The following is a 138,646-nucleotide window of genomic DNA, read 5'->3' on the forward strand; positions in this document are numbered from 1 at the left end:
TAGCACGCAAGGAAAGGGTTTGCTTACGGCTCATTTCTGCGTTAATATCGGAGTTCTGCTCGAGTGATGCTTCGAAATCAGACATGTATTTGTGCACTTCCGGATTTGATTCGCACAAATCAGTTAAAAAACTCACAACAGTTGTATCGGTATTCATTTTGGTTATATTTTACGTTTTCTCGCGAAACTCAAACACGTGTCACTGGGCAATGACGTCGTCGCCACGATTTCTGTTTACTTGCTACTCGCTGCAGTATCGATACTGGCTACGGTAGTGTTGTAAAGCGCCAATTGCTTGTTTACACTGGCGTGTTTACACTGCGTCCCTCCTTTTTGCCAGAGACGCAGCTTTTTTTTACATGTGATATTCGGCTAGCAGAATTTTTAATTCTGTATATATATTAATAGCTATGCTTAATATTATAGCTATGTATAATATTATGAATTTGCTAGCAAGCTATGAGAATGAAACTTATCTTTCATTGGTGAACGTGGATGATCAACGAGAGCAAGGAAGCTGCGAGTACCACTGCAGTGGTTATTGGACACCAAGAAAGCAACAGAGTGGGATGAGTTCCAGTTGGATATTCCAAGTATGTCAAGGCCTTTTCGGAATCGTCTCCAGAGATATAATATAATAATATAATAATAATAATAATATAATATAATATTATGCACACAAAATATTTGATTCTGGTCTCTGAGATCAAAGAGCTTATCAAGAGCTATGTTTTAGGTTATAATTAGATTATAGGTTGACTTCCAGTGGGGCGTATCGTCCAATTAAATATATCGCAGTGCTCTATGATTGCATGGCATAAAAAGTCAAAGAGCTCAAAAGACACCAAATCATAGCAGGTCTAGAAAAAAGACTCAAATCAAATAGAAATAAACAAATTCAGTTGTGAAGTTTTTCTGAGCTGTGAGCTATTCCGAAAATGCCAAAATTCTTTATCAGAAATCAGAATCGCTTCCGCGAAGGCAATGAAGGTGAGACGGAGACCACCAGCCCCAACTGAAGCCGAATTACTTACGCCATTTTCTAGCCATTTCCCATGATGTAACCAATATGGAACCCGTGCCGAAACCCGATACCGGAAACAGTAACACTAAAGCGACTGCTGATAAGACAAATAAATCGAAGCTTACCTTCCACTACGGCAGCAGAACGCAGACCGACGACTGGCTGAAGAGTGACGATTTACCCATCGTGTTGAGGCGCCAGTTGGAGGAGCGGAACGGGCGCCAGTTGATGGACATTCAGCCGGAGAGCGAGTGTGAGAGCGAGAACGATGAGTTCAGCCACACCATCTGGGAAATGGAGAAGCCGTGCCAGACCCGAGACCCAGGCAAGAAGCGAAACGGTGCCAAAATAAGCTACATCCGGGTGACCAAGGGCAACAAGCGCGTCTGGGTCAAGGACAAGCAATCCAAGCTGCTCCAAAAGAAGCCATCTGCCATTGCGGAACCGCCGCCGACCAAGATTACGCGTCGCACCAAGCAGAAGGGAGAGCAGTTCCAGTGCAGCGACTGTGACAAAATCTTCAATCACTCCTGGATGCTGGTGGCCCACAAGCGCACTCACACGGGCGAGCGTCCGTTCGCCTGCCCCGAGCCAAAGTGCCAGAAGTCTTTCGCCGATCGGTAAATATACCAAGAACATTTTTAGGTTGAAATCTGTGACACTTGCAATTGCAGCTCCAATTTGCGCTCGCATCAGCGCACCAAGGGCCATCACACCTGGGACTATCAGTGCGGCCAGTGTGGCAAGTATTTCAATCAAGAGAACTTTCTGAAGCGTCACACACTGGACGCCTGTCGCAAGTATTTGCTGAACATAACACATAAGAAGCCATGAACGGTGGCATTAGGAATTTTATTGGGCAGCAATTTGAATGATTTTTTACATTTTACATTAGATTATAAAAACAATTTTTGTGCCATTAATATTTTACTCTCTATATGCTTTTTTGGCTGTGTACTTATTGTATTTATGGGAAGCCTTCAAAGATGATCTGCACATGATTGTCGAGGATGTAACTCAGGGGGACAATTTTGGGTATCCGAAAAATATCTGCAGTTCCATTAACTGAGGTGAAGCTATCGTGATGCCTGGAAAGCCCATAAACTGTTCCTTGTTCCTGCTCCTTCCTATCACTCCATCTAAACATTTAGCTGTTAACCAATAAATTAACCCATCTCAACTCTTATTGAAGCCCCTAACTTTTGCAAGGATTAACCAATTTGCAATGTGATATGTGGCTGCCCAAATTGTACCTGTTCCAGTGCCAATTCCAATTCCAGTTCATCACCTAACACCTAACTTCCATCCCATCCAGCTGCAATGAAGCCCATTCCATTTTAAGCAATGCCTGAACATCCATTTTCCAAAGGCCAGCCGCATCCACTTAACATTTCAAAGCAAAGCGCCTCAGCCTCAGCCTGGGCAAAATGCATTGGCCAAGTTTCAAGTGCGTGGCCCAGACAGACACACACACGCCCGATGCAATTTCGTTCAATGCAACTAAATTGGCTCATTAGCAAACAAAGTGAGAGGCGGCAGAGACAAAGAGCGGAGTGGCGCATGAGAATCGTTTTCTTTGAATCTGCTCCAGCTGCAACTCCACCTCGATTTTGCCAATGCTCAAAAGTTCGAAGTGCTGCGCTCCACGACTAAATCAAACAAAGGCAAAGGGCACTGTGCAAAAAAAATACCAAAAGACTCCTATCAAAGGAAAACAAAGCAGTCAAATTGGAATAAATTTGGGATTCTATTTGCTTTACTTTTCTCCCAGTGCAGCGTGTACATATGTGTGTGTGTGTGCGTGGCACCCAAAGTTTTGGCCACACGCACACTTCTCTGGACAATTAAAGATCAGGGTGAGAACGGTGGGGGGTGGTGCTTTGTGGGTGTGGAGACGACTTCGATTGCGGTTGCGCCTCGCCACAGTGTAAATCCCACATTTGGCGGCAGCAGCTGCACGGCCGTATGCAACGGTCGCAGTGCAAACAGTTCGATGCGACCAGGGCAGGGACGACGACTAATGCCTTAATTTATGGTCACCAGATAAACACGGAATGATTTAAGGTCTCAGCCTCCACCACTCCACTCCAGCTTCAGCTCCAGCTCCACCTCCGACTCGGACAATTGTAAAACGTGGTGTCCACTAAAATGCAATTACTTAAACGAAGCGAAACGAAGCGAAACGTACAATGGAATTCGGCCATAAATGTATCTGTTCCTTTTTTTTTTGTTTTATTTTCGAGTTTAAATATTTGATGAGCTCGCGCCACCTAATAAAATTGTAAAACACGAACATTTTATTGGGCAGAGACTCCAGCCAACTTCTTCAGCTGCTCCTTAGTTGCTTTTGGGCAACTTGTCGCTTTTATTGAACCCTCCTTGAGGGTGGCCTGGAAAGAGCCGGCTGGGGGCAAGTTGAGCTAAGTGAATTTTTACGCCACCCCGAGCGCAAGTCGCGTGCTGCTGCCACAAAAAAAAAACACACACTCCCAAAAAAAAGGAAGACTATAGTTTTGGGTGCGAAGTTTTTGATACCCTTTCCAATCCATCAATATGCTCGAATATATTTGATACAATTTTTTTTATTTTTATTTTTTTTATTGGAATATTTTCAGAAATTTTCAATATTTTATAAACTAAGCAACTTGTTTGCTATTTCTTGCCAATAGCTGAGAAAAGTCATGACACCCTCTGCAAGGGCATAGAAAGATGAGCAGCAGCCACTGCATTCAGCCACGGACTTGCTTTCTTGCTACTCTTGCTGCAGCAGCAGATGCCGAACGTATTTTTAAACTAATTTTCCAACTGGGAGCATTTCGATGGCATTTAACGTGCCAGCCATCAAGCGGGGCGAGCTGGTCATGGGGAAAGAACTGAAACTGAAGATAGAGCAAGAGCAGGAGCTGGAGCTGCGGCTGGGGCTGAGCGCTGAGGTCCAAGCCGGATCCGTGTGGCTAGTTGAGCCGTAAATTATTTTAGCGTTTCAATTTGGCCAGAAGGGTGACACCAGCTATTCGCTGAATGGGACCCCCAATAAAGAATATATACATAGATATGAAGCCTGCATCGCCTGCCTGCAAGTTACCCAAAATGAAGAGCAAATAAAGTTGGCTAATTCGATTTGATTTGCATTTAGTGTCTGCAGTTGAGCAGAGAAATTTCGGGGGGTGTTTAATGCTTAACTTAACTAAAATACAACTAAATTTGACTCCAGAAAGAGAGCCAAAATTTCACGAAATTTTAGTTAATTTTCTCCGTTTTTTACACATCTCTTCTTTCCATTTCAATATGGTCCCTAGACCCACACCAGGCAACTAAGTTATAGCCAACGAAGCACACTTCAACATTCCTCTGCATCACATTTAATTTTCATAATATTTTAATTATTGTAATCACATTAAATGCTTCACATTTTCGATGCTTATGGGTTCACTTTAATGTCTAATTAAATTGGACAGCTCCTTCACACTTTCAGTTTATAATTTCAAGTTTAAAATTTGTTAATTTATAAATGAATAAATTCACATTCATAACGAGTATTAGCCATTTTAGCTCATTAAAGTTCACTACTTTGGGACTCGGGGCTTGTTTAAGCCAGAGTTCTATTTAATTTTGCTTATTACCTGGGACTTCGCTCGCTCGTCTCCCAGCAGTTTACCTCTCCGTCAGGTGTATGAAAATGTCATTTATTAGCGCATCTCGTCCTGCCGCTGAGGGCCATCAAAAACCGCCGTGCAGCGCTAAATTTTGCAGGTCGTGAAAGGAAACGTCAGCGAAGATGCATAGCCAAGTTTTTGGCTAAATTTATGACCGTAAGCAACCAACAACAACACCCACACACAGATGTACATACAAATACAGATACATACATATGTACATATGTACATATAGCCGCGCATAGACACAGACATCACGTTCCCACTTTAAGCTCTATTTTAAGGTACTCGCCAGAAACTCATCAAACATTTTATTACTCGGCCATGGGACAAACTCGTTTAGGTTTCCATTTAAAGCACACAATTTAATATGAAAGAGGGCAGTAGGGAAAGGGAAATAAATAACATTAAATGCACGATTCATATAAATTAATGAAAGATATAACTTGCATATGTAAGTAATGTACAAATATTTGTTTGCTTATTTTTAAGTTTGTATAAAAATTAAAAAAATAAAGAAGAATTCTTTGCACAGCCGTTTAAAAGTTAAAAGTTTTTATTTCATCAAAATTCCGACTTATGCCGACTAGCGTACATTTCTTATCAACTTCCCTGTATATTTTCACGTCTGTTTACATTTGGCAATGCGAAAACCTGCTGTGGACCCATAACATACGGATGTAATTATTGTCTGTTAAGCACTATAAAATCTGTATTTGAACATTGCACAGCTTTTGCTTTAAAATTGAGCCTTCTATGTACATATATTAAAGTAATTGTATGAATAAATGCACATTTTGGCTTTAAAATTGCAAGTACTATTACATACATATGTTTATGATAAGCGTAATGAATCCTTAAAGATAAATGTCACACATGATGCTATATATATGAATACATAAATATGTATGCATGTATACTCTGACTTTAACCACTAACCTATGATTAAACATTTAATCTAGGCATTATAAATATACAACATTTTGAAGGGAATACTGCAAATAACAATGCGGAATAAAAGATAAGAACAGCGCCCCCCAAAGCCCTTCTTATCCACAGCTTGATGTGTGAATCACAGCAAGCAGTTCGTTTGGCGCCTAGCCCTGCACTTAGAGCACTGGCTCATGGGCGTCCGAGAGCAGCGGGGTATTGAGATAAGCATTTCGCACACTCGATCGTCGACACTCGCGGACACTCAGCCAGCAGTAGTAGAAGTGAACGAGCAGCATGGATATGAAGATAGGTGCACCGACAAAGTACACCATGCTGATTTGGCTATCACCCAGCGGCTCGGCGAATCTCATGGTGAAGGCCGCAACTGAAAGAGTTTTATGTAAAAACAACACGCGATATATTTATGTAATATATATTTTTTGTATATATATATATATTTTATGTATGTATATATTTATTTATTAATCTGTTACTTGATTTTTGCACTGTTGCATGCTCTGCAGCTTAGCGCTCGAAGTAGAAAAACAAAACAAACAAAAAAAATACGACCTTTGAGGCTTTGGATATAGACATAGATCTCTTGTGACAAATCTATGATCGATGCATAACCAAAGAACCCTCCACAAGGGCTAAGGATGAGAAGCATCCAAATGACAAAATGAAACACTCAAAAGAGAGTTAATCCAGCTCCAGCTGAGATGTTGCTTGCACTTAACACAGAGACACAGATTAAGTATAATTAGACTTTGGCCCTACCGGTTTGTATTTGCACGTGTTTTAGTTAGACTTCCAGCAGCAAATTAAATTTAAATTTCGATTCCGATGTTTAGTAAACCTCAGCCAGATTGTTGCAGTGAACCAGCTTGGTGTTGACGATGTGAGCGCAGCCCGGACTGGCCGACAGACGTGACAGGGTTTGATTTCTCTGCTGATTTCTCCGATTTCCTGATCGCAGCCGACGACGATCGCAAATGCACTGATACAAATGGCAGCCGTAGCAGACGAGCGTTAACGCAAATATCACGCCAAAGAGCAGTAGCAGCCAGGGGCTTATATTTGTAATGCGGTAATAATAAGCCAACAAGTGGAATTTCAACGACCAATCCATAACGAAACCGATGCTCAACTCGCCAGCGCACAAATGAAACTAAAACTGAAGAGAGAGAGAGAGCAAAGAACGGGAGGGATTCTTTTTGCGGTCAATTTGTGTGATACGAGTAAAATTTATCGCTTACGAATATACAGTGTATGTATGTATATATATTTAAGATCCATATGCTTATATTTGTGCATAACATAATTCAGCCAAGCAGTGCTTGAATGACTCATGTAAATCCCCATAGCATTATCATATTCATATATATTCTTTTTTTTCCCGTTCTGAGTCTGCTGCTGCTGATGACGATGCCAGGGGAGTTGAGACTTGACAGTGGCAGTGGGGAGTGCGAGTGGGGAAATGGCAAACAAAACTGCTAGACAAATACAACTGCTGCTCTGATCCTGGCTCTGCTCCAACTGGAGCGAGACGCAACTCAATTCAAACTTTGAAATTGTGCGTCGCCTGCGTTCACTGCCACTGACGTTTGATGCTTTATGATGGAGTAAAAAAAAACAACAACAACAACAACTACAACTACAACTGCAGACAGCCAGAGCGAGAGAGCGAGAGATATGTGCCAAATCCCAACAACAGCAGCAGCAACGCCGTGCCACCTCATATGATGAGCAAAGTTTTGGTTTAATTTAAAATTTGGCCGCAGAAAAATACAACCAGCATGCCAGTATACAGTATTTTTTCTTGTTTGGATTCCCACTGCACCCAACTTAAAGATGCCACAAAATTCGAGTAAATATTTCCAAAAAACTAAACTCCATTGAATATTCGGTTAGCCGAACAAAACAAAACGAAAAAAAAAACAAGAAACACAAACGAAAAGAAACAACGGCAAACAACGGGAAATAAGTTGCAGTTTGGGGCATTGAAAATCCTTTTGTATTGCTTAAAATTCTTTCTGTGAAATAAAATTGTTTTTGTGCCCAACTATGTGCGGATGCTGTGCTGTGGGGCAGTGGGGGGGGGATCGCTGGTCGCTGGTCGGAATAACTTTGAAAGCGTAACACACAACGCACACAGAATGGATATTTCTCATTCAATTTCGCAGGTGTTTGACTCCATATAGGAGCAAGCGTTTGTATCGAGTAGTGCGGAGTGTGGGGAGGAGCCTTTGTCGATGGAGACGTACGTGGTTCGGTTCATTTTCCGTGTTACCGTTTAAGCGGATTTTCATCCGATGCCTCCGAAATTTGGAATGTGGCAAAGCGAGAAAATCCAGAGGCTTTTGTGGTCGCTACAGGACATTGAGAATAGGTATAATGCCAGTTACTCGTAGTAATGTGACAATGCTGAAATTACTGCATTCGTTTTTGCTGATTGATTGAAACGCTCAATCATATTGCATTTCATTCGCCACACAAATGTGAGTTCATACGAAAAATGGATGGGAATTCACAAGCAACTTATCTGAAGTGAAAATATACATATGTACATACATGTTATATATGTACTGGCACATAGTTTGATTGTGCTTAAATTCATTGGGGTTTTTTCCTTTGTTTATAAATTTCTTAAAATACTTCATTCATGCTACAATCTTAAGCTCGAATCGGTGCATGGAAATTCTCCTTAGTTTGGCATTATATATGTGTATATATACATACATATGTATATACCCTTTTTATAGGCTCAGAAAACCAGCAAATATCAAAGTAAAGATACTCGATTGAAATGTATCCTAAAATTAAAATGAAAGTCTCTTCCAACACAAATTCAACTTTTTACATGCCCCTGGAGAGACATTCTAAGATTTTTAAAATATCATTTTTTCTCTATGTTCAATTTTAATAAAGTAAATTAAATTTAATATATTTAATGTAATATATTATTAAATCTTTATTTATTCTTAATTATTCTCATCAAATATATCTTCTCTTTAAGCGCTACATGAGTATGTGATACTACCCAGACTTCGCTTATCTTGAGTCTCGTATTTGTTGAGTGAATAAACTCTTATCTGAAGGCAGGGATAAGAAGATACTTCAGTATCTTTAAAGGTAAAGATAACAACTGCCCTTTCTCAATTTCCGAGGCTGTGAGGGAAGGTCGCAAAACATAAAAACAAATTTAAGTGTCACAGAAGTTCACAAAAATATATCCGGATTATTCAGCAGTTCTTTTTTAACTCGATACTCATATAAAAAGAAACCTTTTGCGTAAAACTAAAATAATACTTTTAACTTTTACTATAGAATGAGAACAGGGTGCCGTGAGTAAAGAGTGCATTTCCCACTATCCCCTTTGTCCTTACGTTTTATGGTTACTTTTCGTATTTGGACGCGCTTCGAGCTCTTCCCTACCACCTGTTTCGCTTATTAATGTGCAAATATGTAAAATGATTTCAAATGTGTTTAATGTGTGTAAAAGCCCGCATTTGATATTACATTTGATATTGGTTTGCTTTTTGTGGGAAGAATACGCATCCAAGCCTAACCTTAACCCCATCCATACCCTTAGCCCCCCCCCCCGCCCCCCTACCCCAATGCTTTAACTGCTTGGGCAAACGTGTTGCATATTTTGCGGCTGCAGCTGCCATTTGTTTGCCTTCCTTCACTGCACCCCACCCCGCTGTCTTTCCGCATTTTATGGAGCCAAAGCCACAGCCACAGATGCCACCCCACACCACCCCACCCCACCCGATGATGCTCGCGATAATGATGGTTGCCCACAGACACATTACCCCCTCCCCCGATCAGTGCACGCCTCTTTACACCTTGCACCCATCGGTAATTAGATGAGCGCGTTAAGTTCGTGTGTGCGAAATTAATTAAAACTTTCGCTGCTTAAAGTTGCCGCCAAAAAAGAGGAGCACAATAAACCTTAACTTTCATATGGGGCGTGAAAAGATGCAGCGGGCTGGGTTTGGGTGTTGCTGTTGTTGCTGGGAATCCCCGACAAATTGCCAAACACACAATGACGGGGGCACAAAGTCAAGTGCAAAAGTGGCAAGTACACAAGTTTGCCAGTCGCCTGGTTTCAAGTTGCCACAGTTGTAAGTTACAACATAAATCAGAAATAGTTTAGCCCCTGGCCCCCCCTATATGTCTATCTGTCTGTCTATTGTCTGCCTGATTGTCTATCATCGAAGGCCATCAGCCAGCAGACAGGACTCGAGTTCACTTTCAGCAGCAGCATCTCGCATGCGGATGTGACACTCACTTAAGCGCAGAGAATTACAAAAAAGAGAATAAATATATTTAAAAAATATATTTAATTATGTAAATTATATAAATACATATATATTTTTAATAATAAATAAATATTATATTTTATGTATTTATATTTATATATTGTGAATTATAAATAAATATTATATTTAAAGTATTTACATTTATATAATTTGAATTATTAAAATAAATAAATTGTTGGTTAAAAAAACTGTGGGACAAGGCTCACCGATATTTTTGGTGCTTACTCCCAAAGCGAGTGCTAAAATGTATAAAATAAAACTAGAACTGAATCCTTTATTTGCTCTCTAGTAAGCAAATGAAATCTAAAGATAATGCCATACCCGTGCTATACCAATTCCTGGTTGAGTTGTTGTGTTCTTTTATTTTCCTTTTCTTTTTTTTTTTTGCTATTTTGGTTGGGCATCCCTTTTGGCATTTTGCTTGTTTTCTTCGCTGTGCCTTGCCGCTGCCCCAACATGCTGCATATTTATGGCATGCCACAAACGTTTATCTAAACTACATAAAGCAATAAAAGTTAAAAGTCAAATAACTGTACTCCGCTTCCCTCAAACTTATCCATTCCCGCCCCTCCCCGCTGCTGTTGCTTGTTCGGTAGCTGTTGCTGTTATTGTCTTTGGGTGCTTTTGTGGCAAACAACTGAAACAGATGCCCCTGCAGGGGTGTGTGTGTGTGGGTGCATGGGGGATACTCTTCATCCTTGTAGCGGGCGCTGGGTCTGGGTCTGCCTTTTGGGAAACTACAGGAAGTTGCCGACAACCGGCAATGATGAGTCTGGTTATGGTTTTGGTTTTTGGTTTCGCTTCGTACACGAAAAGGTATATCTAAATTATGTTGCAATTGAAATATGAGAGAAACAAAGGAGCATCCGATACCCTTTATTACAGTGCCGAACAGGAACATTCTTCACCAGAGCTGTGACACTTGTAAGTCCTTAAAGTTATTGCTACAAATATATTATGCAGTAAAACTTTAAATATTTCCTTACCAGTTAAGAAAAAATTGAGGAATAGGTAGACCGAAAAAGAAAGGACCTGTAATAATTAGAAAAATTTAAATTCCCTCGTAAAAGGCCTATAATAATTTTAAATAAATTTTACACATATTTTAATTATTTTAAAATAATTTAGTCAGCTATTTTAATCATTTTTCAAAATATTTTCTATGTTCATACCATATAATATACCAATAGTTATCCCTCAGAAACCCTTCCCAATTATTTACCTGCGTACCATTTGCCAATAAACATTCTCAAGACGACCTTCACTTTGAAATATTAAACCTCGAAAAGTGAGTCTTCCCTGTGGCTGCTGTGGCACTCCACGTGCCAGCATCATGATATCCCTGTCGAGGATGCTGCAGCGCATTGGCATAGTCGTCGCGATGCTTTTGCTGCTGCAAGCATCGACGTTTTATGTATCTGTTTACACTTACAAGCTGTCGCTGCGAACTCTCTGGGATAGCCGTGCACTGTGCTGCCCGCCTGCCTGGAGTCTGGCATGGGGCCGGAGAGCCAGTACCGGAGAGCACTGGATCACTGCTTGGGAGGTAGAACAATCGTCGAATGTCATGCACGTGCACTGTCGCCCGTTGCCTGCTCCTGTTCCTGCTGCTGCTGCTGCTGATGCTGCTTTTGCTCGTGTGTGGCATCCTTTTAATCCTTTTGCCAATGCATTGCATTGCCCTGCATCGAGTTTGATTTCACACGCGAGCACAAAAACAATAATATTATGCCACAAACACACTCGCTGCCAACGTACATGGGGGCCCATGTAATCACACTTGAGCTCCGTACCGAGCCAAACACACGGTGCTGGGACCAAGCCACACCCTCCCCCACTCCCACGCAGATGCACTGCGATTGCAAAACTTCATTATATGTCCGTTGGCAGACAGGAGGAGCCAACAGCCACAGCACGAGGAACGTAGCTGGGTGGGGTGGTGAGGCGAGGCCAATACTTTTCCATTTCTGTTTCTATTTCTGGCTCGTTTCGGCTTTGTTCTCCGGTTTTCTGTTGTTGCGCCTTTGGCTGCTGATGGCTCTGGATCTGGCAGGGGCACGGGCACGGGCACGGCCATGAGCACTGGCATTGAGCTTGAAAATGTGTTTATTTTTCGCAGCCAGCGAGAGGAGTGGAGTAGATGCTCGCCTCGAATCCAAGTGCTGCCATAAAATCGCTGAATCCATCCACGACGACGACGACGACGACGCAAACAAGCTGCCATATATGCGGGCAGATGGAGACCAATCGTGGTACCCAAACCCAAACCCAAAACCCAATCCACATCCTCATTCGCATTGACGCCATCCCCCCATCAGCATCATCATTCCCGTCTCGAGGCAATTGTTGTGCATGTTTTTGTTATCTGCTGGCTGGCTGGCTGGTTGGCTGTAAGGAATGCTAATGCCAAATGCCAATGCCGTGCCATAAGTGCACCTCAGGTGTTGGCCAACTGCTTGCCACGCACCCGTCCCGGCCTGCCTTTACTTATGCTGATGCCGATGACATTTGCCAGGCTATTTCTTAACTTGCCGCCCCCCATCCAACTTGAAATTAAATTCCAAGTGGCTGCAAATTCTCCGTTCTAGGGTTGCATTGTGTGTGTGTTTGTGTGTGTGGGGTTGGGGGTTGCGGGGGCTTCTGACGACGTGTACGGGTGCCAAATGAGGCAACTTCGAGTGGCACTTGGACTAAGGCGGGGGGTGGGTCCTCAGCATTTCGAGTCACGCTCTCATTTGCGGCATTGGCCAATATATCAAAGCACTCAAAGTGATTGCATTTAGTAGGGTCCGAGTGGGCATTGCAATACCCAGTCCCCATCCCAAACCCAGTCCCAAACCCAATCCCAAGCCGATGCCGAATCCGGATGCATTGCCATCATTATGAGTGCCATGCGTTGCAGCGGCACGTTCCACACAAACGCAACGTCATACCCAAGTGGCAGCCATCAGCATCATCCGTAGGAAGAAGTCTGTTTGGTTTGTTTGCTGGTCAAACCCACATCTGTATCCGAACGGGCCCGACCCCACCCAACGGCCTTTTAATTGTCGTACAACAATAATCCCACCCACCCGCTCCCAGCCTTAATTGCAGTTCCCATGTCCCCGGCAAATGACACTTGGTGGAGCGCCAGAAGTGGCCCGCTTCAAGGGCTCGTCGCTGTCGATGTCCTCCTGCCAATTATCTGGCTGAGCTCTTTCTTTCCAAGCGATTGGCGCGGCTCCAGCTCGAATTGCCACCCGATACGAAGGACACTTTCGGGCAAGTAAGTGCTGATGGGCGGTAATGAATTTGCTCTTAATCCCATATCCTTTTTCCATTCAAAAGAGAAAGTGTGGAGTTCAGTGGTTTTTTTTGGAGCTTAGACTCCATAATGTATGCCGCCTGCATGGCGGCTACCTGCACTTGGACCATTTATTGAGACCGTAGGATTATGCAGCAGATCCCTGTATGAGACTTGAGGCTGGTAAAATAGATTAAGTTAATCAAGAAGATCTTCGATGTGGCTTAATATGTCCCGCTTTTTATTCTGCAGCATCCCGCCTTATCATTATCAGAATACGTACATCCATTGTACATCTGTCAGCACTTCCAGAGCATTTGTGGGGCATAATTGGGTATAGCTGGCTAAGTGGCTTAACTTGATTCAACCAGTTGGGCCTTAACCAGAAGAAGTCACGCCCAAATAGTTGATCCGCTTGGCTTCTGCTTTTCGTGAAGTTACATATTTAGAATTTTAATCGTTTTTCTCTTTTTTTTTATATTACTTATAAATCGCTCTAGAATCCAAGCCCGACTTTATCACAGGTTGGGCCTTCTAGTGTTGTTGTTGGTGTGAGAACAGACATGTTCAATCGTGCTCAACCCAAAAGCACGAAAGCACGAAAGAGAGCACCACACGAAGCGCAGGTAGAAAAGCTGTTCGGGTCGGTCGCTGGGAGATTGGAGATCGGGTGTGAGCTTGGTAAAGAAATGTTTTCAATCAATCCAGCAGAACCTCGGGCCAGTTTTTTTGTAAACTTAAGTCAAACTTAAAAAATAAGCAAAAAATTAGCTGGCTTTAAAAATATATTTTATTTTAGAACGGTCGACTAAGCAGACCGAAAATAAAAATATATAGCTATTATATTTTATTACCAAAAGCGTAGGATAAATAGTTTCCTCTTTAATCGAGCCTAAAAATGCTTTATGTTTATAAAAATGGAATAAATTGCTTAACACTGATTAAAAATGGAGTCAAATTTTGAATAATAATAATATATTAGTATATTCTAAAATAAAAATCCCAACCCAATCGAACTAATCATGCAATTTATCCCCAAAATTGTGATGGTTCCATTTGCGAGTGGGTTGGGTTGTGGTGGGTATCCACGGACTTAATGCCCCTCCACGCTCACGAATTACTTGTAATACCCGGTGCTGTGCCACGGATTATGACGCACTCAGATTTTGCATAACTTTGGGTATGGGGATGGCGCATCAGTAGCTGACATTTAATTACATGCACCGCCTTGTTGGTTTTCATCTGCTGCAGGCGACAACAATGCAGCCTGCCCCCAAGCAACCCTGCATCCATGCATCCATCCACAGGAGCCCCACGCCCACCCACCACCGCATGCTGCCACATTTGTTGCGTGCGCACGTAACTCAAATGCCAAACACCTGCAGTTAACACGTTCGCAGTGCTTACAGAGCGGGCAAACAGATCCGCTGTATCCCTCCGCATCCGCATCCTCATATCCATATCCATATCCCTACCGTGCTCGTGCTCGTGTCCGTATCCGTATACGTATCCGTGTCTGTGCCACCAGACGGACAAAGCAGCGTTAAAACTGCACTTAAGTCAAACTTGCCAGACAAGTGCCGAGCTGAGTGCTGGCGTTGGGTAGGGGGGTAGGTGGGTAGGGGGTAGGGGCTATGTGTAGGGGGGTAGGCAGACAGAACTAAAACAGCAACTAACAAACGGCTCGCGCTGACGTGGTCGCTTTACGAGCGCCCTTCGGTTGTAAAATTTCATTAGGAGCTAAACGGTTTTCCCCACTGCACATTGCACAAGGCGACCAACCAACCCCTCCCACCGCTGGCACTACTTAGGACAGCCTCAGCCACTGCCCGTCGCCTGATGAGGCTTTTCTTATGCTAATTCTTGGCGCTTGGACACTTAGTTGATTGGTTTTTGTCCGAGTTGTCGTCATTGTCGGCGTTGACTGATTGGATTTTGGTCATTTGCGTTTAGTCGGCCGTTTGCTGGACACCACCCCAACCACCCCCTACTCTGATGGACACTGGAAGTTGCACTCGAGAATCAAGCTTAAAGTTACACAGCGAATATACGCTATACATATAGCGTACATATATCCCTAACAGACACTGTTCCTGTACATAAATCACAGTTCGAACACTCGCTGTATTTGGTCAAGGGCGTTCGCCGGCCTCTGTGCCCTTGACCTAAACAACATTACATATACATAGCGTAAGGCTGGGAGCGGGGGTGGGTTGCTGTAACATTCCATTAACAGCGCCGGCAGCTTACAGCCAGAAAGCTTTTAATGTGCTGTAAGTTGAAAACAAATATATTAAAATTGGTTTCCATGACTTAAAACGGATTTCGTTGAAAAATTATTCAAGAATATTTCTTTGAATACATGATTAAGAGCCAATAAAAATGGTATTATTTAAATATATCAAATTCTTAATAGCAAACCATCAAAAATGTAATAAATTCGGGAATATAAATAATATAACAAGCAAAATAGTTCAACATTTTCCGATAATTACAAATATTTTTGCTTTAATAAGGGTACCCGTGAGTGTTGAATATTAGTACAAAGAAAAAAAGGAATTAGAACTTAATTTTCCATCATGACACACTATGAAAAATGGTATAGAGTTTCAAGCACCATTCCACTAAATTCAAATTCCCCGCCAAACAAGACATGCCTTCATGTTAACAGCGTGACCGTTTATAAATTTTCGCTATATTTCCACGTCGAAATTGAACTAAAGGTATATTTATGGTAGATAATATAGTATATTTCATCAGGTTTTTAGTATATTACGCTATATTTCAGGTAGGCGCGACGGTATATTTGATCGATAAATACCCGGTCACACTGAGAAGTTTCGGTTTGTTGTGCATTCGAAGGCGAAATTGAGATTTTTTTTCTGGCCAACGAATTTCTCCATCAATTGTGCAGGCCGCATTGATTTCGTGGACTCTTCGAGTGCATCTTTGCCAGCGCAGCAGCATAGCAGCAGCAGCCAGCCCCTCCCTTGTACCCTTCGGCAAAAACCGCAAGAGCAACAACGAAAAACGTTTCGTCACGCTGAACTCAGACCTCGACCCGCTACTGTGCAGTGGAATTTTTTCGTGTCAAACCAGCGAAATAATATAACGGGGCTTTAGAACTGCGGCCGTAGATCGTATCTGAAGCGGTGAGTGCATCGGTGAATCAGTTTGAGGAGTTAAAATAGCGCCCCACTGCCTATTGGTTTTTCATCGATTTTGCCGACTGTGCGGCCGCAGCAGCAAAGAAAAAACAGGTTGGTTTTCTATCTTTCTCCCTCCCCCTGTGTCTGTCTCCATATCTTACAAACTTTGTTCGTTTTTTTATGCAAATTCCTTATTCTGTTTTGTGTAGTTCTTCTCCATCTTTCTTTGTTTTATTTGATTGTGCATTGTCTTTTAACATCTCATTCGTTGCTGAAAATACCGGCTTGTTGTCATCTGTGCGGAGAGAGCAACCAAAGAGAGTGAGAGAGTGCTTTAGAGAGAGAGGGTGACTCAGTGAATATGCTTGTGGTTGTGTGAGGTTATGCGTGTCACCGCACTATGGTCCCAACGACCACTTTTGTTAGTCACAACACATATTTCAAAATGTTTGTAAATCCACTTCCGATTGATTATATATATATACAATACAAAAAACTAATTTGAAAAATCTTGTTTCGTTGACGAGTTATTAATTTTGGCCAACAAAAGTGGTCGTTGGGACCATAGTGCACCGTTTGGAATTGGAACACGCGCGTGTAGTACTGGGGCACACTGGCGTCCAGCAATATGGCGCCGACACACCCTGGGACTGATTGAATTGCTGCATTTCTCTTAATTGATACGAACTTCAAATGGACGACGATGCTACCCAGCGCTCGCAAACAAGCCCCAATTAAGCGGCTTTTCAGCTGCTTTCCACCCATTTCTCTGTATTGTGGGTGCAGCAGCGAAAGAGAGAGATACTGGGGGCAGTGCATCTGTCCCGGCCGCGCCCAGCTGTTCTTTCCAATTCCCGCGCAATTTGCATTTTCAATTGCAGGCGACAGCAAGAAGAGATTGAGAGAGAGAGAGAGACAAATACATTATGCAATACGCATTCATTTAGCGTGTTATCATTTTTTATTGCCGCTGCTGTAACTAGTTTCTGTCGGAACACATCACTAAGGTTAATTTTCACACACCAATTTCTGAAGGTTAACAATAATTCCACTTGGGGTTTGGGGGTTCAATTGAATTCCGGTCTCACAAAAGGTTTCAAACGCTTACGTGGTTGAATGCTCTCATAATCCGCGGTATCTTTTCACGTGAACCAAACTTTTAACCCTTTCTTATCAAACCAGTTCGCTTGAGTGAAAAGGGAAATATTTGTGAAATAATGGTGAAATATATAGTTAGTAAAACGTATTTAAAAATAACCTAAGACAGAAAATTTTTACACACATGGATCTGCAAGCGTATATGGGATCCGATCCGGCTATTGCATGGAAATGGTCTATAATTGAGTTGTAATTATCTTACAATCTTTACATCAATACGTTAATTGTCAGATAATTATTACACAAGTAAACAACAACAACTTGCGAAACAATAAGTAATACAAAATATTATTGCGATATTGTTTATCAGTATTTAAAAAATAATAATATAAATAGGATGCGCAGTAGGTATTGGCTCGTCTATATCTATAAAATATACTCTATAATCCACCTATTTGGGACCTATTGTATATTAGAGAAAACTTCGAATTCTGCATGATTATAGCTTCTAAAAATCATACCAAGATAGACTCCACTTGTGAACACATGGATAAATCCTAATTGCTGAGGAATTTCACAAGTCGACCGTACGCCACAGTCGCGTGGCTGTACCTGGCTAAAATCGATAACAATGGGTGATGGGGAGGGGTAATTCGTGTTGCTAATTCGATTGATCAACGGAGGCTTAAAGCGGAGTGGCTATCACAATGGAATAATCGTGCCATTTACACCTGTGGCCTGGCCAAGTGGCAATTGGCAATTTACGTTTCTAATTAGTTGCATCCGTGCCGGCAATTTATGCTCGGAATGCGCCTATTGGCAATTGTTTAGATATTTGTCGCCCATTTGCCCAAAGTGCCCATGTGACATCGTGCGAACCACGTGCAATTGTCGCCTCTGGGCGCCCCTTCTTAATTGCCGATTGAATCCCACTGGCTGTCTCCCGAGTACAGTTTTGCAACATTTATTGATTTGCATTTCCAGATTGTTGTCATCTTATGACTAGGCAAGTCCCTTACTTTGTGTTAGTCACGCCTAAATATAGTGACACTTAAAATTTCATTAGTTTGATTATAGATTGCGATAAGATTAATCCCTAATGGAGGGCAAGCACTTAGGGAACCAAAACAGATACTCATCGCATTTTTTTTATAGAACTTGGGGGTGATTCCCGAATCTAGGAAAAACTATGCATAAAATACTCAAAATATTTCAATTATCAATGTAAACCCCCAGAGAAACAACCTGAGATTCGATTATTTGCACTTGGACTTGGATTGTACAATTTATACTAATTTGTTATATTTGCACTCGGAAGAATTGAAACCGCTATATCTCTATACATTTTCGAGACGAATATTATGAAAATATTTTATCTAAATGTATTTCATATTTTAATTTTATATATTTCCTTGCAAATTGAATAAATATTATATTTATGTTAAGGTATTTACCAGTATTTACTGTCTTATGCGCAATGCAATTCTCCCCAGGAGAGTCTTCCCTCAATTTGCTTCACTGTTCCAACATTATACATAAATATTTATGTACGTGCATAAATCGCTGTTTGTCTTTTATAATATTTGTACAAAATACTTGAATAATTTGTTTAATATTTTGCATTGGCCATATTTCATTTTTGTGCACTCGTGTGCCTGATGTCGCTGATACGTAGGATGGCGGATGTGGGTCTGGGAAATGGCAAACGAGACTGAGAGCCAGCCAGATCGAGAGCGAGTGCCTGTCATAAATTTAAGCGCAATTTGTTTGTCTTGCATGTCATTTTGTTGTCCACAAAGATTTCATATTTTAATACGCTCTCAGTTTTAATATTATTTATTCTCGTTTCATGTCTGTAGGAAAATATTTTTAATGGGTTTTACAGCACGTGCCGTGTCGTCTGTTTTTGTAGATGTGAAGAGCGTGTTGACGAGAGTCCGCCTATTATTATTGTTTTAGAATGTTAGAATGTTTGCAAATATTGCAACATAACTTGTGTTAATAATTTATGACAGCTTATTAAAGTCTGCAGCTGTTTTGTTTATTCGCAAGAGGAAAATACTTCTGCTGGGCGGGCCTCTGCTTTGATTAAAGATTGTGAAATATTTCTGTGTGGATTTTCAAAGACAAACCTCTGGCCCATTGACTGTACTAATATTTCAGCACATTTCTGTGTGCCTTCAATGGACTCAAATATGGCAAAGAGGGTACACTTATTTACAAATTGGAGGATGATTTCCCACAACTTGCCCTATTAATTAGTGTTTATTTTGGCCGTAAATAAATGTATTCTTTGGCCGCTGGCTTGATAAAAATATCCCTATTTATGTTGTCATTCGCATAATTTGTTGCAACAGGTGCCACACGAGCACCTACCTCCTCTCCGTCTGCCAGCACTGTATTTTGGCCACGTTTGGCATAGAAATTGGTGGGCATCTCGATGCGGTGTCGGTGGGCCGGTGGCCATCGGCTGCTCATAATTTATGTGCATGCGGGATAAGTTTTATATTTATTGGCATTAAGATAAGTTTTGTGGCTGGGGCCACACATTCGATCGAGACTCATTTATTTTTGGCCACCTCTTGGAGCCCGCAGCTCCCGCATCGAAATGTGGCAGACAAAAATAATAATAATAAATTATTTGCACATTTACAAATCAAAATTTATGTGCTCTAATTATTTATTATTTTGCTGCCCCTTCACTTTATCATAATTATTTTTTTCGATCTCTTACATGTCGAATATATTATAGAGATTATCGCTGAACTTTCGTGATCCCATATTCAAATTTAAACTGAACCCAATATACCCAATATTTGCAAATTCTAAAATGCTTTCTATTTATTTTTACAGATTTTGAAGGAAACTCTGGTAAGTAAAAGAAGATTCCCTGAAAGAAACCTCATATGAAGTAGAGCAAAAAAAATTTGAATTAAAATTACAAACATTACTGGCATTTCACACATGTAGATTTCCAAGATATTTAGTTTGTTGTATAAAAGGGCTGCTCAGGGCTTAGTAGAAAAATATTTTCATATTGCCATATTTTTAATTATTCAATAAAAAGTTTTTCCAAAACCAGCATTAATCTTTTTTATTAATACCTCCTATTTCTCTGCCTTCTTTAATTTATACTAACAAAAAAATTGTTCTCATTTCGCATAGTTTAACTAGATTTATTTTGACAGAATCCAAATTTAAGCTTACCTAAGAATCAATTTTAATGAGCATAAATTGGAACGATTTAAAATTGTATTGGGGCGTGGGTCAGGTAAATGTTTCCTCTCACTCTGGGAATAGCTATGATCCACATTCTGCAAACTGGTACCTGACCTGAGAAGCGAATTAAACTGTTTTGTTCTCCAAGCTTTTTTTTTTTCAAAAGCATTTATAAATTCTACCCCAGATTAAAAGAGTTTAAAAGAGTTTAAAAATGATTCCCCGCAATCAATTTTGTAAAGCAAATTGTAGTGTTTATAGTAAAAATGTAAATCAACACTAATTAGTCATCGGTATGTGGGAATATTCTAAAGTCATCAAAAGAACACGCTTCGATGGGGACGGGTCGGGACGGGCCCTGATCGGGTCGGGACGCTGCTCATGGGGCTAGACGACAAAACGCATTAAACTAAATTGCATTGCACAAAAGTCCAATCTAAATGTTGATCTAAAATCGAAATTACATTGAGATAGGTGATGGGTGGGGGTGGAAAGGGGTAGACAAGGGGAGTATCTGGTGGGTCACGTTCTGCTCGGCGCTAATCGCTCAATTTGCCTCACTGCTAGCACGCGGAAATGTGTGGGAGGGCATGAGACCAGACCGTAACAGAGACAGAGACAGCGATTCGTACAGTGGGGCCAATGCTAATTAAATTTCGCTAGTCGCTATTCCGAGGCACGGCGCCGCCCTCAGTCTTAATTTGTTTGCATGCTCGGTAGAGCGGAAAAACAACAACAAATTGACATAATGATCATGTTTGAGGATCGTCAACATTCAGCAGCAGGCAGGCAGCAGCAGCAGCATCATCCATCCCCTCAGGCGACTAAATTGAGGGGTCTGCTGACAGACAGACAGACAGACATTTACGTTCTCCCTCTCTCTCTCTCGGGTATTTTGTTTGACTTTGAACTTGTATTGTTTGCTTGTAATTTACAGTTTCTGCACAGGCAGGAGACCCTCCGCTGTCTGTCTGTCTGTCTGTAGGAGGGAGAGGGCTGATCGACATAGCTAAAACCCCCCCACCCATTGCATTGTACGATCACTACAGCATTGTGTGCTCCATTTCCTACCCACTCAACGTGACGTTTAATGTTTTAAATTTAGCCACAAAATAACAAAAGACAGCGAGAGAGAGAAGAAAGAAACCAAAACCAAAACCGAGAATAACTGGGCTCCCGTGCTTAATATGGACCGACATTTCAATTGCGATTGCTATTTTTAGGCATTGTCATCTCTCGCGCGTCGCGCGGGCTTAACGATTATTTTTGCATATTGAGGGACGGACAGTACAGAGATATCTGAACGAGAAGTACGTATACGTACGTACGTGCCCCGGTTGTGTGTGATTTGTGGCAAGGTTAGCCTGTATTGTATAACAAATATTGTATAATTGAGTTGGGCTGTGAGCCGTTGTATGCTCATGTTCAAAGTGGAATTGGATATGTGTATATATAGAAGGAACACTGGTTAATATCGTATGAATTATACGGTTTATATTCGATTATAATAAATTATAAAACATTGCATATGATTTACAGTAAAATCTTCACAAAATATTTCATTTTATTTCTCAGAAAAATATATCATAGATTAATTTTGTCACTACAAAAATCATACATCAATAGTACATCAGAAACAGAACAAGAACCAACTCAAAATTAATCAATTTTAATTTCAATATTATTTTCCTCTCTTTATATTTCTGATTTAAACCAAATTGAAGATTTCCAAGCGATAGACAAATCTCGAATAATTATTATTTTTGTCATATCTCAGCCACAAAAAAATGTATTTCCTGCACATTTACGCAGCCATTGAACTGAGTTACCCTCGAACCCTGTATAACATTTAGCTTTCAAGAATATTGATTTATTTATTATGGTGTATTTTTCATTTGTTTTTTGCAAACATTTTGCGAGTGCAAAAGACCCAGGCCAGGCAGTTGTCCTTGCCTTGACAGATAGAGACAGACAGAGCGAAAGATCACATGAAATCTTGACCAGCAAATTGAACTGAACATGTGAGCTATAATTTTGGCATATGGCATATATTTTTTTTTGGCATTTTTCGCATAAGTAATACATATTACTTCCTTTTGTTTATACAAAATGTATAAAGTTTCATGAACCTCACGAAACTCGTGTATTTTAAATGGACCACAAGCGTATGATGTATTCCTGACAAGGCTGTCGTTAATTGTCGTACATTTGTGGGTATGAGGTTTTTTGAGAATCCCAAGGCTGTTTTGCACCAAATTCTACATTGATTAAAACAAAATTAAGCCCAAATAATGAAAAAATAGTTAATTTGCTGTCTGTACTTCTAAGTTCTAGTTTTTACTATCGCAGTGCGGTTCAGTTCATTCTAGTTGTACTTTTTCTCATTCATAAGTTTTGTCCCACATTTTGATGTCGCCGACGTCACGCAAGCGAAAATTTGACAAAATTCGATGGATTAGGGGCCTTGAAACTGAAACATCGGAGGTGCCAGAAGGAGCACAACACCCTCAACCTTTGGCCCGCCCACACACACGTGTCATATAACATCGAGCGCTAATTAAATCTGGGGGCTTTCGGTCTTTTGTGTGTCAAAATTTTTGAGGGCGTTCGATCACTTGACTCGTGTTGCCGGTGCGCATAAAATGTAACCTCCCACGAATACAGATATACGTATATGCGTATGTACATATATACAGATACAATTTGCACAGCCTGACAAATATCACACATTTTGCTTATTCGCTTTTGTGTTAACCTGGATACAATAAATCCCCCTTCGAAAAGGCGAATACAAACAAAAAAAATAAAAGGGAAACGAAAAAAGAAAGCAACTTGAACTATAAACAAGAATTTAAAAATACATTTCCTCTAATTGTTAAGGCAATAAAAACATGCGTTAAGTGCGCATGCCTTTCAATAAGAAAAAACTTGATTACAGTGGCTATTAAAACGTGGGTTAATATGGCATAAGGTAGGGTTAAGGCTTACCAGGGAGAGGGAATCACAAAACTGCTAAAAAAAAAAAATTATATAAAAAATAATATAACATTAAAAATATCCCAAATAAATTCCGTAAAAGTAGCTAAGGCGTCAAATGTCAAATAAAATATTAGAAATCTAATAATCTTAATACAATTTCCGGGAAAACAGCCAAATATTTTGTTAGATTTTACATATAGCAGACTCAGGTACTTTTTGTGTTTCCAAATTTGCTGAACAAAGAGGGGAACGCCATGCAGAACGTGTACCACACCAGGAACTCAAATCCTTCGCAGAATTTGTCCCGTAAGGAGATCATAAAGTGGGTAAATAATGCCCTTAACATCAAGATCAAGGAGCTGGAGGCTTTGGGATCCGGTGCTGAGTACTGTCGGCTATTTAACCAACTCCGCCCTGGCATCATCAACCTTAAGAAGGTGAAATATGGTTCACGGCTCCAGTCGGACTTCCAGTCAAACTTAATTTTGCTGCAGCGGGCCCTGCACAAGGTGGGCTTGGAAAAGGACATTCAGATAGGCAGGATGATTGTCGGTGGCCGTCGGGAGAACTTGGATTTTGCACAGTGGTTCAAAAAGCTGTACGATCGAAATATTCACCTGCAGGACACCGACAGCGTCATGCAAAATGTCTCGGATCCCAGTAAAACATCGTCCAGCTGTACGATTGTTCCCTCTGAGATGTACCGCCAGAGATAGAAGTTAAATCTTCGCCGAAACCATCAACGTAACTTCGTTTGTGTATGTGGCTTCGATAACTGAATAAATAAATCGAAAATGAAACTTTAATTATATCGGCATTTGGGCGCAAAAATAGCTAGAAATTGGAGGGGATCTCTGAACTAGAACTGGAACCATATGCAAATAAATATTACGAATTTCACTACGAAATCAAAGTCAATCACTCATTCATATTACTTAATGGGCGGACAGCCGAGCTTTAGCTATAAAGCAGCCGCCGCAACAGATACGGATACAGTTACAGATAGAGCCAGAGATACAGATACAGATATAGACAGGGAATTACTACTACTAACTAAATAATTCCAACGCCAACGCAAGCCCGACAATGGAGGCGGCAAAATTTCGCACATTTTGCACAGGTTCCGTCGATCGTCACCATCCCCCCCTCTGCCCACCGTCTCGACGCGTCCGTCCTCGTCGCTATGGATCGTTATGACTGTTATTGTTGCTGTTTTCGTCGTGTTCCGCCATTTGTAGAGCTCATTTAATTTTTATTGTTGTTTATTGCTTAACGAAAAAAAAAATGTTCATTTTAAATGTTTGATTACAACGATTTGTGAAGTTCAGTCGAAATTGTGATTTGCGCGCTGGAGGAGCGACCGCCGCTGTCCGCCGTCTGCCGTCTGATCGTGAGCAATGCGATTCTGAATTGCATTCGGATCGAATCTCTATCTCAGTTCGACAATCAATCAATCGCAATCGCAAGTTGATAGCCGCTGGGGAGGTGTCCTTAAGTGTCTCCTCCTCAAGTGTCCTTAAGTGTGAGGAAACAAAAGAAATCTCAAATCTCAAAATCGTGAAAAATACATAAATTTTTGAAACTTTTAATAAAGTGTGACAAAGTTCGTAGACACGGCAAAATGCAGCTACTCAATTTGATGTGCCTTAAACATAGTGGGTTTTGCAATTTCATTTGATTTATTTATGAAAATTCACAATATTTAAGCTACCATTTTGGTGGAAAAAACCGAGCACAAATTTCCATTGTGTGACTAAACTAATTTGAATTTCATGTTATCGCCAAACTCAAATTTATTTCTTATATGACCCGCATTTGTCATTTTATAAGCCCCAAATATCTACCGTAAATATCAAAATTAATGATACCCTGGATATAGATAGATTTTATGTAGGTGAAGGGGAGTGTGGAGTACCAGGACTTGTGGGCCCGTTTAGGGGAATTGTTGGCAAAACGCGTCCTCTGAATGACAGTGATTTATAAAAATACCCCCAACTAAGGATAATTAAATTTTAAAATTATTGTTGTGATCCGATAATAAAAATGTCAATAAAAAGTGGAAAAATATTCAACATTTCAAATAAATTATATAAATAAATCAACTTGGAAAACCATAAAAAATAGAATTCAAAATTGATTTAGTGCATTTTATTTAGTGATTTAGTGAATTTGTACTGTAAAAAAAAGATACTACGAATTCGCCTCGATATTATTTTCTTGAGCTACACACTGACGTCGATTAAACGATAGAAAATTATTATCCGTGCGTGGACTTTCTTTCCAAGTGTCCTGGCTCCCCATTCGAAAATTTGTATTGTATGCATTTAATTATATACTTCTTGAAATCTTTGATTGATCGTTAAAAAATATAAAATGTAATGCCAAGACGAGACATACAAAAATCTTAATTCACTTTCATAATGCATTAATCAATGTCAGTGCATAAAGCTGTGCCGAAATTGCAGCAACTAAATGCAAAGCCAGATAATCAATTATTCTTCCACACGAAAACTGCTGAAAAGTCGCAAGCAGGCAAAACCAGAGAGATCTAATCGAAACAAACCGCCACTTGGGAACTTGGCACGACCCGGCACTCGTATATGCACAATATATGTGTATGTAATATCAAAACATATGTGATGAGTATATATCATTCTTAGCTGGCCGATTACAGTGTAAATTGTGTCAACAATTAATATTTTATGATATTGTTTGTATGCAACTGCCATGCCATGCAAAGTTCAAGCTCGTTAAAGTGTCAATATTAAAATCATAATTTGCTATAAAATTAATTACAATAACAATTAATTAAAGAAACATATGCGTAATATAATTTATTTCGTTTCATCTACTATTATGAAGCTGTCGAAATTTGTAAATTCAAATCGCAAATGACATTATTTATTTTTCGTATACTTTTCCGTGATTTAAGGGCAATAAATTTGCTAAGGTGTCTTCGTGTATTAGATTATCTAAGTTAAATTGCTTAAATTATTTGCTTTAAGTGGGTATAAAATAAATTTATAGACGAGAGCGTATACTGATACTGAAGTCCCTTCTCCCCGCGAGACAAGTGGATCAAGTATACAAACATATGTATGTACATACATATATGAGTCACCTTCTCAATTTGGTAGATTGTTCAAGTTTAATGTGCATTACTTCCGTTACTAAAAAGTCATTAATGTCTGTAAGCTTTGATTTAATCCGATTTACATTCCATTAATTATTCTCAGTGCATGATCTTCGTTACTTTACTGCCTCAGTTATCTTCTCATTTAAATGCTGTACTCGCGTTGGAGAGAGGGATTCGCTCAGAGAGTGTCGAAGAAGCGAGGAACAAACAGTTGTCGAATGCGAGGGGGGAATAACTGCCCAAAGAAGAAGGTTTCTCTTGGATGTAGATAACATATAATCACAAAGAAGAGTATTCAATTCGTGGACATGCTAATTCCAATTCCGATTCAATCCATTTTATACTCACACATAGAGATTTACGTACGCATAGCGCTGATGACGTTCACCTTTTCCAGCCCCCAGCCTCCCTCCTTCTTCCAACACACACCACCCCTGTGACGATAGTCTGCCATGGCCGAACTGCATTGGAAATGATATGCAAACGGCAATGGGAGAGGGGAGGTGATCTATAAATAGAGCCGCCACGCAAAAATGGGAAAATGTGTGTGTGTGTGTGTGTGTCTGGCTGCGTGTTGTGTGCGAATTTTATTTTTATAAGTCTTCGGGTCCAACGATGGCGAATTTTCATGCACAGCAGAAAAGAATTTCACGCCATGGCCAATGCAGACTACTGATCCTATAATTTCTCTACAAAACAGAATACATACAATACAGTCTGAAGAAATACGATGTATGTATATATCAATATATACTACTATGTATATCTGTACATTAGACATATTTCCATATGGCCGGTGTCTGACTTTCCCCCCATTTTGAGGTCTACTCTGCGGGTTTTGTGAATGCAATTTAGAAAATTTCCATGATGGCTTTACGAACGTATTTTTTTGGGCTTCCCTCAACTCGTTCCCTCAACCCTCCCTCCCTGCCTACCACCCAATGAAACAATTAGTATATTATCCAACCCACAGAGAGATAACCAAGTGGAGAAGGGGATGGACAGCGAGATTGGACTCGGGCTGGAATCCATTTGGGGTCTGGTCTGGGTGCGGTATAGAAAATACGTCAGTTGTATCTATGCTCTAGTTTTTTTATTTTTTTTTTTGTACTCTTTATTGTTGCTAATTGTTCCCGCTTGTTGTTGCTGGAAACGTTTTTCACTTATCGTGCGCGTCAGTGCTGATAAAATCTGAGTACACAAAAAAGTGGAAAGAATAACCAAAGGCAAAGAGAAAATAAAACCCTGTAAATGGTACAATTTTCAATGGGCATGAAAGTCAAATGTTGTGACATAGAAATTTCAAAGAAAATATCGTATTTTATTGTATCGTAAAACTTAATTACTATCACAGCAAGTATTAGCGAAATATTGTATTATTTAAAACTTCTTAATTAATAAATGAACAACAATATATTTTATTTAAAAAAATTAAAATGAATTAGCGATTATTATTTAATTTTGTAATAATTCAGTCCATTCAAACTAAGGAAACGGACGCCCATTAAAATCACTTGTTTAAAGCCCCACAACATTTTGCATAATTCTACCCACTGTGCGGACTATTAACCGCTGTGCTCTCACTCGCCCGCTCGCTCTCTCTTTTTGGTTTCTCTCTCACTCTTCTTCGCCTCAATACATGCTCAATGCTCAATACATTTATTTTTGTATTTTCTAACGAATGCTTGTTTGTTGTTGTTGTTGTTGTTGCTGTTGCCCCTTGCCATCACCTGCCCCCGCTGTCCGCTGTGGCGGCCCTCCCTGCCAATCAGGCCGTTGGCGCACTTGTTACGCGTCGCCGTCGCTGACGTTTGTGGACGTTGAGCGTTGCTGCCGCTTCGAGCAAAAGCACAGTTGTTGCGCGGCGTTGGTTGAAAACGCGTCGAAATCGCGTGAAACGAGCGACTGAACCGAACCGAACGAAACGGCAGCAGCCGAAGAAGACGAAGAAAACGCGCGCGTGCGTCGAGAAGGAGGCACAAGAAGCAGCAGAAGAGGAGGCAAAGAACAACACCAAACACAATGTAACGGTTTCTTCATAATTTTGCGTAAATTGTTTTGATTTCTTTTGCGTGAAATCAATAAAAACAGAAATGAAAATTTATTGAACTCTCCGCCAGTGTGTGAAAGTTTTTGTGTGTGTGTGTGATGAAACGAAATCAATTTTTTTCCACTATACATACGTGTTGGTGGTCGTGTGACAACGCAGACTTGTGCTTATCATTTGCACATGATCGTGTGACTGCACCACCTCACTTGCTCCCTCTCCATCTCTTTGCTGGTGTGCTGTGCTCTGCTCTCTTCCCACCATCCTCCTTTGGTTTGTCGCCATCTCTTCCTCACTATACCCTTGTTGGGAGTATAATTATTTTCACATAAAGTATGCACAGAAAGTTTTTATATATCGCTTAAATGACAAAAAATTGTTTGAAATTCTTGTGGAAAGTTTAATTTTAAAAAGATCGATCTGCAAGGGTATCAAATGCTTCGACCCACAAACCCTTGGTAGCCTGATGTTTCTGGTTTGGGTTTTGATATTGATTTATTTTGACATTTTCTAGGCGCCTCTTTGGCAACATTTTACTTAGAAATATTTGTGTTTGCTTTTTGCTTAAATTAGCAGCCACAGGTCTCCGCTCCGCTCCACTCCCTCCCCTGCCCTAATGACTGTTGCCAAGTGTTTTGTTTTTGTTTTTTTGTTGGGACTCTGTTCTGTCGTTTCCTGTACTCTTTGTCTTCGTCTCCCGTTCCCTTTTCTGCCGTTTTGTTTGTTGTGTAAACATTTTTTATACCGCTGCTTCGCATTTTATTTTATTTGAGTTTCCCATTAGAATACGGTCCACCCCAAAAGTGTTAAATTGTGAAATTCAGTTAGCCCCAAAAAATATATAGTACGAGTAGTGTGTATGTGTGTAGTATCTATGTATAATAACAAATTGCTGTTTGCCTAGCTGATTTCGGTTTTAATTAAGTGCCAGGCCCGGACACGGACCCGGACCCCGGCACATGACACGTCCGATAACTGGAGGAGGGAGGCTTTATCGCACTTTTCGCCTTGTCATAGATATCTTCTTGGAATTTTAGTTGCAGCAATTTGCTACCCATTGATACTTGAAAAGGAGAGGAGGCGACATATCTGTGCCTGTGCTACTCGCAACGTCAACTATAGAAAGAGTAAATTCTTCAAAAGACTATAATTCTATTGTCCAAAGTCCAAACTTGAGTTCTATGTGAGAGTGATCTTTCTTTCTTTTAAAATTAAAATTAAATCAAATAAATCCAATTAGCAGGTATCATATAGTCGAAATAAATTGGGTTTTTCTTCCAAGTTAATCGTGCATATAGGCAATTTCGGGGCAGGCCTTATCTCAAATTTTGATTACATTATGCGGCTACAGAGTAGTACACTCCAGCGACTAAGTGGAACAATATCATTATTATAAACATTTTAGCTGAAAGCTAATTACGGTTTCCACACGTTACTGTTACTGTTGTTGTTGTTGCTGCTTGCTGCTGCTGCTGCTGCTGCTGCTATTTATAGCTCAATGCGGTCATTGGTCCCGCGCGCTCACCTCCCCGGCTCTCCGGCATTCCCCACATTCAGCGCGAGTAAAACGCTTTTTATGCTACATGGACCGAGCCGATCGCCAAGCGAACAGTCGTGGGCCAGAATAATGTGCACACTGGTGTCGTGTCTCGTTGGGAGCAGCGCAGCGTTTATTCATAAAACGCGAAACCTTATCAGCGAAACGTGGAAAAATTTAGCATATCAGTGGCTGACTGATGGAGGGAGGGGCGGCGGGTGAACGAGTGGACATGTTATTTATTGTGCCAAAACGTGCGGGTAATTCCCCCCATCGAAAAATTTCGTGCTCGATTTGCACACAAAACAATTATAATAGAAAAAAAATGTTGATCTATTTCGAAAAAGTCCACACAATTTCCGAATTTTTGTAATCAGATTAAACAGATTTAATTTTAAGTACGATTATTGTGCATTTGGTTATGGCTAATAGAACCCACTCATAGATTATGCACTGAATCATCCTGTGCCTGAACACATGACTAAGAGACCCATCCCATGGAATGGGCCCTGAATAATACTTTCCCTCGCCCAAAAAAAACCAACTACGAAAACAATCAAAATTTCAACCAATTTCAGTATCGATTTCGGCTTCTCTTTCTATCGCATGCACTTGGAATGCATCCCATTCCAACCCAACCCCACCCCACCTCTGACTCGCTCTGTTGCCCACATTTTAACCCATGAAATGTTGCGGAAATATTGTAGAGTTCGTTTAACTTGTAGACTTTGTTGACGATAACCAAAAGGCAAGGCCCAAACTTTACCCGAAATCTACTCTTTGCTCTATTGCAGAGGTTGCGCACATCGCCAACAACAACAACAACAACAACGAGAGCTTCGGCGATAGCAAACCAAGTGCGGGAGCAAACGAATCAGTTGCAGATCCCAGAGATAGCCGCATATTTGGTTGCTTTGCCAAGAAGAAGGAGCAGCAGCAGCGCCAGGAGGAGGAGGAGCGTGAACAGCAGCAGGAGCAGGAACAGCCGCAGCCAGGAGTCGTCAGAGAAAGTTCCCATTCGGGCAGCTACAACGTGCAGCAGGAGCAGAAACGATCCAGCGTAAGCCTAGCCGCAGGATATCCATCCATCTATCGGCAGCAGGACGAGGAATTCCATCCCAGGCAGGAGAAGGAGAAACCGTCTGACCAAAAGAGAGACAGTTTCGTGATCAGTAAGCAACCAAAACCCAGAGCCAGGCAGCCACATCCACAGCAGCGGTCGCAGAGCCAACCGGCGATATCACAGCAGCCCCGCAGACGTCCAGGCACACCACCACCGCACGCCGCCGGCACCGCCAAGAGCATGACCTCCATACCCGCCACCCTGTCCAGCAACAATGTGGCCGCCGCCGCTGGAGCGGCCAATGTGCCCGAGAAGCAGCCGTGGCCCAACTCCAAGGACGACTACGAGCTGCGGGACGTGATCGGTGTGGGGGCGACAGCGGTGGTGCATGGCGCCTACTGCATACCGCGCAACGAGAAGTGCGCCATTAAGCGGATCAATCTGGAGAAGTGGAACACGTCGATGGACGAGCTGCTCAAGGAGATCCAGGCGATGTCGTCGTGCAACCACGAGAACGTGGTCACCTACCACACATCGTTTGTGGTGCGCGAGGAGCTGTGGCTGGTGCTGCGCCTGCTGGAGGGCGGCTCCCTGCTGGATATCATCAAGCACAAGATGCGGACGTCCAACTGCAAGCCGGGCGTCTTCGATGAGGCCACCATTGCCACGGTGCTGAAGGAGGTGCTCAAGGGCCTGGAGTATTTCCACTCCAACGGGCAGATCCATCGCGACATCAAGGCGGGTAACATCCTGATCGGCGACGACGGCACCATCCAGATAGCCGATTTCGGTGTGAGCGCCTGGCTGGCCACGGGCCGGGATCTGTCGCGCCAGAAGGTGCGCCACACCTTCGTGGGCACCCCCTGCTGGATGGCCCCGGAGGTGATGGAGCAGGACCATGGCTACGACTTCAAGGCGGACATCTGGTCGTTTGGGATCACGGCCATTGAGATGGCCACCGGAACGGCGCCGTATCACAAGTACCCGCCGATGAAGGTGCTCATGCTGACGCTGCAGAACGATCCGCCCACCCTGGACACGGGCGCCGATGACAAGGACCAGTACAAGGCCTATGGCAAGACATTCCGCAAGATGATCGTCGAGTGCCTCCAGAAGGAGCCCTCGAAACGGCCCACTGCCAGCGAGCTGCTGAAGCACGCCTTCTTCAAGAAGGCCAAGGACCGCAAGTACCTCACCCAGACGCTGCTCCAGACCGGCCCCAGCATGGAGACGCGAGTGCACAAGGCGGCCAAGCGTCAGCCGGGCGCCTCCGGTCGCCTCCACCGCACCGTCACCGGCGAGTGGGTGTGGTCCAGCGAGGAGGAGGACAACGGCGGCACCAGCGGCGGTCGCAAGCATCCCTCCTCGGACTCTGATTCGGAGGATCGGCCCATGAACCGACTGGAGCGGGCCGACTCCTCGGACAGCGATCGAGAGGATCCCTCGCCCGAGATCACGCACAGCGTCTCCTCGACAACAGTCACGCCCGGAACGGCCGCAGCAGGTGCTGTGAATGCCGCCAGCGCCGCTGCTGCAGCCGCCGCCGCCGCCAGCAGCAGCACCCAGGAGGTGACGGCGGGCCTGGCCCAGATGCCCCTGCCCAGCGAAGAGCGGGGCGGCGAGGAGGCACCGCCCGTCAATCTGGTGCTGCGTATGCGCAATCTGCGCCGCGAGCTGCACGACATTCGCTTCGAGTTCATGGTGGGCAAGGACACGGCCGAGGGCATTGCCACCGAACTGGTGGATGCCGGCCTAGTGGACGCCCTGGACACACAGCCGATGGCCCAGCATCTGGACCAGCTGATAGCCCAGTGTGCCACCATGAAGACGATCACGTTCCAGCTGAGCTCGGGCGTCCAGCCCGGCGAGGTGCCCGACGAGCGCTCGCTGGTCGGCTATGCGCAGATATCCATCACGGACTAGGACTAGGACAAGGACGGGCTGTCCGGCGGCCCAGTGCCTTAAATCCAGCTCTACACCCAGCTCCTACCGTTCGCTCCATCCCTCAACCCACAACACGCAATCCTCGCCACAAACACCGCCACACCACCCCCGCCCCCGCCCCCAATCAAGCGCCAGTCTGATACGTACGGCCAGAGGGCTAACCAGGAGTGGACCGTTGCTGCTTTTAGCACTAGACTAGAACTAACTGTACATGCTAGTGATAGATGTTAACGCGAGCCGATCGTTTTACTATAGAAATTTATCGATGTATACACATGTGTATCGTCTTTATATACCCTCTATATATATATATATATATATATATGTATACGTATATGTATGTATATGTATGTATATGTATATCTAATGCGCATTGTAATTACTCCATGTGTACGCCCGCTCCTAGAGCTCTCCCTACCTCCCCCTACTCTGCTAAAGTAGCTAAAATAATTCAAGAACCGTGTACTTATTCGTTTTCGTTTCGTTCGTCTTTAAGTAGCGCGCCCAACCGTCCCCACCCTGCCCCCCAGCCCGCTCTGTATATATATAAATCTGTTTTCGATTATGCCCCCCAATGCCCCCGATCCCGCTCCAGCCCTGCCACCCACAAAACTCCCCACCCACCACCAACCCAAGGCGCCTCTAATTTATTCTCTAGCAATCGTAAACACTAATTTGTAAAGCCTAGCGCCTAAGTCTTGTTTTTTGTTTTACTCTTCCCCTTTGCGTACGCCCTCGTACTCTACTCTACTCTACGAATCCTGCAAGCACCATTTAGTCGTTAAGCCTAATGCAACAGATGCAACACTAAACTCTAAGAGAAACAACCAGTAAGGCAGCAGCCAACCCAACCAACCAACAACCAGGCACAGTTGTGGCGGCCAGTCTTCGTCTAACTATCCTTAGTCTAAAGCGTAATACATACATTATATAATTCAAGCTCTGTAACTACGATGAAGTACCGTAAAGTAAATCCCCCCCCCCCCAATAACTTTAGAACACTGAATATTATTAAAAAACAAAAAAATAATAAGCAAAAATCATTTAGTAAAGAGAAAATCACACAAAAAAAAAACAAAAAACAAGAAACGAAAAAAGAAATTTAAATTTTGTGTGTTTTATTCGGTCTGACCAGCAGCTGGAAGTAAAACTGGAAATTGGATTTAAAGATAGTGGCACATTCCCCCTCAAACTTCTTGCTGCAAATTTAACCGCCACCCATCTTCCTGCTCTTATTTTTTTGTATCTTTGCATTGTTCCTTACACCCCCTTGGGCAGCTCCCATATCTACCTATCTCATAATTCGTTTGATAGTTGCAGTAGAGTGAGTCCAGTAAATTGTGTGAGTCTCTTCCACAGGGGAAGCCAGTATATGCCTGTAACTTTAGACTTTATAAATTTTAAATTGTTGAAACGAGTTTCGAAAACTAGCTCTAGAATATCTAAAATTAAACATTTTAAATGCAAAGACCTCTTAGATACTTAACAATTATACGATTATTTAATCGAACAAATTATAAAAGCAGAACCAGAACGACTGGTGGTCTGGGGATCACCCAGATCACCCGCTTCCCACTGTATACGGAGAGAATATGTGAAAATTTCAAAATAAATATTTGCATTTTTTGGGTTCCCTACGAGTGTCCTGTCAAACTGTCTCAACTTGCGTTTATTGAAAACATTTTTGCAGCCATGTCCGACTACTTTGAGGAGCTGGGCCACACGCCCACCGGTCCGGAGGGTGCCAATGACTTTGCGAAGCACTATCGCCGCCTGCAGGTGCTGGCCATCATGAATGGCATCGACATCGATATAGAGGTGCCGGAGGCCTCCAAGCAAGCCATTGCTGCACTGCCAGTGCACACGGTGCTGGAGTCCGAGGTGGGTGGCGATCTGGAGTGTGCTGTGTGCAAGGAGCCGGCCCAGGTGGGAGAGGTGTACAAGATACTGCCGTGCAAGCACGAGTTTCACGAGGACTGCGTTCTCCTCTGGCTGAAGAAGGTAATTGCTGGGTATTCCCATTTATTCTAGTACTTATTGCGATCCTCCAACTGCAGGCCAACTCGTGTCCCCTGTGCCGCTTCGAGCTGGAGACCGACGATGCGGTATATGAGGAGCTGCGCCGCTTCAAGCAGGACGAGTCCAACCGCCGTGAGCGCCAGGATAACCTCATGAATTCCATGTTTGGTTAGCGGGTGTGAACAGTGGCTGCATTTACATTTAAAAGAAATTGTCATTTGGTTTGAGGGAAATTCTGGTTACAAATATAATAAAGATATGCAATGGTACAGGCTCACTTTTTAATGGTTGGGGACAATGGAATACAAGGATGCTGTGGAATCTCCCAGTGACAGAAATGTGGCCTGCACCTAGTGCTCGTGTAGCAACCTTCCATTAAAGTGTCACACTGTCACACACAGGTCCACAGGGATCAAACATTTGTACACGGATCGTAATCATTTACGAACTACAGCTTTTTTTTTGGTTAAGACACGAGCCAGTGCAGTCATGTCCGACTTCTCCAACGTGCCGTGGCACTTGTTCGCGATGGCCATCATGAATGTACATAACTTAGAACCAAAGGCCTCCGATGAAGTCGTTGCTGCTCTGACCGTTCGCACGGTGCAGCAATCGGAGCTGGTGGACGTCCAGAAGGAGTGCTCCGTGTGCAAAGAGCCTCTCCAGGTGGGTGACGTATTGAAGATTATGCCGTGCAAGCACGAATTCCACGAGCCGTGTCTCATCCATTGGCTGACGGAGGTAATCAATCGTTGGGCACCATTCCCCTTGCATTTCACATTTGTGGAACATTAATTATACGATCCTATGCCTGCAGGCCAACTCGTGTCCCTTGTGTCGCTTCCAGCTGGAGTCGCCCGACATCCCCACCATACTCCGCAATCTGCACTTAGATGTAGACCGCCGCCGCCAAAACCGCCGCGACCGCCGCCACCGCCGCGCCCGCCGCAATCTGCAGATAGATGTAACCCGCCGCAGTCTGGACGGACCCAACGACAGCAGTCACGGCGTCTCCAACCAAATCAGCCAGGACGATTCCAACGTGAGCAGCCAGGACAACGACTCCAGCCGCATCATCCAGGACGATACCAACCGCCGCAGCCGGGAATGATCCAACCGCCGCTAGCACTAGTTTAGTTTAAAAGTATTTGTAGAGAGAAATTTTCGTTTTGCATGTTAGAAAATTCGCGTTGAATAATTCTACAGATATTCTGTGATACTGTGGGATCATCGGTAACTTATGCGTGCCCTGCCTCGTATTCCCTTGATGCTGCTCCATTTGCTGTCGCCTGCTCATCCAAAGTAAATAAAACCTGCGCAGCCGGCAGGAAGGAACAAGTGTAAACAAGCTAAAAGTTTTCCTGTGCAGCAGTCGCAAAAAGGGTTAACAAAATGCGCAATGTCAAGATATCAACATTTTGTGGAGGGATATTCTGAATAATAGGTAAAAAACATGTCAATCTAGGATAAAATCATAAATAATGTTTCAATGGAGCTTGGAACAAAACATTTAACATCAATTAAAGGAAATAAGGTATACCAAAGTACATACGCTTAAAAGTAACTTGGTTGACCAGCAACACTGACGTCACATTTAGTCAACATTTACGTTATATACTTTGGCCGCTATTATTTGAAACTTATTATGTAAACAATGCAACAAAAAAGAGTTCTGAAAACTAGCCAATACTGAACAAAATTTATTAAGGAATTGCATAAAATTATATGTTTAGGGCTGAGAGGGCCAACTAGCTAATAATATCAAACGGAATATCAAAATCATGGAATCATGGAATCAATCAATAAAATAGAATGTTAACCCATTGTCATCCGAGGGGGTATTTAATATATCCACGAAATTTATGTTACTTTAACATATTTTACGCATTACAGGTGAAAGATTACGGTGGTCATTTTTGTTTTGTAAGTATAGAAGAGGATGGAGCTACAAGGATCCTAATCAAAAAGTATTTTTTTCCGCGGTTTAATAAAGGGTGCTCGACTTTTTAAATAAAGAGGTCTTTAGTGGGCTAAGTCTCGTTTTTGCCCTGGTTTTTCTGCCCTGGCACCTACTACAAAAGTGCGGTTATTTCGCAAATTTCTGTGTGCGCTTCGTTTTGGTACTTTTCGATTTTGTTGCTAATTTCAATATAAAAACAATTGATTAACTCGAGTATTGCTGCTCAAGTAAACGTTTAGTGTTCGTTTTCACATGATGATGGCCGGCGAAAGCGGTATGAAGCATTTTGATCGCCAATTTGTGGCGGTGCATTTGAAGAAATTGCTGGGCTGCCCAAATTGTCACGGCGACTTTGCCCTCAAAAGTACAAATGGAGACGGTAAGGTTTTTTCTGTAAACTAGCTAAAAGATTAGTTTCAATACTAAATAAGTAGTGAGTGAAAAGGTGCAAAAGTGAAGACGCTTTGATTTCATCAGCGTGCTTGTGTGCGTGCGTGTGTGGACTGCCTGGAGCCCATGGGCATGTGTGTGTAGCGTCTGATTGCGTAGTGGTAAAAGTCTAGCCAAGAAACGGCAAACTATTGAGATTTCTTGCAGAAAATAACTCGCAGGTTTGAATCAAATGATATCTGAAACGCATGTTAGAGCACATATGTACATGCATAGCTGCAAAATATATGTATGTACATATGCACCAAGATTTCCAGTGGGAGAACATTCCAGAATTTCGTGATTCAGCAACGTAGGCGTGTAAGTATGTACAAGCATATGTACATACGTTCATTTTTTTTTCGTTTCAGTATAGCAAGGAAAAGCAAAAGAAAAAAACCGCGTGATACGCTTTTTTAGCGGGAAAAAAATTGGAAGTGAATTTTTCAAGAATATGCCAAAATAAAATGAAAACATTGCATTGCTTAATTAGTATATTTAATATATCCCTATATCCTATCCTGTTATCTCAAAAAACAGAAAATTAAGCATGTTAGCGGAAAAAAGGCTAAGCTGGCAGCACATTAACCGTTACACGCACTTGCGTCGTTTCTCTTTGTGCTGATCTTCTAAACATTTTTCGCTTCTTTTTGGCAGAAAACCACCGTCCCTTCCTGCTGCCCTGCGGGCACAACCTGTGCGAAAACTGCTTGGTGAACTGCTTTGAGAGCGGCCTGAACCTGCAGTGCGCCGTCTGCTCAGAGCCGGCGCTGCCGACAATTAACGCCCAGGATTTGACAAGCAGCTCCGGCTTGCCGTACCAACTGGACTACCATGTGATGGGCGAGTTGGCCGAACTGGAAAACATCCGCCGCTCCTCGACGGAGCACCTTCGACAGGTCGTCGTGAACAACAATGCAGTGACGACTCACAAAATTGACGTCAGCCCACCAGCGTTGAAGTCAAAGTGCTGCGAGTGCATCAGTAGCGTGGCCACGCGCGAGTGCAAGCAGTGCAGTGCCTTGTACTGCAAGGGCTGCTTCGAGACGGTGCACCACAACAGTCGCGTGCTGAAGGCGCACGCCTTCAAGTCCCTGAAAGATTGCGCCGTTGATACACGCAAGCGCATCCGCGTAGGCAATGATGAGTTCCTCATGCCCTACCAAACTAGCTGCAAGATCCACCAGATAGCCTGCAACATCTACTGTCGGCTCTGCAAGATGACCGTCTGCCGCAAGTGCGTGGACAGACATCACGTGGGACACCAGGTCCAGCCGCTGGCGGATATAGTGAGCTTCCCCAACAATTTCCTCCCTTCTTGCTGCCTCCAGCGGCTGATCTCTTGATTTTTTTTTTTTGGTCTTGCAGAATCTCCGCTTTGTACCCGATATACCAGCCTGCAAGAGCACCCTAGACTCGGCGCTGCGCAACATCCACAACGGCCAGGCGGTGAGTACTCACTAGTCAGATTTTATTTCAGTTCACTATTGCTATAGGTCTGTCTGCATCGGCATATGCATACAGCGTGTGGCATACATACATACGTTTACGGCTAGCTATTTACAGTACTTGCTCGCTAAGAATAATTTAAGGCATACACAACATACAACATTCTCATTACAAATATGGCAAGCTCTTGCGCTACTCCCCTACCCCCCTGCCCACCCAGTCGATGCGCTCATTCAGCGGGCTCCTTGATGGGCATCAGCTGGCCCGTGTCGCCATCCGTTTTGATCTCAATCACCTCCAGCTTCTCCACGCTCACTCTGGTGGTACCCTGCTTCTGTTCCGCCGCCTTAGTGTCGCGCAGACTCTGCAGCTTGTCCTCCTGTTCCTGGTGCTCGCTGCTCTCCAGGGCCGTCGGCTCCACATCAAAATCGGCCTCTGGCTGCGGCGTGGACGACACAACAATGGGCCTGAGCACAAACGATTGCTGCGCATCCTGAGTGCTGGTGGGGGACATCACAGTGGTGGGCGACTGGTCGAAGGTATCGAAGGAGCCGCGCTCCGAGATGTCATCGATCTCGTCATCAATCAGCAGATTCCGCTCGGAGCTCTGCTCGTACACCTGGGCATTGATGCCGCTGCCATGCTTGGGCGATGGCTTGTGGTTCTTGGGCAGGGCGGGCGTGGATGGGGCCTCCACGGGCTTCTCTGCCTGCTGCGTGGTTGTCTTGCGCTGCTTCTCCTGTCGCATCTTCTCCTCCATTTCCTGGAACTTCATGGCCAAATATCTGCAACAAAATCAGGGGGAAATTATGAATTTAAATCTATGAAATATAACCTGCCTCCCCTCATCTCTTACTTGTCCACAATGGGTCCATTGTAGTCCTCGGGGAATTTCGGATTGAAGGGCAGTATGTACTTGTAGAGGCGCTCGTTCAGCACATACAGCTGTGCCGTGGTCGAGCATTTCACATTGAACCACCAGTCGCAGGTGAGAGCAATCTGTGAAGGATTTCAAAGGGTGGAAGAACTTTGTTTATGTGGGATGTAAAAATAGATATGACACTCGTACACTTGCAGAATTCAACTTAGAATTCCCATCCTTTAGCTCTGAATTGGCTTACCTGACTGAAAATGGTGCCATTGGGACACAGAAAGGAGGCCTTGCCCCCGTTGAGATCGCAGTAGTGCCACACCTGGCAATTGGTCTCTGGATCGCCGAAGAATCCCTTGTAGCGTTGATTGGTGCACTCGAAGCTGGTCTGTGGGATCACCGCATAGTTGGGATAATCGATGCCAGGCCGTCCAGTGCTCGGACCAGGATGTTTATCTGAAAGGGACGATGATTCACTTTAATTTGACCCCGCAGTGAGAATTGCCTTGCAGAGGCACACTCACTTGGTCCCTTGTCCGTTTCTGCGGCTGGTGCGTGATCCTCGCCGCTGTCCGTGTTGTAGTCGTAGTCCTCGTGGGAGGCACTGCTGTGCTTCGTCTCGTCGTGATGCTGCGGCGGATTGGAGGCAATGGTCTGGGTCTGCTTGAGGTTCTGCAGTATGCGAATCAGCGTCTTGATCGAGTTGTCAATGTTGTCCGGTGTCAGTGTCTGTGGCAGGTGGTTGCTGGCCTGCAGCTTGTGCAGGATCTCTGCCAGCGACGAGGTGCGTATGTCCGGCAGCTGGTCATCATAGACGGCGGGGTGTCCCTGAACAGCAGGCGTCAGTGGTGGACGCTCGTGGGCGTACTTGTAGACGGGCTTCAGCTTGATGGGCGTCACCGTGGAAGGCTCTCGGCTGGGCGGAGGAGGTGCCGCCGCCGCCGCCTTGGGCGCATACACATACTTGGGCGTGATCTCCACCGTGTGACTGGGCGTGGGCGAGGGCGTGGTCACGTAGATGGGTCGCCGGGTGGCCTTGTAGGTGTGCACGGGCTGCAGCCGCAGCGTTGGCTGCTGCTTGTAGAGCACCGCCGGTCGCGGCGTGGATATATCGGGATGCAGCTGAAGGTTCGGTCCAGCCGCCGCCTGGTGATCCGTATGCGGTGCCGTTGTGGTCACCAGGATGTAGGCATGCTGCAGATGAGGCGGCGCTGCCTGGGACGGTTCATGTGGATGCTGCTGCTGCTGCTGCTCCTCGTCCAAGGATTGCCTGGGCCCGTCTATCAGGTAGTCTATGAATTGTGGCGGTGCTGGGGAACTAATTTGAATATTCAGAAGTACATTCCATTATTTTCAAGCACAATAAGTAATTCATTTTAGCTGTTTCAAATCTTAACTGAAAGCCCATAGGCACACGCTAGCACCAAGGAACACTTATCCATAGGTGATGCAAGCAAAAACTCTGAGATTATGTACCAGCTACCATTCTTTGACTTGCCACCTTCGCGATGGCAAATGAGAAACTTTGAAGCATTCGTTTGCTTCTCTCCTTACTCCCAAAAATGTGGACACTTACCCGAGCGGCGCTTCCTTAACGAACTCGTGGTGGCGCGGCTGCTGGGCCTGGGCCTGCGACTCTGACGGCGACTGTTCGTTTACATGGGCCAAGAGGGCACGCAGTGGAATGTGCAGCACCTGTTGACCCGCAGAAGCATCCGGACGCACATACAACGCATCGTACTTGTGCGGCTGTTTGCTCTTCGACTGTGACTGTGTCTGGGTGTGGGATGGCTGATTGGGATGCTGATGAGCAGTGTGTTGTGGTGGTGGTGGTGATGGCGATGGCGATGGCGGGTGTGGCTTCCCAGCTAATGTATTGCTTTGCGCTGGCCGTGCCGGATGATGGAAGTCGTAGTGTTGTTGCTGTTGCTGCTGCTGTTGCAGCTGTTGTTGGTGTTGCTGATGTTTCTGGTGTTTCATGCGTTGTTGTAAGTAAAGCACATACTTCTCCTGGGGCGTCATTTGCCCCTGACTCTGATGATGGTGATGCTGCTGATGATTCGCATGATTCGGATTCTGATTCTGATTTGGATTTGGATGATGGTTGCTACCAGCGTTCGAGGACGCTGATGGTGGGGCCATGTTGAAGTAACTCTCGTACTTGCTCACATGCCCCCCAAATGCTGGCGATTTTTGATGGATTATCAGAGCGGTTTTCGAGGCGGGTAATGAGGATGTGGCTGGACCTGGACCTGGACCAGTGTCGCTGCCAGCGGCGTCAGCGTTGGATGTGGCAGCTGTTTCGCTGTAGACACCATAGCCAATGCCAATGCTGTGGATGGGTCAGGCAAAGCGTTATGGTTGGTGGTTTGAGTGATGTCATTGTGGTTGGTTGGTTGTAAGAATGTTTCCCGTACCCATTCCCCACTCTCCCCACCCTACCCACCGTTTTCGTACGTTTTGTGGCTGACAGATTTTGAGAGCCGCGCCCGGCGGCTACTTATGACATGAATTTGCCATTTGACAATTACTACAAGAACATAAGGCACCCATCGGACAATGGCACTGTGTGTGTGCCGTCCTCCCCCCCTCTTGCCCATGGGCAACCAACCGCCGCATGCGGTACATCGAACTGCAATTGGGGCGCCCCCCACCCGATCTTGCGTCAGTTTCGTCCGAGTCTCCACACACACGAAGATGGACACAGAATGAACGGAGGCTGGCTAGTGGATTGAGTCATTGCATTTAATGCAATTGATTTTTCTGCCCAAGGGCATTGCACATGCAACGTCTCGACTCGAACGCGAATCGTCTCGTCTGTTGCGGCCACAATAATGCTGCTGCCTGCCTGCCTGCCCATGTCCGAGAGCCTCTGCAACTTTAAGGCTGCAGTTGAAAGTATGGAAAGTGCATGAAGGCAGCGGCATATGGCTGGCTGGCTGTTAGGGTATCTCTGCAGTGCATTGGACTCTGCGGCGTGTTTCCATTGACATGATTCGGTTATGGCGCCTGACGACATACAACAACCCCCCACCCTCCCCCAAAAGTGGCAACACTTTTAATTGGTATTCTACATGCAATTGCAATCCGAACTGCAGCTCGGAGCGTAGCTGATGATGAACATGTATCACGAGACAACACGACGACTGTGTGTGTGTGTGTGTGTGTGTGTGTGTGGTGGTGTGTTGGGCTTGAGGGCGTGGCTGTGAGAACATAGCCCACAAATGAGATAATGCAAGCAATAGTTGTGGGGCAGGGTGGGGGCTGTGGGCTGTGGCGGGAGCAAGCAGTGCTGCTCTGACTTACACTTTGGGCTCCTGTGCTTGTGGCCGCCTACACTTTCACACAGTGAAGCGGAGAGGAGAGACTCTATGACTAATAAATCTTACCTTGGTGTTGGCTGCTGCTGCTGCTGCTGCTCCTCCACGGGCTCTTCATGTTGCTGCTGCTGTTGCTGCTCCTCGGAAGATTGCTGCTCCGCTGAGGCAACTGCTGATGCTGCATAATCCGTAACGATTTGTGTTTGATGGGAGTTTTTATGTGGCGTTGCATCTTCGTAGACAATTTCTGGCTTGTTGTTGTAATTGATGGTATTGCCATTATGCTGCTGCTGCTGCTGGTCATTGTTGTTGTTGTTGGCGGCGCTCACTGGCGTATAAATAATGGGTACAAACTGTCCCGGCAATGTGTTCTGCGCTGTAAACGGTGTTAAATTGATTTTTGATTGTTTGGCCCGCTGTCGATGATGGTATTGCTGCTGCTGTGACGATGCCACCAAACCAGGCGATAGCAACTCGTACTGTGGCTGCTGCTGCTGCTGCTGCTGTGGCGGATAGCCCTGCTGCTGCTGCTGCTCCTTCTGTGCTGGCAATGGGGGAAAGTGCTGCACCGTCTTGTGCTGTGTGTAAATTATGAATTTTCATGATTATTTTCATGCGCTTATTTATGCTCTATGGGAATCAAATCAACAGACAACGGTAGAGCTGCCTGCTGCCCGCTGCCTGCCACTTGCCTTGTGCGTTGGGTTCAATGGCTTGTAGGCTATAAAAGTGGCGCCCGAATCTGTCAGCTCCTTGCCCTGGCCAGGTGGCGGATGAGGAGCATGTGGATGCGGGTGCGGGTGCGGATGCTGATGGCTGCTGCCTATGGCCAGGGCATGATACACCTCGCCTGCGCCCGACTGATAGTGCGACGCCGCATGGTGATGATGGGGATGCTGGTGGGGATGTGCATGATGCAGCAGATGCTGCTTCTGTTGTTGTTGCTGCTGCTGATGATGCGGCTGTGGCATGTAGGCCAGCGGCACGGGTATACGTCCAACTGAGGGCGCCTGCAGCTGTGCCCCGCCAGCGGACGCCGAATGCTTGGCGGCATACTGCTGATTGATGGGCAGCTCTGGTGCCGGCAGATAGAAGGCCATGTAGGGTATCAGGCGACGACTGCGCTCCGAGGCGCTGAGCTGCGAGTCGCCCAATGGGCTGCTGCTGCTGTTGCCGCCTCGACTGCTCCTCTTGCCATTGTCTGGCATGGGACCGGCAGGTCCTGCCGCCTGGCTAAATGGCACCAGGCAGGCAGCTGTAAGCGAAAAGGATGAAACTTTTAGTTCCAGTAAATATGTTGGCGGTTTTTGGGGAGCTTTATAATGTTTCTTATTGTGTTGTTGATGGTATATGGTATAAAGTATCCTATACTTAAAAATAAGCAACATTTTTGCACTAAAAATTTCGATATTGCCCTAAAAAAATGGAAGACAACCAACATAATTATTCGACAATTTAATAAAAATAAAATTTTGTGTAAATTGTCGATTAATTAATTTTCTAGTAATTAATTCTTATTATTGGTTAATTTTCTAGATTTTTAGAACATTTTTCTTCATTATAAAATGTTTATCTAAATTTTTAGCATTTTCACAAAATACTTCAAATATTTTTTAGTTTGCATTTTTTTCCCGATTTTATCAACGATTTTGTTACAACTCTACGAAAACTGTGGCTTAAAAGCCATTACCATTTATTTCTATTAATGATAAAAGATTATGTTCAACGTTGTTAGAGTGGAAATGTCGCGTATTATTTGCATATGAAAGTTTCCTTCAAGTTGTGGAAAGTTATGGGGGAAATGCAGGCAGTTTGTGCTTCCCTCTTATGGGTTGTTAGCAGCTGAGTGGCCAAAAATCCACAGACTTTATACATTTGACAGAATTCTCAAGGGAGGGCTCTCTTACATGTAGTACAATTTAAATTTAATTTCTGGTCAAACACTCTGCCAACAGGCAGGCTGTGGGCTGAAGTGTAATTTGTGTAAATCAGTAGTCGTGTTTGGATCTGGCACCAAATTTATTGTATCTCACACAGTTCGTTTGAGCGTCATTTCAGTTTTTTTGTATTTATTTTTGTGTTCGTCTCAAACCCCCCACATACCTCATACGTTTGTAATTTTGTCAAAATTTTTGGACTTGAATTGTAGGAATATTTTCGTTAGCTCAATCAATTACACCAATTCAAATTGCAACGTTTGTGAAGTCAACCAACGTCAAGGTAAATAAACTAACCAACAACACCACCACCAATACCCCCTCCCACGAATCCTTCCACCCCTGGGCTAATCCATTTTCCGCTTTCGTCTACGACAACAGTTGGCAAAAGAAAATAACACCAAAGACGCACGAACGCACAGCAGAGTCCAGTCGTGAATCGGTTACGTATATTTAGATAGAAATCATGTCAAAATTCAGCGTGGGCGGACGCCAGTTGAGTACCCGCTCCTCGGACGTCGATGCCTTGGCCCAGCGCGGCTACAACGTGGGCCACAAGATCGGCGAGGGCTCCTATGCCACTGTGATCACCGCCGGCTATTCGGACGAGGCCGGTCATGGCGTCCATTTGGCCTGCAAGATCATCGACAAGGCTCGGGCGCCCGCTGACTTTGTGAACAAGTTCTTTCCGCGCGAGCTGGACATCCTGACGAAGATCGACCATCCGAACATCATCCAGATCCACAGCATACTGCAGCGCGGCCCCAAGATCTTCATCTTCATGCGGTTCGCCGAGAACGGTGACCTGCTGTCGCACATCAAGAAGATGGGTCCCATCGATGAGAAGCAGTCGCGGATCTGGTTCCTGCAGATGGCCAAGGCCCTGCGGTATCTGCACAACATCGACATTGCCCATCGCGATCTCAAGTGCGAGAACATTCTGCTGTCGAAGCGCCTCAATATCAAGCTGGCCGACTTTGGCTTCGCTCGCTACTGCCGCGACGATGGCGGCCTCGAGATGAAGTCGGACACGTACTGCGGTTCGGCGGCCTATGCCGCACCCGAGGTGGTGGCCGGACAGCCCTACGATCCGAAGGTGGCCGATGCCTGGTCATTGGGCGTCATTCTGTTCATCATGATGAACGCCAAGATGCCCTTCGATGACAGCAACCTGACCAAGCTGCTGGAGGATCAGCGCAATCGCAAGTTCGCCTTCCGTCGCAAGCTGCAGGAGAGCATCACGGCACCCGCCAAGGCCACCGTCTCTGTTCTGCTGGAGCCGGAGTCGACTGCTCGCTGGAATCTGCGCGAGATCCTCAAGTGCTCCTGGCTGCGCAATGTTGACGATAAGCCCGAGTCATCAAACACCTAGAGAGAGGCGACACACCTCCCTCCCTCTTCCCTCTCCACCGTAAACCTGCAGAGCGTGCCGTGTTGATTTCACAGATAGTGTGTATAAGCTAAAGTTAATACGGAAATTCTTTGGTCATTTTTCCGATTATCGCCCCCCACTTAACCACCCCCACATATATCCTTCCCTCCGAAATGTAATAATGTCTGTTAATGCAACGAACTAATAATAGTCCAGTAAATCAATTCACTATCTCTCTTCGCTGGCTGCCTTTTTGACTTTTACTCGTACCAATGCAAAACCATTTGAAATTGTGCAATCGATGCCACAAGAGGCGGCCCCCCCCCACAATTAAGAGAGATAGAAAGACCCCAGACCCCAGACCCAACGAAGCCTAACCACACAGGCACTGTCATAACCCGCCGCAATCGTAAGCGAGCAAAAAAAACCTATTATAAAATAGCATTAAGTAAATTTTCAAGCAAATTTTTCTTCCATCTTTCTCTCTGTAGGCCGCACATCGCATCGTGCTTTATCGTGTGCTGCATTGTCTGCCACACTTCTGGGGCTGGGGCTGTGCTTAGTGAGGCACGACGCCACCAAAACATTGAAAAAGGTAACATATAGGCAGAAGAGGGGGCATACATACTGCTGACACTCCATAGAGACAGACAGTGGCACGGAAAACCTTAGTAAACCTTAGTTTTAATACGCGAATAAAGGAACTTTTGCTCTGTTATCCCATTGGTTAATTGGTTAGAAAACAATTCAGTAATATTACTGATAAAAGCAATTAAAATGCCATTAGCACAGTAAAATTTCTCTATATCTTTTGACATTTAGGGAACTAGGGAATAAAAATGTAAAATATTTTGATAGGCGGTTGACAGGGCCAGTCTAGGAATAAGCAATTTAACTATTCTGGTTTATTATAAATTATAAACGGCTGATGTTCGCTGCTACTGCGCGTTATGTATTTCTTCTGCTGACTGCTGGGACTTCTCTTTTGCGACTTTCTCTGCGATATTCACTTCTTCTGCTGCTGCTCTTCCTCTGCTGATTCTCTGCTTGTGCTGTTCCGTTCCATTCTGTTCCGGGCTGTTCTGTTCCGTTCTGCTGCTGTTACTGTCGCTGTTATTGGTCTCTGCCGCTATTATAAATCTCTGCCACTGTTGTAGATCTCTCCCACTGTTATTGTTTACCTGCTGCTGGTATTGATTTACCCATAGCTAAAAGTCAAATAATCTTCCGAAATATAATTCCAAATAATTATAAATATTGAAAATATTTCTACGGAAATAGCCGAAGTCAAATGGAGCAAATATTAATTATAATTTAATTTGATTTTAGTTTTGGCTTCGCCTCTCTCCTCTGTCCAGCTTGCCTGTCCATTGCCTGGTTGCATGTGTTGCCAGCTGCAGACTGGAGGCTGCCATGGCGACCAGCAACCAATCTCTCTAGACTTTGAGAGTCAGGCCAGGCCACGACTATGGAGACAACGACAATGGCGACGACGACAGTCGCACACAATAAGTGTCCGAAAGTATGGGGCCAAATCAGAGCTGTGGGGCAGATAATTTGCATTGCATGCAGCATGGAGCATGAAGCAAGAAACGGTGGCGAGGGTGGCTTGGGCTTAAGTGGCAACTTGCATGCTGGGAGGGGATGCCTGGAAGCTCTTGTTGAGCAGGCACTTTGCATGGGACATGTGTGAGACGCTACACCCACCCCACCCACTGGGCAGCAAAACCAACCCAAAGTTGTGCATCTATCGAAATGGTTAGCCGCCACAGCTCTCCGCTTCTACTTCTACCTCTCCTTCGGTTCGTTTGTTAGTTTGTCGTTTTCTTTATTGTCAATATGTTTTCATTTTACGACTCTTTTTCATGTGTTTCTGCTGCTGTGGCTGGTGGCTGCCTGTGCCTCTGCCCCTGCTGCTCCTCCGACTCCAATCTCTCTGGGCACCCGGGAGAGACCTGTGCACCTGGTGCACCTGTGTCCGTATCCGTATGCGTATGCATATCCGTAATGCAATTTTGCATTAATTAATATAAGTTGTCTGTGGCACGGACACTGTGTGTGGACCATATCCTCGGTCTAGTGTGCCTGCGGGCACTAAAATGTTTTGTGATGGCTCATCTGCCATCTGGATGCTGAGGCTGCAGTCAGTTTTCCAGCTTCAGTTTTCGAGAGGCGTCTCTCTACCCGTACGGAATTAATTTTGAGGCAACGTGTCGGATTTATGATGCCTCTTCCTGTGCGAGTGTTGCAGCCATAACTAGAGCTTATTGCAGCTGCCTTTTGGCCACTTGGGTTGCACATAGTTTCGCTTTGGATAAATCCTTTTCGGAAAAGGTGGCCATTGTCATTGCCATGCTCTCCCATGTGCAATATTATAATACCCTTTTCGATTCAAACAAATAACGAGGCATATCCGAATCTGTATGAGATATTGGGCGATTGATTGACTCCTTCGGCTACAAAACATCAGAGACCAGAGACTGTCATCTTTAGCCGGCGATCAGCTATCCCTTGCTACCCTTCATGTGCTTTATGTGCAGGCCGCTCTCTCAAGCAATTCCCAAGTCCTTCCCTACGTGGGCGAAAACTCTGCTCTGAAATCTGTTTATTTTATTTTTTTCTTTTAGTCGTTTTATTTGTTATTAACTAATTAACTTGAACTGCCTTATTTGCACTCTGCCCACACATTTTGGTTTGGTTTTGTATGTTGTCTATGTTGGCCCCGCATTTTGGTTTTGTATGTTGTCTATGTTGGTCCCATGGAGGCCATTAGTCCAACAACAAACAGCTTGGACACACCGGCACACAAAACGAAGACGACGCAGCTCTTCACGAGCATCCATTGGAACCTGCTCCTGTAGATGTTGCGCCCAATCTTTGCAAGAGTCGCATTCTTCACCATAAATTTTACTTTAGTCTATTTCGATTTAGTTGTTGGATTTCGAATGAGCGAATGGTGACGGAAAATTCCTACTCGATTTGGATTTTTAATCCCCAGCTAAAAAAAAACCAATCGAACCGAAGGACTCCCATTCCTTGGTATCCATTTGTATTTATAATTATTTGCAAATATTTAGTTCCCATCGCTTTGGCAGGGTATCATCTGGCGGCGTTTCCGTCTTTTTTGGAATTGCCTTTGGGATTTGTTTGCTGTCCGTTCCACCCCCAAAAACGAATACCAAATCCGAGTCTAAGTAGCCAGAAAAGCAAATTGAATTGCCAATTGCCAATAGATATGTGTGTGTAATAATAATACTTATAATTAAATTGCGGTTACCAGTGTAGAAGCAATGGCAAAAAACAAAAAAAAAACCAAGCCGGTCTCTCCCTTCCCCTGAGTGTGGTTTTTGTCTGCAAATTAAGACTTTTTCAGTCATTTCCCAATGCAATATTTTTCTCACGCAAAACGTTTTTCCTCAGAGCTGTCAGAGGAGCAGTAGCAGTAGCAGCAGCAGCTGTGGGAGCAGAGGAGGAAGTGCCTCGCCTAAATGAACTTGTCATGGACACAGGGGCTGCTGCACCCCGGCTGCGATTTCAATTACAATACACACAGGCAGAGGGAATGGGAGTGGTGGGCACGGAGGTGGAGGTAGGGTAGAAAGCCGAAATCAGTGAGTGTAGAATGTTGAAAATGCAATTAGGCGTCCGCTAAAACAAATAAACGCAGAAACAAAAGTTTTGAGAATGATTTCTGATGGTTTGGAGCAGGAGGGGGAGTAGGAGTAGGAGTAGGAGGAAGCATAGCCAGCAGCAGGATTCCTGTCGCTGGACCCACGTGAATTTTTAGCCAGTTTGCCAGTTGTCAGTTGGTTTATGGCCAAAAACACATTAAGCGAACCGCATAAAAACATTTTAGCCGCCGCCGGGTGTCTCCTACCTCCCTCCCACCCATCATGCACATCCACTCGAATTTCTGGCTCATTTATAGCCTGCATTTCGGCAGAAGCGTTCCAAAAATGTGCGTGCCACAGCCCCCCTGGCCCCGTGGCCGTGGCAGAGGCAGATACAATTGCTGGCTAACAGCTACCAGATACGCAGACACAGATACGGATATGGATACTGATCAGGCCGGATATTTGCCAAACACTTTTGCATGTATTTTGCATAAAATTTGCAAATGATTTGTTGAGCGCTTCTTATTTTGTGCAATTTTGATGCGATTTCTAGTTGAATCACAGAGTAGAATGGGGCACACACACCCGCAGCACACACAGGTGGTGCCAGACATGGAGCAGCACATTCTCCTATTCCCGGGTCTGTTGTGGGGCTAATACAAGGCCGTGCGCGGGGTCGGGTCCCCCCGGAGCCAAACATTTCACGCTTTTTTGACATTTCTGGCGCATAATTTGATTAGATTTTGATGCGACGAGCAAATTGTTTTGGCCAGGGGAGAGACAACATACAGAGTCTCCCATGTGGCATGGGAATGGATGTGAGGGGGGGATACAGGATGGGGGCGGATTGTTTTCTAATTTGATTTGATTTGAGGCCAGTGTTTTGTGTGTGTGTGTGTTGTGGCGGCATGCGTGTGTCGGGGCTCCTCTCTCAAATGCAATTAAATGCAAATTTATTGCGTAAATATTTACTTGAGCGTGAATGAATTTTAATTTTGTCATCCATTGCCATTTCCCCTTTTTATCCCATTTCTAATGTGTATTTTTTTTTTCTGTGTTGGCTGTGGCCATCATCAGCTCGTCGCCGTGCCTGAGGTTAGCGAATTGTGCACGACGGCAATGCTAACTGATTTGGTTTTGTGTCCACTCTCCTGGCTCTCTGGCTCTGCTCTGTCCACGCGCGACTCCAAATTATAATCGGAAAACAGCGAAAAAAAAACCTGGCGCCTTTGGCCATTTATGGAGCAAATTGTCTGATGGCTTACAGCTGCCCCGGCACAAGTCGCTGCCATATAAACGATATATAAACCATACACTCTTTGCATCGATCAGGCAGCCAGCCAGGCGGGCAGGCAGGCAGGCAGGCAGCCCCGGACATTATCCATTCGAGCTTTGGGCCAAGAAGTCAAACTCAAATTACTAGCTTCGGTTTCAACTCGAACCGAACTCCGGTCGAGATTTGCCTTCACTTGCGAGTCGAGTCGTCTGGCCATAGGACAAATTATAGAGGCCGTAAAATGCAATAAACCAATCGCACACAGCACAGTTTTGGGTTTGGGGTGGTCCAGATATTAGCAAACTAAAGTGCGAACTAAATTGCCACTTCTCATAGCCTTTTGTGAGCGATCTCCGTGGATCTCCAAGCAGCAGAAGCGTCAGGCATCAGGCATCGTAAATTGAATTTTATGCATCATTTCCACACAATTTTGAATGCAAGTTTAACTACTTATTAAGTGACCTCCAATCGCCAATGGGTGTTGAAATTTGTTGCTGCTGCTGGCTTGCAGGCCACGGACTATTACTATTTGGTTCAGAGAGAGCTCCAAATTTATATTTTAAATGTTACTTTGAATTGTAATAATACCAAAAAAGCGAAAAGCTTCATAAAAAATATTTTCACGCATCTGCCAAAATTAAATAACGAAGAGTGAGCATCCTAGTGGGACTAGGATAGAGTTAGCGGACTTGAAATCATGCCCACTATTGTTAAGCTACTCTGTAAGAGAGATAGAGAAAGAGTGTAATTTTTGAGTACCGGGTTTAATCAGTTGGGTAATCACCAAAAACTTTACCAATATTTCCAACTGACTCTAAATGAATTGGAGGGACCCTTAAGGTTTCCTTCTTTTTTTTTTTTTAATTTTAACGGTAGAAAAAATTATCATCTAGATAAGTAAAAAAAAATCCAACAAAAAGTATTCATCCGCTGTTCGCTTCATCTTGTGGAATATATTGTCTTGATATCTTAGATTGCCTGTCATTAAAAGCTATCTTAAGTTACCCGAAAGCTCTTCATTGGCTTCTACATTCAAGGAAAACGTTAAAAAAGAGCCGCCCATAAACAGACCGACATTAATTTCGTCCAATAAAATACAGATCGAATTCCGTTTCCAGGTGTTACTGAATAGTAGTGAAAGGCACTGCCGAATCGATTTAGAATAGTTTGTTAAATTAATTTTATTTCACAGCAGTTCACACCCCAAAGGCAGTCCTCTCACTCTCACGTGGCACTGTCTCAAGTCCATTGTTTCGGTTTAATGCTGACCTTTAAGCTGCATTCCAGCCAATCTCTGAGAACTCTGGCAATCATATATCAAAACTGAATCGCAGATCGAAGAACAAACATCCGTCTTGAGGTGGGATTGTAACTTGATCAATGGACAGGCGGCACTGACTGCATACAAAAGTGCAGTGCAGTGCAGTGCCGCGCGTGGCGTTTGCCATTACAAATTTGTATAAAATAATACTGAAATGTGCGACTTTATTTTTATTTTTTTTGTTATTTTCCACGTTTTCCGCTCGTCGGACGACAACAATTGCGACAGAAACAGAAAAGTGAATGGGGTTTTTCCTCCTCCTCCCAATCGAGCGGTGATTCGTTTGCAAATGTCGCAATCTGGCACTGGCACCCATTATAAGCATTTGAACTGACAAACAAACAAAACCAACAAACCAACAAAAAAAATAGCAGTAAACCTCCTATTAAATAAACATTGGACTGGCCCCTCCTGTGCCTCCTTTTTGGCTCCAATCAAACTGCGTTCATCAAAAGTCACAATCACGTTGGCGTGTCAGGCACGTTGTCAACTGAGAAACTGTAGAGGAATTAGCTCTGCCAATCGCCCAGTGCCCAGACCCAAGACATAAAAGTGAACGATCACAGCTTGTGGCCCCAAGCCTCCAAAACCAAAAACCAAAAACTCCTCCGCCTACCACCAGTGGGAGGTGGTGCCTGCCGCCCCTCCTCTCTAAATATTTCGCTGGCCAGCGATCCATGGAAATGTTTTAGCTGGTAATTGTTATCATTGGCCGATCCGACCATCGTTAATTGTATGGAAATGATGGAAAAATGTTATATTTATAGCTGAGAAAAAATTTGCATTTTTATTCCGCCTTCCATTTGATCAGGGATCTCGGACAGATGCATCTCGTTATGGCCATTTGCATATACATTTCACGGCCAGCTTGGCAAGAAGAAAACTGCTACCCAACTAAATGCTTCCTCGTTGGTAAATGTTTCCGTTTTGAATGGAATTGGAGTTGGATTATGGTATTTAATTGTTATACCATTTACAGTTTTTGTTTAAAACCCTTATATCGATTTGATTCCACTTTTTGGTGGTAAAAACCGAAAGCTGAATAAATAGTGATGAGGGGGTGGTTGGTTTATTATCTTGTGGTTGGAATTAACTTAAATTCGAATATTTCACTACCTAAATAAAAGTTTACTGCTCAGATTTAGCGACTTAAACAGTCTGAACCAGTTTTAAGCGTCTGTTAATGTAAATATTCTGCCTGATTGAATCTTTATGTATTACGTGGTATCCATGCCATATCCATACCATTTGGTTGGGCATTTTCTCTTTTTAAAGTTCGGTTACTTCGGTGAATGCTAAATTTGTACTACTTTTTGTTTGTTATGTTAAAAAACATCTTGATCTGTGGAATGTAAGTTGTACGTGTAATTGTGCATGTTAATGAATGGGATGGGAGTAGCTTTTGCAGATAATGATGTTAACACCATAATGGCTCTGAACTTTGTTTAGATTTGGATCCCCAGATACGTATCTAAGTAGACAGCAAAGCAAATGGAATTGGCAATTGCCATTCGATGTGCATGCGAGTAATAATAATATAATTAAATTGCTGTTACCAATGAAGAAGCAGTGGCAAATAATAACCAAGAAGGAAGAGACCTCCCTTCCCCACGAGTGTGGGGTTCTCTTCTTTCGATTTTGTGTTCTTCTCGCTGTCTTCTCTAGCAATGCGGATGCTGTTACACCCTAGATAAAAATCGTTTAATTTTGTGCTCAAATTCGTTTGAGGTGTTCTACAATCTTGAATGCTGTTTTGCATATAATTTAAATGGAATTGTAAGAGTTCGTTTGTGTTCATTATACCCTGAGTATGACTCACAGCTTACATTCAAAAATTAAACAGTCCCCAAGTTTTGCAATGAACTACATGCTTCAGGGAAAATTCTAATCCACGGTAAATCAATTACATGCCACCCACAAAAGTCGTAAATTAATTCGGACAGAATGTCGTATGACTCGTAGGGTAAATTTATACATTTGAGAATTTGTAACAATCCGTAATGACTCACAAAAGCTGACCGAAATTTGTCTCACACATTCTCCCAGTCCCATTGCTGCCGTTTTTGTGTGACCTAACCGCTTGACCCCCTAGTCGCAGTCGCAGTCCCAGTTCCACAAATTCCCCGTTCCACGAATGGGCCGACCGACCATGGACTGCCCTGGGGTGCATTTGTGGGGTGTATGGAGCACGATTTGTGTGGTGGCGCTTGATCCTGACCTGGCGACAATCGCCTCGCCGTCGATCCGGAGTAATTTATGAAGGCTTTTGCAAAACAATCGAAATAGTTGCTGCGGTTCTGGTGGGGGGGTAATTATGCAATGAACTTCTGAACACAACAATGCGGCAAGAGCCAAGAGACCATTAAGATATCTTTGTATCTAATGTTTTGCCATTGAAAAATGATTACGCAAATTAAATGTAATTTATTTGTGCATGCAACAGCACACAGCAGAGTAAAAGCCGCCGCTGCCACGGCAACACAGCAAAAGAGCAACACAGCAAATGGCCCGCAACAGATTTTTATCACTCGCTGCGAAGCCGAGCAAAACAAATTTAAATATAATTCAATTCATTTAGTGCAGGAGGCCCACAAATGGAATCATAAAACCCAGAAATGGAAACAAGTAAGAGAAAAAACATTGCATAAATTAGACGACTTCAATTTGGGGTTAGTTTTTATGGCTCTGCAGCAACTTCGACTTCGATCGATTGCTACAGAAATCGATCGAAAGAGATCGCTTGCGATTGGTCCGGCAAGGTCGGGCCAGCTGTTGCTCTGCTGTCTGCTGATGGCTGCTAAATGTGGTTCAGCGGTGATGAAAGCCGCGCGCCAGCCCTTCCCTGAGATCCGGCATCAATTCCCCAGAACTCTACATCTAAACAGCAGCGGTATGAGAAACAGAACTTGCGGTTGGCCTGAGTCTGTCCGATGATTTATGGCGGTAAAAAAAAAAAAACGTGGTTTTGTTGGAGGCGGAAATCGGTTGACGGAGGTTAAAGCCCAGAGTTCCCTCAGCACACGAGTACATGACGAGGCCGATCACTAGCACTGGCAATTAATCCCTGCCCACAGACAGAATTAATCGCTAACTACTAGAATTAGTTGCCATTGTGGTTCGCTTCGCGTGGTGTTGCACACGAAAAATCAGACAGCAAAAAAAAAAAATAGAGTTAGTTTCTGGTTAATTAGACCGTCAGAGTCACGTTTCCCGGTCCTGCTGGGCTTGGGCTTGGACTTGAGCGCTGACTAATGAAATCTATAACTAATATGCTGCCACTCGAAGGCGAAGGCTTTGTAAATGTCATAATTTGTGGCACGAACTTGGGGGGGAAACATGAAAGCGTGCGCCAACAAAAGGCAAACATTGATGAGGTGATTATTTCTTGTAATAAAAACAGAAAAGGGAACCCAATGGATTCGTTCGTAACTCTTGTAACGCTTGACCTTAAGACACTCGGCTGGATGATGTTTGCACATTGGAAACGGCTTTGGACTAGCATTGATTTTAATTTTAGTTGAGTTACAAATTCTGGGTGTGTTTTTGTTGGATTGTTTTACCAAGTAATTTATTCTATAATGAAATGAGTACGAGTAATTCGTGAAACCTTGCAACATTTCAGCGTCATTCTTGTTCTACAATTTTAATTTTTATAAATCCATTATTCAAGAAGCATTTGCTAAAAATCCCCCCAAAAAAAAAATACCGAAAGTCGAAACGTTCCCGCGAAATTTTTCATGCTCATAAACAAATGCTTAAGACATTGAATTTTAGCGTCAGGGTCAAAGCAGGAAGCTATTTGTGCAATGACTACCACAATGCGGCGGGGTTTACCCTGCAACACTATGGAACAAGTTTTGGTTACACTTAAACATTTTTTTTAAATTTAAAACTATATTTTTCCAGCTTTAAAGAGAGAGAGAGATGGTGTCACTCAAACATAAGGCCTGAAGGGCAGAAGGAGAACAAGTTTTAAACTAAGGCTAGAGGTGGCAAGGCTCTCCATGTTTTTCGTGGAAGTACTTACAGCCAATAAAACCTTTTACCATAAATATTTACTCCGTAAAAAAGGCATTTAATTTTTATTTTTTAATTTCTGAAGCTACATAATACCTTGGGAAGAACTACTTATTTTGCAGGATAGTGTAATAAACACTAGTATTAAATTTTAGTGCGGGTTTTTGTGTCCTAAACTGCAAATTGATGAACCCAAAAAGCTCCCACCTAGTGACGCGCGCTTTGACCCAAAACGGTCAAGGGCGGGGCCAACATGGAGAAAAAAAATTATGTTTTGACCATCACGAAGATACTAATTTTTGCTCCGATGGAAAAACTTTAAAATTCGCCCGCGAACAATGGGGGTAGGAGGAGGATGGGGCATAAAAGGCAATTTCCTGCCGCCTCAAAGACGAAAAGTTTGACAATTTTTTGTTTGTGCTGGCAATTTGAAGCATTTTAATTAATTACAGTGGGATTTTGTTTGAATGTTAAACGTTGGACCCATTTTTGGTGCGGCGTTCTTCGACGTGGCAAATTAATGGGCTGTAGAGCAGATCAGAAGCCGCGAATGCGAGTTAATTATTTTGTTCGAGATCTTGTTGGCCGGGCTTTCGAGATCGAGATTGTGGGTTGGCACATGCCAGGCGATAGCCGTCTTTACGAGCCAATTTATTGGCCTAATGTCGCCACTTGGCTCCAAAGATTAGGTGTCAACAATCTTGTTTGCATGTTGTCTCTCCTTTTTTTTTTTTGGCTTTTTTAGAACACGAATTTTGGGCAACCACCCAAAAAAATGTTGCCCAATCTAGTTGCAACAATAGCCCCACAACTACATAATAATTAGCAGCGACCAAACGGCGACCTTCAACTTTGGCAATTAGCAAAATCATTTTTGATAACTATGCACTGTCTGGGACTGGGCTCGGGTCTTAATTGTTGTTAATTTATGTAAATGTTTGCAGCTCTGTTGCTGCACGATAAGCCCTTCCATTTCAGTCCATTCCAAACCCATTTTATTAATTACAGGGTAACATTTCCTCAAGGGAAATCCACACAAAGAAAGACAGAGCGAGAGAGGAGGGAGGGATCTTTACCCTCAGGCCTCTAGTTAATGGGGGCAGATGAGCTTTGATTTTAGTTCAATGGGGTTAACGTTAATGAAGATCCCCCCGCAGTGCCATGCTGAGATTCGGGTAAAAGTGGCTATAAATTATCATACTCCTAACCACAAGATCAACCTTGACTAGCTCCCACAACGAGTATCGGAGTCGGTTGGTGGTTGACAAATGAGCAACATCAACGAATTAGTGACAATCAAAAGATTAATTACAAGCACAGACTGTTCAGGCGGACTGTTGTTTGGCTACTAGATATCGGAAACGCATTCATTATGCTAATCCAGATCCATATCACATTTGTTCTACTTCGGCTTCAGCCCCGTACTCTGACAGGTTGACATCGAAATCAAAATATTGGTCAATTTGGAGCAGGCTTTTCGATTTGTTCACGCTAGAAGCAAGGCGAACGTACAAACAGTTGGCATGTATCCGATTCGTGCAATATTTGCGAGTATGTCCATGTCCAACGGAAAATGTAATATCAAATTGTAACACTTTGGCAATGCCTGGAAATCAGGTCAGCTTTTTGATTGGATTTTCCTGCTACGTCTTGGCAAGATGAAGAGACAGAATAAAGAGTGAATGTATAAATGAATCATAGAGTGAAGATGTGTGTGTTCGAGTCCGAGTTTAGGTTATACATACGTATATATTTAGAAAACAAAATATTCTCACTGACCGGGTATAAAAGTTTTAATTTTAGACCATGGAAAAGAAACGTCTATTTCTTAGGAAAAGCAAATAAATATCTTCATGGCTGTTTTTTGTTACTTGTTTCCAAGTATATTCCACTAGGTATTTCTAGAAATTTGACGCGAGTTCTGTCACCTCCCATATTGTCTAGTGGTTAGGATACCCGGCTCTCACCCGGGAGGCCCGGGTTCAATTCCCGGTATGGGAAACTGTCAAAAGTTTATTTTTTTTTATTTTTTGTTCTTTTTTCTTATCGAGGACCGAAGAAAAACTATTTGTATACCCGGGTTTTGGAAGATTTAATACTAATACTCGCATTTGATTTGTGGTGTGAAAAGAGAGAGATGTAGATGTAGCGAAGCATTGGAAACAGATTAAATAGTTTTGAGCCTGAGTGTCGGATATAAAAGTAGTGGCGCGGCGCCTCACAACGTTCGCCCCTCGTTCATTTTGTAATAGAGTTAAACATTAAAAGTTAAAGTGCAATCAACTATCCTATCCGAAGTATCTGAACTATGAATGAAAGGAAATTCCACCGTTTGATTGAGTCTACATACCATTTCCCCATGCCCCCTCTCATCTGCCAATCCAAAACAATTACTCGAACATCAATTGAATGCCGACTTTCCATCGATTAACCACAGTGCCAGTCCCAGTTCAAAACTCAGTCCGAAACCGAATCCGAGTTCGAGTCCGAACCGCATCACTGATGATGTGCTTATTGTAAAAAACTTTATTTGCAATGCAATCGTAAAGCAAAACAATTTCAGTTATGCATTATGTGCAATCAATTGCTGCTGCAGCCGGTGGCCTCCCCTGCTGCTGCTGCTGCTCCTCCTCTGTTGGCTTTGGGCCAGCAACTAGTTTGGTTGTCCTGGCCATATTTGACAGTGGCACAAGATTCGGCCTGTGCTTTGGCTTTGGCTGCGCTAATCCAAACGATTTGATCTATGCAGGTGACGACGGAATATTTGTTATGTTTTTAATTCAACACGCGCCTCCCGCTTGATGCCAGAAAATATTATTGTTTGCTCAAAACTTTCACTGGCGGCTACCTCGCTCACTTGTACAAAAATTAGGCCATTAATTAAAGAAAAAATGCCCAACACTTCTAAGCCAACAACCGACAGGTGGGGGATAAAACTGCAGCAGAAACAACAGGCAGCAACAATGCCCAATTATGTCACGCTGTCTCAACTGTCGTCAGGGGACCTGAAAAATGTATCTTTGCATCTGAAGGGTAGGAGGAGAGTAGCAGGCAGGTGGTTACGCACGGGCCCGTCATCATTGCACTAAAGTGTATCAGCAATTTCTGGAGCGCTCTGGGCTCAGTTACAACAATGATGGCCATAACAATAACCACAATGGAATGTCTCTCTTACCAAATGCGGCATTTTGTTTGGCGGCTTACACATCATGCTTACTCCGCCACCTTACCACCCTCGGCTGGAGCTCCACTGCTCCACTTGCTCGTTTTAATAATCACGAAAATGCGTGTAATAACCGAAAAATATTCACACAGTTTTACACCTCGACAACCGCAACTGTTGCTGTTTTTGGGTTTTTGGTTTTTGTTTTAGTAATTTTCCTGCTGGTTTTATCAAGGTACACTACCTACCCCCCACTCGTACTCGTACTCCAGTAGCGCCAGGCATCTGCACATTCATGCAGTTTTGTGGCTTTTGCTTTTAGCCCAGTTTTTATTTTTTTATTTTTCGTTTGGCAATTGTGAAGTCGTCTCCCTGGGAGGGCGTATGCTTTTCCTATGTGTTTTTTCGGTCATAAACGTTGGCAAGATTACAATCTTCAGATTGAAGCGATTGTAACTGAAACCTCTGGAGTTTCAGTGCGAAAACTAAAGTACTGCAATTCCCATTCAACGAATTTCATATGAGTAATTCATATTCATACGAGAACTGAAGGAAACGACTTTATTTCTATATTTGGTTTGCTTTTAAAAATTTATTAAAGAATTGTAAACAGGATTAATGAACCCATTTCTATTGTGTTTATGCTCGCAGTTTATTCAGTGTAGTTTATTCAGCATTTCTCGTGACGAAATCTATTTCATTTATTCGAATTTAAACTGGTTTTCTTTTGTGCATTACTCTTTTGCATTTAGAAATGCTTAAATTGTATATTCCTTTTCATTATATTATTTATTCAATATCGAAAAAGTTTTGCATTCAAATTTAATGAATTTTAATTGGAGCCTTATGCAACGTTGCATGCAGGCCGCCATATTTTAAATGGTTTTTATCGATGCAAGCAACTTTATTTTACGATCACACGTTTTTAATTATTAACGCCAAGACTAGCTCATGCCTTTAACTTTAGTACATAGATTAGTGATAATTACATGTTCATTGAGCCAAAAGCCATAGTAGCTTAGCATGCCTTCCTCCTCCTCTTTCGATTTAGTTTATAACTTTAATCAAACATTATCATTGTTCGCGTAGCTGTTTAGCTGTTTCTTGTGCGCTCAAAAGCGAATAAATGTTATAAACATTTGTTTTTTTTTTTTATTGAAACTGGATTTTAGTACGAAGCCGAAAAAAACTTGCAATCAAGAATGTGAGATTTCTGACATGTATTACGAGTATTTAAAAAGGTTTAATTCAGCTGTACCTAACAAGTTATCGATACAAAAAACTCATTCAATATTCAGTCGAATGTCTGTCGTTCGCGTTCTTTCAATCGAATTAATTTTGTACAGCAAATTAACTTTTTTTCACGTCACTCCATTTTTAGCAATCCATTAAAAGGAAATAAATTTTCATCGAGCTTGTAGGCCTTTTGGGTAGCCCTCCCCCTTCCCATTCAATTGAATTAAATTGTTTATGGCAGTCATTACTCAAGTATTTTGCATTACTCAAATGAGTTTGTCCCTAATTTTCGTTACGCCCTTCTGAGTGAAAAATAATGAAAAATGTAAATATTTTGGCATTACTGTTGTTGTGACTGTTGAACCAGCCAAGCGCTGGATTTTCCCCGTGCAATATTTTGGTTTCTTTTCAGTTTTTTCTTATGTAATTTTCAGCTGAATTTGTACTGATTGTAATTATGTATAAGACATGCGCTTCTTTTGTTTGTTAATTAGAGAGCAAACCAAATGAGTTTTGAATATGCCACTGGCGACCGTCTTTCGAATGCGAGACAAAGCTTTGCCTTTCCATTAATTTAATTACTCAAAAGGTGATTCTTGGCACCGGTTTTGACCAAAAAAAGATCAAATTTTAGCTGGGAAAGCTGCATATCAATTATGTCATTATTAAAGGCGTTGAACAAGGCGCTGGAGCCAGTTTTCAGCTCCCAAATAGAATAAATTTGAGTTTGCCTGTGAGTCAAAGTCTTCCCAGAGTCAGCGAGGCACTTGACTTGACTCTGGTGGCGCGGTCTTCGGACAAGTTGATAACTATACGAGTATTTTGGCTAAGGATTGTGTAAATTTGCCAAAGGCCACTAAACAATCAAATGCATTGGGTGAAAAGTGGATGGCAGAGAGTGAGATAGAGAGAGAGAAAACTCGTCGAGAAATGCAAATGAAAATGAATAAAAAAAATACCCAAGGTAATTCAAACGAAAGCAAAAACTGTGCTCTGGAACTGAAACCGGGGGACTGCAGCTTGAACGGGTGGGTGGTGGGGGGACCCTGAGGAAAGTGTTTTGCAACCGGACTGGACTGGACTCTCGCCGGGACATCGTGTAATTGCATAAATGCCCGCAGGGGGGACAGCAGCGGACTGGATGCCATTTTTACATACATATTGCAAATGCAAAATTTGTCTTTAATTAAATCGGATTACTCCGCGCAGCGAGCAGCTAGCTGGCAAACATCAGGAAACGAAGTGCGTCTGTGGAAAAGTCAGGCAAGGCAACATTGAACTTGAGGCGTCGCAGTCAGAGAGTCCAATCGACTGCGTAAATGTTGTGCAACTCGTTTAGTGGGGCCCACACACTGATTGCAACATCTGTGTTATGGTGGTGTGGTATGGTGTGGTGTGGCAAGCGCGAATTGTTGCAAATCCTGTTTTTGGTCAAGGCGCTCCAAAAATAATTGGGTTAAAATGCATTTAGGGAACGAAAAGTACGTGTCATGTCCGGGCCGGGCCGTGCCGGACCCCAGTACACCAAGTACAAGTCAAAGTAATGGCCAAATCGGGCTCGAAAGTGGCTCAAATGTTGTGGCTTTTACGCGCACAAGTAGATCCATGCCCCGCCGCACTGGCTGCTTTCTATCTATCTGTCCATTTGAACATCTTATTATGTCAATTATCCCAACGCTAATAGAGTCCACGTACGGGACTGCTGCTGACCCGCTGCTGCTGTTGCTGCTGCTGATCGGTGAAATGTGAAATGGAAACGAGAAATTCGCGCTGGAATCATTTCAAAGTCATTGACACGAGCCAAGCCAGAGCCAGGCAGCCGGGCAGCCAGCCAGCCAGACACAGTGGCTGCCACAACGGAACCGTTGTCCGCCAACGTATAACCGTATAACGTATGGTTAACTTTGGATTTTATTTCTTCTCTTTTTTTTTCGGCAAACATTTTACTTTTTCTTTCGCCTCCCCCTACTCTACAGCACGCCTCTTTCCATCCATCTCTCTCTCTCTCTCTCTCTTTCTTTCGCTACTACTTCCAGTGGAAAATCTTGTTTCGAATGAGTGCTGCTGCCCGGGGATTATTCGTAATGTATTCACGTATTTACGGTACATCCGCAGCCAAGTTTCGCTACCAAGCAGATTTATGGACCCTCAAATTTGCCTGCCTGTTGGCCTGCAACTGTTTGGCCACACTTTTGGCCGTAATCCAACACAGAAAGTTGACAAAAACTCCCAGCAAATATTATGTAAAATGCTGAAGTCTTTTTCCATACCCCATACCATGGTGGCAATTAGTCTTAACTTAACCCGAACTTCAACGTTGCTGGAGTTTGGGGTTTTTTGGGTGTTAAATGAATGACTGCCGCGATGACAGTAATTGGTTTTGGTTTCGCTTTGGTTTTGGGCATTAGGTAAGCAGCATTGTCGTTGTAATTTTTTCTTTTCTTTTTGGAAGTTAATAAAATAATTGCCCGAGGAAGTACGGTAGATCTGCCAGCTGGCATATTTCAGCGAACTTTGCCCACTTGCCAGCGCTATATTCCATTTACATTGCCTGCCACCAAGCCTGCATTCCAAACTCATCTGCCAAATCTCCCACGAAGTCAGTGCCAGACGAATGCAGCGCATTCCTCTTTTCCATTTCCAGCTCCCTGCCAATAGCGATGGGAAATTGCATTTTCCCTAATGCAAATGCCTGGCACTCGAACTAGAGCACGTTTACCTCCAGCCAGGCGCCACTCCACCACACCACCACTCGTCGTGCGCCACCTACAAAAACAATCCATCCAACCAACCATCCATCGCCGGGTCAGCGTCCAGTTTAGATATCCATTTCGCGTTGTAATGCTATTTGCCATGTCGCACCGTCGCGACTGTGAATGCCGTCAATACGCGATGCTGATGATAATAATTTTTAAGCCATTCCATCAGGCTCCGTCGCCCGTCGAACAGTGGACAAATAATGTACAGGCATTAAATAGCATAAGGAGAGAGCTAAGTATTTTTTCTTTCATATGGGAATGGTAAAGCCAGTAATATGTTGATTTTTAATGATTCAATTTTTATTGGTTTCAATGTCAAAAGTAATCCTCTTTGATACAAGTTTTCAATGACAGTCAATCCCTTGAAATAATAATACCTTGTTCATAATATGACCAAATTTACGAATTCGTGATAAAGCTAAACCTGAAGCTAAGGGATATTGGCATTAATGTACGCTCAAAGCAGCAGCAAACAGGCTGAAAAATGCCACAGGAACCCACCATAGTATATCCTGGCCAGTTGTATGATTCAATGCCCACTGTGCGGCTTAGCCGACACACAACTGACGCAGATAGTGAGCACAGGGATAGTAGGAGAAGGACGATAGAGAGAGGGAGAGGAGGACGTCATTGCAAACCGCGACGGATTCGCGCATACTTTCGCCTCCGATACACAAAAATAAACGCAACTTTGCGCACGTATTTGGGATTTCGGATGTTATCGCATCCAAAGGTATTTAAACATCATTTTCATATTGTCAAATGCCGTTCAACGGCTGCTGGCGAGGGCTAAGTGGATTGTCAGAGACCTCCCACTACCGGCAGGGCAATGGCTGACATTTGTCCTAGTCCTACGCGAGTCTGATGCAGATTGGTAGAGGGGGAGGAAGGAACATACACACAAACATACATACACACTTGGATGATTGCATTATTTCTAATATTTCGATGGCAAAGCAGAGAACGACGACATTTTTGAGTGCCAGTGTTGGAGTTTTAGTTGATGTTGGTGTAAGAACTGACGACCTTGCTCCCGTTCAGTCATCCAATCAACAAACAGCAGGAAAAAAAAACCAGGACTGGAAACTGGTTCCGTTCGATTCTAACTAACTTGGTGCGGTTAACGCGGATAAAACGGGGGTTACCTAATGGGTGGATATGCACTTACCAAATGCCAGAGGCAGAAGCCAAAAGCTCCATCTTCCGCTGGGAATCCACATTATTATTTTTTTGGTTTGACACTTTCCTTTTGTTGTCTCGTATTCCTGTTTGATTCCAAACCTAAAGAACCATATTTGTTGAACAACTGAAATTATTTATCATCGGCCCATAAAAATTAAATTAATTTATTGACTTTGTCTTGACCAAAAAAGAAATGTATCTGCCTCGCTCGCGCATCATTCGATTTGTGTTTAGCATATTTCAAATATAAAAAGTTCTATGCCAGGGCGTTGTCTCTACCAGAAAAATAAAAGAATGTCTCTTGGTGGTGTAATTTGATGAGACAAACAAATCCGGAAAGCTATAAACGAAAGGTTTTCTTTACTGGGTGAAATCTTGCTAGCTGTTGATAGCTAAAGCCTCTATTAACATAGATTTCTTTGGCAAAGTTTTTGTGTTGTTTCCTTATTGGCCTTAGCATTTCTATGGAACATTTCCCCATTAACACCTCAAAGATTTACACTAAATGGTATTTGCGGTCGCGGTCTGGTCTCTCTTTGGTGGTTCAAGCAAATTGGGGCACAAATCTAGATACTTTTGAAAGGGTCATTTGTTTTGTTTGCATGTTAAGCAGAACAGGTCACAATATTTGTTCTATATAAAATCTTTGCTCATAAATTTAACATTTATTTGGTTTTTTTTTTGCTTTTTTTTTGTTAGTGATTTTTACACAATATGCAAATTTGTTTATTATAAGAATTATAAACGTTTTCTGTATGCAAACTTTCACATATCAAAATATTTTTGGGGAAATGCCCAATAGCTGGCGACGGGGTTGACAGTTCATAATTTTATGTTAAATATTTCAATGACATGTAACTGCATTTTTGGGGCAGCCAACAAACGAACCGAAATCGAAACCAAAGACGACGAAAACCGATGCAAAGCGGCGCGATATTTATTGTTCAGGGCGCACGCGCAACGTTCCAATTGAAACTGAGTCTGATCGTGCGGCTGCGCTATTGTTTATTTGAAGTTTTGCACTGCTTGCACCACAGCGCGGCACTGCTTGAGACTGAAACTGCTTGCTTGGCTCTCGCGAGCTTTGGCTGTGGCTCGATTCGCTCTCACTCTCCAAGTGTCTTCACAGCTGTTTAGGGGGCCATTGGGGGCTTCTCTTTGGTGGCCAGTCGCGTGCTCTGGCAGGGGGGCTGTGTGTGTGTTGCCTTAGGTCAGGTCTCAGCTCTGCCTTGTTTCTGCTTCGCCTTTAACTTTAACTACCGTATTCAGCGCCGTATTGTCTTGTGGCTTGTAATGAAGACATTAACCGACAACTACCAGGGTGACCATCTTATTACAGCCGCATGATTGCTTCTGCATGACAGAAGGCCCTTCCTTGGGGCTATTTGCTATGGGTCTGGGTTCTGTGTTTAGTTCATTAACCATCTTTTCATTATCCTTTCACCGTTCATCGTTTCACCTTTGCACTTTCTATTGCCACGAATTTAACCACAAAATATGATCAGCTCATCACACATAATTATTTGCGAAATTTTCAATTCAATTTCGACAAGCCACGCGATCTGAGAGGGTTTGTCTTGTCGCTACCCTAACTCAAGATGTAACTTGAAGTTGTCAAGAGTTTGTTTGAGGAGAAAGATATTATATTAGAAAAATTAATATTTTATGCTATTTTCGGGGGAGGAATGTTCCCTTATAGATCTTCGAGACATCTCAAAATATGTAGGGTACCTCAATTTCGCCATTAAAAAACCACAAATTTCGTACCTATTTTTATCATAATTTATGGGGACCCATCATGCTATATTTTCATATGTAGGCAATCCCCCACCAACTTCATTGTGCGACTTTCAAACAATTCGATTTAATTTAATTAAAAGTGGATTTATAAATCATGTGGTGAAATTTTGTACGGGACACGCATTGTATTTGGCCTGGCCCAATTACCTGGCCGCCCCACCCCTTTCGCATTGCACATTTGAAATTTCCTTTCGTTTTTATTTTTAATGGATGTCGCTCATTTCCCCCAGCATTTACATAATCTGCCAGTTTTTCAAGTTCAGCAAAAAAATAAAAAATGCAGGCGAGCCGGATTTCAAGTTTAATTTAATTGTTGAATGAATTGAATGAAATAGAAAAATTATACATAATTTCCCCTGTTCACCCATAAATAATTAATGAAGCCCACGGGGGTAAGCGAATGAAAGTGCCAGTGCAAGCATTAAATCGCGTGATAAGTGCTTGAGGTCGAATTATATGGGAGAAAAAAGAACTGGAATGGTTGGACGGTTGTCGTCTGGCTGGCAATTTATTATCTCTTATATTATTACTATGGGCTTATAAGTGCCCAAATCGTCTGGTATGGTATGGTCATTGTCTGTCGAATTGTAGTCAATGCAATGCGGCGGCACCCTGCGGCACTTCATGTAGTTGGAGCCTACACAGCGGAGAGAAGGATCATGGCGTGTATGTATAGGGAGTACAGGGAGAGGAGGGAGTGCCTTGCCTGCCAGAGAGTGGACCGGACCGGTGGTGGAGTGGAGCACGTGCCAAAACATGGTTTAGAAAGTGCCCGAAGCCCTGTGTCCATAGGAGCCAGTGTGTTTAGTTTGAAATGGTCGATAAAAAAGCGATTACTAAATTCAATTTAGTCACAAAGCATCGACGACACCTTTGTGGGATTTTCAATTATATTGCCCGGCCAAAGAAATATGCCCGACCGGCCATGCCATGCCACTCTGCCTGTGGACTTGTTTCCATCCATCCTCCCCTACCCACAGCCTTCATATCCTCTGTACCCGCCAATGGAAAATGTGGCCAGCAAAAAGGCAAAATGCAAAGCGCCAGAGGCGTGAAAATAATCCATAAAAAGGAAAGCCATAAAAAAAAGAGAACTCTCAGCTCGAAAAATGAAAATGAAAGAAAAAGTAGCCAACGAAGAAAAAGGAGGTAGGTTGCCATACAAAAGCTCCGACTGAAAGAGCAGAAAGCGCGCTTAAATGATTTTGAATTGTGGACAAACATTGGCGACATGGAAATAGACGCAGACGCGGGCGGGCACGGACAAGGGGATCCGGACGGGGACACACGGACACCGACACGGACACGGGTTGACGTTGTCAACATTGTAGCTGCGGCTTCTGGCTAAAATGTTTGTGGCTGCTGCTGTGCTGCGGTTGGTTGCCGATGGGGGGGCGGGATGGATGCTGGTTAAAAATAGTGCCAGCCAAAGCCACCGTACATAAGCTGAAAAAAATCACGCGCGCGCCATGAATCGTACAAAGCGCAATTGAATGGAACTCTTCTCTCGGACACAACGGGCAGGAGGAGGAACGGGCACAAGGGACCGCAGTGTTAGGGATGGCTCTTTGACTTTGGTTTCCGCTTGATGGGCGGGTCATTTAAATTTGGGACTCTGTTTGGCACGCAAATTTAACATTATATTTATGACTGCACCTCTGCTTGCATTTCGTTTGTGCTCTGCTCAGCGCCGTCCCAATTTTCTTATCTCTTGATCTTTATTTAGTTTGCTCTCTCAGCAGCAACAACAATAATAATACGCAGCGAGCGCGCAGCGGAGTTGGAACTTCTATTCCTCTTTTTCCCTCTCGGCACTTCAGGTGTCTCTCTACTGCTCGCACGCTTTTGCATGCTCTTCCAATATACACATAATATGTATTTATTTTTATAGATATATATGTATTACATATCTTTCAATATATTTATTATATTTTCTATGCAAATAAATAACAACTTTTAAACTCTAGAATGAGCCATCTAAATAAATATTCAAATACACTGAACGACTAGGGTATTCCCAGCTTCGGTTCGTTTTTACCCATCTCTATCTCTCTCTCTTTATTCTATTTCTGTTGCAATTGCCGCACTTTTTGTAGCTCCGCATCTCTCTGGAAGTGCCTGCAACTAACAAGTCGCCGGGATTGCCAGCAGAAATGTACATACAATGTTTATTTTTTTTTTTTGTATTCCGGTCTAAATCAATTGGCATTTCAAATTGCACGCCTTTGAGTGTTGCGCACTGCGTTTGCCATTCGTTTGAGAGAGTTTTTTATAATTGAAAAGTGGCCTGCCGACCAGCAACCAGAAGCAGACAGCAAGCAAAAGCTGCCAGCGGGCGAGGAGATGGTGGGAGAGATCCATTCACCTTGTTTTGTTGGCCAACAGCAGAAGAAAACGAGGCTATTTAAGTTTTGGTTCAGTCTCGGCAGCTTAGGCAAATAGAGCCATAGAGCCATCATGGAAATGGCCGTAAGCATAGCCATATAGCCATCGCCATCGCCATAGCCATAGCCATACAATTAATGCAGATGACGATGCTGTTATCTGGTGAGGAATCCCATCCATGTGGGCGTCCGTCTGCAGCACGGTGCAGGTGCAGCTGATGTGTTTGTGTGTTCAGCCAACAGCAGGATACCAACAGATACTTCCTTCATTAGGCACATGCCAAACGGGCCATTCCAGGCATCACGCTCTGCGCCCATCTTCTCCTCCTGCTCTCGCTCCTTTGGTCCACTAAAACTCTCATTTGGCAACAACAACAACCAATCTGTCCCAGTCTGGACGACTCTCAGTGCCATTGTCTGCCATTGTGTGTATGTGCGTGTGTGTGTGTGTGTGCGTGCGTGTTGCTCTCGGATCGGTTTTTGGTTTGGCACTTTGTTTGCTGCATAAATAACTTTAGAGTAAATTAATTTATTCGTTGACATGTGTCCTGCGTTTATTCCAAATTGCATTGTCATTATGCAAATGCACTTTGCACTCTTACCCTATTTTAGTGGGGCCTCCACTCCACTCCACTCGGCTCTCGACTCTCGGCTCTCGACTCTCAGCTCCACTCGACTCTCTCTCTCTCTCCTACCTACCAAGTGACGGACTCAGTTTTTCTGTGTTGCGTGTCAGGATTTATTTGTTTATTCAAACGAGTTATTTACACTTAATTTGACAATGCGTGTAATGGTTTGTTAGGCACATACATACATATGTACATATATCTATCACTTGTATTTGTTATAGAATGAAATTCGGATTTACACACACACCCACACAGACAGACACTTGATGCAAGTGTATGTTGCATTGATTTGCATCCACTTCCGGACGGTGGCAACTGCCTCTAAGAGTAATATTCATTGTCTCTTCTGGGAGCATGATTTGCTGGAATCTATTATCTAATTGCCTTACTGGTTGCCATCTGCAGTTGGGAATATATTATACGCATAAATATCAGAAATAAATGAACTTATACTTATCACAGACTTGAAGATTTTGGGCCACTTGAGGAACGGGGACTTTTATTTGTTTTGGGAATATTCATCAAAGCTTTCAGGAAGGAATTAATTACACTTTAATTGTTATCCCTAAGCTTTGAAAGGATTGTTAAAATGTGTAAATGGAAGATGTTATTCACACGGGTTTTAACCGTTGGCATAGGGGATTTACATGGGGAATAGTACATGGATTTACGAGTGGTTAAATTAAATAAAAAATAAAAATATTTATGTAGAGCTAGTGCTCCTTTACACTATTTGAATAGCTGACTAGCTTTTATTCCTCTTTTCCTATCTCAATGTAAAGTTTTATTTTCATTTAACGATGGGTCCTACGTTCAACTGCTTTAATTATAGCCTTTGAATCAAATTGAATATCTTAATACCTTAATGTGAACAAATTTATGAATTCTATTTTTAATCTCACATCCATTTACATAACTTGTTAATTATACAATGAAGGTATGTATGCCAAAAGGGGTTTGTTGTTAGTTGGTTGTTGGTTACTTGCTTCGCTGATTGTTGTGTGTTCGTGCTTCAATCAACTACTGACCAAATAACCGACATTTCACGCCCGCTGGTATTACATCTATGAATCGAATCCTCCACCCCACTAACAATGTATGTACAACATTCCGCACCCGCAACAGCAACAGCACTGTGGTTGCCTCATTACGAGAGGGAAATGCTCACGCTTTCCTTAGCCAGCAGCAGCAGCGGCAGCGGCTGGCTGCATGTTGCATTTTATGAATGAAGAAAATGTAATTTTACACTTGAATTGCGTGACTCGCGGAGTGGCTGGCTGCTGGTTCTCATATTTCATTGCAAGACTAGACTAGACGAGATCAGAGCAAAGCAGAGCTGTGCTGTGCTGTGCTGTGCTTGGGGGATGCCGCAATCCATCTCGTAAATTGAAAAAAAAAAAAAAACAGCATTGATAGGCAAATTAGCTGCTGTCTGCTTTCTGTTTCGGTTGCACAATCGCAATCACAATTGTGGGAGTTATTGCTTGTGTTGCAGTGGCAGATGAGTGGGTCCGAGAATGGCCGTCTCATTAGGCGTTGGGTATCCCCCCGATTCCCCAACAGCACAGCACTCGAATCCTTTCACCAGAGAGCATCGAGCATTCACTTTCAATGGCCAATGACATTCACTTGGCCAAAAAACAGGCAATTGATCAGACGGCTCTGCTGCTCAGCTGGTTGCCTGCTGTGCTGTTGTGGCACTCATTAAATGTGTTTCTCCACTGCTGCAACACTGTGGCCGCCACCGAAAGTCATTAACAGTTATGGAACCGCTGAACCACACCTGACTCTGCCTCCGCCTCTGCCTAACCCCAAACTGCATCTTGTTGCCGGGCCATTAGTCGATAGGCCGCGATCTGGTTGGGGCTTCTTGCAGCAGCAGCAGCTGCTCGTGATTTGTTCGAGTGCAGTCGGATTGATTTCGTTTCATGCCCAGGCTGCCACAAAGCACACGAAACTAGAAATGTGCATGGACAGCAATTTTTGAACACGACCCAACCACTGGGCAAGCAGGCTAAACATTTTCCAAGCACGGTCCAATACAAAATATAAAAATTTTTATATTTTTTTAAATTATTTTATGTAGGGTGTAGCGTTTATTGGATCAATCACTCTCTGAGCAGATAGTACACCCCTTCCTACACACTAAAATATATTGTATCACCGCCCCTCAACAATGGCCAAACAATGCCCAATCACTGAATGTACCATACATACATATATTTAAATATTTTAAACTTTAAATAGACTTTGAACCAGTTTCCTTGGCTCCTCGCCAGCTTGGGTGACCGAGCCGAGCCCCTGAACTTGACGTTTGGGCGGTAGTAGTTTCAACTGTTTCCGTGGTGTTAGCGCCTAACACGCAGAAGGCCCCCGGTTCGATCCCGGGCGGAAACAGATGCAATATTTTTTTTGTGTTTTTTTTTACTTTCCATAAATAAACATACGTTAGGACGAGTTAGGAGGTAGGACGGAAAATCTGATCTTCCGTTTCTTGTGATTTTTCGTGCCGATTTTGCTCTGAACGAACACGCACGCCCGTGATCCATGCCCACCTCTACAAGAAACATTAACGACGACAACGAAATATTACACATAAGCCACCGCTGGCTGCCAGGGGGCTGTCGCTTTAGCACGAAAAGAATTTCAATTTATTTCACTGCTGTTTGTCATTATCTTTCCTGCTTCATAACTGTATAACAAACATTCAACTTCTGGCGAGGCATGTCAGAATGCTGATTAGCGATGGCAAACCGTCGTGTCCAAACCGAAAAAATGTCTGGAAATACTTGCGATCTTTCTGCTCTTTTTACTTTCGGATACATGCAGGCATGACACTCTAACGAAATTGCTGCACATAATACTCGTAATTTTAATCGTTAGCTTTATCATTTATTAAATTGTTGGAAATTCGATCACGCTCAGTCTGCTCAAGTCCTATTTCCGACAATGATAACCTGCTTTGTGAGCATTATTTGTACTGTATGTAATCCGTTTCTAAGAGGGAATTGGGTATATCTAACCCTGTACATAACACATGCGTAAGCTTTGAAAGTCCTTAATATAATTATACTTGATAGAATGTTAGGTACAGGAAAAGTACTGTGCAAACTATCGTACGAGTATGATTTCTAGTGCACTACACACATCGCCAAAAGCCAGCTGCTGGCTGGCCTGGTTCGGGTCTTAACTGAGTCAGCCGAATACTCAGGCCACTAAATTTGGGCTGCCTAGCTGGCTGAATAAGAGACTTTTGATTGAGCAGGTTGCAGGTTGACTGCCCTGGCCCGGACCGTACCAGCACTTGTTGCAGCAGCTGCTCTGGCTGCTGGCACTGCCTGTTGATCCGTTCAACTCGTCCCGATGCGAAGGCCGACAGTCTCCACACTTTGTCCGACAAACTTGCATATTTCTGGAATGATTTTGATGTCGAGATGCCCCGGTCCCGAGTGAAAGTAGTTTTTTATTTGGGAGCTGCATCGGTTGGATTTAGATGCGGTAATGCGATGCGAGAGAGCCACGTAAGGCAGTGCGGCTTTTACAAATATGATAACTCTATTCTTTCGCCGAATTACATATTTATGATGCTGATGGGAAGCGTGGTGGGGTTGGGGGTAGCTTTGTCAACAAATGTCGTCGTCCCCCACATAAAAGAAGATAAACCGTTTGTGTGTGGAGTTACATCATAATCAGGTCTCTTTTGGCTGCAACTTTAAATCTTTCACACTTTGTGTGCATGCTGCCACTTGGTTTGGGGGCATTCCACCATGGGCACTGGCAGAGGCTTGGCCTGGCCTGGTCCCGGAGCAACACTCATTGTTCAATTTTCCAATTGTCGACCATAAAACACACAAAGACTTATCGGCCAAGTCAATCGTAAATGCAGCAAACAAGTTGCATGCAGGCTGCCTCCTGAGTTGACTGTGGCTGGGACTGTAGCTGTAGCCGTATTAGCCATAAGCCATCCACGTCAGGCCGCCTTTCATTATCTTCTGAGTCCCCCCAGTCGCCCGTTGCCAACCCATCCAATCAACCCGATGCCATCGCCACAGCGTTCGCGTTCGTTCATTTGTTTGGCCAAAATGTCTCGCCTATCTGCATTTTCCAATCGTCCATTTCGCTTCGCCTTTGTCTATGTCTTTTGCTTATTTTGTCTGTTTAATTAACCCACCACAACCGGTAGGCTGGCGTGGCCTGGCCAGACCATAAAAATGTTTTTGCGCAAAAAGTTGACTGGGCTCAACCGGGATTTGAACCCGGGACCTCTCGCACCCAAAGCGAGAATCATACCCCTAGACCATTGAGCCTCATATCGGCCGACGTGACAGTGCATGCTCTTGGGCTACGCCGCCGACAGCTGCCTCCTGCAGTTGTTTTGGCCAACTGTTTGGCTCTAGCTCTTTTGGCCCATTTTTGGCTGCCACATGCATTGCGGCCAGACAACAGAAAGTATGCAACAGTCTCTTTTCTTGCCTGCTGTTTCTACTGTGCGCCTGAGCGTGTGCTGTGAGAAAAAGCTGCATAGTTGGCAAAGCAACAGCAGCAACAGCAGGTCCCAGTACATTCGTGCAAACTATGGAATAGTTTTTATTGTCGTAATGAACTTTTAGTATGAGAAATGTAAGCTAGGACGCAAGTGGCTGTTAGGACCTACAGCAGGCCGTAAACCCTTACCATTTTTTAGTTGTAACCTCTAAAACTTGACCCCCCTCAGTTAAGTTTAACAATACAAATAGTGCAATAGTTTAACTCTGGCAATATTCAACGACTCCTTGGATGAAATTTGGCGTTTCCTTTTTTTTTTCCCTAAAAAATTCAACAAAATGCTCGATGGGACATAATTCAGGTTACTGCTTGCAGTAAAATAATTACTTAAAAGTAAATTGAAGTAAATTCATTGCCTTCGAATATTCATTGATGATTCCTCCCTCACGCAGCTGACTTCTCACTGTAGAGGGAGTTTTTATTTGATTGGCATTGGATAGTAGCTAAGCTTAATCCATTTTGTATTGGACTCTCGAAATCTGTTTCTGTTCCAGTTTTGACTGCTTTGCTATCGTCTTTGGGTTTGTCCCTGGGCTCCATATCTTAGATCTCTGCGGATTTGTCTCCACTTAAATGAGAACTTTCCCACTTATGTTTTGTTTTCTTAGCAATAATCTTTATTTAAATTGGTTTTTAGGAATCTTAAAATATGTACAATCCTAGTGGTAATATTTAACAAAGGAAACTTCAGCTAGAAAATGCAACTTAGCTTAGGAATGCCTGCAAACGTTAAACTAAAATATACAGATGCTACACGTAAAGAGATTTATAGAACCATTTGGGGGAAAAAGCTGATGAACAGATGGAGAAAGCTATATATTTCATACGATTGTCAAAGATGCGCTGCTTAGGAATTCCTAATGGAATGAAAACTCTTTAATTTGTGGATATGAGATGTCAAAATAAAGAATTAATTCGTTGACTTGTAGAGTCTTAAATGAGAGTGGATTCTGTACAAAAGCGCAAAAACTATATCTAATCAGATCTTAAATATATATGAGCCTAAATTCATGCAAAAGATACAAAACATTAAACTCAAACTTAGCCTAAGGCATTAACTAAATGGAGACCTACTCTATAATCTAATAGGCATCGGCAAACTAAGTCTATGGAAAGGAATGCTGCTGGGTGGGTGGGTGGTTGGTGCCTAGGTGAATATATCTTCGACCAGCTGCTTGGTGATGATGCGATGCGGCCGCGTGGGGTTCACCTTGGGGCGCTGATAGAGCCGGGCATTAATGGCGTACAGCCGGGGCGAGAGATCGCAGCGCACGTTGAACCACCAGTCGCAGACGAAGACGGCCTGCGAGAACTGAGTGCCATTGGGGCAGAGGAAGGAGGCCTGGCGTCCATCAATGTCGCAGTAGTGCCAGCCTGGAACAGAACAGATCTCTCAATCTATGCTTCGAAGAATATTGGTATGGTGGAATGGATGAAAATACTCACCCTGGCAGCGGGTCTCCATGTCGGCAAAGAATCCGGGATACTCCTGCTCGTCGCAGTAGAAGTTCGTGTAGGGCACCGCCGACAGGATGGGATAGTCGACCCCGGGACGACCTGTGAATGATTTTGTTATTGCAATTAGTGAGTCTCTCGTTCCAACAAACAAACAAACAAAACCAAAACCAAACTGCATGTCACGCATTCGGTTTCCAATCAATTTCACTTCATCCAACCTTACTGGCAAGAAAACCGCCAGAAAAAAAATGTGTGTGTGCACCCCCCAACGCCGGACAGGCTCCTCCCTCCCAGAATGTGTCAAATGCAGGTTCCAGTTCCAGTCCTGGTCCAAAACCCGAAAAAACAGAGGCCCAAAAAAATAAAACGCGCATAAACAAATCCCCGGCACTCGGGTCGGGTGGGGGGTGGGGGTCTCTGGCACTAATAAATGAATTTACGAGTAGATGCACTTCTGTGCCAAATATTCATTCCGTTCGGGCGAAAAATAATTTAAAATCTCGCTCGCACTCCGCTTTTTCGAGCCTGATGCTGATGGCGCCCGAAATGCATTTCGCCCTCATCTTCAGCTCCAACCCGAACGAAAAAAGCTGAACAAAAAATATATTTTGGCAGTGGCCGGATCCGGATCCCCCCACAGTTGAGACCGAGTCCAGAGGTGGCTGCTGGCACTGCTGGGTTAGGCTGAACCCCCACCATACCCTCGCCATTGGTGGTCGTGGCTGTGGCATCCTTAATGACCAGACGGGGGTGGGCGTGCATATTGATTGACTTGTCATTGGCATCAACAAATGCAACGAGGGTGGGTCTCCATTCCATAGTTTATATGCAGGAATGCAGGCGATCTCTCGCACTGGCATTTATATATATAATGAGTGAGTAAAAGCTATAAAAACGGACTGGACATGGATGCTGCTATTCGTCACAGGTGTTTGACTAGACTCTAAACAATCAAAGTCACATTTTGGGAAGTGAAAAGTCATCTAAAAGTCTGAACCATACTTGGATGGATATGTTTCCGGCTTCTGATACACCACTGAAGGTAGTCTCTAAAAATTACAAACAAAAACTTACCCGGAATGGATTTTCCCAGCTCCAGATACTCGCGCACCGATGGACTCAGAAAGTTTTCGGGTATCTCGGGCAGATCCTTCTCCTGGCTGCCGCTCTCATCGTTCTCCAGATCTTGCTGTGGCTCCGGCTCAAAGTTGACCGGTTCTGGGGCCCGTGGGCGTTTAGCTCGCTTCGATCGCACCGTTTCGCGGCAATCTGCAAGCAAATGAAACATCAGATTAGCCATCAGACATCAGATATCGGATTGACCAAGCCCCAAAAGTTCTCTAAAGTTCAAGGTTTCGCCGGGGGCTGGGGCCAGCTTACTACGATGCCAACATTTGGGCGCTAATGTCAAGAAACGAATACGAATTCAGCCACTCCTAACCCAGTTCTCGAGACGGTAGCGACGGTAGCCCAAGCCAAGTTAACTTTAACCTCAAGAGTGTCTGACCCGCTTTTGGCTTTTGCTGCTGGCGTTGCAAGCAATTGTGCAACAAATGTTCTCTCATTCTGTTGCAGTTGCCGCCGTTTGCTTGTGTTGCTGCTGCTGCTGCTGCCGCTGCTGCTTCTGATGACAAGTTTCGTGCGGTTGCCGCATTTTGCCTGCTGGCTGACCTTGCGCGCTTCTTTGGCAGTGGGAAAAGATTTGTCTCTGACTAAAGATCTCTCTGCTGTGGTAATTGCTTAATACTATTTTCTGTTTTTTTATTGTACCCTTTCAGAGAGGGGTTTTTGGCTATAGTCGGAAACAAGCAAGTTATTCCAGGCAAAAACATTAATTCGATTCTGTAAGGCACGTGCTTGCTACCCACAAGCCTGGTGGGCCTCGGTGCTGGACCGAATGTTGAAAGTAAATGTCCAATTTGTAGACACAAAAACCTATCTGATCTAGCATATTTTCTTAACAAATATTACTTCAATTAATTTGTCGAATTTCTTAAGTAAAAGCACAGAATGCATTCCTGTTCCTGTATTTTATTGGTTAAATAAAAAAATATTGTAGAAAAGAGTATAGAAGATTCGGCGCAGCCACTTTAACTATTTATTAGTATTTTTATTTTTGTGCATTCTGGTTTTGCTTTTCCGATTTTGCATAACTCCGTTTTGGGGCTCATTAGGTTGATTTGTTGTTGTACATAAACTTGATTCATTTGCGGCTCTGATCTGCCTCGCTTCGCTCCGCTTAACTCAGTTCGTCCGCTTCCTTCAGAGAGCAGCCCCCACACAAATTTATTTAGCATTGCCTTGGAAATCTGTTTATATGTACATGTTTATTTTTTGAGCGAACCTCTTTAATTTACATTTTGCATGCTCTGCCGCGGCTGCTGTAGCTGTCGCTGTAGCTGCAGCTGGAAGCGGACTTGAAAACTAGTTCTTAAATTGTATTCTACAATACGTTTCACGCGCAATTTATTCACATTGGTTGGCAGTTGTCGTCGTTGCCTGTTGACTTGTTGCCTGTTGCAATTGACCTTAACCTTGTTCCGGCGCTGCGCTGTCTGTGAACTACTCAGTTCTCGGTTCGGCAGCGTTTTAGGTTGTGTAATTGCAGTGTTGAATTATGGCATAGTATGCCTGCCTGCCTGCCCGATCGGTTATTGTTGCCTCGTACATGGGCCTTTCATCTGATGTCGATTGTGGTGCGGTGGTGTCGGTGTGGGGGGAGCAGAACTCGAGCAAGGGAAGGCGATTTCAATGCAGCTGTTCAAAGCAGCTATAGTTGATGACTAAGCAATCGATCTAACGAACTAGCTGCGATTGTAATCGAAAACTTTAAAAAGATTCGAAATCAATTTAAGTTTTTATTTAATTGTTTTCACTCTGTATTGGTAACAAAATAAGTAATAGTATAATCATAATCTGTATAATTTACGAAAACGCCGACACCAAAACGAGATTTGGATTTGGAAATATTTGTAATAACAGCAGAACTTCTGCTGCGACTCCTTTGCTAAATTCTTGTCTTTGTCGCTTAACAAAAAGGCCTGCCAAAAGTCTTCTAACTCGAAATGTAATCTATGAGCACATAAAAGTCTGATCAGTCGTTAAAGAACTCGTCGTCTCGTAATTATAAAAATCGTTAAAATCTGTTCATAAATATTTTATAGCCTTAACTCTAACTAAGATAAATTTACGATTGCCAATGCAATCTGGGGACCAGAAAATAACGATTTTCTTTATGGTTTTTGGAAGTGAGAAAAAAATATTGGAATGTCCGATAGAGCGACGAAACTTGAAGCCAGTTTGAAGTATTCTGCACAATTATTTGATTATTCGTTTTCAACACATTAGGAAGTTTTATTCCAGTTTTACATTCGTAGTTGCAGTCATAGAAGAACTCGTTCCAAGCGATCTTTAAATGAATGGTAATCGATATGAATTATGATGCAATCCACACGCATATGTAAATATGTCCAAATAATAAATAATACAAAATAAAAATGCCCATAAATCCGGCACCACAGAAAATAATCCAATTTACAAATAAGTAAGTATTCCGTTCGGTTTGGAGCCCAGCCACACAGACCAGCTAATTATTTGTCCCGAATGGCCAGCACACGCCTCAGAGAGCAGAAACCAATTAGGCAGAGTCCCGCCTCCTGGCACCCATCTACTACGTCTACTAACTGCCAGGCTCCCTCCCACTCCCACATAGAGAGCAATCGAATGCAGAAAGCATAAAATTAAAAAATTAAATTATTAGCGAATTATAACACACACGTACAGTGATGGGAGGGGGGACAGGGACGGCTGACAAATTGCAACATTAAATTTCGCAAAAATAGCAACAAAATTTATTACAATTGAAATAATTACTGCGAAAAAGAAAAACAATCAAATTGTAATTAGAGTCGAGTTGAGTGGAGTGGAGTCGAATCGAGTCGCGAGAGAGGCCAACCAGCAATTGCGGCGACAAATTGTAAAAACTTGGCACTGATACGATACCTCCATACACATACCTACACTCGGGTATCTTTGTATCTGTATCTGTATCTATAGATTGGCCATATAGCCGCGTCCATTAGCCACGTATTTGTTTGCGGCCTAATGTCAAAAAAAATTTTGTGCGTGAGAGAAAAAAATATACAAAAAAAAAAAAAGTATATTTCTTTTTGGGAAAACGGATGGGGAGTGCGTTGTTGTCATGGCCTGGCTTTGGGGGCACACCCCTTTGTCACGTCAGGCCCGGCCCGGCCCGGCTCGGCCCGTTTGGGGCTTGGGTTAGGTAACCTGGACGGACGTTGGTGCGCCGCCACTCTCTGCACTGCGGCCGCCGTCCCGCATCCTTCCACGGGTTGGGGTTTCTCCATCAAATCTGATGATTTCGTTTGGTTTTTTTGCGCCGCTTCGGCTGCTGGTGGGTTCGGTTCGTTCATTCGTTCGGTTTGGTGGCCTGTCGTCGCCAATGTGATTGGGTTTTCTTGCTTTTGCTCTTTCTGTTTCTATTTCTATTGCTGTGTTGGTTTGGTTTGGCTTTGGCTTTGGTTTTGGTTTTGTGCAGTCGCATAATTAAAGTAATTGCCTTTCGTTCGGTTTGGTGGTTGGAGTGTGCGCGAAATTGAGTCAGCAGCTGGGATGGGAATCGGGGGGGAAAATTAAACAGAAACACAGCGCACAGCCAGCCACTGCCACTGCAACGCATTTCACAATTGTGTAATTGTCGTTTGGGGTTTGCTTTGAATTTTTGGCACCTTTTGTTCCGACACACCGCCACACCATCGAGCGACTGATAAAAATCGCAGCAACTTCAGGCCTCGTTTGGCCAAATAAATCAAATTTTCCCACAAAACTTGTATCAGCGTAAACGCATCTGAGAGTCGGGCCGGGCACGCTATGGCTGCCTCTGTCTGTGGATTATAGCCGTGGAATAGGAGGACTCTCACGACTCCGACTCCATGGTTGGGCTTATGGCAGTGAAGTTCGTTCCACATAAATTAAGCTTCGGCTTTTCTCTTTTTATCAGTTATCGGCAATGTCCTGATGGAATTATTAATGTATTTCTCTCATTGCCAGGACGCGAAAGGTAAAGTTTTCAAGAGAAAGTCTGACTAACTAATTGTTAGTAAGAAATTGTTTTTGCATCTAAATTAAAAACTTTCTATATAACAGCGAAATATGTTGATTTATTAATTTGATTTTTACGTGACAAAATCTACACAAGAAAGGAGTATTTTAATATTATATAAAGTGGGAAATTTTCTATTCCTATTTAGTAAAATATTTTGGGCTTAAATAAACAATTATCAGGCTCTTATTTATCGTTTTGCTGTTTACCCTAAGCGAGTTTCCATGGTGTGTGCCAAGTGCAAGTTCAGTCATTTTTCTGGGTAGATATTTGCCTCTGGAAAACAAAGTAACAGAGACCAAAGAAGAAGCAAAGAAGAAAAGAGTATGCATAGACTAAAGAAGAGCATAGACTGAGAATAATTTCGTAGTATTAATTATATTTCTTACTTAGGTATATAAAAATATGAACAAGTTTTTAGAATTGATTTATTCTGGTTTTCACTAGAAAATAAATTGTTTATGGAACGTTTTGTTTCTCAGTTCCTTCTTGTTGTTCCTTTGTACAAATTAAAGAGAATTTCAATTTCTGGCAACTGTTTTGAAGTGTCTCCTTAATGAAGTACTTTAAAATAATTTACTAGCATAGCGAATATCTTGTGAGGGGAGATTTTGCATTAAAATTCACACACACAAAAATAAACCCATAAATAATGCCCGTTCTACTGGGCCTTAATCGGTTAAAGGGTTCAAAAAGCCAGCCATTGAGCCAGCCAGAGGTGAATGCGAGCAGCTCCACACCAGGCGACAATTATGGGTAAATAAATCATTTATAAAAAAGCAAAAGACGTCGCCACGGCACATCCTTCCACATCAACATGAACAGCAACTGCCGGCGACAGCCGGAGAGGCAGCCACAGCCCACTGCCAACAGCCATATCCACAGTCAGGGACAACGGCACTCTACCACCAGCAACAACAAGATGCATAATTCAGTTGCCATGATGAGCACACGATGGAGCATGGTGGGATCTCGGATCCATGGAACTGTGCTCTCCCCTCTCCTCCTGCTCCTCCTCTTCGTTCGTTGTTGTTGTTGTTGTGGCTGTACGTAAAGCGGCGCAAAATAAATTAAGCTCATTATATAATTGAATCCTTGATAGGCTGATTATCCACACGGCTTGGTCAGCGGTGTCTCCTGTCCAGTCTACGCTCATACCACCCACCCCCCCGCACCATCCGCTGCTCATCCGCTTATTAAAAGGATAATGCCCAGTCAAACGCAAAGGATGCGAAATGGCCAAACGCAAAAATTATGTAAATGAATTTCCTGTTGCATGCTGCGGCATGTGGCGCGCGATGCACGTTGAAACAAACGAACGGGATCCATGCGTCGTGCAGCGACATTTCCATAAATCTGCCAGGTGTGCCACGGGTTAACCTTAAAAACATCGCCATAGAAAGAGATATGTGTATATGCCATGTAGAGTACTCTAGATAACTCGTCATAGATTTTTGTTTTAATCAAATTTATCCTCAATCGATTGCCACATTTTTTTAAAGATTTATGTAAAGAAATGGTTGGTTTGGGTAGTTTTTTTCCAAGTAATTGGATGTCTCAGGATAATGCTGTAATAAAATCGACCACAGCGAATAAGATGACAGTTTTGTGGTTCCTTAGGATTTTAAGACACACTAAATTAATATTGAACTTTTGCAATTGCCAGCATAAACTAATGCAGTTTTCTTTATCCACAAATCAAACGAACCCAATGAGATATTATTGTATGTGGAGCACAGTTTGTTGTGCTTGTACGAGTAATGCCATAATCAAAGCCACTTCCATCTTTTAGGCCGCCAAAAAATCAACTGAACCATCAACGAAAAAATTGTCGCGGCGGGCTCCACCTTAAAAATAACGAAAATAAAATAGGTTTTATGTCGCTTGATCGCCGCCAGTTGTGCTCTGCTGTGCTGTGTTGTTGGGGCCAGTCGTATATTTTAACGGCAACTTCATGCAGTCACGATTTGTTACACACACACACATATATATATATATATATATATATAGATCTAGATATATATAAGTATGGCATGTAGGTATATATAAAAGTGTGTGTGTGTAGTCACAGCCTCCTTAATCTATTGACTAAATGCATTGCATAAACTGTCGGGCCAAACCTCTGAGCCAAAAACCTAAAACAATGCCACAAAACGAACGAGTTCGCTCGCGTTCATGCGCTCGTGCAACGACTACGACGACGACGACGACGACGATGTCTACGCTTTCAATGGCCGCAAATAGCTCAAAGGCACAGGCAGGCGCTTTTGTCTAGCCAGCACCCAGTCCAGTCCAGTCAGTCAGTCCTCCTGCTGCACTCCCTGCCCGCCCAACTATATGGTTGCAACGTTTAAATTATGAACGCAGCCAAAAATCTATTTGGATTTGGCCAAAAACAAATCCACAGGCCGGCCGGGGAGAACTATTGGCCTAAACCCACCCGCCCATAACCGACCATATAAAATTTAGTACGAAATGCCGTTAGAACAGCTCTCGTTGTCTTTGGATTGTTATCGCTGGCCATAAGACACCCACCATAACTATATAACTATATCCAAAGCAATCCAGTAAAGCGCCTTAAGCGTTTCCAGTTAACTACCACGTAAGCGGGCCGCCGCTAGGCGCTCGAGGCCTCCGATTTCATGGGCGGTGGCCAGAGTAGAGCCTCGTCGATGTACAAGTTTCGGTCTGCTGGTCGGGCTGCTCAACAGCAGCTCATTACAAGCATAAATTTGCATTTGGGTGTAGGAGGTAGCGCCGGGAATTTCGCTCGAGGAAGGGTTTCCTGCAGCACGTTGCAAGTTGTGTGATCAATCTTACAAATTACATTTATTTATTTATTTTTTTTTGTGATTTCGGTTTGATTCTACGGGGCATTCAAAAACGGATTTTAAAAAAGAAAGCACCACTTTGTGGGTCTAAGTTAGCACCACCAACCACCACATGAATTTGTTTTGTTTATGCTTTTGCAGCAACACCATAACAAAACCCCCCAATAGAGTTTCCATTGCATGGACGAAGCTCTCACCTACTTTAAGGCACAAAATAAACAATTATCCTCCCAAACGCTGCTGATCCGATCATCGTTGTCTGCTGCAAACACTCACACACACAAACACAGTTTAATAAGCTTTTATATGTAATTATGTATTTTTATTTCATGTTAATTGCATTGAAAGGCCGCGCGGTGAGTGGTTCCCACAGTTTTCCAAACCGCCCGTCCGTCCAAAGGATAGAGAGAGAGAGGGAGAGGTGGGAGGACGCTTTCCGCGTGCTGGCCCGGGCAGTTTTTCATGTCGCATGTCTCATAAATATAAATGACTGAATTTTTCCGCAATTTGTCGCACACAAAACAAATTTCATTTTAATTGAAAATTATGCCAGAGCATTAACATGAGCCGCTATTTAATGGACTCTGTGGAGCATTTTGTGTGGATGATGCTGTCGCAGTTTTAATGCAAGTGCGTTGAGTGATTCTCTGAAAAAACATGACAAAGATTCTGCAGGCAGTTTTATGGATTATAATCCATAGAAAAGGAATAAAAGTAATACGTACATAATAACGATGAGAGCTACCGAAAGACTTAGAATCAGTTTATGAAGGCAATTATAAGTCGTTGTGATTATTAACTTGCATTTAATTTCCAGTGTGGATAATTTAGTTTATCTACAGATCGTAATTTATAGCATTATAATTCTGCGCGCGTATTGCTCTTGAAACTTTAAGAGTTCTAGAAAAACTTTTGCAGCTTAAAAATTGGTGCAGGTTTCTTTTTTCGTAGAGAATATTGCTTGTATTTTTTTTTTTTGACAAATTGCAAAAAACTCAATCGGAATTAATGCTTGGGATTAGTATTATGTGTGTGACATGCCGCATTTTTTGTGCAGTTTATCGCGCTGTTGTCTTGGGCCGTGTTCGGTCGAGCCATTTGCATATGTCAGCTGGGGAGGTGGTCTCCCAATGGTCCAATGGCCGGGCCGATGTGTTGGCTGTTTGGTGGCTGTTGGCTGACAGCCGCATAAATTGTTTTCTCGTGTGTACCAAAATGTTTGACTTACGCGCAAAAATGTTTGTGCGCAGGCAGGTAAGTCTTTTGTGTGTCTGTTTGTCTGTCTGGCTGTATCGGGTCAGAGTTGTTTTTGTTTTTGTTTTTGATTTTTGTTTGCAGGGTGTTTGCATTTGTTGTGTTAGCCATGCATATAAATCAATTAATATGAACATGCAGAATGTTTTTGTTGCAGTGCATTGCGTGTGTTGTCTGGGGACGAAGCCCGGCATAGTGTGCTGCACCTGGTGCCACGGTGGCTTTTAACCCACATCCTAGTGCGGCAAAGAATTTATTGACCTATAGAGTGGAGGCTCTAGTATATCATAAAAGTTTCCGCATGGAAATCATTTGTCGTTTTCCCACAATTAGCTAGCTGTGTCTTTGGCATCGCATCTCGCAATAATTGAAAATCATTTGCATTCGAATGGGGCAAATCATTTGCTGTGCCGATGATGCCTAAAGCGGATGTGCTGGCTTTTAACCCAACAACAGCAGCGGCGCATAATAAGCAGCAGCAGCGGCAAAAAGGTTGCTTAGCAGTTAGTGGCATGCATTACGTATACGCCGTGTGTTGCTGGCTTGGTGCGGCGGCTGATTTGTGTGGCGGCTGGCTGCGGCTGCCTGTGTCGGATGAATGCTTAATGTGAGTGGGAAGCCATTCGTCTCGAGATGGGCCCCCTTCAGCTTCAGGGACTTTGTTGTACATGTACTCCCAGACCCAACACAGAGCAAGATCCGCTGCTGCTGCTGCTGCTTAATCGCGACTTTATGAAGCACTTGGCATTACCAGTCACTTTCAAATTTTAGATTGTGTCAGTTGTTCCGAGTGACTGTATTCCAGGCGAGAGTCTTTTTAGAAGGATTCAGTTGCCCACAAAAAGGGATGGAACGACTAAGCAACTTCCACGTTGCCATGGTTCCCAACTAGACCCCGGAACTCCACATCATTACAGGGTATACCAGCAACAATCTGCGACGCTTTGACATTTGCCTCGTCGCCGCTGTGGCTGAGTGGACAACAGACACTTTTGACATGAAATTTGTATTGAATCCAAGTAATAATCAAACACAATGCCAGAGCCAGCCAGATGCCAGCCAGATCGACCCGACTGTTAATTAGAGGCAGGCCACAAATCGCACCTCGTTGAAATGGCAAATAGCAGAAAGCAGACGACGGCAAAGGCGGATCGCGGATCACACAGCCTTCGACTTGGTCTCTTAATTTTATTACTTTTTTATTCGTACATGGTATAGGTACATACATACATAGGTACATATGCAGCTATGTATAAAAATTGCTTTTGCTTTTGCATTTGCCACAGAAAATGTCGTGCAGCATTTGGTTCGGTTCGCTTTGGTTCAGCTTTTTGGGGTGCGGACTTGGGCAACCTTCAAATCTTTGCCAAATGTCAAGTGGCAAATAGAACTTTCCTGTCTAGCTGTCTGTCTGCCTGCCTGCTTGCCTTATGGCTAATGGTGATGCTGGTGATGGGGCTTGGCATATTAGAAAGTCTTGGACATAACGTCTCATAAATAACCTGAACTTTTGCCACATTGGCCAATAAAGCATACAAATATTCCGCAGCGTTGTTTCGTGTCGAGTCTGGGGAGATGTTGCAAGGCTCTCTTCCCCAAAACGCCCCATACGCTACGCATGCGCGCCAAATGGCTGGACAGCCAAGGTGGTGTGGGGGGCAACCAACACCGATCCACGGACCATAAAATGGAAAGAGACACGCAGCCATCGCCAACGTTTTGGAGGCAGTTTTCGGTTTTTGCGGTTTTGGCGGAGCTTGACACATCAAGGCAGGCACAGGCACCACACTCGTTCCCACCTCCACCACCAGCAGCATTCATTCACACACACTCGCACGCAAAGATACACGAAATACATACGCAGATACGTCCATCAAAGTGGCGTCGTTGTCGTGTAATCTGCTTGAATTTATTGCGCTTAACTTGCATTTTTCTGCGTGTAATTTGATTTAACTAAATCCGAGCCGAGCCGAGCCAAACCGAGAGCCAAAAGAAGAAACGTGTGGCAGGTTGGTGTGACCATAAATGCGCGGTTCTTGCTGCTGTACGGATAGATACTCTATGTGGTGGGTGCTTGGACTTTTGGAATGGAAAGGAGCAGCTCTCTCGAATGCGAATGCGATCTCTCTCTCTCGATCTGCTCTCAAACCCATACATCAAATAGCCCCAAAATCAATATGCCACCATGCCACATAACACGCAGCGAATGATTGATATGCAAATTCCTGCATTCGGTTTGGTTTTGGGGGTATGATTGAACGAGGCAGCAGCGATTGGCACACGCCAACAATTTGCACCTACATATAAGATATTTGAATTGCGACCCGACATTTCCCGTTTTTGGAATTTGACTACAAATTTTCCGATTTTCCATAGCAGTACTTACTACTCGTGTTTATTAATCATAATATAAATAAATCATTCACGTACTATAATGAATGATTTAATTAGAATGAGAACACAAAAGAAAAGTTGCTTGGATTACATGCCAGATTTTTTTTACTCCTCCGCTTCCTTTTCAAAGTCTCTGTCTAAATGTTTGGGGGACAAAAAACTTCAAGCAAGCCCTTACCAGCTCAAGTTTTAGATCTCTTAGATGAGCGTTGTACTTAGCTTATCACTCTGATGAGTGGAATGATCCGGCAGAGACTTCCAGCATACTGCAGCGGAATATAACATAAATACATAGGAGCAGACAAACTTTACACAAATATAATTACATTTATATAAGTGCTGGCATAGAGCAAGAAACCCATTTGATCTAGTCCCTCGGACTAGATCACATAGACTGCATATTCTGCAGTGTGTAAATATGTTTGTACTCGTATTCCATTATACATGCTGGCCATTTATGCTGATGCTTGCATGTACGTATTATATTTATGTACTCTGTACATAATCCAATTCTGCTGCAGCCTAAGCGACAATTATGTTTCGGTATAAAATCAGTTCTGACACACCCAAGCAATCGAGCGGTCATTCATTTAAATTCTGTTCTTGTGCAAGTCTTCACATCTTTACACCTGGAATTCTTTGTGGTGGCAGTACCTCTTTTTGCAACAGGAAAATCTAAGTATTCAAGTCATTCAACACCAAGTAAAAGTCCTTTGCATATTTATCTGTGTTTCCCCTCTTTCAATCCTCCACAAGTGTCTTTGATGTTAGATAAGTAACGGCTAAACAAGTCCCGATTCGACAGGTACATGGCATGCGGGTACCATTGATGCCATGCTGAGGGTACTTTTGATTTATTTGCACTTACCCGTAAATAATAAATATCCACAAATAATGATAAACACCAAAGTTATCCTGGGCAACATGTTGTGGCTGCTTTTGCTGTTCGGCTGCTCGGTTTCTTGGATATTCGGCTATCGTTATGGGGGGCACTGGGACTCTCTCTCTCTCTATCTCTATACACTGCCTCTCCTACTCCGCTTTGCACTCCGTTTAATGCACTTGAAGAAAGGCGATTGGCAAGAGAGCCGCCAAAAACCGCGATCGTTTTTCACACAATATTAACGATTACCGATGTGGGTAGGGAGAGGAGTACCGCTGCCGAAACTAGCTGAAATCTCACAGCGATTTAACGAATCGTTAAATTTCGTTTTATAAAACAATTACAATCAATCCGTTTTTATTGGCAACAGTCTCGCAGCGGCAGCAGTGGCAGCAGCGCCTACCTATTAAGACAATTTGCAATTGCAGCACTCGTTTGTTTGTTTGTTGTTGTTTTTTTTGCTTTTATTATTTTGTTGTGCCTCTGTTGCTGTGTTTTTGTCTGGTACTGGAGCTGTAGTTGTAGTTGGGGGGAATTGGAGTATCGAGCAGCTACATCCAAAGCGAAAGATTGCCTCAAATTTGCATGAGTTGGCCTGGCCTATAAAGCGGCTAAGTACAGGCAGGCAGGCAGGCAGGCGGCACACACTCGTACTCTCCTATCGTATCGTATCGTATCGTATGTGGGGGTTGGTTGCCTAATATGCCACCAAAATAGCGGGCGGGTGCTTCACGTTGCAGTGGCAGTGGCAGTTACAGTTGCCTCAACGGCAACAGTTGCAGTTGCAGCTTACAGCAGTCTTACTCTGCAGTTGTGCAGTTGGTTGCCTCAGTTTTTTCCTGTCGCGTCGAGACAATGGGGCACGAATATGGCACAACACAAAGGCAAGGCAAGGCAAGGCGGCTTACAGACGGACGGGCTAAAGCAGATCAGTGCCGTGATCGTCGTCGTTGATCTGCATTTGTTTCACTTTTATTATTATGGCCTAAAATGTGTGCCTGCTCGACACGGGGGTGTGTGTATCGTGTATCGGTATCGGCCGGGAAATCAGTTTACTTTATTTTATTTTACTTTGTACTTTTGCTCTCTCTGTCTACGACAACCGTTCACCAAGACGCTTCAACCTCGACTGACTGCAGGCAATTGCCTGTTGTTGAATTGAATACTTGGCTGAGCGCCCAAACGGTTGAAAGCTTTGACTCTGGCTCAGAGTCTGAGTCTGAGTCTGAGTGGATGCGAACTCGTTTGTCGTGCCTCCGAAAATGTTCAGCTTGAGCGCAATCTGCTCACCCACTTTTAATTGTACTAACTAGCCAGCCAGCCAGCCTGTGTACTAACTGGCATTGCTCTGATCTCCTCAGCTCTGCTCTGCTCCAATCTGGCCAGCCAGCCTGCCAGCCTTACGCAATTTCCAATTGGCCGATGAATCACAGTTCGCCGGCGACAGACTTAGACCCTATTCTCCTCTCCTTGTCGCGCACACAACCTTCGCGCAAATTGCGAATCCAACGCTCAGGCCATTAAGCGACGCGAAAGAACAAAAAATCAGCAGACAAGACCCGCAGCAGCAGCAGCTTTTAATTAATCATGTAACTATGTTTTTCTATATATTTTATATACAATGTGTCTTTTTTTCTTCTTTTTTTTTTTTTGGCACTATTAGAATGTTTTTTGGAGGCCTTTCATTTTTTGGTGGCTTTCGCTGCTTGGAGTGGAGCGCATCAAAGTGTCGCGAGTGACCTTGTGGCACAGAGCTCTGCCACAAAATGTCTGCCTGCAGTAAGGAGAGAGAGAGAGAAGCTTCTGCCACGATTGTTGTTTTCGTTCGTCTCCGATGTGGGCCTGCATTTGAATGCTTACTGATTTATTTGGTGCTGGGCCCATGCCATGCCATGACCAGCATATGTTCAATTAGCCTTGTCTGGATCGGATCGGCAAGCGGTAGCCAGCAGCCAGAAGCCTTTTCTCAAGGCCTCCCACATAAATCATAATCACATTAGCCCAGACAGCACTCCTCTCCGGTGTGCCCCAAGGCGTGCAGAAACGTCCGCTTCCCCCATGGTTAATTGCAAAAATAGATATACGAAAAGAGCAAGAGCGTACACAAATTATATAAAACGAGAAACAATTATTAATGGCAAAAGTCGAGCTCGAGCCTGGTCATTACGCATTACGCATTACGAACTCTGAGCCAAAGCCGAACAACTGACTAACGAGGCGGCACAAAACGCCACCAAATTGAGTGTCCGTGCAGCCCGATCAGTCCGCCCGTCCGTCCGTCGGTCCGTTTGTCTGTAATTGATAAACTGGCCAAAATGAACTGTCTGCGGCGGTGTCTTGACTCTCTGTCTCTCTCTGATAGACTGCCGTCGGCTTATTTACTACAAAAGTTTATTATTAAACAAGAAATTTATGTTGTTCACTTCCAGTCACTGAATGAAAATTGCATTTAATAATCGCATATTTTATTTGGCTTTTTGTGTAACTTTAATTACGCGCTAATAGGTTGAATGTTTGCGCCGCAAAGTGTTGACTGGAAAATAACTTTAAGAACTGCCCGAATAAATGACCGATTAAATGTAGTCGTCGCAAGGTTATGCAATGCGCGAAGGCACATTAAATCAATGTCCAGAGAGGCTGATCAGAGAGCAGATCAAATTATGACAGCAGCCAGCTCAGCTCAGCACAGCCGAACCGAACCGAACCGAACCGAAACTATCCAAAGTGATTGATGTGCGATCAAACACTAATACATAAGCTAGAGGGCGAGCATTTAATATCTCTTAATTATGCCAGGCTATAAATTGCGTAGGATTGATCATCACAAAAATATGCCCACAAAATACTAAATAAGATTTATACTTATAATTTTTACTTTATCCTGGCAGGGCTCGTTCCATGCAAGGGTATTCGTGGCTTCGGCTTGTCCAGCTCTGGCCCCTCCTGCCCCATTGTGTTGTGTGTTGGCTTCTAAGTCAAACGAATATGCTCATGACGTGCTCTCACATTTTAGCCAGATCCGAGCAGAGCAGAGCAGAGCAGAAGGAATAAAAGCCATAGGCTGCTTTGGCCGGGCTGGGTTGCTTAATTTCTGTTTGGCTGTTGTTATTATTGTTACGTGGCTGGCCTGGGCTTGGGCTGGGGTGCCCACTCGCAGAGTTCTTTAATGCGGCCATAAAACTCGTGGCCTGTGTAGGAAGTGGATAGTCAGTCAGTCAGTCGTTGACTGCTTGCCGTTTGCTGCTTGTGATAATTCGAATTGGGGCCTGAGATTGCGGATTATTGAAAAGTTTTTTTTTTTTTTCGAGGCTGGGCGACCATTAAAACTAATTGGCGAGGGGACGGACTGTATGTACAATATAGGAATATGAATATGAAACGCGGTATCTAGAGGCTCTCACTCTGTCCCGCGATGTGTGCTGGTTGACGTGTGTGTAGTGGATGGATGGATGGATGGATGGATGGATGGATGGAAGGGGTGGTGTGGTGTGGGGTGTGGATAGACAAGGTAAACAATGAAAATGTCTATGTCTAACAGCCACAAGACACATCAAGTGGCAAGACCCTTGACAAGGTCAAGTGAATTGATTTCACATTACCCGACGAGGAGGTACCCGTGGCCCGAGGCAATGGAGTGGCAGATCAAAAAAAAAAAAAAAAAAACCAACCAAGTTTCATTTTAATGATGTGCCAGATTCGGGCTCCTACACGACGGCATCATTTACACGACAACACTTGAGATGTTGTCGAGTTTGGGATCTGATCTGATCGGTTCGTATCGGATCGGATCGGTTTGGATCTCCCTTTTATGGGAGAACCAGCCATTGGCGCGAACTTGCCTGTCATCTGCTACAAATCAGCTGTCATAAGCCAGCCAGCCAGCCAGCCAGCTTTTAGTTTGGGTTTGCTTTTACAATCACTTTCAAAAACCCCAAACCAAGAGCCAAACAATTTCTGATAATGATCATTGCAACTCAAACAAAGAGGAGGCGAGGAGGATGAACAGCAGAGGAAGAAGAAGTTGCCTCCAAATTGCCGATTGAGAAATTCACAATTAAAAGTTGAACCGCGTTGAGCAGACACTGTGCCTGCCTGCCGTTCACCTGCTGGAGAGGTGGCGGCGCGGCAGAGCCCCATGTTATTAGAATGTACATCATTTTAATCTGCATTTGTATCTTTTGCATTAAAACTGCGGTAATTTTGTGTCTTGTCTTTCGCAGGTGGTGCGCGCGGCCAATGCGAAGCAGAGCGGCTATGCCGTCGAGGTGCTGGGCAGCATAACGCAGCGCTATGGCCAGCTGCACGGCCTCCTTCAGATGTCCGAACTGAAGCTCACCGAGCAGCTGCGAGAGTCCAGCCAGCCGGGCCAAATGGAGCTGAAGAAAGCGATGGATATGCTGAATGGTTACGAGGCTGTGATCAAGGTAAGCGAGTGGACAAATTGTGTGTGTTATTTGTTTATTTATTTATTATCTGCTACTTCCATGGGCACAGCAACTGCAGCAATTCCTGGAAAAGGACACGACGCCTGTCAGCCCAGCGCCAAAGGATTTTTGGCTCAAGGAGCTGTTGCGTCTGACCAGTGAAAATCTGGAGAAAATGCCAAGCTCCGTGAAAGTGAGCAAGGTGGACGGCAATCCCTATCGGTATTTACAGTGTTCGGTGTTCAGTGTGCCCAAAAACATTTATTCAACTCTTGTGCATATTTTTTCAGCTTGTCCGGCGGTTGCCTGGAGCTGCACAAAATGATTGAGAAGCATTTCGAGTGCGACTACATCGACCCGCGCATTGTGGTGCGCTTCCGGTCGGAGCTCGAGCGCAACAGCAGCAGTGTGTCCAGCGCGAATGGCGCCAACTCCTTCTTCCAGACATCGAGCAGCGGCAAGGAAAACATGTACCAGCAGCAGGCTGTTATTCACCCGCGGATGCGTGCTGAGCGAAGTGATCCGAATCCGAATGCCAATAGCCAGAACCAAAATCAAAAGCGTCGCCCGATGATTAATTATAGAGCAGCGCCGGCACAGGATAACGAACTGGAGCGAACCTTCTCGGCAATGGATATCAGCACGAATCTAAACGAATCAAAGGGGAATACCAATGCCAATACCACACGCCCCACCGACTGGTTCAAGTCCAATGCAGAGGTGAGTGTGCTTGCCATCAAATCACCCGAGGACTTTTACGTGCAGGGCGTTGAAGCGGCCAAGCAGTTGCGCACGGAACTGGACTCGTATGTCCTGACGCCCAGCTCCACGCCCGTGGACATTGTGGTGGGCCAGCACTACATTGCCTACCACAAGGACGAGGATCGCTTCCACCGCGTCCTTGTCAGCCAGAAATTGACAGAGATACCCGACACCTATGATGTCTTTCTGCCAGACATCGGCCTGAATCTCATGGTGCACAGCAGCAAGTAAGTGAATGAGTGAATGAACATCTGTTGAAATATCATTTGAAAATGATTGAAATTCTTTTGCAGCTTCCATGAACTTCCTTATCGCTTGACCCTGTTCCCCTACGCAGCGGTCCACTGCAGCCTGAGCGATCTGAAGCCGAGGCTTGCGATGTGGGATACTCGGGCCAGTACCCACTTCAAGATGGTGCTGAATAAGTAAGTGATGAGTAAATGAATGCAGATCTGACCCCCGTGCTGACACCCTGCTGATTCCCCCTGCAGGCATCCCGTACATGTGATCGTAAAGCGAGCCCTGTCGCATCAACATCACGAAGTGGACCTCATCACCACCAACTACAAGGCCGATATATCTGTGCGCGAAGCCTTTTTATACGCTGGACTGGCGCGTGCTCGTGGTGGCTCTGCCGCGGAGCTGGAGCAACTGATGGCCCCAAAGGCCCAACGCATTCCCAAGACTAAACAACAAATCGGCGATGTGCTGATGATACAAATGCTTCATGTGAATCATCCCCAAGAGTTCTATGTGATGCGACACGACTTAGAACGCAAGCGCGCCGAATTGGAGGACTCGCTGAGGCGTACCATGGACTGCATGGATCTCGACAATCTGGAGAACATCTTTGTGGGGCGGCTGCAAATGGGTTGCGTGATGCAATTGGAGGACCGTTGGGTGCGCGTTTGCATCGAAATGTTGTTGAAAGATGGTGAGTGCAGTGCAGTGCAGTGCCCGATGAGGCATGTGAGCGTGAGCGTGAGGTGCTACAATTATCGTTTCTATTCGTAGGGTACGTGATAGTTCGACTCGTCGACTTTGGATCCACGCAGAAGGTATCCTGGGCACAGCTGTTCGTGCTGCCCAAGGAAGAGAGAGAGCAAAGAGAGCTGAGCATCAAGTGCTGTCTGGCCGATGTGGAGACTCTGCAGGCGAACGACTACTTGTGGACGCCGGAAGCGATCGCTGCGTTTAAGCAGCTCACCTCGAATCCCAAGATGCACATGGAGGTGATCAGCGTGCACGAGGATGTGTACCGTGTGACCTTGGACGTCATCCGTTCCAGTTCGGAGTCCCTTAGCGTTGGTGTCCAAATGGTGGCCCTCGAGCACTGCGCCTCGAATGGCGAAAGTAGCCAGCAGGCTGACGTTGCCCCAGTGAATGTCATGCCCCTCGATGTGGACACCCGCAAGTTCATCGAACTGCAGAAGGACAGCGTGCCATTGTCGCCGCTACTGCCAGACAAGCAACGCAAAAAGCATGTGCACGTTGAGCTGCTGCATGTGCGCCATCCAGACGAGTTCTACGTGACCCTGCCCAGCTTCAAGTCCTCGATACAGAAGCTCCAGGAGGATGTGCAGGCAGACGCTGCCGATCGTTACCAGAACAACCCCATCAAGTTCGACTGGAAGGAGCGCGACATGTGCTATGTGCAGGTGCGGGCCCAGGGCGACTTGGCGGCCCTCTGGCACCGAGGCGTCGTGTTGCACGTCAACCAGCCGACCAATGAAAACGATCTGCCACGCTACGAGGTACAACTGCGTGACCTGGGCGAACTGGTGCGCGATGTGGAAAATGTGAGCCTCGCCACGGTATCCGAGGAGCAGCAACACATCGCTGCCAGTGCCCAGCGCTGCCAACTGTATGGCCTACGACCCAAGAACGAACAGTGGACGGCGGACAACATTGATTTCTTCAAGGACCAGCTACAGGCCTACGATCAGCTGTACTCGGTTAGCCATGGCAGGCACGGCCAGACGATGAGCGTCGTCTTGTATGGCTCGCACACGGTTAGTCACGGGCCCCTTCACACCGTCGCGAACCAAGTTTGTCAATATCAACGAGACACTCGTCCTCGCCAGAGTGGCCGAGAAGGATCCCGAGGAGGACTACCAGATTGACAAGGACCCGATGCTAGATGATGAAACAAACAAGTCCAGTGAGGAGCTGGCAGCGCAGTCGCTAATGAACGAAAGCGAATATCTAAAGACTTTTGAACCAAAATTGCTTAAAATCAAGCCGGCCTTTGAGCACTGCGAGGGTATGCCACCGATGCAGCTTCTCATGGATTTCGGCACATCCTCACCCACCACAGGACAGGTGAAGCCGCCACCTGGCTGGATGACGCCACGCCCGTGCAAGAAATCCCTCTACACTGGCATCGTCACGAATGTGAACTACGACTGTGACCCCTATATGAGCCTGGCCTCCGATAAACCATTCACGGAGCACATGCGCGACCTGCTAAAGAAACGCTTCAAACCGATGATGGAGCGTCGCGGTCCAACCACGACCACCTATGTCGTGGGACAGCCGGTGCTGGTCACCTATCACCTGGACAACGAGTTGTATCGTGGCATTGTGCAGGGTCACAAGAGCGCGGGTGGTTATTCGGTGTTATACGTGGACTACGGCAACATTGAGACGGTATTGGCGGAAGAGTTGTTGCCATACGCTCCATTTCCCCAGCTAAATGCACTCTGCTGGCTGGTGACGATTCACGGCGTGCGGCCCAAGCGCGGAAAGTACACCTTGATTGAGATGGACACCGTGCACAAGAAAATTGTTACGCAAGTGTGCAGCGTGAGCGTGAAAGAGCACTGTGGACCCAAACAGATACCGTCCTGCCAAATAAAGGTGGATTCCGTGGATGTAGCCACCATGATGTTGCACATCGGCATGGCGGTGCCAGTTGACTCACGTGTGAAAGAAAAAGGCATTTCAATGCCCACGCCGACTTTGGATGCGTTTAAGGTCTTTGACGAGCTGGAGACTTTGGCTGCGGGTGGTCCAATTATGTCGGCTAAGACGAGGCCAGAGCGGCGGGTGAACGACGAAACCCATTCAACGGCCCAGTCTCCGCCGGTCAAAAAGAAGTATAATGTAAAGCACACGAATGTACAGGGTTTCGAGTTCGATCGGGACATTGACTGCCGACAAGCGGCAGATGAGCGTCAGCCAATCAACATTGGGACACATTTCGATAATTTCGATGTCGAATATGGCGATGGCATGAGCATGGACCCATCACGCCCCCAAGATGCCGACAGCACTGTTTCAATGGAATTCGAGAATGCCGACATCGACGAAGGCATCGACAATGAGGATGATGAGAACGGGGATGACGACAAGGAAACATGCACTGAGGAGAAGCCAGAATTTGGCGTTTGCAAGGATCAGTTGTTTCGCCGCATTCAGCTGCGCTATAAGGTATTTATATGCCCCCCTTATTAGAGAAGAGGTCACATTTATTTATAATGCTTTTTACTCTTTTACCCCAAAGACTATGAAGAACAACGCCAGTTTCGCACCACTGGACACATCCACAGTTCGGTCTCTCTATGGCGGCCAGGGCTCCTTCAAGTCACACATTTTGCCGGCTGGAGTGAAAGAGTTCCAGTGTACCATCGACTGCCTAATCTCAGCTACTGAGCTGCAAATTTCGCCAAGCCTGTGTGAGTTCACAAAACGTGATATTAGCCTGGTCCAGGAAACAAGCGCCCTGATAAATAAGGCGGCGCCACTGCATCCGTTGCTGGATGCTTTGTGTCTGGCCCGCTACTCCAAGGATGAACTATGGTATCGTGCGACTGTCAAGGAAATTCACAAGCCCACTAAACAAGCCACCGTATACTACATTGATTTCCATGACACCGAAACGGTGTCCTATGCCCACCTGAAGGAGATGCCCGAGGAACTGTTTATGTTCCCGTTGCGTTCGTGCCGCGTCAAACTGCACGGAGTTAAGAGGAACCAGAAATTCGGCGAGAAGACCGTTTATCAGGCACTGCAAGCTTGCCTCTGTAATTATCCTGAAGTGTTTGCCAGAGTTCACTACCCCTCCAACTACCACGCCAGCAAGTGCGATCGTTCCGAAGCAGTTTTCGACTCATCCAGCGAATCCATTAGAGATGGTCACAAGCTGATCGAAGTCGAACTCTTCGAGAATAAGAACTCGACAAAGCGACTGTATGAACCATTAATTGAAAATTGGATGTTCCTCAAAAAGTGAAAATAATCCAAAACATATATAAAAAACTCTCACCTTTCAACATCATTTTGAATATGCGCATTTACTTAATTTTCATTATAACATAAATTAATATGTATCGAAGTTTTCAGTTTCAACATTCTCTTATTCAATTGACAAACAATCGGAATTATTTAATTTTTGTCGTCTAAAAAAACGAAAACAGGTTACCACTTTGTACTCTATCCAATTCATAATTTTCGAAAGCATTTTGAATATGCGTCTTCATTTAAATAAGTACATAATTGAATATGTATAACAATATTATTTTAATTTTTGTCTTAACTCATCAAATTAATAAACACACACATTCTTATAAAAATTCCAAAATTATCCGAGTTATTTTATTAAAACATCACTTCCCGTTGTCGTCTAAATGGGGATCAAATCATGCTTTTTATACACGGTTCTCCAAGAGTATATGACTAGATTCGTGTGGATATACCCGTCTTTTTTAACGCACAGATATCGTAGACTTAGAGTTAGAGAACCAAATGAGGGGGACGGACAGAGAGAGAGAGATGTAACGGACGAAGCTCTATGGAAACGGCTAAAATTTTTCAGGTCCTAAATAAAAAACTACAACAATAGCTTATTAAGCTCTCATTATTCATGGCTAAAATTATTATTACTCCTTATTATTAATCCTCCTACTATTCAAATAATCTCAAAGTGTCGCTCGCACTATATTGATGGGTGAAATTTAGTTTTACCACGAGTGTATTTTCTGATGTTTTATGGCTAAGTCGATTTCTATCATTAGCCAATACCAATTGAAACAATACGCTCGCTCTATTGTAAACCATACTCGTAATTATTACCTCAATTGATAGTTTCTATCTTTGCAAAAATGTTAAACATATTAACGAGTACAAACTAAGATAGGGTCCCCTTTGGGAACACCGCGTGTGTTGGCTTCGTCATATCTGTTCATGTTTTAATTAACTTTAAATTATCATTTAAAATTAATTAATATCCATGTACCTTTTTCAACGAAACCGAGACATTTACGAATGACTAGGATATACTGGCAGGGAAGGTATTGGATGAAATTGGAATTTATATTGAAAAGAAAAACCAAATGCCGTTCACGTGCAAACATTATGAGTTGATTAACTTGACATCGCCATGAAGAATCCCATGTTGTCATTAGTCAGCCAAGAGGGCGAGGTCAACATTCACCTTTCTGAGGTCGTTGGCATTGGTAGCACAGTTAAACCTGAGCTCTGGTTTTTTTTCTCCGGGATGACTGTGGAAATCGTAAAGGCTCTTTAAACGGAGAGTCACCTCATTAAGTTTTTGATTAAAAGAAAAATATAAATAAAATATATACGCGTATGATTGTTTTGTAATTATCCATAAATTGAATTTATTTCCTCCATAGAATGGGTTTCTTTCCATTAGTTCTCATTGAAATTTGTATGTAATTTGTAAATATTTTAAAATTGTTTGGTTTTCATTTTTTTGTGTTTTTTTTTGTTTGTTTGTTTTGTTTTCGTTATCATTATTATGCATGGTTGCATGGTATTATTATGAAATTTCATTTAGACTTAATGTTTTGTTCACTTAATGCTAGAAATTTTAACTAATTGATGCTTTAAACCATTGAAACAATCCATTAAAATAGCCTAGAGAAGTTGCAACTACTATAAATCAAGAATATTCTACGTACATCGAAATTGTTTATCCAATATGACAGTTGTGTTCGCTTACGTTCGATTTGCTGGCAGAGAGTAATCTCTTCAATTAGAAAAATACAAATTATATAACAAGTTGTTAGATGGGATTCGTTTTCTGTGTATGTATGTGTGTAGGTATGTCCTTCGCTTCGAATGTGCTCAAGTTTGGAAAACTCGAAAGTTTTGTAGAACCAATTGTGGCTAACTTAAATTAACTATATGTGGATTGGGGCTTCGCCTCCCGCAAAACCCATCGATATACATACATAAATGAATAAACCTATTGCGAACTAAATTACAGAAACTAAATGGTTTTTGCGGCATAATAAGTAATTGATGTATACTTATACATATGTATATTGCACTGACCTAGGTATGCCATATTTTACTAAAATGTGTTTAAAACTAAACGGGATTAAAGCAGGCAAAACGATTCCGCCATTCGCATGCCTTTTGCGTATTGGGGGAAAATGGTGGTGGTGGTGGGGTGGGGATGCGGATGGGCATGGGGGGGGAAAGGAAACACTTTACATTTAGCTAAGTTCTTAAACCACATCCAAAATGTACGATTAGTAAAATGTTGTTATTGTGATAATTGTTTTGTTTTGTTTCGTTTGTTTTGTCTGTCTGTCTGTTGTATGTCTGTTTTTCTTGCATTTCGAACAAGAAATTGTTTTTCTTTTTTGTTTTGTTTTATCAAGAATTGGCATTCGCGTATGTAAACTAAATATATAATAGTTCGATAAGTAATACTAATTTGTTTTGTTTTGCTGTTGCTGTTGCATGATGCTTTTGCATCAGCAGAGACACACGTAGTACACACAGAGAAGAGTCATGAACAACTACCTAGTTAATGGTTATATTAGACGTTAGTTGTTAGTTAGATTATTATTCATTTAGACCTCCACGGTGAAGGGATCGCGCGAGTGATGGATTTTCAGATGCTTGTTGTGATTGGTCTTGGTGGTGGAGCTCTTGCCGCATATGGTGCAGGTGAATGGCCGCTCGCCCGTGTGCATGCGACGGTGCTCGATCAGATAGTAGTGCCGATGGAATGACTTGTCGCACTGGTCGCAGGTGAACTTCTTGGTGCCGTGGTGTTCGCGTCGGTGCCTCATGTAGTTGTACTTTCGTATGAACTTGCAGCCGCAGTACTCGCAGGTGTACGGCTTTATCTGTTTGTGTGCGTTGATGTGGTTCTTGAAGTCCAGCTCTCGCACAAACGCCTTTGGGCAGTACTCGCATTTGAACGGTTTCGCCGTCCGATTGGCGTGCACCCACGAGTGTATCTTGAGATTCCATTTGGTGGAGAAGCTCTTGTTGCAGATGGCGCAGTCGTACTGCGGATCCGTCGAGTGCGTGGCCATATGCGCCTTGATCGAGGTCTTGGCAAAGATCTGCTTGCACATGGGACACTCCATCGGTTCGGCGTAGTCGAACTTATCCGAATGCGCCAGCCGTATGTGGCGGCGCAGCGAGTTGGCATGCACGAACCGGTCGCAGCAATACGGACAGCACTTGGGCTTCACATCGTGCGTCTCCTTGTGCCACAGGAAGCGTGCCTTCGACGGCAGCACCTCGCCGCAGTGGCACACGTACTCCTTCTTGCGCACCATCACCTTTGTGTGACGCTTGCGATGCTGCGTCAAATTCGAATACCGCTTAAACTTTTTGCCTATCAATCAAAAGGAAGCATTAATTAGAACAATTCGCTATGGCTATGGGTATGTTTTTGAGGCGCCTACTCACCGCATATCTTGCATTTGAGCGGCGTCTGGCCCGTGTGCATGCGCATGTGCTCGACGAGGGCGCTTCGCACGACAAACTTCTTGTCACAGACATAGCAGCCAAACTCCTTCCAGCCCAAGTGGCGCTTCAGATGCAGGGAGAAGTTCTTCCACCTGTAGAATTTCTTGCCACAGGTGAAGCACTCGGCGGGATGCTCCGTGAGATGTGCATCGTAGAGCTTAACGGAGGGAAAGTCGGTGCGGCAGACATAGCACAGAAAGATGGACTTCTCCATCGCCTTCTGCTCCAGCTCGTTGAGGTTGTTGTGCTCCTGTCCCAGCTTCGACTCGTTGTAGGAAATAAGCATTCGATATAAAGCCGCCAATTTGGCGGCTGGCGTGGTCATCGCCAATGGCGGGAGTGTCATTTTTTGGTCCAGCTGACTGGGCGGCTTGATATCACCATCCGCTTCGCCATCGCCAATGCCCAGCAGCTGGGAATCTTTGACATCGGTCAGTAGCTCGGGGCTGGTCTCAATCTGCTCTACATCCGGCCTGTCCTGGCACTGTTCCTGCTTGATCTTGACAATGCCATCTTTGGAATCCTCTTGTACACCTTCATCGCTACCGTTACCCATGCCAACGCCCAACGCCCGCATGCATGAGCAGCTGCTGCTGCTGTTGCTGCTGAGACGGTGGTGGGGGCAACATCGATGCATCACCGATCTGCGGCTGTGTGCAAATCAGACGTCGATTCTGACGCACATAGTTGTGCTCGCCAATCATGTGCGCATTCCGCTCCTTCAGCTTCTCGAAGATGGCCTCGCAATGCGGACACTTGTAGAGCTTGCGACGATGCGGCTTGCGCTGCGCCAAAGCAGCCGAAGCTGCTGCCTCCGCCGCCTCAGCGGCAGCCCTGGACGTTGATGCGATTGGTGGACCAGCCAGCAATGCCGAAGACGTCGAGGAAGTGGTGGCTGCCGGCTGATCATCGATCAGATGACTCTTTCTGGAGCTCGAGGAGGCCTCGTCGTCGACAGCATTAAAATCGAATCTGCGAAAAAAACAGTTTCAAGCGGAATATGTAATCTGGCTATGGATGATGGGCTCGAGCAATTCAAAACGCTGCTCTTACCGCTTGTGCTCCCGCTGCTGAGCGCTGAGATCCTGCACCGGATAGTAGTCTTGCCGCCAGTCGGGATTGTAGCCGCCAGTGAACTGATTCCTAAAGTATCGCTGTGATATGTCGCCGTACACCTAAAAATGCATACAATTTATTAGAAATATATTCATTCACTGATCTGTGGGAAAGATACCCTCCTCTGCGCACTTACCGACTGACTCCACGAGTTCTCGATGTCACAGTTGCTCTCCTGCTCTGAGATTTCGCCCTTGGCGGGCATTTTCTCATCGGTGCGTATGTTGAGCCCACCCACGAGGCTGCTCTCTGTGGCCGCGCCAGCGAACGACGAAGATGTTGTCGATGTGGAGGCGGATGCTGATGGCAGATTGCTGCTGCTGCTCAGCTGCTCCCGCTTGCACGCGTCCAAATCCAGATACTTGACATCCCCATCGACGGCCACACTGCAGCAATCGACTGCAGCCAATGCGGCATTGAAGTTGGTGGGCTGCGCCCCTTCATGGTTCTGGTTCTGGCTCGAGGAGGATGCTCCCGCTCCCGCTCCTGCTCCGACTGCTGATGCTGCAGCTGCTGCCTGATTCTGTGGATCGTGATCTTGATCTGGCTGGTACCAGGACTGCAGCGACTGCGTCTTGGCCACCCGAAACGTGGCATTCATCGAGTCGTGATCCATCGCCGAGGAATTGCTGGAAGAGGAGGCCAAGGTGGCTGCATTTGTGGCATCGCTGACTCCGTGCTGCGTATGTTGCTGCTGCTGCTGCTGTTGTTGGCGGCCAAAGGGCGTGAAGTAGGCACAGTTCGCGGACGTTGTGGCCGTGGTTGTGGTCTGGTGGTACAGGAAATTGAAGTCGTTAAAGGAAGCGGCAGCTGCTGGTGGCTGCAGCGATGCGGGCAGCGATGGATGCACCTGCGCCACGGATGAGGCGTAGGAAGACGAGGAGGATATCACAATTTCGTCCACCTCCAGATTGTTGTCCGGCAGAATGTACTCCTCGCCCGGCTTGGCTGGGCCCGCCTTCGGCGCCCCCGTGCCCGTGCTGCTGGCAAACACAGAGCCCGCGGAGGGGAAACCAGAATTGGCATTCACCACAAAGGTGGTGCTGGAGGCGGTGCCTGCGAGTGTCGACGGCTGCTTCGAATTGGCAAACTCCAGCAGCACCCGAGCATCGTCATCGTTGACCGTCGAGTGCTTTCGTGTGGTCAGATGCTTCTCCAGTATGCTGCTCGACGGCATCTCCGTGATCTCGCTCTTAATGTGAACCAGCTCCGTGGCGGATTTTGATATGGATGAGGAGGTGCAGTTGGATGCTGGAGGATCCGCGCTCGAGGAAGATGGGGTGTCAGTCTTTTGTTTTGTTGTTGTTGTCGTCGTCGTCGTTGCCGTTGCCGTGGCCTTTGGTTTGATGACTAATTTCTTGGGTCCACGAAGCTGGGCAGGAGTCGAGAACCGCTGAGGTAGCAGCGTCGTGGCCTCAACCTCGACCTTCATGGGCGGCGGCTGGGTGAAGTCCTCCGTGGCCGCCGACATGGCGCTGGCCATGCGGATGACGCTGGTTGTGCCACAGCTCTGCTCCAAGCTGGGCTTATGCTCCAGCAGCAGCATGGGATCCGTCGCATCCGACATATGCCCCTCCGCATTGTCGTACTCATCCAGGGGCTCCTCCTTCTCCACCTTGACCAGGGGAATGGGCGCCACGGCGGCAAATGGCCGAGAGGTGCCGATGCGACTGGATGCCACAATGTTGCCCATCAGATCGAGGTACTCGTTCATGTTGAGCGGCACATCGCTGAGCACTGTGATGCGGTTCTTCTTGGACTTGGCATTCGAGTTCGAATTGGAGTTCGAGGTGGAGTTCGAATGGCCATCGGCCAGGGTGGACGCGGTGGCGACTGCGGCCGCCGCCGCCGCTGCACTGCTCGTAGATGGGGCCGTGCACAGAGGAGGCGGTACCACCGCCTGCACCTCCATCTTCGTCTCCGGCTCCGAGTCGCTCTCGCACCCGCTGCTGATGCTCATGAACTCCTCGTCCGACAGATGTTGCCGCGCGGTTTTCTTGGAGGTTCGCTTGGGCTTTGTCTTGCGCGACTTTTTCGTTGTTTTGGTCAAGTTGCGGCAGCGGCTGTTCTCGTCCCGCTCATCGTCCCCATCCTCCACATGATCGTGCTCGTCCTGCGGTGCCGCCTCGTTCTCCTCATCATCATCATCGTCCTCGTCATCTTCGTCGTCCTCGTCGTCGTCGTGTATGTGGAGAACACTGGGAGGCGACTGGTAGATGCGCTCGATCACGGAGAACTCGCCGTCCTCCTTTTCAACGCACTCCACAATATGCTTGGGCGTCTCCTGGACAATAAAGTCCCCGTTATCCCGCTCCAGATAATGCGCCACTGGCGACTCTGCATAACGCAACACCGAGGCGGCCGATGCAGACGCGGACGAGGGCGAGGAGCTGGCAGCTGCCGCCGCCGCATTGAGCAATGCGCCAAAGGGAGAATTGGTCTGACGGCTCCCTCGACCAGTCGTCGATGAGGAAGTGGAGCAGCTGCCTGCAGCAGATCCGTAAGCCTGCAATGTCACCGCCTGCTGCTGCTGCTGCTGTTGCTGTCTGGGGGCGGAAGTTGTAAGGGCCACTGGCATCGATGACTGCTGTGCCTGCTGTTGCTGGTGGTGATGATGATGCTGGTTCTGCTGGTGCTGCGCATGCGCCTGCGGTGGCAGCGGCGGTGGTGGGGGATTCAGGAATACTTCCGTGTGTGCTTTGCCGGTGTGCTTGCCTCCAGCTACTGCTGCAGCTGCTGCTGCTACTGTTGCTGTTGGGGCCGTCGACGGTGGTGCCAGGGTTACGTTATGATGAACGGTCACATGTTGCTGCTGCTGTTGTTGCTGCTGCTGTTGCTGTTGCTGCTGCTGCTGGTGCTGGTGCTGCTGCTGATGTTGCTGCTTGTTTTGGTTGTGCTGAGATCGTATTTGACTGATGGCGGCTCCATAGGCGGGAGGAGGTTTCTGGTGCGGTTGCGTTACTGTCTGCTGCTGCTGCTGTTGTTGCTGCTGCTGCGTGAAGAGCTGCCAATAGAAAAGGAAAATTTGTGTGAGCGAATCTCAGGAGAACTACAAATGACAGGAGGCAAACCATTCCCAAGACATTGAAGTACAAACTGAACTGTGTCTGGGGGGAACTTGCGTCTAAAAGAAACGCCATCGAAATTATATTCTTGAATCAAATGCTTCCCCAAAGGAAGGGTAAAGGTTTTTCCATATTTCTTGATTTCTTGATTGCGAATTGAAAATTTCTTGAAAATATGCAACTAAAAGGGGAGACTGGTGGAATGGAATGGACTTGAACTTAGTTGAAACTTTCAGGGGCAACATTCAGGGCAATGTTTCTGGCACTCACCTGCAGCGGCGGAGGGGGCGGCAGCGTGGTGGCATAGGTAAACTTCAGGCCAGGATGCTGCTGCTGCTGCTGCTGCTGATGGGTAAAGTGGGTCTGTTGCTGCTGCTGCTGCTGAGGGGGATGGCTGCTCGCGAGGAAGTGCTGCTGGGGCACCTGTGGTATCACCAGAGTGGCGGTCGCTGTGGCTGTGCTGGTACCACGCGCGAAGCTCGTCTGCTGCTGATTAGTGTAGCGATAGTCCGTGGTGACCAGCGGTGGCTGGTACAGTGCGGTCATTGCGCTGTTTGTGGTGGGTGCGTTGTTGGATGTGTTGTTGGCTCGCGCCTCAGTCGTGGGCGGTGCGCATTTCAGTGCTTTCATCGGTGGATTGCTCAATTTGCTGCTGCTGCTGCTACAGCTATTGCTCGCTGAGGAGGAGGAGAGTGGAGGCGGCTGCAGGGACGCCGTGGATGCATTCGAGGCTGATGTTATGGGTTTGGCTACCGATGAGCTGGCGGCCACAACAACTGGTTTGACATCAGCCACAGATGGCGACGATGCCGAGGAGGCGGCGGCGGCGGCGGTGTCTTCGGAGCCACCGGCATCTGCACCGCCTGATGCTGCTGATGAGCCATTGCCCAGCATGGCCGCCGCCAGGGCATTGCCCATGCCAGTGTTGCCCACAATTGTCATCTGCACCAGCGCCTTGATGACCTGCTCCTTGGGATGAGTCTCCAGGTGGTCGGAGAGATTCATACCCGCATGCAGGTACAAGGTGCACACGGGGCACTGCACGCTGTCGACCATGATGGCGGCCTTGGGTCTCTTCCTGCTCTCTCTCTGGCTGCTAATTCACTCTGGGACGCTCTTAGACTCTCTCTCGTCGCTTAATCGCTCTCTCGCTCTCTGGGTTCCCCCTCAGAGTCATAAAACAGTGTGTCCTGCTTGCTTGGCGGTAGTGGCAGCCATCTTGCTCAATCCTTGAGATCTGCGAGCGAGTCGGTCAAGCTGCGAAAAGAAATTGAAATGTGAGTGCCAATCCATACAGCGAGAATACCAATGCCACCAAGCCCAAGCCCCAGCTGTTGTCGGATATCTGCGGCCTCCGGTAAGCTGATATCCAAAGAATGTGCGGCGGCGGCAGCGGCAGCGGCGGATCGTTTTTCCCGGGGAATGCGACAAGCGTAATCTGCGTAAGCGTGATTGAGCGTAAGCAAGCAGGAGAAAGGGCCCTGGCTGCTGAGCTTGCAGAAATCACATGAAATTGAGATCTCAGATAAGCTAAGGCCGAAACGGACCAAGTATGCACTTGCTCTGCCATGTGTCAGTCCGTTTCCATGGAACTCAATCAGTAGTACCCTTCCAAACCTATTTGCATCTATTACACATTCTGTTAGGTGGCAAGAAAGGACTGACTGACTGACTGGTGGAGCACAATTTCTTTGGAATGTATTGTAGGTGTTCGGTTGCACCAGCTAGGAATGCTTTCGAGGTTCTACCATGCGTTTACTTAAGTAAATTAAAATGTCAACATTCTTTGATATTTGATAATTAATAATAGTAATAATAGTAAAACAAAATCGGTTAATGGAATTTCCAAATCTCTATTTCCTGAATATATCCAAAGGGTGAATATTTCACTAGACTTGAACTAACTGTAAGATAGGTGAGATCAGCTTTAAATGTATGTTCAGCTGTATGTTCATCATACAGCTATACTCAGGCGACTTTAATGCTTTTATTTGACGCAAAGCATTCTCTTGCTATCAGCATATTTGTGTGCTGCTTTCTCGTTCGCTCTGCCTGAAAAATCAAATGTAGTGAGCGAGAAAAAAAAATCGAAATTTTAGGATCTGATTCAGTAAAAAAATGGCTGTATTTGCATCGTTTGATTGAGAAAGCTGAGACACTGATTCCAACAGACCGAACAAATCGAATACCGAATCACACTGAATCTATTCGGTTGCCTCTTGTTTGAATTTCCAACCCAATGTGTAAAGTCTTTAACCTGGAGAAACATGCATGCCTCACAGCCAAGCATCACTTTTAATTGTTTATTTTATTTTTAAAACAAACTTTTGACACTTTTTTTGTTGTACTTTTATCCAAATTAACAGCTGTTTGGCCGGCCAGGCTCTGCTCTTGAACTAAACATCTGTTCAAAAACTAATCGGAAGAAAATCTGTGTCGTTGCAGCCCATCGAAATTCCTATTGAGCTTCATTTTTTGTGGGTGTTTTTAGAGACTAATCCCGAACGCCAGATTATTTTAGGGTTGAACATACAGCACTGTCATGATAATCATGATAGTGATAAAAAGTCGATAAAGGAAATTCTCTGAGAAAAAAGTCCCTAGAAGATAATGAACCAAAATCAAGGGAAATTTCTACACAGATCGAATGAAGGTAGTTTTAGAATTTGGATTTTTGTTGAGTATTCGTTGGTCAGTCCATTGTGTGGACATGAGACATGACACCGGGTCGCATGGGATGAGAGCAGCAGTAGAGAGTAGAGTAGAGGTACAAGGGCTGCCATGCGCAAGCTGGACGCAAGTCAGAAATGGTCGATTGGAATCGGAATGCCAACCAGAGATGTGGCCGACAACTTCTGGAACAGCTTTTTTGCTCAATGAACGGGGCAACGATGACGGCAGGGCGAACGGCCGAGGATGTCGATGGGCAGCGTCAGAGTCTGAGGCAACGACCCGGCCCAACTGTGACGATTGCTGTCGTTTTGGCTGCACTTGTGGTCTGGGAACTTTTGCTTTTATTTATAATATTTGCTCATTTTTCCGGTGCAGTTAAATATGCATTGTTATCTGAGAACGGGGTCTCGAACTGGGGGTCTACTTGTGGTTCTGCAAGGGTTGCTGTTGCTGGTCCCGGCCAATGGCAGGAGGAAGGAGTAGGACAGAGGACGGGACGCCAAGGGCTGCACATATACTCGCATAAACAGGGGCAAATAAATGTCTACGTCTGTTGCTATTGATTTTTCCTTTGCAAAGGTTACACACACTTTGAACAAAAAAAAAACGGCAGCAAAAAGTGCGTAAGAGTATCCCCAGCCTGGAAACCGGTGCGGGCGACCACTAAATTAATGATGAATGCACTTAAAACTAATTCAACAAAGACAGCCCAACCGAACCGAACCGAACCGAGCCGTCAGAGCAGAGCAGAGGCGTCTGCTGCTGCCTGGGGTTTGTCGTCGAACCTTTTTCTGCTGGGTGCAGACTGCTGTGGTACTATGTGTGTGTGTGTGAGAGAGTGTGTGTTCCCTCTGTGTGCTCTTTTGTGTGTCTGTCTGTGATCTTGCCACTGGCTTAATGTCTCTTTTTTTTTTTGTTTTTTGCTGTTGCTTTAATTTTTCACACGCGCAGAACGCGTTTCACTGCGTTTTTTTATTTTTTTTTTTATTATGATTGTACACACACACTCGCAGCACGCACCAAATGTAGACACAATTTGGAAAATACATATTTCCGCTGTTCACTTTTCGTTGCATTGATTTTGTTGATTCTATGGGTATGGGATTCGACGGTCCGGTCTATTATGTACCCAGAAAACAGCGTAAAAGGAATACAACACTACACCACAACTACTAAGGCGAGTACTAATTGCTGCTATATCGATCTTAGCAGAGCTGGCTGGCTGGGTATCCTTGAAAAGTTATGCACCTGCAGCCTGCTCCTAGGGAAGGAGGAGGAGTTGATTCCTTGGTCTGGCTGCCTGGTCGTCGCCGTCGCCTCGTTCAATGACACAGAAATCTTTCTTCTCGTCTTCTGCTTTGTGCGCTCCTTCTCCAATATACAACTGAGCTTTTATATATGCTGCGAATGCGAGGCCATCGCTGCGTTTATCTCCATATGTGTGAGTGTGTGTATGTTGTGTGTGTGTGGGTTTGTGTGTGCGTATGGGCCTCGGCTACACACAAAGTAAAATTTTCAGGCCCGTTTTTCATGCAGTTGCGCTAGGATTCTCAACGAGCCTTTATGGAGTACCGATAAACGGCTCAATCGGCTACGTTTAGGTGTTCGATTCAAGCATATTTGTTCACTTTTCACTATTAAATAGCCGTTTAATTCGTTTTCACCTTGCGACAAGAAAAATTACAACACCAGGCGTTGGAGTGCTGCAAAACGTATGCCAGCTGCGCTACCAGTTGGCGCTTGATAACACTTTTTCGGTAGCAACCCTGCGTCGCCGCAAGAAGAAGAAGAAGAAGAAGAGGGAAATTTATTTGTTAATTCGACGATTTGTTAATTAAATTCTTTTGCGAAGCATATACCAGCCAAAAACGAAACAATGGCGGACAAATTACAGGAACAGAGCATCATGGACAAGTCCATGCGCTCAGTATTCGTGGGCAACATCCCATACGAGGCGACGGAAGAGAAGCTCAAGGAGATTTTCAGCGAAGTCGGCCCGGTTTTGTCACTGAAGTAAGCCGGGAATCCATCTGTATGTATTGCATATGATATTAATGCCTTCAATTGCAGGCTCGTGTTTGATCGGGAGAGCGGAAAGCCGAAGGGATTCGGCTTTTGCGAGTACAAGGATCAGGAGACCGCGCTGAGCGCCATGCGCAACCTCAATGGCTACGAGATCGGCGGACGGACGTTGCGTGTGGACAACGCCTGTACGGAGAAGTCCCGAATGGAGATGCAGCAGCTGCTGCAAGGCCCCCAAGTCGAGAATCCATACGGGGAGTCCTGCGAGCCCGAGGACGCACCCGAGTTGATTACGAAGACGGTTGCTTCGCTGCCGCCAGAGCAGATGTACGAGCTGATGAAGCAGATGAAGCTCTGCATTGTCAGCAATCCATCCGAGGCACGGCAAATGCTCATGCTCAACCCCCAACTGGCCTATGCCCTGCTGCAGGCGATGGTGGTGATGCGCATCGTCGATCCGCAGCAAGCGCTGGGCATGCTCTTCAAGGCCAACCAGATGCCGCCCGTGCTGGGGGGCAGTGCCCATCCGAATGCTCCCAGTGGCATGTCCATGGCTCAGCAGCAGCAGCAACAGCAGATTCCACAGCAGCAGCCGACACAGTCTGGCCCCGTGAGTGGTCCCGGACCGATGCAGCCGATGCCGGTGCCCGGCCCGAACTTCAATAATGTGCACTCCAACGACATTGATCTGCGCATGGGTCCCAGCGGGCCCATGCCGATGGATCCGCGCATGATGGCCCGCAACCTGGACCAGGACATGCGCCAGGTGATGCCGAATCCGGTGCCACCACCACTAATGGATCCCCGGACGCGCGCCCAAATGCCGGCTCAGCAGCAAGGCCCTGCCTCGGCGCCAGCTCCGTACCCAAGCGATCCACGCCAACGGCCGATGGATCCGCGCCTGCGTGCCGGACCCGTCCAGCCGCCGCAGCAAGTGGCGCCACAGGTGCCGCCGCCAACACAGCAGCAGCAAAACGCAGCCCAGCAGCTGCAGAGCCGTCTGGGCGCCCATGGGGTCCTGCCCTCGGACGCCTCCGACCAGGACAAGGCCGCCCTCATCATGCAGGTGCTGCAGTTGTCCGACGAGCAGATCGCCCAGCTGCCGTCGGAGCAGCGGGCCAGCATTCTGATGCTCAAGGAGCAGATTGCCAAGAGCACACAGCGCTAACAGCCGCCGCCGCCGCTTATACTTTTTATTTTTATTTTGACTGGAAAACGAATAAAAAAAGAACATTCGCACATTCAAAACATTTATTCGTTTGGGAATCGGAGGGGGAATGGGAACGGGTTAATTAGTGGGCGGAGACCAGGGTCTGGTGCAGCTTATGGACTGTTGTGTTGAGCATTTGGCGCAGGATGTCATCTTCGGCACAATTAACAGCCTTGAAAATGGGGGAAACAGAAAGTAATAAAACGATTCCCAGGATGCCATTCCATCAACGATGGATGCACTCACCAGAGTCTCCAGATTAATTTCCGCACGCTTCCCACTGACAGTCACTGGGAGGAGATCACCCTTGAACATCTTTGGCACACAGCTATCGCCGAAGGTATCCTGCAGCGTCTCGATGAGGCATTCGCGGAAGCGTGAATTCTCCGACTTGGTTTGCTTGGTGGCGCCTTTGAGGCTTGTGCCGCCCAGCTCGGACTGCATGATGCACGCGAGCACCGCATCGGCGTAGACATCGTTCACATGCGTTGCCTGCCACTCCATGACAATGATCTTCTGCTCGACGGTCAGCTCAATGCAGTTGAAGACGCGCAGCTTGCGCTCGGGCTCCACCACATCCACACAGCCGGCGCCAATGCGATCCAGCAGCAGCTCCAGGGTGCCCAGGGAACTGCCCCAGGGAATCGACTGGCGTTGCGTCACCACCGACATGCTCATGTCCGTATACTTGCCCAGATCGGAGGGCGCCAGAAGATGATACTTAAAGTCACGCTTCACCAGCACGCCGGAGAGCTTGCTCCCAACCTCGGGACTCTTGGCCGCCAGATTGCCCATCACCTTGGCCGTCTTCTCGCCCCGGAAATACAGATCGACGGCATGTGTGTTGCGGGGATTGTAAAACTTGATGTCGGTGCTGGCATCCGCCTCGTACTCGCGCTGCAGGGCCAGCTTTAGGCGCGACATTTCGTTCTGTTCCCCATGGACGAGCACCACATGGGTGGGCCGCAGCAGGCCGTATAAATTCGCTCGTCTGCTGGTAGTCCGTGTGCGCGGAGAAAGAGATGTAGTCCACGGACATATTGAGCGGCAGCTTCTGGCCCGAGCTCGTCGTAATCTCCTCCGGCTCCGAGAGTATGGTCTTCGCCAGAGTGCCCTCCACACAGTAGCCGGCAATGATGACGCCGTTCTTGGGATCTGTGCACCAGCTCTCGAACAGCTCACGCGACAGCCCGGACTGCATCATGCCGGGCGATGCCATAATCACACACGGCCCAATGTCCTCGAAGTGATCGATGCCCTTCAGGTTGGAAATGTGACGAAAGACAAAGGGATTGTTGACGGCTATCTGCCGCCGGATTCGGTCATTCATCGCGTTTATGTACGTTTGATAGACGGCCATGCACTTTTTGGCCAGCGACGAGGCATAGTAGATGGGTATCTCGTGCAGTTCGGGATTCTGCGACCAGAACTCGTCCAAAATCAACAGCAACTCCTGGGCTCGGCCCAGGGCGAAGACGGGAATCAGGCAGCGACCTCCCTGCAGCACGGTCTTCTGCACCAGCGATGTGAAACGATTCTCGCGATCTTCGCGCTTCTCGTGGATGTGCGTGCCGTAGGTGGACTCGGTGATGAGGACATCGGGCTTCATTGGGGGCACCTCGGCGGCCATCAAGTGGCGATCCTCTTGGCGCGAGAAGTCGCCAGTGTATAGAATCTTAATGCCCGCAATTTCAATCATAAACATGGCCGCGCCCAGCACATGGCCCGCATTGTAGGCGCAAAAACGGACGCCCATGACATCGCGCTCCTCGTGAAAATTAATTGTCTCGATTTTCTCCATCGATGCCTCAAGGTCGGCCTCTGTGTAGAGCATCTGCTCCGTGGATATGTTGCTGATTTTGATGTAATCCGAGAGCATCCAGCGGTAAATGGCCTTGGTGGCGTGCGTCATGAAGCATCGCCCCCTGAAGCTAGTCTTCATCAGGAACCAGGGCAGGGCGCCACAGTGATCCAAATGGAAGCTGCAATTCAGAGAGTGGTTTAGAGAGCACATTCGACCCACTTAAATATCTTGCCGTGGCACGCACTGTGAAATGAACAGCAGATCGATCTCATCCGCCTCGATCAAGTCCACATAGGGCAGCGCATCCATACCGGACAGGCCGGGGTGGATGCCGCAGTCGAGCATGATCTTCTTTCCCTTGAACTCCAGCATGATGCAGGAGCGACCCACTTCCTGACCGGCGCCACTGAAAAGAATGCACATTTTTGTTTGCTTAGTTTTCCCACTTCCACGGCAATATCCCCGTTCTGCTTACAGCGGTTTGATTTGCAGCAAATCGCTCTCCTCGTCCGGCACGCGGACATCGTTCGTAGCCTGTGACATTTTCTTTTTTTGGTTTGTTTTGGAAAAAATTTCGATTCGCAAATAGCCGGGAAGAGAAACTGCGTGACCGTGACGATAACGATAAGAAATACCATCCGGCCAAAAAATAAATACCATTGCAGTTTCAAGCAATACCATTTAAATACCATACCATAAAAAAACCAAGGCAGTCCGGCTATCAAACGAGACTTAACCCACTTAACACCCCTCTATTTAAAAAGCCTTTGAGAAGCCTTTGTTAAACAGCGGAAAAAAAACTGTTTGTAAAGGCTCCTTGTAGCTCCATCCTCCTCTTTCTTCTGTAATTCGTAAAATATTTTAAAGTTACATGAATTTCGTGCATATATTAAATACCTCCCTGGTCGACAATGGGATAACGTTATATTTTATTGATTGAAATCGTATTCCATGATTTTGATATTTAGTTTAATATTACCAACCACGAAAAGCGCTCTTCACCACGAAAAAGAGGGAAAATTTTGAAAACCCACCAATATTAGCTCAAGATCAAATAAAGTGACCAACTTGAAAAATACCAGTATATACCAGGACGTTGTTTAAAAATACCAGTATATACCACGATAAAATAAAATACTTTTTGCTCAATTTTGGCATCAAAAATACCATAAGCGGTCACACTGATTGTCACACAAAAGGCCCCAAATAATTTTTTACCGACAAAAATAAATGGGCAGCTCCAGCTATGATGGTAATCTTGTTATGTACACCATTTACAAACTGTCTCATCTGTCCCTCTCCCAACTCATTGAACAGTGCTGCGGAAGCAGGCGCGCACACTGGAAAACGAAATCGACTTGAAGCTGGTGGCGTTCAGTAAAATTGGTGCTGGCAGCGGAGGCAACAGCAATAGCAGCGGCGGCAGCGCTGACACATCACCTCTGCTTGGGGACCATGTCTTCGACTCGCTGTCCGAGGAAATCGAGCAGATGCTGGAGAAGGTAGGAATCCCTGGTGATTGAGTCCTCCCCCCGACTTGCATTCATCCCCTTCTGCGTCCCATCCGCAGCTGTCGACTCTTAATGAGTCGATGTCGGACCTGCCCGCAACAGGTGCGGCCGCCATGCACACCCTGCAACGGCATAGGGAGATCCTGCACGGCTACAGGCAGGAGTTCAATAAAATATGTGCCAATCACACGGTGCGCATCGAGCGGGAGGAACTTCTACGCGGCTCCGGCCTGACCACTTCTGGCAGCCCCTCAATATCGGGGCTTAGTCGTCGCGAGATGTACATGAAGGAGACCGGGCACCTGAGCAGCGCCAGTCACCTGGTGAACGATCAGATCAACATAGCCATCGAAACGCGGGACAATCTGCACGCCCAGCGCCAGTCCTTCAAGCGGCTACAGACGCGATTCAATGACATCTCGAATCGATTCCCATTGATTTCCAGGTAACCCTAGTACCTGTTGTGCCACAGATTATAGAGCATATAAAACGATGTATTCTCTTTTTTTGTCAGTCTCATTCAGCGCATCAATATCAAGAAGCGACGCGATTCGCTTATTCTGGGCGCGGTAGTGGCAGTCTGCGTGATTCTGCTCTTGATCTACGGCTTCAATTAGCGTCGCATCGACTTGGACAATCCAAAGATAGAGCTTGCATTCAACTCCACTGCAGACATTTTGCAATTTTCGTTTATTTCCCCCGATGGTATATGTGTATAATTAACTTGTGATAGCAATAAAATGTAATATAAGAATTTCCAGTAGGGATAATGGAGATATAGAACTGACATCGGTGGGGGCAATCAAGTTTTCATATAATTATATTAACCTTATTAAACATGAATAATTACTCTTCAGTAACAAATCTCGTGTAACGGTATATTTTAACATGCGTTCTCTATCTCTGTCTTTCAGTCTATATTCGATTTTCAGCATGTCTAGTGTAATACCACCATAAATAAGCTGGCTGGTACCTATAAAAATACCACCACTAGCGAAATTTGTTTGTGTGTCGATAAGACGATAGTTCCGAGTGTGTCTGTGTGGCAACTCTGGAAAACATCTGTTGGGCGATGTGATAACAATTTCAGTTTTTTTTTACTCAGCACATTTTGATTTGTAACAAAACTACAATTTCTGAATAGAAATAAAAGCAATTATTGATAGACAGAGATGTCCATGCTGCCAAATTCCACAGACAAGCCCGCTCAGGCGGCCGCGCCACGTCTTTTTGACAACGCGGACCTTGACAAGCTGGCCATTCAGTTTGTGGGGGACATGCAGCGATACCGCGAGAACATTATAATACCCAGGAGCATGGGGCCGGTGAAGATCAAGACGAACGAGGAGAAGCTAATCGAGACGGCTGTGGAGAGCTGCGGCTTCAAATGTGCAATGGCATGCGTTATGGGTGAGGATCTCTCTCCCCCTCGCTGCAGATAATATTTTATTGATTTGCTTTATGCATCCTTGTGTCTAGGATATGGTCTTGGCGCTGCCCTTGGTCTGTTCAGTGCCTCCGTTAATCCCAGTATGGCCGATCCGTTTGCCAACGAGAAGAAGCAAACAGCCCGCGAGGTGTTCCGGGAAATGCGAGCCACCACGCACTCCTATGCCAAGAATTTCGCCCTAATTGGTGCAGTCTTCTCCGTAGTCGAGTGCGCGATTGAGAGTGTAAGTCAGCAGAGAATGCAGTTTTGCATCAGAGATCAATTTTAATCCGTTTAACTGCAGAAACGTGGCGTCACCGACTGGCGCAACGGCACCTACGCTGGCGGCATCACCGGCGGTCTGATTGGTCTGCGCGCCGGCATCAAGGCTGGCGTCATTGGCGGCCTGGGCTTTGCGGCCTTCTCCACGGCCATCGACTACTATATGCATTCTAGATAGGCCACGCACACGCACAGCTTTGGATCCCCATCCCATCCCATTCGTTTTTATCGTATAAATGTTTCTTTCTAATTACCAAAATCGGTCGTCTCTCTCTCTCTCTTTAAAGTTGCCGCCCAGGAAATGGGCTGCCCTAACGAGCTCTGCACGACCAGCTCGGACGGACAGTGGTTTGTTTCCGCTGCTTCCTGGCTGCCGCTGCACAGTGCACAGTGCACAGTGCACCACCTCCTCTGTGCCGTGGAGCCGTGACATTTACGGCGCAGCTGCCAGCCATTAATATTAATCCAATGAAATGTGGACTCTGGCAGTGCGCTACAGTCTCGGCTTCAAATTCGGCCAACAACCGACCGGTTTGGCAGTGCCTTCGTGGAGTGGAGTGGAGGCGTGGCAGGGGAAGGGGCAGGGTGGCCGAGTCCAGCTTGTGGGAACGGGAATCATGATCCGCAGAATGACTTTGCCTTTGCCACTGCCACAGCACAATTCCAGTTTCGTTCAGTTCGATTTGAGCAACAGGCAGGTAGAGATCGCCCGTCCCGTCGTTCTGCCGAGAGTTTCCGCTTTCAGTTTCTGGCCGCCGCAACGCGTTGATTTAAGATGCGAGGCTGAGGCTGAGGATGAGCATCAGTACGGCAGCTGCAAAAGTGCAACATTAATACCGTAACCAGCCACAACAATAGCAGCAGCCACAAACAGCAAACGGGTTTCGTTTGCAGACTGAAAGGCAAACGTCGCGTCGCATCGCGTGTGTGTTTGCTGTGTTTGGTTGTTTTATGTGCGGTTGCAGGTTGCGGGTCGCGTGCAGTTCACAAAAATATGCAAAAGCCTCAATTACTCTATTAAGCATAGACTTAAATACTATTAAGTAGATGGAACTCTGGCCTGATGATTGCAATTCCTCTCACAGCGGCTAGTTGAAAGAAAAGGCAAATTGTTTGGCAAATGGCGGGGCGGACAGAGATCAAATCTTGTACATGCTGCGGCCGAACGTGACTCACAAGTGTATGTGTGCCTGTGTGTGTGTGTGTGTGTGTGTGTGGAGTGTATACAACAGGCCCAGGGCCCAGGCCAGGCTGTCCGTTCGTTCGTCCGTCTGGCCGCAATGTTTATGCAACCAATTTCCCAGTGCCACAAGATCTCTTGTTTGCTTTTTCCCTCCCCCGCCCTCCTTAGTGCTGTGTCGGATTCAATTTGCGTGTGTGTGTTCGGGGAACAACTCAATTCATGGATTGTATTCATGGCAGTGTATCCAACAACAAGTTCAATGAAACCAAGTGACACTTGCATCTAATTGGACTCTGTTCGTTCTCCCATACATACATATGTACATAGTCATATATGTGCATATGTATGTGTACTGAATCAAGAGTCGAAGACTCCGCGCAGCTGAGTCAACGGAGCCCAGAGCCGAATTCGAGTCCAACGCCATTTGCTGGTTGCCACATAGTCCCATGGTCCGTTATCTTATCTGCCTACAATCTCCACGAAGAGAGTTTTGGAGTGCTGCACCGCTTCGAGCTCCGAGCCACTCCGTTGCCAGCAGCTGGCCAAGAGACCCAAACCAACAAAACACAACAGCAGCGAAACTGACGACCTTGCTCGACAGCAAGAAAGAAAGGGGCAGAGATCGAGGTAGAACCAAAACAGAAGCCCAGTCGATGACTCAATTAGAATTCACTTTTACTTTGATGATTTAGCAGAGAGCCAAAGAGAGCACACTCGAAAGAGAGAGCCACAGCACAGCGATATCTAATCAAAACAAATAATGCCAACGTCCCCATGGCGGTGGGCTTGATTCATTAATTTAGTTATATTTCCCGAGGCAAGCGGTCGTCTGTCTGTCTGTCTGTCTGGCTGCTCGTAATGAGAATACTTGCAGAAAAGTGAATTTAATAAATACAAAAAAAAAGTGCATTTAAAAGAACAGTTTTGTGCATTCTAAAAAATAGTTGCGCTGCTCTGATCCGAGATTTGGATACGATAACAGAAAACAGAAGGATAGGAAATATAATACAACAAAAATACAACGATGAAGCACAAATTTCTGCTGTTGGTGAGTAAATTATTTTCAGGCCAGCCAAACATTATCGCTATCTTATCTGAAATACTTTTGGCCCGCTGTGTTTCGGTTCAGATAGTAGCAAGGAAATAATGAGTGCGTATGCGTATGGGTGAGGAGCGTTCAGTTGAGAAATACTTCCAATATAATATTTGTGCATGCTCAATGTGTCCGATGTGTGTCATTGGGCTCTGGTGAGGGGGAGACCTTTTTATGGAGCAAATGGCTGAGCTCTTTTTTCGTTGGGGGGCAAGCAAGCATCTGCTCATCAGCCCATCGGTCTCTTGATCTTCTAGCGCTTGCCTCTTTGTTGAAGTTGTTTCAGTTGGTGTCGGAAAAATATTATCAGAGAACAACCATTGGAATGTGATTGTAAAAACAAATCCAATACCAGACCAATTCCAGCTGAGAAGCATCAAAATATGTTTGACCAGAGATTTTCATTAGAAATTAAAGAACAGAAATAGGTTCAAAAAATATTAGAATTATTTGTCAGTTATTTGAGACAAAAGAGGTTTACCTTTGGGAGAATTGTATCTATAGTTTACGGCCAAAACTTCTTCTAAATATATTCTTTATAGATTAGAGAGGTTTTATTTCTTGCAGTTAAAAAAGAAAAGAAAAAATTATTTAATATTTTGTACCTCGTTCTATGCCCTTAATCAACGCATCGAATTGATCAATTAGTCATGCCAAGAAAGACTCGTAACAGTAAACATAATTTGCTTAAAGCAGCAGATTGCAAATTCGTTTGCTTTAATTATATTTTTACCATTTTGTATAAACAACAATGTTGTTTACTTTAATCTTGACTGGGCAAATTAATTACTGACTGCACATGTGCAAACTTTTCTACTGATAAAATTTTCAAATCTATTTTGGATTCACACAATTTTCCTATTTATTGTTGCGATTATTTTTCCCTATAAGAACGTTTAAATTAAAAATAATGGACAATTTAAATCCGGAAAACATGGAGAGTTTCTGCTTAAATTTACTTGCATAAATTAAATAAAAAAATATATATATGGCGCCAATCCAACTGGTCTTGAAAGTACTTTCGCATGGGTGTGTGCATGGCATGGCAAGTGCACTTAGAATCGTGACATATGAGAACCAATTCAAAAACGGAATCTGAAGTAGTGTAAACATTCATGGCCAGCTCAAGCTCTCGGGTCTATCTTCGCTAATGATGAGAGCACGTACTCTTTAGCCTGACTTCCTCAACGAGTTGTATTCGCTTCCTGGAACCAAGTAGGGCTCTTTGTACATATGTACATACTCCTATTTCGATAAACAACAAATTTATGATATTATATGGCATTTAAAAAAACATGAAAAAAGCTTGAACAAAGAATTATGTCAATAACCTTTCAGAATAATCAATCGCGATATTTTTACCAAATATTTCTGTTGGTGCTGTAAACGTTTGATTTCAAGAAGCATGTTCTAAGCATGTTCAAATAACAGTTATTTGAGGCGTTGCCACCTCCGTTTAATGAGGAGATTCAGTGTTGGCCAACGCATGAATTTAACGACCTGTTCCGTAAAAGAATCTTCAAATGCAATAAACTTGCCATTAATTAACGATATTTGTGTATTTTCTGAACATTAACTACTTTCGATGCTTGCAGCTACTTACTTGGACAGCGTTACTCCTGACATTCGCCCATGGGCAGCACGAGGACATTCCCTACCAGGCAGTGACGAACATCTGCCAGACATGCGTGTGCCTGAGCAACCAGGACAGCAATCATCGCCTCCACCAGACCCTCAACTGCGACATGAAGAACTTTGAGCACATCCTGCCCCGTTGGCCCACCGAATTTGGCACCCAGTCGACGGGCACGGAGATTGTGGCCACGTACTCGGGCAATCGCATCCGACTGCTGCAGCAGCTGCCAGCGACGAATGCGACGCTGACGCTGTCCTGTCGCCACTGCGGCCTGCAGCAGCTGCAGGCGCCACTCTTCATGGATGTGCCCAACGTAGAGGCGCTCTATCTGAGCTGGAACGAGATCGCCGAGGATGCGCTGACGCCGGAGCTGTTCCGCGGTCCCTTCAAGAGCACCAAGTACGAGCCGATTGGCCTCAAGGATCTGGATCTAAGCCACAACCGCATCACGCTGCTGTATCGCAAACTCTTCGAGCACACCCCGCAGCTGCTCAAGCTGAACCTGGCCTACAATCGACTGAGCGTGCTGGACGCTGCCACCACAGCGGCACTGGGCTCGGTGACGACGCTGCAGCGCCTGGATCTGGCGCACAACGGACTGATGAGTCTGCCCAGCGAGCTGTTCGCCCAGCTAGGCAGCCTGCGCGTTCTGGATGTGTCCGGCAACGAGTTCACCGTGGTCCCGCCCAGCATCCAGCAGCTGGGCAAGTCTCTGGTGCAGCTGAATCTGGCGGGAAATCCGTTCGCCAGCCTGAATGCGACGAGTTTCCAAAAGCTGGAGGCACTGCGTCGGCTCAATATCAGCGATCTGCCCAACTTGCGCACCATTGGCCGGCGGCGCCCTGGCTCTGCCGGCACTGGAGCAGCTCGAGTGCGCCAGAAATCCCAAGCTGGAGCTGCTGGAGCTAAACGATTTGCTTGCCAGCCGCGGTCTGTCGCAGCTGGACATCTCCCACAACGCACTGAACTCTCTCACGCTTAACGTGAGCAGCAGCAACAGCAGCAGCGGTGGGGCGGGAGCCTGGCCACGGCTGCGCAGTGTGGCCATTGCGGGCAATCCCTGGTACTGCAGCTGCGACCTGATGCAGGCCCTCGAGCTGGTCGGAATGCCGCGCGTCGAGCAGTCAGCCGGCGGAGCGGAGGCCCGCTGCGACACGCCCTATCTGTTGGCTGGAGCTCCGCTCTCCAACCTGACGTCCCAGCACATCTGCAGCATGGTCATACCGAAGAAGTATCGCGCCGTGGACGAGGAACCACCGCGCTTCCTGCGACGCCGCTACGTCGTTCTCACCGCCATCATTGCCAGCGTGGTGGTGGTGCTCGGCCTGATTATTGGCTTCATTGTTGTCTGCGTGCGACGCCGCCTCAAGGGCAGCGACTACGGGGTCCAGCCCATACGCTACACCAGCGTAAGGGGCAGCAACCTGTCCGCCTTCTCGCAGCTGCAGCCCGCATCGGTGGCCAGCAAGTTCAACAATGCCGCCAGTGCCGGCACCACAGGTGCAGCCAATGCCTGAGCCAAGTCCCGGATGGGATGAGCATTAGTCAGGATCCGGTTGATCCCCTACATAGCTGCACGCATTTCGAGCCAAAGATGTCCACGAAAGTGTTTCTGCCACTTAAGCCCCCGCCCCCCCTAAACCCAAACCGAAAAGACTTTGTGTGCTATCGTGCTATCCTGTACATATGTATGTAATCCCCCCCAGTGGGAGCTCCCAACAGCAAACCCAACCCAACCCAACTCCCTATAGTGTCTAGTGCTGCCATCGATGTTTGTATTGTACTTAAGTTTCGAAAATTAGCATTTAATAAACAATATTCAAATAAAATTCAGTCTATTGCCATTGCCAAAGGGTAGATAAGCGAAGAAACAGATCGGAGTGGGTGAATTATTAATCCTATCCGGTATTAAAGGAGTATAAGTTCAGTAATACCCTTACAGCTGAAAGAAAGGCTCATCCCGTGGCTCTCTCTCGTCCGATGTGCGCCCTTTGGCGGAGTGAGCGAGGAAACAGCGAGAATATTGGACCTTAGGTGGAAAGAGGATGGACAGAGTGCAGTAATAATTTGTATATGCTACTCCTACAACAATTTCAACAGTACACGCAACTTTTATCTACTTACAAATGTTTATTATTGCCGCGCTTTCGTTTTTACAGCAATGGGGATCTACATAAGTAAAGGGCTTAATGGGGAAACAGAGGAACCAACTGAACGGCAGCATGGAGGAGGGGTGGAGACGCTCGGCACGCGGCTTATCTCACAAATTGGTTAGATAAAAGCTTATACAAATAGTGTCTAATGCGTCGGAGATTGTGGGGGGAGTGGGCGAGGTTGCCAGTAATGGGGTCTATACAAACGCATTTTCTAGCACTCGCTCTCCAGCAAGTCCTCCTCGACAGCGACGGGGGGACGGGGCAGCTGGCTGGCATCCAGCTTGAACAGATTGATGGCCTGCTTCTGGGCCAGAAACTGACGCATCTCGGCAAAGTTGTCACGCTCCTTGTGCTGCTTGCTGCGTTGCCTGAGGTCGCGTTCGTCGGCAGAGTCCGACTCGGAGCCGGAGGCGGTGCCATCATCACAGTTGCTGCGCTCTGCGGGAGTTACATCGGTCAGTCGATTGTCCGCTTGCTGTTGCTGTTGCTGCTGCTCCCGCTCCTGCTGCTGAGGCTGAGGTTGTTCCCCTTGCATGATTATTCCAAAGAGCTCGTCCACGTTGATGCCCTTGGTGGTGAGAACCTGGCGCTCCTTCTCCAACATGACCTGGCGTATGGGATCGATGCGATCCTTGAGCTGCTTCAACACCGGCTTGAACTTGCCCTTCGTAATGCGCTTCTCAAAGTTGAGCAGCTCCTTCTCGGGCGTGGGGTGGGGCGCCTGCTGTTCGTCCTCGTACTGCTGCGCCTCGTTCTCGTCGTACATGTAGGCATAGAAGTCGTCCTTCTGCTGTGTCTCGCCCTCGTTCTGCGAGAACTCAACGCGCAAAATACTGTCGGGAAATTCATCGTCCTGCTTCGTAGCGCTAACTGCCGTGGGCGGGTCTGCCTCCTCGTCCAGCTTGCTGTGCAGAAACTTGTTGTAGACCAGCATGAGGCGCTGGAAATCATCACAGCAGGCGGCCAGGCTGTTCTCGATGCCGTGCATGTTGCTGGCCACGGCCACAAGGGCTTTGGCATTATTCTTGTGTGCCGCCTCCGTGGCCGTCAGCTGTTGCAGCGTAATATCTAGGGCCTGGCACTCGCCGGCCACGGCCACCATGCACGCGCTCAGCTTCAGCGAGGAGTGCTGCAGCACTGCAATTGGGCCGCTTCGCTGCTGCTCTGTCTTGGCCGCATGCAGCTCCGCCAGCTCCAGTTGTTTGCGGTTCTGCATGGCAACGGCCAGGTTGCTGAAGTGCTGCTCCTCCTCCTGCACCAACTGCCGCATCAGGCAATCGATTTTCACCAGCTCCTCGCTGAGCTGGGAGATCGACGGCCGCGTCGTGATGGTCAGCGCCAGGCGGAGCAGATACTGCGACTGCACATAGGCAAAGATGTTGTGGAAGTCCTGCACAGAGTTTGGGGGTCAATAAGACTGGAAAGTCCATGGGTGTAATAAGTTCCTACCTTTATGTGCTTCGGACTGTAGTCCGTCACATTGTTCTTAAAGTACTCGCACTCGCGCAGCTCCTCCATGGGTGCATAGTATGAGCCGTATCTGGCGGGCAGGGGGTAGTCCGTCTCCAGCTTGCGCGTCGCATCGTAGAGTATTTCCGTCACCTCTTTGGCCGCCGTTATGCAATCCCAGGCACGCTCGATCTGTCGCGATCTGTGCATGCAAATGAATGAGCCAACCATTTCGACCATTTTATGGGATTTGCCGCTTACTCAATTAGTTCCGCCTGCTTCATGATGATAATCTCCTGAAAGTACGTCATGTTGCGCCTGATGCAATTGCCAAACTCATCGATGGTGCGCACGAGCTGCTCCAGCTTGCGCTCCACCATCTTGTTGCGGCACACAAAGACGCTCTTGACGGCATACAGGGCCGTAAAGGTGCCCGTGACCAGGATAGCGGGCAGCATGGTCAGTCGCAGCCTTCGCGGCGTCACAAAGTGCTCCAGCAGTGTGCCGCCCAGCAGCAGGCAGACATTCCGCGCACTCAGCAGCTGCCAGCCGGGCCGGTTGGCCGCCGCCGAGGATTGCAGATCCTGCATGCATTGCTCGAGCGCCTCGACGTGGTCGACTAGCAGGCGCTTCGAGTAGAGTATCCTCTGCAGCAGACAGTCCTGTATTACCTGTGTGTTACGCAGTGCGCGTTTGAGAATTATTAATAGCATGCGTTTTGTGCACGGCACTCACCTGTTTCTGCTTCAATCCATCCACTATCTGGCGACGCTCAAAACGTTGCTGAAATCGAATTAAGACCACACTTATCAGTATACAGTATGAGTGCAGCTGATCCCTACATGTTGACGTACCTTGAGCTCTTGCATTTTAGCCGTTTTGTTGATTTTCTAAACTTTCTAGTCTTTGAAATTGCATTTTACGATTAAATGTGCGTATTAGTGTGACCGCGGATTTAGCGATCAAATATACCGCCCTGACCCTCAGAAATATACCTTCTCTTTTCTAAATATACCGTAACTACACCTAGGAAGTACAAATGTTTGGAAGTATCAAATGGGCCGTTATTTAATCATGTTATCCTACTGACTGATTCTGCGGCTGGCCAACAGAAGCTTGCAAAAGCACTCGAATGCACTGAATGCATCGATAGCAGAGTTTTAAACAAGACGTTTCCCCCGCTCTTTTGTCATACTACAACAAATACTGACTTGGCACTGAGTTTTTGGCAAAGATCCTCGGACTACCATATCTTCTTTTTTATATATTTTATTTGTAGGTACTTAGCATAGTTTGTGTTTTTCAAGATTACATAGAATTTGTTTACATATCTATTAGATCAATATCCCATTTACATAAAATCAACATCATAAAAATTGTTAATTGGAGTTGGTAAACGCATTCGTATTCCCCTCCAAGTTTCTTCTGTGTCCAGGAGCTTTAGGATCCAGTGGGCGCATACATGCAGACATACAGGTGTGGATAGGCGTGGTACAATTTGGCTATTTGCTAGACAGATGTGCGACTTTATATAATAAATAACATGGTTTCTGCTCGTGCCCGCTCAGTGGAATGGAAAGTACGCGCTGCCATGCCACAGCTGTGGGGGGGGGGCGGGGGCTGGGGTCGGGTTCTGGGGGTACTTCCATTTACAAGTGGTAGGTGGCAGGCACGGCACGGGGATAGTCCAGATCGTACATTTGCGCCTTGATGAACGCGATCTTGTTGACGGGCTCGGGATAGACGGTGGCCAGACCGTTCTTGTAGGCATATTCCACAATCCTCTCGGCAATGGCTACCGAGCAGTTGACGATGGAGCTTAGAGGGGGGTAGAGACTGCCCCTGTTCAAATCCTCCTTGGAGACCAGCTCAGCGAGGCGCTCGGCCGAGGTGAGGAACACCTCCTCGGGAATGGTCAGCATGCCGGCGCACAGCACGCCGAGAGCCACGCCCGGAAAGATGTACGAGTTGTTGCCCTGGCCCGGATAGAACTTGCGCCCGTTGTATGTCACGGGGGGGAACGGTGATCCAGATGCGAAAATGCACTTGCCCTGGGTGTGTGTGTAGGCCTCCTCGGCAGTGCACTCGGCCTTGCTGGTGGGGTTCGATAGGGCGAAGATGATGGGCGTCTCGTTGATCTCGGCCATCTTCTCCAGGATCTCCTTGGTGAAGGCTCCGCCTTGGGCGGCAGCGCCAATCAGCACATTGGGACGCACGCGACGCACAGCCTCCTCCAGGGTATCGATCGGATCGTGTGTCTGGGCAAAGTGCAGCTTGTGCTCCGTGAGGCCGCCCTTTGGACGGTCACGCACAATGACGCCACGGCTAGAAATACATTGAACAGTTAGCTTTTATGGGCGGATGCGGAATGGAGATTATGTTTATCTTACCTGTCCACCATCCAGATGCGAGCCTTGGCCTCCTCGTCGGTGAGACCTTCGGCCTTCATGGCCATGGTGCAGAGGGTGGCAATGCCGAGCGCTGCCTCGCCAGCGCCCAGGAACAGCAGCACATTGTCCTTCAGCGAGGTCTTCTTGATCTTCAGCGAGGCCAAGAGACCGGCGACGGCCACCGAGGCGGTGCCCTGAATGTCATCGTTGAAGGTGCAATACGAGTCGCGGTACTTGGACAGCAGACGGAAGGCATTCGCGTTGGCAAAGTCCTCGAACTGGATGAGGCAGTTCTGGCCAAAGCGACGCACACACGCCTTCATGAACTCTTCGATGAACTCGTCGTAGAGGGCGCCGGTGGGACGCTTCTGGCGCAAGCCCACATACAGCGGATCCTCCAGAATGCTTTCGGTGTTCGTGCCCACGTCCAGGGTTATGGGCAGGCACTGCGATGGCTTGATGCCGGCCAGAGCCGTATACAGCGACAGCTTGCCCACGGGAATGCCCATGCCATTGGCCCCGAGATCGCCCAGACCCAGTATACGCTCACCGTCGGTCACCACAATGGCGCGCACATCCGTTTCCGGCCAGTTCTTGAGCACATCGTATACGTGGCCCTTGTCCTTGATCGATATGTACATGCCCTTGGCGTTCTGATAGATCAGGCTGTACTTCTGGCAGGCCAGGCCCACAGTTGGGGTGTACACCAGCGGCATCATGTGAGCGATGTCCGAGCTGAGCACCTTGTAGAAGAGGCGCTCGTTGCGCTCCGACAGACTGATCAGGTACATATACTTGTCCAGGTCGTTCTCCAATCGGTCGAGCAAGATGCGGCAATGCTTGGTCTGCTCCTCCTCGTCGCGCACCACAAACGGCAGCAGGCCATGGATGCCCAACTGCTGGCGTTCCTCGTGTGTGAAAGCCAGACCCTAAAGTAGAATCAATATTATACACATTATTTTGTGTGTTTAAATTATGAAAAGATCACCCGACTATATTTGCAATTAATCAATGTATAAAGATCTGCTCTCCGCTGGCTCTGGCTATCTGCGTTCCCTGGGTACTGGTGGAAAAGTTTGCTGCTGCTACTGCGGCTTATCATTTTGCCTATCGCCTGAGCACGCGCCAATGCTCCGGATAGACAATCTGACTGGCGCTGGCTGTCGTCTCGGTCCCGGTCCCGGTCTGACCTTGCCATGTTCAGATGCTGGCCGAGTGAATGGGGAGAGATTAGCGCTCCACCCAGGCACCACAACGATTTCAAGTTCAAAGTCAAATTCTAGCTCTGTCCATGTCGGTATTCAAATGCATTTGAAATCGAGCTTTGACTTGAAATCGTGACTCACAGCTGAGCCTGGCCTCGATTCACACGCACGATGATGCGGTGGATTTGAAAGTTTATTTGGCTTTGTAATTGCTGCGACTATTTACGAAAATGACTGCCAACCATAGGATGCAATTATGTTGGGGGCGTTGCTAAAGCCACGGACTAGGTCACCGCCAATTAAAAAAAAAGCTGCCAAACAGGTGCATTATGCTGGCTTATACAATTTACGCGGATGTGCCTGCTGATATGCACGTTAGGGAATAATTACTCACTCGTGCATTAAATGGAATTTAGCGATTGGCAGCTACACACAGAAGTCGTGACCGAACAAAGGTGGTGTGAATATGTCAAAGTTTATCGCAAATTTCTTTCAACTTTTATTTACGTAACATTTGCACATTTTCATTTTCAATATTTTCACCATCAGTCACTGCCATTCGCGCTGTTACAAAAACAAAACAGCGTTAATTTTTATTTTATCGTATGCTTTGAGGTGCAAATAAATTAACTTTTGGCACATATATTTCCTAAACTTTCTTTGCGGTTGAGTCTCTTGACTTAAATATAGATTTATCAACACGAATGTATTTTTCATTGGTTAAGGGTTTTGCCCAATTCTTTTCATGAGTCGACTCTTATAGAGAATAACCGTACAATCAGTGGGGTACCCCAAGTCAGGATGACACGCAGCATTTTATGTTTATTGGCTTCGTGACTAATTCAGATAAAATAGCACATGCTGTGTTTTGTGATATTCACGATGAGAAATAAATAAACAAACAAATAAATGCATACTATATTGCTTAGATATCATTATTTTACTATGGACTGAATTTCTTACATTTTCACTGAATTTTATTAGTTCATATTATTATATCCCTAAGCAAAGCTTTACCCTCGCTGCCTAGTAGTTGCATTGATGATACAAAATTAATCACTAGTGTGTGTAATTCCCAGCAATAAAACTCTCGAACTGAACATGAATGTTTATCTAATCAAAGTTAATTCGAATTAGTATATTTGAATGAAAGCGAAAGGGAAAGGGAAGCACATGCATGAAGTGCGTGTGCATGCGTCAAGTTTAGTTCAATTTCATACATTTTCCCGGTAGTTGTACTGATTAGGGGCACTGTGATAGTACCATTTAAGACACAATAAACGAATAACAGGTCGCGTAGCATGCCCAAGTGATCCCCCATAAACACTACATAATTTCACGTTATCGCTCGCTCGCTACGTCATCGGTGGGGCGCTGGTGAAATAATCGAAAACTTGAGAACCGTTGACACCGTTGACATTGAAAACGAAGGCACGACGGAGGATGAACGTGCGAAAAAAGTGTTTAGCTAGCTGGGGTGCTAGCCTGCCTGGCAACAGGTGCGGCAAACATTCGAGCTTGCCCCACAGCAATATATGTAAGCGAAACATGCATTGAAAGTAAGAGGCAACTTCGCAATTACGCATACATATTTCGTATGAAATTGCAAAGAAAAAAACAAAAACCAAAGACAGAAAAAGAGAAGAAAACTGATACGCTCCACGAATTTAGCGCTCAGCTGATATTTGCACCGTCTGGCGCGACCAGTTCCAGATGATGATCATCATCACATCATCATCATTATCATTATGAATGGTTGTCTGGGTCAGAGCTGTGAATACCTACAGATGACGAAAGCGCCGCCTTAATCAGCGCGAACTGAGCCCCAGACATAACACAGGCACAATTCCCACCCGATTGTTTGCTCTGCAAAAGGTGAGCGGATGAAAGGCCTTTTGTTCAAGGCTTGCACTTTGTGCCATTGTGGGCCAGACTGTGCGGAATGATGAGAGGATGGATGGGATGTGGCAGGCTCTAAAAGCACCGGAAGTAGTACATGGAAGGGAATGGCTGATGCTGGGTATAAGGCGTTAGTTTACAAATATTCACAGTTTTAGATACACAAATTTAAAATGATTAAACGCATCATTCCATAATCTGTTGAAATATCCAAAGATAAATTGATTCGTAATAGTTCACACAGGTCAATTTATTTTAACAAATATCCATGTGTGTGTATATCTCATTGGGTAGACAGCAATTAAATCGAACTATGCACATTTAACAGAGCTACAATAAGTATCGAACTATCTGCTCGTTCAGCACATTGACCGCTTGAATTTGTTTAAATTTTTAATTTCCTTTGAAAGCAAATAAATAACAACAAGACGCAGCAGGGGGAAGGAATAGCGCATGAAGCAAGAGACAAACAAAAATGAAATGATATGCAAATGGTCTTCTATCCGGCGCACTGTTAATGGTGTCTGGTGTGAGCAAACACGCTGATATATGTATGGTTCGACTATATATAATATATATAAGCACATATGTATGTATGTATGTCTGATACAGGGCTATGAGTGAGAGTATTATCGCACTTGGTTCTGTTGTTGGTTTTGCGGTTCGGATTGGAGTTAAATTTATAGCTGAATGTAGGTCAGTTCTTTGCGCTTGTTCTCTCTTCTGACTCGAGTTACTTTTTTTTAAATTTTATTTTTGGAATGCGATAAGAACTGCAAAACTTTCCATGGGTGTGCGGAAAAGAGATATGAATAACAAAATCAAAATCAAAACACTTCCAGTGGGCATACAAACATCAGCTGTTGAGTGCAGAACTCAAGTTCCGGGGGGTGACAGGGGTCTGTGCGATAAGCAGGTTGTCGTTTGCTCGAAGGCAAGTAAGTAGCAATAACATCTCCGATAAGACAAAGATACTGCCAGTAATTTCTGGCTACATTATTAATTTCAGTTTAACATTTCTATGACATTGTGCTCTGACGTAATACAAAATTGGGCCTCTCTAAAATAATAATTATTGTTATTAAAGGCAGTCAGGGAGGAATATTGATATCTCCCTCTCATGTGGATATTCTCCAACCCCCCCTTAAATACTCTTATTATGTGGAAACAATTTTGTAAGAATTTAGATGTATAAACAGCACGCGGAAGACAGCTCCATCAGTCTGGCTGTTTGATCGAAAATTTCATTAATTTGAGAAAGAGAAGGCCCCCTCCACCGCCCCGGTGGCGTGTATAAAAACATGCATAACAGCATTTTCTGCCATTTGGTTTATTCCATGCAGCTGTATGAAATAAAAAATACCCTTGTCCCCAACCCCCTAGAGAACCGTGTACGAACACTGAATACGTGCGCTCTCTGAGCAGGCAACAATGGCAGGCAACCAGATTGGCTCTCAGCTGCCATGTGAAAATAGCGGAAAAACAATTGCAAACAGCAAAAGCACAAAACAACATCTCATCTGCAAATTGGCATTGAACTTGAAATGCAATCAAAGAGAAAAAGTTTAAAGATTAGTTCTATCAGTTTCTGATACCTTCTGCCGATACCCTTACGCCTGATTGTGATGGCCATTTAATTGACCAATTATAGGCGGCTTGCTATCGATTTTCTGTGTGTTCCAACATCTGACATCAGACACAAAAAAAAATAATGAATAAAAACAAAAAAAAAAGTTTGAGCTTTGGTCTTCCAGAGCGGCGCGTGTTCGCGTCAAACTGGACTGACAGTCTGGCTGTTGTTCTCCCGCTCTCGCATTGGGGGCCGGCTATGTCATATAAAGGTCACCCACACCACAGCCACCAGCCACCACGCACCCGCCGCAAGAAATGGAGCAAACTGCCAAAAAACAAAAATATATTCTCTGCTTTGAATTGTCAGCTGACATTTCCTTTAAATCGTTATTTATGAATTGGAATTTTTTATGACATTGCTTTAAAAATAGCCAGCAGCTAATTGAGACGACTGGTACTAGACTAGTGGCTACCACTGTGTCATCTCTATCATTGATTCCCCACTGGGGCAGCAAAAAACCCACCCTGCACGCAAAAACTTTTTCCTGGTACTTTTCCACTCAAAATGTTTGCTGCCCAAGGGCTAAATACATAAGAGACGGAGCGAGGGGGGGGACTCACCTTTGAATAGCGCTTGTCGTTGAGACGCGTTAATCCGGAGATGCTACCAACGACTTCGTTGTCGCCGGTGCCCCAAAGTCCCAGACGATCGCGGGGTGCATACTGCTCGATGCCAACTGGCTTGCTCATGTTGTCGCTATTTTTTTCGTTGCTGTAAGAACGTTGCTGCTGCTGCTGCTGATGCGGCTGGAAGCTGTTGCACAGTTGCTGCTGGTGGAGAGCGTGAAGACTCCGCTGCAGTTGGTTCCAGTGATACTGCGAGGATACGTGAAGTCCTTGCGGTGGTGGCGGCAAGTCCGTGACTTGTAGTTGATCGCTTGGCTTCGCTGCTGCTTCTTCTCCTGTGTCAGCTGCTGCTGCTGCTGGTGCTGCTGCTGATGATGATGTTGCTCTGTCGCCGTCGCTTTGCGTACTGATTTGTGTCGTTAGTTTCGCAAAATTGGAAAGTTCGTATTCGAGTGTTGTCGTCGTTGTAGTCGTATGATTTTTACACACACGACTACTGCGCCATTTTTGCGCCGACGTCGGAGCGTCGCCACATGTACATTGTGCCGCCGCTCCCGCTCCCGACGACTGGGTGTGTGTGCGAGAGAGAATGTGGGCTGGTATGGGCAGGGTGGTGGTGGTCGTGGTTGCCGTGCTCTCATTGTTGTTGTTGTTCGCCAGTGCGCCTGAGCATGGGTCAGCTGTTCGGCAGTGAGAACAGCTGCTGCTGGTGCTCCGCGAACTACCAACGGGAATTGTGGTTTTGTAGAGGTTTTGTTGCTGCTGCTGATGGTACGGCGTTATTTGGCCATTGGAAGGGCTGTGGGAATTATTTGCAGTTGGATAGACCGGCGTGCTGGGTGGGAGAGATATTGGAAAAGAGTCAGAGAGAGAGAGAGAGATAGAGGGATGGTAAGTACATATGTGGGAATGTGCGCCCTGTAATTCAATTACGGAACTATGAGAATCGAGTGTTATGTGAGGGAATGTCAGCAACTTTGTCTTTGACTTTATCTCCCCACGCTTATCGTACAGAACCCCAGTCCGAACAGGTGATGCTCGCTCCAGACAGGCCTTCGATGATCTGTTGCGCCGTGATAAGCAATGTCATTGGTTAACCCTGCTACCGGTCCACGCTCATTATTATTGTTATTAGTCTATTTCCCCACACACTCACAGCCGCTGGAGCCGTCGTCCAAAGGTTCCGCTCGAGTACGCGGAATATCGCCGGAGAGCAGAGTACATCGTGGCTGCACCTGATATGGTCTCTATGTTCACAAGACACTTGATATTGACAGCTCTGATTCAGTTTCAGATCTCAGCACCCGCTTCTATTCTGCTCAGTTGGACTGCCGTCGTGCTGCAGCACTCAAAGGGAACTGAGCTCAAAATGCGAGGCACTCGATTTTTCGCTCACTTTTTTCGCCAATTACATTTTACACTTTTGCATGACAGCTCTCGCCAGATTGTCGCCGCTCGGACGAAAAGCAGCTGACTGATAACAACGGGAAATGTGTACATACATACGTATGTTTATTTATTTGCTCGTTCGTGTGGCATAATAACAACAATTATCAAGTGTCTGGGCCATAGAAGACATTACGCTGGGGCGTGAACGCCATTCGATAAAGTAAAGATACCGCCAGAGCACAGAGCACAGAGCCGTCCCTATAAAGTCCCCGTCCCCTACATTAATTGGAAGTCAGAAAAGCTGCGAGACATAATTATAATTTGCGACGAGCATGACCTTGAAACGAATGACCACGAACGAATGTTATCGAATTATCGATAATGACCAAGTCTTAAACGATCTAAGACCGCGATAATATGCGATTGACTATACCCAAGGTGGGCGCAAGTTCAGATACAGATTGGAATTGCAAATACCATCGCAGATCTAACTCAATTAGTTATTCGAATTGAGCAAGAAAAAATGTTACTACCTTGAGGCTGAAAATCAGATGATTAAAAAAAATGTCAAATGGAAAAATTCAAAACGGTTCAAAAAGATTTATAAGTGGGTTCGGTATGTACAATACACATGAACTATATAGTAGATATTCAGATCGGTTTCTAAAATATTTGGCAAGTCAGTCCAAATGGAAACCTCAACCTTAACCTTCCATATACCGTACCGTAGCCGTAGCGATCCCAACCCCTCCTGAGTTTGCACTTGTGGCAATCAGCTGTCTGGTGCGGCCGTACCATTCAATTACTACACAAAAATTGAAAGTACAACATGGCATGCCAATAAATTGGAACATTACACACACACATGTGTGCGGGGCAACCTTCATCAATATTAATAATTTACAGCAGCTTTGTTTCGTGTGTTCAGTCTTTATTTTTGTCGAGGACCTTTATGACCGAGTAGCGAAACGCACCTGTCGCTCCGCTTTTTTCTGGCTGTCCAGCGATTTAATATGGGTTTAAATCGAAAATCGTTAATTATAGATCTGGGCCAACTGCTGACCGCTCCGTCCAAAGTGACTATAGTGACTATAGTGGGGCGTGTGCCAGCCAACTTATCCGACGAGTCGGGTGTCGATGAGTCGCGCGTAAATCGCTGATAAAACGACAGTAAATCGCATCGTTAAACACTAATGACGTGAGGAAGATTTTTGACAGCAACAGCTCGGGGGTGTGGCTGGGGGCGTTTGTTTTGGACGTGCAGCATAAATAAGCCAACTAATTGCAGGTTGGAGCTAAAAGTTGGGGAGATTCTATATAGTGCTACTAATGGATGAACAAATAATCTCAAAATGTGTCTGAAAGGAGGCTTCGATAATTTTTCTTGTGTTACTTTGAGTATAAGGACTCATTTTTTTCTTTTTTTTTTTCGTTTTGCCATAAAAAGTAGCTTAAATTTAAAATTTTAAAATAAATATCACAAAATGTGCATCACAGTTCAAGCAACTAATCGGACACCTCTCGCAATCCTCCCATTCTCCTTTTGTTTTCAGTTGCCTTTTTTGTGGGGCTTCTGATTTTTTTTGATTTTCTGTTTTCGTTTGTTTCCTTACCCATTTTCATCAAAATTTCTTACGGCATTCCGATCGGCGCAAATGGAACTGGAATTACCCATTTTCAGTGCCGAATTTTCGGATAATTAACTCCAGCGAATACAGAGCTCGTTAATTAGAACCAGAAGTCGCCACAGAAGTTCATAAAATAAACCAAAGGGAGAACGCAACAATAGGGAACTTTTCGTGTTTTAAAGGTGGCAAACGACACGAAGGTTTGACTGAAATATTTGGAGCGCTAATAAGTAATATTAAAACAGTGTTTTTGCACTCGAATCGGTGTAAACCGCACTGGAAAGTTGTTCAATCATCGACTCTGAACCGCCCGAAACCGAATCAAAAACTAAACTCGGACTGAAAACGCGGCTCGGCCTGAGGCCACTTGTAGCAGCTTTGCCCAAAGGAGAATGGGAGTACAAGTGAGAAACAGAGCTTGCACACATAAAAAAAAAAAACAAAAACAAAAAAACATGCACTGAGCGAAAAAGTTCGTCTTAAAGTCCATTTTCGAACACTGACTTAGGCTTGATGGGAAAATGTTAGAAAATATATTAAATTGTTATGGAGTGAAACATTTTTCCGTAGTAAAATTGTACCAAGATGAACAAAAAATTAATCCAAAACTTGTTAATTAAGTTGAGTCATTCCGGAGGCTGCAACTTATAACACATTATTAGTGTTTTTTTTTGGATTTAATATAAATAAATTCAATTATTTTTCTCAGTGCTCGCTCGCTTGCTCACGCAGGTAGCACGCGACATTCGTGTGAGCAGAGTTGTATACTTACTCGTACTCGTAGTACATATTAACAGCAACCGAAAAGCAGCAGGGGACGGTTGAGTCATTGCTGGGGGCCCCCAGACTATTGTTTAATTGAACGTTACAGCCTTAGAGAGCCCAGAGACGCACTGGCGTTGACTAGTAGCTCAAAACTTGGCCAGTTGGCTAATCGCGCAGCAGCGACCTTTGGGGGGTACCTCAAATGCATGGCGCAATTTGTTGTTGTCTAATTAAAACTTAATAATAATTTGAAATATAAGAGAAGGCAAACCCACCGACTGACCATCCACTTAAGTGGAACAAAGAAAAAATTCGAATATATACGAAAATATCATTTTATTTACCTGTTGACTGTGGGTAAAATCAGACTGGCTAAGCTATCAAGCAGGCCATCGGCTATTCGTATTAGTTGAACCTTAGGTTTTGTTTTATTTTTTTTTCACTGAATGATTCCGCCTTTCGTGTTTTTCTTGTCGCTTGAGCTAATGTGGCTTTCAGATTTAAATTAGATTAGCTTAAAAAAGTGCTATAATATTCACTAGAATTTATAACATACAAAATCGCATGTTTGGGTACTTAGTTTAGCTATAAAAATAAATCAGAAATTGAATAATTTCATGAGGTGTTTGTTTTTTTGTCATCTTTGTAAGTGTAAGCACAGTTCGTGCTTTCCAGTTTTTTGTTTGTTTTTAATGCTTTTGTGTGTCATTTTGCGAAACTGTCACATCCACAAAAAATTGCATCACGATTTTGTTTTTGTTTTTGTCAGGGTTAAATGTTTCCAACGGCTAAGCCAACGACAATTAAAAAATTTATCTTAACGAAAGCTTAAATTACTGGTACAGTGTGGGACAGAGCTGGCGCCAGATTGGAGGATTTTTTTTAATAGTATTTATGCATGCATACATATATACATATGCATGTGTATATATATGGTTGTTTTTTACCCAAGAGAGCCAAAGGAATTTTTGTTTGTCATTTTATGTCCTTTAAAGTTTTCATCTACAAGACGACTAAAATATTAAGTTAGTACAAAGTTAGTTTGAGCTTTTCAAAGCTTTAGCTAACCTCGTTTTCATTGGACAATAGATGGCGCTATATTCTATTTTTAGTTCCAGGCATGGGCGACACGCAGCCATTGGCGCTCTAATCATGTAACATTTCAGTTTAGTAGAACCGAAAATGCGTTTAAAATTTCTTTTGATGGATTACAGGTGGGTTTTATTTAAAGCAAAAAAAAAACATTTCTGTGTAACAGCCAGAGGCATGGGATACATCAAAGGCAACTGCGTAGGATGCAAGCTGGCCAGTCAAGGTGCTGCTAATCGTATGCGTAATATTAGAAAATTAAATAAACTGCATGGCAATGGCCACCAGTGAAGCTCAGTAAGTGAATTGCAGATCAAACAACGAGTGCAACGAGTGTCTCAACGAGAGAAACTGCATTCTAATGGCCACCAGTGAAAGATCAATACAAATGAGCACAAGAAGCGTTCAGCAGATCACAAATGGCTGCAAGTGCCACACACCCACACAATTCAGTCGAACAAATTGTCACTGTAATGGTGTACAAGAGGCAGCTCAGCCTGGTAGCTCAATACAAAGAGAAACACTTCTCTTTGGGGCTAAAATTCTCACTGTATTCATTAGCTAGCTGTTTAAATTTCAGCTTGAATTCAATTGGGTTCATACTAAAAATGTTTCATAAAACCAAAGTTAGTCCCCAAAGGGACACTTAATTTAGTACGAACTTTGAGAATAAATGCTAGTTGGAGTGAATCAAATAACCGTACATTCAGGATAATAATACGTGTAATACACTAGTCGGCATAATGAATTATGATTATTACTTTGGATGGATCCTTTGTGTGACAGCTGCTCTCTGGCATCCAGGCATCCAGGCATTCCTTTTGCTCGTCAAGGCTTGCATTTAATAAAAAAAGTGTTCCAGAAAGAGTTCCGTAGCAGAGCGCAGCGGCGTGCTACGAGTACAAGCAACAAAGCAATTGAGAGCCACTTTTATCATGAAATGATTTTACCCAGCTAAGCTGGGCGCAATTTCCACTAAGATGCAGTGGCTGGGGCAGGTCCCAGACTGCAGTGGCTCCGTCGACTTGAAGAATGTCTGTGGGTGATTGGGTCAGGAGGAGCAGCAGCAGGAGGAGGAGGACAGGAGTATGGGTGTGCAGCGGTAATCTATCATAATTTTTATATCCTAAAATCCCATTTTCGTATTAGAGCAAAAAATGTCTGCTAGCAAATATAATAAAATGGCCAACACATCGACATGGACAGCGGGCAGAAGGTACAAAGGACGACGAGCTCTGGCGACCGAAACCCTGCTGCAGCACATTCGTGGTCCTTGTCAAAGGATAGCACACACACACACGGACACACAGACATGGTCGGAGCGGAGCGGAGTGGAGTGGAGCGGTGAAGCCATGCCAACAGTATGAAATTCCACCCAGCGCTTGATTTTCCTATACTTTCGATTCGCCCTTTGCACCCATTTGAAAGGTCCCCACCCCACCCCCTCTCTCTCGCTCTCTCTCTCTCTCACCATTTGCCAGCCAGCCTCTCTATCTGTTCTGGGCTTGGCTTAGCCTTTGCTGGTCGCGTTTTATTTTTCAATGCCCAGGCTTCGGCCAGGCCAGCACAAAAACGTTCGCATAGCCAACAATTTTAGGAGTCACGCGCACACGATCTCACTTGGTCTTGGCCTGGTCCATGCCGGAAATGCCAATCTAAACAGAAAAACGATGGGAAAGGCTAGAGTCCAGTGTCCGTGGCCAGATATACCCCTTACAATGAAAACAAAAATACGAGTATTTCTATTTGCGGATAAAAGGGTTTTCGCCACTATTGCCAAAACCCTTTGATTATTGTCCATTGTACGATTAGTCACACGGCGGCATCGAAAAGGTACTGCGGCTTCATGGTTGGGGTTCATTCTCATTCCCTAGTGCTGAAGTGCTTTGAAGCTCAGCATGTTTTGCAT

The 138,646-nt window shown here is 45.1% G+C and overlaps 18 protein-coding genes and 2 non-coding genes across 26 annotated transcripts in view; 11 read left to right on the top strand and 9 right to left on the bottom strand.

Annotated features, from left to right (window-relative positions):
- Positions 1-241, bottom strand: part of LOC111066934 — a 1,453-nt gene extending 1,212 nt beyond the window's left edge. The window contains exon 1 of the mRNA XM_022355893.2: positions 28-241. Coding sequence (XP_022211585.2) covers positions 28-157 — 130 coding nt within the window. The 5' untranslated portion in view covers positions 158-241. The remainder of the gene's footprint in view (positions 1-27) is intronic.
- A 611-nt stretch (positions 242-852) lies between these two features.
- LOC111066918 (zinc finger protein 567) lies at positions 853-1,943 on the top strand. Its single transcript, XM_022355869.2, has 3 exons — positions 853-990; positions 1,047-1,644; positions 1,699-1,943. The coding sequence occupies exons 1-3, from the start codon at positions 939-941 to the stop codon at positions 1,856-1,858; spliced, it is 810 nt and encodes a 269-aa protein (XP_022211561.2). The 5' UTR covers positions 853-938; the 3' UTR covers positions 1,859-1,943.
- Positions 1,944-5,315: 3,372 nt separating this feature from the next.
- LOC111066895 lies at positions 5,316-6,480 on the bottom strand. Its single transcript, XM_022355842.2, has 2 exons — positions 6,391-6,480; positions 5,316-5,998 (listed from the first exon to the last, which is right to left on the bottom strand). Exon 2 carries the CDS (start codon positions 5,982-5,984, stop codon positions 5,790-5,792), a length of 195 nt encoding a protein of 64 aa, XP_022211534.1. The 5' UTR covers positions 5,985-5,998; positions 6,391-6,480; the 3' UTR covers positions 5,316-5,789.
- A 9,554-nt stretch (positions 6,481-16,034) lies between these two features.
- LOC111066856 (E3 ubiquitin-protein ligase RNF181 homolog) lies at positions 16,035-35,681 on the top strand. Of its 6 annotated transcripts, XM_022355778.2 has the most exons (4): positions 16,035-16,481; positions 20,322-20,339; positions 35,084-35,394; positions 35,451-35,681. In XM_022355778.2, exons 3-4 carry the CDS (start codon positions 35,086-35,088, stop codon positions 35,583-35,585), a joined length of 444 nt encoding a protein of 147 aa, XP_022211470.1. In that variant the 5' UTR covers positions 16,035-16,481; positions 20,322-20,339; positions 35,084-35,085; the 3' UTR covers positions 35,586-35,681. The 6 variants fall into 6 exon arrangements, 5 of the variants coding, with proteins under 5 accessions (XP_022211470.1, XP_022211468.2, XP_022211467.2 ...); XM_022355776.2 differs by lacking the exons at positions 35,084-35,394; positions 35,451-35,681 and adding an exon at positions 31,181-33,688 and having other exon boundaries at positions 16,409-16,481; XM_041596411.1 differs by lacking the exons at positions 16,035-16,481; positions 20,322-20,339 and adding an exon at positions 25,077-25,321.
- Positions 23,921-24,382, top strand: LOC111066991 (microtubule-associated protein RP/EB family member 1-like). Its single transcript, XM_041591776.1, has one exon. It carries the CDS (start codon positions 23,921-23,923, stop codon positions 24,380-24,382), a length of 462 nt encoding a protein of 153 aa, XP_041447710.1.
- Positions 35,682-35,774: 93 nt separating the features above from the next.
- Positions 35,775-36,675, top strand: LOC111066857 (E3 ubiquitin-protein ligase RNF181 homolog). Its single transcript, XM_022355777.2, has 2 exons — positions 35,775-36,153; positions 36,230-36,675. Exons 1-2 carry the CDS (start codon positions 35,902-35,904, stop codon positions 36,521-36,523), a joined length of 546 nt encoding a protein of 181 aa, XP_022211469.1. The 5' UTR covers positions 35,775-35,901; the 3' UTR covers positions 36,524-36,675.
- An 811-nt stretch (positions 36,676-37,486) lies between these two features.
- On the top strand, positions 37,487-98,380 carry LOC111066827. The gene is given in 11 exon segments (XM_041596402.1): positions 37,487-37,751; positions 38,459-39,090; positions 39,170-39,250; positions 92,839-93,042; positions 93,113-93,360; positions 93,363-94,031; positions 94,098-94,229; positions 94,296-94,738; positions 94,819-95,819; positions 95,821-97,236; positions 97,310-98,380. Coding segments are annotated over 11 exon segments (5,676 nt in total). The 5' UTR covers positions 37,487-37,630; the 3' UTR covers positions 98,039-98,380.
- On the bottom strand, positions 39,257-66,288 carry LOC111066828. Its single transcript, XM_022355730.2, has 8 exons — positions 66,207-66,288; positions 65,305-65,442; positions 44,134-44,696; positions 43,511-44,019; positions 40,646-41,439; positions 40,372-40,577; positions 40,107-40,249; positions 39,257-40,035 (listed from the first exon to the last, which is right to left on the bottom strand). Exons 2-8 carry the CDS (start codon positions 65,354-65,356, stop codon positions 39,480-39,482), a joined length of 2,823 nt encoding a protein of 940 aa, XP_022211422.2. The 5' UTR covers positions 65,357-65,442; positions 66,207-66,288; the 3' UTR covers positions 39,257-39,479.
- On the top strand, positions 45,435-47,001 carry LOC111066829 (testis-specific serine/threonine-protein kinase 1). The gene is made up of 2 exons (XM_022355731.2): positions 45,435-45,661; positions 45,760-47,001. Exon 2 carries the CDS (start codon positions 45,845-45,847, stop codon positions 46,748-46,750), a length of 906 nt encoding a protein of 301 aa, XP_022211423.1. The 5' UTR covers positions 45,435-45,661; positions 45,760-45,844; the 3' UTR covers positions 46,751-47,001.
- Trnae-cuc lies at positions 58,908-58,979 on the top strand. Its single transcript has one exon. It is a non-coding gene; the product is annotated as a tRNA-Glu (tRNA).
- On the bottom strand, positions 74,367-74,438 carry Trnap-ugg. The gene has a single exon. It is a non-coding gene; the product is annotated as a tRNA-Pro (tRNA).
- On the bottom strand, positions 75,281-88,754 carry LOC111066831. Its single transcript, XM_022355732.2, has 4 exons — positions 88,604-88,754; positions 77,209-77,403; positions 76,123-76,233; positions 75,281-76,050 (listed from the first exon to the last, which is right to left on the bottom strand). Exons 1-4 carry the CDS (start codon positions 88,659-88,661, stop codon positions 75,824-75,826), a joined length of 591 nt encoding a protein of 196 aa, XP_022211424.1. The 5' UTR covers positions 88,662-88,754; the 3' UTR covers positions 75,281-75,823.
- A 1,017-nt stretch (positions 98,381-99,397) lies between the features above and the next one.
- On the bottom strand, positions 99,398-109,301 carry LOC111066981. The gene is made up of 6 exons (XM_041591700.1): positions 105,996-109,301; positions 102,797-105,664; positions 102,598-102,719; positions 102,124-102,516; positions 101,485-102,086; positions 99,398-101,410 (listed from the first exon to the last, which is right to left on the bottom strand). Exons 1-6 carry the CDS (start codon positions 106,779-106,781, stop codon positions 100,632-100,634), a joined length of 5,550 nt encoding a protein of 1,849 aa, XP_041447634.1. The 5' UTR covers positions 106,782-109,301; the 3' UTR covers positions 99,398-100,631.
- An 882-nt stretch (positions 109,302-110,183) lies between these two features.
- On the top strand, positions 110,184-111,661 carry LOC111066984 (cleavage stimulation factor subunit 2 tau variant). Its single transcript, XM_022355974.2, has 2 exons — positions 110,184-110,411; positions 110,469-111,661. The coding sequence occupies exons 1-2, from the start codon at positions 110,275-110,277 to the stop codon at positions 111,586-111,588; spliced, it is 1,257 nt and encodes a 418-aa protein (XP_022211666.1). The 5' UTR covers positions 110,184-110,274; the 3' UTR covers positions 111,589-111,661.
- LOC111066983 (cleavage and polyadenylation specificity factor 73) lies at positions 111,658-114,064 on the bottom strand. Its single transcript, XM_022355972.2, is given in 5 exon segments — positions 111,658-111,802; positions 111,877-112,602; positions 112,604-113,612; positions 113,679-113,840; positions 113,910-114,064. Coding segments are annotated over 5 exon segments (2,055 nt in total). The 5' UTR covers positions 113,978-114,064; the 3' UTR covers positions 111,658-111,712.
- Positions 114,065-114,575: 511 nt separating this feature from the next.
- Positions 114,576-115,699, top strand: LOC111066872 (Golgi SNAP receptor complex member 1). The gene is made up of 4 exons (XM_022355799.2): positions 114,576-114,686; positions 114,752-114,936; positions 115,005-115,390; positions 115,460-115,699. Exons 1-4 carry the CDS (start codon positions 114,665-114,667, stop codon positions 115,560-115,562), a joined length of 696 nt encoding a protein of 231 aa, XP_022211491.1. The 5' UTR covers positions 114,576-114,664; the 3' UTR covers positions 115,563-115,699.
- Positions 115,700-115,995: 296 nt separating this feature from the next.
- LOC111066873 (mitochondrial import inner membrane translocase subunit Tim22) lies at positions 115,996-116,907 on the top strand. Its single transcript, XM_022355800.2, has 3 exons — positions 115,996-116,355; positions 116,425-116,618; positions 116,679-116,907. The coding sequence occupies exons 1-3, from the start codon at positions 116,118-116,120 to the stop codon at positions 116,832-116,834; spliced, it is 588 nt and encodes a 195-aa protein (XP_022211492.1). The 5' UTR covers positions 115,996-116,117; the 3' UTR covers positions 116,835-116,907.
- A 1,657-nt stretch (positions 116,908-118,564) lies between these two features.
- Positions 118,565-122,127, top strand: LOC111066871 (vasorin). The gene is given in 3 exon segments (XM_022355798.2): positions 118,565-118,887; positions 120,528-121,403; positions 121,405-122,127. Coding segments are annotated over 3 exon segments (1,581 nt in total). The 5' UTR covers positions 118,565-118,863; the 3' UTR covers positions 122,086-122,127.
- Positions 122,128-122,465: 338 nt separating this feature from the next.
- Positions 122,466-125,114, bottom strand: LOC111066870. Its single transcript, XM_022355797.2, has 5 exons — positions 125,028-125,114; positions 124,909-124,956; positions 124,435-124,844; positions 124,174-124,375; positions 122,466-124,114 (listed from the first exon to the last, which is right to left on the bottom strand). Exons 1-5 carry the CDS (start codon positions 125,040-125,042, stop codon positions 122,936-122,938), a joined length of 1,854 nt encoding a protein of 617 aa, XP_022211489.2. The 5' UTR covers positions 125,043-125,114; the 3' UTR covers positions 122,466-122,935.
- A 305-nt stretch (positions 125,115-125,419) lies between these two features.
- Positions 125,420-134,977, bottom strand: LOC111066880 (NADP-dependent malic enzyme). Of its 2 annotated transcripts, none has more exons than XM_022355815.2 (4): positions 134,869-134,977; positions 131,861-132,701; positions 126,564-127,492; positions 125,420-126,498 (listed from the first exon to the last, which is right to left on the bottom strand). In XM_022355815.2, exons 1-4 carry the CDS (start codon positions 134,928-134,930, stop codon positions 125,823-125,825), a joined length of 2,508 nt encoding a protein of 835 aa, XP_022211507.1. In that variant the 5' UTR covers positions 134,931-134,977; the 3' UTR covers positions 125,420-125,822. The 2 variants fall into 2 exon arrangements, with proteins under 2 accessions (XP_022211507.1, XP_022211505.1); XM_022355813.2 differs by lacking the exon at positions 134,869-134,977 and adding an exon at positions 133,023-133,158 and having other exon boundaries at positions 125,422-126,498.
- Between the last annotated feature and the right edge of the window lie 3,669 nt (positions 134,978-138,646).

Source organism: Drosophila obscura, unplaced genomic scaffold, assembly GCF_018151105.1.
Source record: "Drosophila obscura isolate BZ-5 IFL unplaced genomic scaffold, ASM1815110v1 contig_150, whole genome shotgun sequence".
Lineage (NCBI taxonomy): Eukaryota > Metazoa > Arthropoda > Insecta > Diptera > Drosophilidae > Drosophila > Drosophila obscura.

What these genes read in the sequence shown, in the direction of transcription:
- LOC111066918 (XM_022355869.2), top strand. Translation starts at nt 939, where the DNA reads ATGCCAAAATTCTTTATCAGAAATCAGAATCGCTTCCGCGAAGGCAAT. An exon ending in CTTCCGCGAAGGCAATGAAG is followed by an intron (nt 991 to 1,046) that starts GTGAGACGGAGA and finishes GCCATTTTCTAG; the next exon opens with CCATTTCCCATGATGTAACC. An exon ending in CAGAAGTCTTTCGCCGATCG is followed by an intron (nt 1,645 to 1,698) that starts GTAAATATACCA and finishes TTGCAATTGCAG; the next exon opens with CTCCAATTTGCGCTCGCATC.
- LOC111066895 (XM_022355842.2), bottom strand. Translation starts at nt 5,984, where the DNA reads ATGAGATTCGCCGAGCCGCTGGGTGATAGCCAAATCAGCATGGTGTAC.
- LOC111066991 (XM_041591776.1), top strand. Translation starts at nt 23,921, where the DNA reads ATGCAGAACGTGTACCACACCAGGAACTCAAATCCTTCGCAGAATTTG.
- LOC111066856 (XM_022355775.2), top strand. Translation starts at nt 25,288, where the DNA reads ATGCAGCTACTCAATTTGATGTGCCTTAAACATA. An exon ending in TTTGATGTGCCTTAAACATA is followed by an intron (nt 25,322 to 31,180) that starts GTGGGTTTTGCA and finishes GCTCTATTGCAG; the next exon opens with AGGTTGCGCACATCGCCAAC.
- LOC111066857 (XM_022355777.2), top strand. Translation starts at nt 35,902, where the DNA reads ATGTCCGACTTCTCCAACGTGCCGTGGCACTTGTTCGCGATGGCCATC. An exon ending in TCATCCATTGGCTGACGGAG is followed by an intron (nt 36,154 to 36,229) that starts GTAATCAATCGT and finishes CTATGCCTGCAG; the next exon opens with GCCAACTCGTGTCCCTTGTG.
- LOC111066829 (XM_022355731.2), top strand. Translation starts at nt 45,845, where the DNA reads ATGTCAAAATTCAGCGTGGGCGGACGCCAGTTGAGTACCCGCTCCTCG.
- LOC111066828 (XM_022355730.2), bottom strand. Translation starts at nt 65,356, where the DNA reads ATGTGGATTCCCAGCGGAAGATGGAGCTTTTGGCTTCTGCCTCTGGCA. An exon ending in CAGCAGCAGCCAACACCAAG is followed by an intron (nt 41,440 to 43,510) that starts GTAAGATTTATT and finishes TATTCAAATTAG; the next exon opens with TTCCCCAGCACCGCCACAAT. An exon ending in AGAAACGGACAAGGGACCAA is followed by an intron (nt 40,578 to 40,645) that starts GTGAGTGTGCCT and finishes CGTCCCTTTCAG; the next exon opens with ATAAACATCCTGGTCCGAGC.
- LOC111066831 (XM_022355732.2), bottom strand. Translation starts at nt 88,661, where the DNA reads ATGTTGCCCAGGATAACTTTGGTGTTTATCATTATTTGTGGATATTTA. An exon ending in GCTGGGAAAATCCATTCCGG is followed by an intron (nt 76,234 to 77,208) that starts GTAAGTTTTTGT and finishes AATCATTCACAG; the next exon opens with GTCGTCCCGGGGTCGACTAT. An exon ending in CATGGAGACCCGCTGCCAGG is followed by an intron (nt 76,051 to 76,122) that starts GTGAGTATTTTC and finishes GTTCTGTTCCAG; the next exon opens with GCTGGCACTACTGCGACATT.
- LOC111066981 (XM_041591700.1), bottom strand. Translation starts at nt 106,781, where the DNA reads ATGGTCGACAGCGTGCAGTGCCCCGTGTGCACCTTGTACCTGCATGCG. An exon ending in CAGCAGCAGCAGCTGCTCAT is followed by an intron (nt 102,087 to 102,123) that starts GCATGCGGGCGT and finishes GGGTAACGGTAG; the next exon opens with CGATGAAGGTGTACAAGAGG. An exon ending in GCTCAAATGCAAGATATGCG is followed by an intron (nt 101,411 to 101,484) that starts GTGAGTAGGCGC and finishes TTTGATTGATAG; the next exon opens with GCAAAAAGTTTAAGCGGTAT.
- LOC111066984 (XM_022355974.2), top strand. Translation starts at nt 110,275, where the DNA reads ATGGCGGACAAATTACAGGAACAGAGCATCATGGACAAGTCCATGCGC. An exon ending in GGCCCGGTTTTGTCACTGAA is followed by an intron (nt 110,412 to 110,468) that starts GTAAGCCGGGAA and finishes CTTCAATTGCAG; the next exon opens with GCTCGTGTTTGATCGGGAGA.
- LOC111066872 (XM_022355799.2), top strand. Translation starts at nt 114,665, where the DNA reads ATGGGCAGCTCCAGCTATGATG. An exon ending in TCGAGCAGATGCTGGAGAAG is followed by an intron (nt 114,937 to 115,004) that starts GTAGGAATCCCT and finishes TCCCATCCGCAG; the next exon opens with CTGTCGACTCTTAATGAGTC. An exon ending in CGATTCCCATTGATTTCCAG is followed by an intron (nt 115,391 to 115,459) that starts GTAACCCTAGTA and finishes TTTTTTTGTCAG; the next exon opens with TCTCATTCAGCGCATCAATA.
- LOC111066873 (XM_022355800.2), top strand. Translation starts at nt 116,118, where the DNA reads ATGTCCATGCTGCCAAATTCCACAGACAAGCCCGCTCAGGCGGCCGCG. An exon ending in TGCAATGGCATGCGTTATGG is followed by an intron (nt 116,356 to 116,424) that starts GTGAGGATCTCT and finishes CCTTGTGTCTAG; the next exon opens with GATATGGTCTTGGCGCTGCC. An exon ending in TCGAGTGCGCGATTGAGAGT is followed by an intron (nt 116,619 to 116,678) that starts GTAAGTCAGCAG and finishes GTTTAACTGCAG; the next exon opens with AAACGTGGCGTCACCGACTG.
- LOC111066870 (XM_022355797.2), bottom strand. An exon ending in AAGCAGGCGGAACTAATTGA is followed by an intron (nt 124,376 to 124,434) that starts GTAAGCGGCAAA and finishes TTGCATGCACAG; the next exon opens with ATCGCGACAGATCGAGCGTG. An exon ending in ACAGTCCGAAGCACATAAAG is followed by an intron (nt 124,115 to 124,173) that starts GTAGGAACTTAT and finishes AACTCTGTGCAG; the next exon opens with GACTTCCACAACATCTTTGC.
- LOC111066880 (XM_022355813.2), bottom strand. Translation starts at nt 133,090, where the DNA reads ATGTACTCTGCTCTCCGGCGATATTCCGCGTACTCGAGCGGAACCTTT. An exon ending in GGACGACGGCTCCAGCGGCT is followed by an intron (nt 132,702 to 133,022) that starts GTGAGTGTGTGG and finishes TCTCCCACCCAG; the next exon opens with CACGCCGGTCTATCCAACTG. An exon ending in CGCATCTGGATGGTGGACAG is followed by an intron (nt 126,499 to 126,563) that starts GTAAGATAAACA and finishes ATGTATTTCTAG; the next exon opens with CCGTGGCGTCATTGTGCGTG.